Source organism: Ricinus communis, chromosome 10 (genome assembly GCF_019578655.1).
Source record: "Ricinus communis isolate WT05 ecotype wild-type chromosome 10, ASM1957865v1, whole genome shotgun sequence".
Taxonomy (NCBI): Eukaryota; Viridiplantae; Streptophyta; class Magnoliopsida; order Malpighiales; family Euphorbiaceae; genus Ricinus; species Ricinus communis.
The window spans coordinates 3,380,509-3,524,687 of NC_063265.1; the positions used below are offsets into that span (position 1 = coordinate 3,380,509).

Sequence of the window (144,179 nt, forward strand, 5' to 3'; positions counted from 1 at the left end):
CCTTTGAGCTGGCCAGAAAATCTAGCTATAAGGAGCTCAGCTATGGCTCTATCGGAGGTACCGTTTTGGGTTTTGTAGGCATTGGCTGCCATGGTCATCTATTGTAAGAGACTAAGAATGTTGTATTCTGACATTCCATCTATATCCCATTTATAGACGGAAGAAGCATTGAATCTAGATTAGGTAAGGATATTATTTCTATTTTCTATTCCTAAATCTGGGGCAGTATTCCTAGAAGTATGCCAAGTTAATCTAGGGCTTGCCATCCCAATTTGTTGATGTTGGAAGGTTTTTCAATGACACTTTCAAGCTCCGAATCATTGGATTCATTGCTTTGGGCTTGATCTATAGCACTGATATTTCTGCTGCTTTGAGGAATATCAGGTACTAGGTTCTTGGAGGACTCAGGAGTGGCTAATTTGCTAAGCTGTTCTCTGACTGCTCTAGTAAACTCAGTTTGCTTCTGAAATTGGTCTTGACTAGGCTTTGAGATATGGTAAGGTTTGAAGACTGGATTTTTGAGCTTTTCTATTTGGCTTATCTCTCTTAGATGACCAGTGTTAGGAATTGGAGAGGTGAAGACTGTAGGAGATTTTTGAATTTGGCTTTCTATCCTAACAAGCTGTTTCCCTATTATGTTAAGATAAGTATTTGAGAAATTGTTCTGCTGAACAATATTCTTAACATTTTTCTCAAACTCTTCTCCTACTAATTTGTAAGGTGTGACTTTTATTTCGTTCTCTCTATAAGAAATGGTTATTTTCCTAAGGGGAAGATGTTCAGACTGGATGGTTTAGTTTTCTCCGATCTTCCACTCTTGAGTCTTGTTCCTTACAGTAACAGGACTAATGAGTTTTTCTTTGAAAGGATAAAGAATACTATTTTCTTTGCAATAAATCTGAAACTAATAAAAAAATTTGATTTGGATTCTGTTTTGTATGCAAAATTGGTAATATCCTTCTTGGATACTGTCATTTTCTTGTAGAAAATGTTTAAAAAACTAAAATTTTTTGGAATTATTTTTTTTTAATAGAAATCTTCATGTAAAAGCTTTTTATTGATTTGAAAATCTTTTGAAATCATGTTGATTTCTGCTTCTACATTTTGGGTTATTGCAAATGGTGATGGTGAAGAGAGGGTAGAGACGGTCTCTATATCATCATCCTTTTTTGGTTCATTGTTAACAGGTCTAGAAATATTGCTTTGGTAATCAACATTTTATAATATAGTGTTTGAGCTTGGTATATCAGATATTGAAAATCTTGGTTCTTTGATAGTAAAATCAGTTTTGAAAATAGGAAACTTTGAAAACTTATAGATTTGCTTCTTTTGAATCTTGGGTATTTCCAATCATCAATATGCTTTGAAAAATCTTCAATGGTGATTTCCTCACTATTTAGTAATCATTTAGATTTTAAAGACTGAGAGGTAGAAGAGTTTGAAAAAGAAGAAGATCTACAGAAAAAATGTTCTAAATTCATTTTAAAATAAATCAAAATAACTTTCTAAACAAACGTGGACCAAGCCACCAGATTTACTGCCCTTAAATCAGATGGGACTTACTATTGTGCATAAATGAACAAGTTTGTTTATCAGAAATATGATGTAGATTAAAATAATTTTAAAATCTCTTTTATGTAAATAATCTTTTCTTCCCAGGAACCCTATTGGCTCTAATACCACAAGAGGGGAGACTAATATATGTATGTATATATATATATATATATTAGATATAAGAATATGAAAAACTGTTTAGTAATTTCATTTTAAAAGAATAGCATAAGTATTTATTTGAAATTTTTTATAAAAAACTGATATAATTTTTTTATAAATAAATAGGCCCTAAATATTTCAACATTTAAGAATTATATTTTGGTATATGAACTTAGCAAATGCTTCCAATTAAATGTATATAGTAAATTAGCAATAGATTACATGTTATCCATATTAACTTCTTTTAAGATATTTATAAAAATGATGTGCGAACTTATTAAGATTTAATAATCAAATATTTAAATTTTTAAAAGTTATAATTTAGTATGTGAAATTGAAATTTATTAGTATTTGATTGCGGAACCAGTCATTGTATAAAAGAAGCTAAATGGACAAATTAAATTCTATTTTATTTCATAGTAAAAGATAATCTCCAAATTTAGTGTGATAATTTTTATTTAAAATAAAAATTACAAAAACAAATTAAAAATATAAAAAATACTACTATGTCATAAACAAAAGTATTAGTAATCAATATTATAATTAAAATTTTCATTCTTAATAATAGTTAATTTAGTTTTAATTATATGTGGTGATTGGTCATGAAAGATAAAATGTTGCTCAATGTTTGATAAAAATTTCTTTATAAAGATTGATTAAAATATAGTGATCACAATGTAATGATTATGACAGTAAGCATTGTTTATTATTCTATTAGAAGTAAATATTTTTAAAAAATATTTATTATTTTTTTTAATCTACTGAAATTGACAACATGTGATTTAAGATAGGTATGCAATTGTTATTGACATATTATATGCATTCAATTGTAAACTTTTACTAAATTCACATATTAAACTGTAACTTTTAAATGTTTAAGCACTTAATTATTAAAATTTATTAAATTCATATGCTACTTTCATGATTATTCAACTTTTTTTATACACTTAAATGTCAATAACCTTCGAATTCACGTATTAAATTACAATTTATAAAATTTTAAACATTTAATTATCAAATCTTAACAAATTCATGATATTTTAGTAATTATTTATTTCTAAAATATAATATAAATAAATAATTCAAATACTTATAAACACCTTATATCTATTCAGAAATTTTCTTGTTTTCTTATTCCACCACATTATGAGGTGGAGACGAAAATTATAAAATTCATGTATAAAACGATCACTTGCTTCCTTGACTATTTTTACATGAGAATCCTTGATCACCATATTCCATGACGTGGCTTGCAATATGAGGTTTACATCTGATACTATTTTAACCTCAAATACCCACTTTTCTATTTTTTACATATATCAAATTAACAACTAATTCTTTTTCAAGAAACAAAGAATTTTTCTTTTTCTTTTTCTTTTTTACATGTATCAAAATAATTAGGAACCAATTACATGTATCAAAACAATTAACAACTAATTATTTTTCCAGAAGAAATAATTAAAAAAACAACGAAATATACTCCCCCAAATTAATTTAGGATATTTATAAATAAGAAAAATTATAAATTTGGTATTTTAATTTTTTTATTTTCTTTTACTTTGATGTCTAAATTAATCTTTTTATTTAATTAAATGTTTAAATTTGCTAAAAATACTTAATATAGTATTCCTAGTCGATTTTATATGTTAAAATATTTATATTAGATAAAAAATTAATTTAAATACCTCTTTTAAAATAATATTATATATTTTTATTTTTTATGCATTTTTAGCACTATTATTAGAAGTAATATATTTATTTATCGAGAGATTAAAAGTAAAAATAGTAAAAACTTTCCTATGCATTCAAATAAAAAAAATAAATGCTATTTATTTTTTATTTCTTTCTTGCATTCACTTCAAAAGTAAAAAGTATTTTCCCCTCAAAATAATAAGAAGAAAGAGAAAAGTATTATTTAAAAAGTATAATTTAAAAATACAGATGATGAGTATTTTAAAAAAAAAATGAATAAAAATTAATACAACATCTTTGTTTTTCTAGTACTAGCTAAATGAAGATTTAATAAAAATAAAAAAGTAAAATGAAGATTTAATAAAAATAGAAAAAATATAAAGACACTATAATATACATAATTTAGCAGATTTAAATATTTTATTAAAAAAAATTAAAGTATTGAAATAAAAAAATTAAAAGAAAATTAAAAACACTGAATTTATAATTATCTATTATAAATATTCCTGAAAACTTGCTCGACCATTCACTTTCATCTACAGTTTAAAGTTAATATTTTTCGTCCTCACATATATATTAACTTTTCTTTTATTCATCCATTAAGTTAAGTATATAAAATTATAAAATTTTAGCCGTCTCTCTTTTTTGTTTTTTATCTTCTTGTTTTTTGTTAAAATTTTATTTTGACCATCCGCTGATTATTTTCAAATTAATTTTGATATATTTTTCTCTTATTTTATTTTAATAAATTTTAATAAATAAATAGTAATATATTTTTTAAAAAATTTTATGGTCCTCAATTATAAAGGTATTGAATTCTCCTTTGATAGGAGTTTCTTAGTCCCTTGTTATAGAGGTGCTAAATTTTTCTATATGAAAAGTGGTGAAGAGGAAAAAAATTCAATCCAATATTAAATAATTAGATTTTTCAAAAGACATCTATAAAGTCGATATGTGACTTAGTACCAACAAGTGAAGTATTCTTTTCGCAGAATTGTAATTTATTACTTTATTAACGCGATTGATGATTGTTGAAAAATTCTCTTTACATGTAACTCTTAATGTTATATTTAATTTTATCTTTTATATATATATATATTTAAAAAAAAAAAAAGAAACTTGCACTGCATGCAAATGATGTTCTGGTAGAAAATTCAAAACTTGGAAGAGAACCTAACTCTACTTAGATAAATTGTTTATCAATTCACCCAAACTTAATTGCTACCTAGTTTAAAGCTTTAAGTTTTGCTCATTGCTCAGTCAACATTTTGTGGGTAGATTTACTTAATTATACTCATACTATACAAACTAATTTAAATTGTATGGATACTAATAAATTAAAATAAAGCCTTTGCAAGCGATTGCTATTATTCTTTGTGTCACCATTATCACATTTCTATGCAAATAATACTTAAAATGGTTTTATGTGTCTACTTTTTCAAGTTGACATCCTGCATTGCGTTGCTTGGACTCCCTTGAGATAGTGACCAAAAATTCTATTGATAAAGAAAGACAATGACAATTGACATTGACCCACAAGAAAAAAAAAAGAAGAAGAGATAAATTGATTAGAGAATCTGTATTTTATATTAGCAAGAGAGGTTCGGCAGCTCCTTTTGTTTTTTTTCTTTTACCCTGAAGAAGGGAGGAAATTACAATGTGAGTGGGAATGTGTATAATTTATGTATGGTAATTTGACATGGCCCACCCGACCCAAATTCTATTACTATTTCTAGGAGCCATGTATATGAATAAGCTATAGCCATAATTTGAAGGGAAGTCATGTCCAAGATGCTTCAATATATTGTGGTGTTTGGAGCATTATCAGTGCGCATTGTGTTGCTACTGAATTTGGCATATTTTAAAATTTAGTTTTGTAAATAGTGTATTTCAGTATTACAGGGTAGTTAATTCGATTTAGTTAGTAATTTAGTTCTTGTAGCCAACAAGTATACGCATGTAAAGAAATGACTATAAGAATATGCATATAAAGAAATGATAATTATTACTTATATTAAATGTATATAACGTAACGAATTATTTAAAGCATCTTCTAACCTTTTAGCTTTTTTAAAATTATATTGCTAAACTTTTTTTTTTAAATTAGTAGATTTTACAATGCGGTTATTCAATTCGTATTATTTTTCCTGTAATTAAAAGCTAAATAGGAGCCAAGCCATATATATATATATATATATATATATATATATATATATATATATCAAAGTTTGTATCTATCAATAAAGTTTATTTTCTTTATCTACCATTTTTAAGATTTAAAAAGCGTATGCTCTGTGCTTGCCTCGTCTGAGGATCCTGCACACCAGAAACTTGTTGATCTGTTTTTTATCTTCTGTCTATCTTGGTATCCGAGCCTAGCCAAGATCAATTTCAAAAGCAAACTGAGTTTGCTAGAGCAGTCAGGGAACAGCTTAGCAAATTAGCAACTTCTAAGTCTTCCAAAAACCTAGTGCAGATACTCCTCAAAGCAGTAGGAATATCAGTGCAATAGATCAAGCCCAATGCGATGAATCCAATGATTCAGAGCTTGAAAGTGTCATTGACAAACCCTCCAACATCAACAGATTGGGATGGCAAGCCCCTAGATTAACCTGGCATACTCCTAGGAATACTGCCCCAGATCTAGGAATAGAAAATAGGAACAATATCCTAACCCAATCTAGATTCAATGCCTCCTCCGTCTATGAATGAAATATAGATGGAATGTCAGAATACAATATTCTTGGTCTCTTACAACAGATGACCATGGCAGCCAATGCTTACAAAATCCAAAGCGGTACCTCTAATAGAGCCATGGCTGAGCTCCTTATAGCTGGATTTTCTGGCCAGCTTAAAGGATGGTGGGATTACCATCTCACACAAGCACAACAACTCCAAATCCTAGGTGCTATCCAAACCACAATAGAAGGGACCCCTATCTTAGATGAACTAGGAAATCCAATTGAGGATGCTGTGTCAACCTTCATCCTAACAATTTCCCTCCACTTCATAGGAGACCATTCTCTTCTGAAAGATAAGAATGTTGAGCTTCTTAGCAATCTAACCTGCAAAAAGCTTAGCAATTTCCAAGCCTACAAAGACACCTTCCTCACTAGAGTCATGCTTAGGGAAGATTCAAGCCAACCTTTCTGGAAAGAGAAATTCTTAGCTGGTTTACCTAAGATTCTAGGTGAAAGAGTTAGGAATACCATAAGAGAAGCCCATAATGGCCAGATCCCTTATGATTTTTACACTTATGGTGAATTAGTGAGCCTTACCCAGAAAGAAGGATTGAAGATATGCCATGACCTTAAACTCCAAAGACAGCTCAAATGGGAAATGAAAAAGACTATGCAAGAACTAGGTAGTTTTTGTAACCAGTTTGAGTATAATCCCATAGAGCCTTCCTCTACCTGCAAAGGAAAATGCAAAGAAGATTTTCCAAATCTTTTAAGAAAAAACGTTTTTTCAAAAATAGAAGGACTCCCAAAAACAAAGAGAATTTCTACAAAAAGCCATCCTCTTCTAGATTTCCAAAACAAAATTCCAAAAAAGATTTTAGCAAAATTACTTGCTATAAATGTGGCAAGAAGGGTCATACTTCAAAGTATTGCAAGTTTTCCAAAAAACTACATGAGCTTCAAATAGAAGATGAAGTTTTAAGCAAAATTTCAGCTCTTCTTGTTGATTCCTCTGAATCAGAATTTTCGAATAGTGAGGAAGAGTTTCAAATTGATGAAATCAAAACCTTATCCGATTATTCTGAATCAGATTCTGAATGTATTTCAAAAAATATTAATATGCTCACTAGGCAACAAAAAACTCTTCTTGAAGCTGTCAAGCATATTAGTGACCCCCAAATCCAAAAACAAGTTTTGAAAGAAATCCTAAAAACTGAAACCCTTGTCCCCTCTTCTAGTAAGAATACTTATGATCTTACTATGATCTTGGATAAAGGAAAAAAAAACTAAAAAACCCTCTTCCTACCGTTCAAGAACTTCAGAAAGAAATCAAAGCCATCAAAACAGAGCTCAAAGATTTGAAAGAAAAACAACAAAATGATTCTGTTTTGCTCCAAAGTCTGATCCTCAAACAGAATAGTGATTCTGATTCTAAAGAGGAAAATGATTTTCAAAATCTTGAAGTTTCTGAAAATGTTCCAGAAAACTTCATTAATGTTTTAAAATAAATTACTTCAAGAAAATATTTGATCCAAATAAAGCTCATTTTCCCTGGTGATTTTCAAATAGAAACCATCGCTCTATTTGATACAGGAGCAGACATCAACTGTATCAATTACGAGCTGGTTCCTAAAAGGTATCATCAAGAAACTAAAAAGAGGCTTACTTTAGCCAATAGTTCAAAGATAAGGATTGCGGGAAAAACTGAAACTGCAATTCTAAATAATAATATTACTTTAAAAAATATTTTTATCCTTACAAAAGATCTTCAGCAAATAGTTATTTTGGGAACTCCTTTTATCAATTTAATTACCCCTTTCAAAGTAACTACTGCTGGTATTATTTTTAAAGCCAAAGATTCAAAGATTGTTTTTCCTTTTATAGAAAAACCTAAAAAGAAAAATTTCAATCTTATTAAAGCCCCTCAATTTACAGTTTTGAGATAAATGCTTTGATCAAACAAACCCAGCTTTTCCACTTGAAACAGGATATGGGTTTGAAAAGAATCCAAAATCAAATGCAAAATGATTTTGTCCAAAGATAAATCTCTGATTTGCAAAAGAAGATTGAAAATGAAATTTGTTCTGATCATCCTCATGCTTTTTGGAAACGAAAACAACATATGGTAGATTTACCATATGAAAAAGATTTTTCTGATAAACAAATCCCTACCAAAGCAAGACCCATTCAAATGAATGAAACCCTAGAAAGCCATTGTAGATTAGAAATAAAAAACCTTGAGTAGAAAGGTCTGATTACCAAATCTAGATCCCCCTGGTCATGTGCAGCTTTCTATGTCAACAAAAATAGTGAGATAGAAAGAGGAACACCTAGGTTGGTGATTAATTACAAACCTTTGAATAAAGCCCTAAAGTGGATTAGGTACCCAATTCCAAAAAAAAAAAGATCTTCTTCAAAAACTTCATTCTGCTTTTATTTTTTCAAAGTTTGATATGGAATCAGGATTTTGGCAAATCCAGATTCATCCAAAAGACAGGTACAAAACTGCTTTTACAGTTCCATTTGGCTAGTACGAATGGAATGTAATGCCCTTCGGATTAAAAAATGCTTCTTCTGAATTTCAAAAAATCATGAATGACATTTTCAATCCTTATTCAAAGTTTTGCATTGTTTACATTGATGATGTGTTGATATTTTCAAATTCTCTAGAGCAACATTTCAAACACTTGGAGACATTTTTCTATGTTGTTAAGAAAAATGGTTTAGTGGTTTCAAAATCCAATATATCTTTATTTCAAACAAAAATTAGATTTCTTGGACACTATATCTCCCGGGGAACTATCACCCCAATTGAAAGGTCTCTAGCATTTACTTCAAAGTTTCCAAACAAAATTTTGGAAAAAACACAATTACAATATATATATATATATATATATATATATATATATATATATATTGCATTATCTTAATATATATGGTAAAACAGTTTCTCTGGCAATAACACTCTTTAATCATGAGAAATCAAAATTAGCTTACAAAACGTGATTTTGTAGAATTTTATAAATGAAGCAACTTCCAAGAGCATAATTAGGGATTTTATTTGGCTAAGCATGGTTGCTAATTAGTTTACCTCACTGGAGACAAAGGCACATTATTCCACCAAAATAAACATGTTTTCAAAAGAGAGATATACTATAATTTCCTAATTAAGTTCAAATCTGAAATCTTACAAACTTCATAACCATGACATTTGGAAATCTTTTTTGAGGAGACCTATTGCGATCGATGGTCTAAATGGTATGGTCAGCTATAACATTTGAATCACTTATTATGATAAAGCCTTACATAATTAACAAAACTCACCCACCAATTTTAGCACAAATCGTTAGGGTATAGAGCACGACCGGATAACGGAGTCATGCAGATTCGAATTTCTAATTTTTCAATGAATTTATCTGAACTACTAATAATCAATTGTTATTATTGGTAATTCCTAACATTAAATTATTAGAATAATTTCTCTACTTCATATTCGTATTCTGCCAAAAAAATGAATTAAATTATAACATACTTTGATTGTCTTATATCTATAAAAGCATATAATTAAAAACACGATTCAAAAATGGACTTTTTCAGGTGTGTGTGAGTACTTGAGAGAAGTTTTTTGCAGTAGTTGAATTAGAAAGATGGCCCCTAGGAGCCTTCTTGAGTTTACCCAAGTAAAACAAAAGTCAAAACGACAAAAGCCAAGCAGTAGCTAAGCTGCATGCCTATTCAAAGAGTGCTACTATTCAACTGTTTGGCTGAATCGACAAGCCTAATATATAGGCAATCTTGTCCATGATATATGATTGTGCACCACCAAACCCATTACGCATAGAGCAAATTATTTTTGGGTGGGCAACCCTTTATTTCAGTGTCCAATGAACCAAAAGCAAAAGACATCTCGTAACAACCACATCATTGTTGTCTTCAATCCCTACGTTAGGAAGAAAAAAGAAGAAAGTTGATTAAAGCCCTCATGCAATTTTTCCATGTTCCATCAAAATGATGATGCAGGGTTTTGTTTTGTTTTGTTTTTTTTTTCTTTTTTTCTCTTCTCGATTTTAGCTTCCATTCTTCTTCTTCTTCTTTGGAATCCAAAGGTTGGCATGTGAAAGTAGAAGGTTTACTAGACCCACCACTATTCAAAAGTTGATAAGGATTCGAGTTTGATCATCTATTTATCAATGGTTTTTTTTTTTTTTTTGAGGGGTTTATCATTCTTATAATTATTTGTCTTTTTGTTCACCTTTTTTCCCATTTTAGTTAATTGAGGTATAGGGAATGATAACTAAATAAAAATTAAGGAGGAACACATATTTAGCGATAAATAGTAAACTTTGCCACTCCGGTTAGATTTTTTAAATAAATAATCAAACAAAAGAAAAATAAATAAAAATATTCTAAAAAATCAGTCCATTCGAACAACTCGACTAGACCTCTTGAAAAGAAGAAGCCATCTGTGGCCTCAAAAGATGGCAGGGCAAAAGAAGTAAAAGAAATCACCTAAAGAAAATGATAGGGCAAAAGAAACAAAAGAAAAAGTCCCTAATAAGAAAAGGAGAAAAGAAAATGAAACAAACAGTTTTAAGAAAAATGACATAAATAAAATGGGAAGGAACAATTATTCAGAGGTCAAACCATTTCTTGAGAGATGTAACATTCTCATTATAAGCAATTGCTCCATTAAGTTCCAATCACAGTATTCAATTTCTTTTTTTCTTAAAAGGAAAAGAGAGGCATAAATCTCTGAATAGAACAATTGAATAAGGAAAATTTACCAAAATAATTAGCAACAATTAAGATTTCTTTTTCTTTTTTCTCTATAAATTAAACTACTAGATACATAAATAATTATTTAAAATACCATATTATATTGTGAAGATATATTAGTATATTCTATTAAGCCTGCGAGCTATATCCAATTAATATTATAATTTTAGTTAAGCTACAAAAATTGAAGCTAAAAAGGAGACAAAGGATATGGAAGTGAAGAATAGGGTGAGTGAGTGATTAAAAGGGAGCCAATAAAAGAGGCAAAGGAAAGAGCAGTGAGACTGTGATAGTCTCTGCCATGAGTAAAGTTAAAGAAAGAAAAGAAGATTGGTTTGACTAACAATGTCCATATCAAACAATCATTGCTTCCAATGTTAGCAAATCACCCATCCTAATTATAATTAACATCACACATCCCACTAGGCTACTTCTTTTTCTAATCTTTCTTTCTTGTTCTTTTTTTAAAAAATTAAAAATTGAAATATTTTATTTTTAATCTTTCTTTTTTAATAAAAAAATTGAAATATTTATTTTTAATATCTTATTTGTTTGCTGGGTCACATTGTTTGGGTTTGGAGATTTGGAGCTGCTAACCACAAGGTGCAACTCATCACCTCGCTACTACTCATGGACGAAAAGGTTAGATAGTGTATATATCACTAGATAAGATTTTCCTATTTAGTAAAGTTCTTGATAGGATAAGATGGCTAAGCAGGTCAAATTGCTAAGACTTTAACAAAAAAGTCTCGACCAAATATAACACGAGCGATCCGAAACTAATAAAATAACGTAAAGTCCTATCATAACGTCATAAAGATATAAACTAGTCACGCGTTTCTATCTTGCTAAAATCACTTCAGAATCCTAAATTGACCGTCGGAGTCTTATTCTGAACATAAGATCCAGTGGCTTGGCTTGCTTGGAGTCCTATTATGAACACAAGGTCCAGTGGCTCGCTAACTTTTTTTTATTAATTGACAGAACATGTTACCTAGTCTCGCGCAGGCTCCAGACGAATCCATCAATTCTATTTCGAGTAAATTGTCTAATTGGTATTAATACTTTACCTTGTATTTAGTTGGTACTAATTCTTCAAATTTCTTTTTGTATCAAATTTATTTCTATTTCAGGTTATAGTACCTCATAAAATCCGAACTATATTGTTGATATAATCATCGAACTTTAAATATATTTTTTTATGCCTTACATCAACAATTCTAATTACTTTAAAATTTATTATACCAAGCATATGAACCTCGTTTAAATTTATCCTAAAATGTGAATATATATCGCTATAAGGGCAAAATCCCAAATTCAATGACAATAAAAATTTAGCATGCCAGGGATATTATCTCGAGAATGAAGAATATCACTTGGTTCAGACATTTTGTTTCCATGCATGCAATAAAGAAAAGGAGAGAAAATAAATAAAGAGTTTTTTTGGATCTAGGGTTTTCTTTTACACAAAAAGAGAAAAAGGAAATGACAAAGGGAGGGATATAGTAAAACACGATTAGAATTTAAAATTTACAATTGGGTTAAATATGAAATTTGGGGATAAATTTAAATTGAGCTCCATTTACTTACTAAGATAAATTTTAAATGAGATAATATTGCTAATAATAGCATATAACTGTCGTTTCACTGTTTTATATTGTTTAATATATAGTATTTTTTAAAAAATAAAAAAGATATATGATTATAGATCATGATAATCATTAAAAAAATCTCAATTTATAAGAATTTAACCATATTTCCTCCGAGTAGTCATCATTATCAAATTGTGCACGTTTGATAACATGAGTTTGGAGTTTAACAACTTCTAATTCTATTATTTGACTGTTAAATTACGGTTTAAGAAGTTATTGATGCGATGAGATTAATTTAATGGCAAAAAATTGACGTTTTGAGTTATTAAACTCTAAATCCATATTATCAAACATAAAAAATATGATAATAACAACTGATCACAGTGAAAATGGCTAAATTCTTGTCAATCGATACTTTTTGATGATGAAATATTTATTTTTGTTCTAATTTTTAACCATATATCTGTTTTTGTCTAAAAAAACCACATATTCAAAATTGTTAATGGTGAAACTATAAAATACATCTTTGCACTTATCCCAATAAGAATATTCCAAATCCAACAATCACATCAATAAAATTGGCTCGAAATCTTATCAAGCACTATAAATTGAAATAGATAATAAACGAATTAGTATTAAGAAAAAATTAAGAATTGATACCAACTAGAAATAAAAGAATAAAATATTAGTATCAATGGAGAAATTTATCTCGAAAGAATTTTTTCACTAAATAGTTTTTTTTAGTCTGCATGTATTGAATTCCTCCAAGGAAAAAACCTAACCTAATTGACTATTGATCAAAGGACTAAGGAGATTGATCTTATCTCTTTAGGTTATACCTATCATTATATTACTGATATATTGTAGAAATGGAATCTTGCCTAACCTTAGTTCCAAAGTTGAAAAATATGTGCATGTTCCTATCCAAGATCAATATTTCTTATACATTGTAAGCTGCCTGCTTTTTTGTTATCAATAGGCCTTGAAATCAGTATTGCTGCCAAATTCACCAGCTTTTTTTTTTTTAGTTAAAGATGATCCGGAAACATTTTGGAATTGGTTGATTCTGGACTTTGTACAAAGATCACCTTGTCACATGCCATTTTATATTTTCTATTTTCAACGCATGAACTCGACATCTTCGTTAAATTAAGAAAAACTTTTACTATTTCGTTTCACACTTTTATATAATATTTGAGATTTTTATAAATTAAAGAAAAAAAATTTAGTTATATCAATACTGCTTTCGGGGATTTAATTAAGGAAAGATACTTAAATTTTAAGTGTATGATAATCAACATTTTATATATATATATATATATATATATATATATATATATATATACACGACATCATTTGTTGAATTCGAATTTGAGAATTATTGGAAGAGGAACTAGAAAATATATATATATATATATATATATATATATATATATACTTTTGAATTCTGCAGTGAACATGAATTTATTTTAAGTAAAAAAAAAAGTATAAAGTAGTGTCTTAATTTAGACATAAAATGAGACGATATATCGGGTTTAAGACTTCACCCAATTTTTAAAAACAAACACACAAACTGTAGTTAATGTAATTGAAAAAATATAATTGATTTACTACTAATGATAACATACAATATTTCTACTAATCTAAATAAATATAATTGATTTATTAATTAATGAATTACTTTTCTATTAAATAATAATTTGATCTCTGAAAAGTAATATTTCAATTATATTTTATTAATGTTAGAGAAAATCTTCAAATATTAGATTTGATATGATATTGCCAATTATTTCATTTATAAATTTAATTATATACACTTAATTTTGTATCACTTAGATTTTTATATATAACCTTTTTTAAATAAAGAAATACAGTTTCAGTTTTATTATGTAATTAGCTTATTATCAACCAATTTTATACATATATATATCTCTTTTCATAAAGAAATGTCATTCCAATTTTTTGAATTAGGAAAATCTTTATAATCAATTGATCTAATTATATTAATATAAATTATAATTAATTGATACTCATATTTCTGCAATGCACAAGTAAATATCTAGTTATATATAAAAAAGCTGAGGATACAAAATTTACTATGAATGATATTATTTTGACACATAGTAAATTTTATATTGAAAGGTTTATTCAGAACTGGCGTTGTAAGAACCTCAACCCTTATGAGATATTAATGAGTTATTTGTCATGATTTCCTCCCAGAAACAGCACAACGATAAGCCTAAACTAACCTTGAAAGAAAAATTACTTTATCATTCTCACCAAACATAATAAACATTTGCATAAACACTTAATGATCAGTCTATATTTGACATTTAAACTATATTAACACTAGGTAAGTGTAATATTCAAAATCCAACAATTGGCATAGAAAAATTAAAAGATTTTAAAAATTTAAGAAATATTTACCAACTCCAACTATATATTCTTATCTACACAACAAACTAGGTAAATAGATAGCAATAGATAATTAATATTTAAATAATTGATGTACGGCTTAATCATCAAACGATCAAATTATAAAACACTTAGATTACGTCTCATTCACGTACTTATTTATTACGATGTATATACCTAGAATAAATAAGTCTTATAAAATCTTAACTACATTATCATAAACAATTCGAGATAGCGTGGCAAACTGAATTTGTCAATTCTCTCAAAAGAGATAATATTCTAGACACATGGGTGATAGAGATAACTTGCAAGTTAACTTACAAGCCACAATTCACGGGAGAAAGAAAAGAAACCAAAATCAGACATCTATAGAAAAAGAATAATGGAGCTGAGAGTAACAATAATTTTATAAAGCAAACAAAATCCTAGAGGAGCATAGCAATTAGCAAGTGGGACCTAAACAAGACAACCCAGTGGTCGGAGAATCTCCCCTAAGAGCGGGGTGCGAGTCACAAGCTGCTTGATTTTCCCCAAGAAAAAGGAATCAAATGGATTGCTAAAAGAAAAAAAAAAAAACATAGAAAAAGAGCAGCTATTTCGGACTAATGCTACCAAAGAAGAAGACAGGCATACTGCATTACTCAAAACCCTACAGTAAGTAGTACCAGTACCAGGCATTGAGCCTCCACTTGTACACTTGCACACACTAAACGAATTGTGGTAACAACAGCAAGGTTTATTGTGACATCATTTGTGGTTCATTTAAAACCCAATAGGCCGTCTGAATTTTATCTCTCACCGGTGATAAATTCCGACTAAGCTCTGATTCTTATTTTTATTTTTCCCCTCAACATATAAAATCCCATTCAGATTTATAAGATTATATAAGCCCAACCCAGCCCGATAACAATATGATTGAACAGTAACATCCACCAAGGTTTGTGCTACAGAACATGATAACTAGTTCAGATTTAAGTTCTATTAGGAGGAAATGTTGATTTATTCTTGTACTATTCCAAGAAGTTAAACAAGTCACCTGTGGCTGTATGTCCAAACCAACCATAAATGAAGAGTTAATTATATATTTATCGCTGAAAGAACCTGCTGCGGTTGTGCTTAAACTACCAAGAGAACATATTACCAATGCAAAACAAATCAGCAATGCGTCTAACACACAGAGATGGTGTGTGTATCTTAACCCATTTCAAATGCTAATTAACAAACTGTGCTACTGTACGTAATCTAGGTTTCAACCCAGAGACAGATTTCACCACCTCCGCTAGTTTTGCCTGTTAAAACTGACAACCGGATGGGCGAAAACCCAACACTAAGGTGTTGTCAACATAATATTCATGGTGGAAATTCACCACTCTCCAATTCACATAAAAGGACATATCTTCTGTTATAAATGAATGTAGATGCCTCAGTTTACTTCTCACCAGTCGATGACACTTGGTACATCGGATCCATGCAATGGAAAGAGCAGCAATAAGTAAAGTTTCTACCTCTCGAGATGTTTGTGCAACCAACAAATTGCATCTAAGATGACAGTACATCAATATAAAATGACTGTTTACTCTTGAGATATTTAATAAATAGGACTTCTTAAAGATATGAAAAATATACAAGTGTATAATTATGAATCATAAACATTAACCCTCTCTAGGAAGTTTATGACTCAATCTATGAAGCACATCACTTTTCTGAAACAACATTTCATCAAAATTTTCTCAATAAGGAAACTCTAGGAAACGCCAGTAAATGCCCTGTGCCATTTCTGTAATTTGCCTAAAATTGGAAGCGATATTCCAGTTTGATATAACAATGACATCAACCTAGACTTGCTCAGTTACAATATTTTATCTGCTAAATAAAGCATGTAACTTTATTCAGCTCAAGTGAGCAGGACATTAGCATCTGGAAGAAACAGGGGAGAGAGCTGATATAAAATCCCTCTTTGCCAACCTTTTCTGTCCAATTATTTTCCCAGGAATGGTTGAGGCACTAAATTTAGAACTCCTCCATCTGGCTTTCACCTAATTTAGTGATGGCGAAATTAAGACTTCATTCAAGATTACTGACTGGGAAATGGTCGTGCATAGACTAACAAAATGCACACACTATAGACAAGAATACACTCCTAGACATCATTACCTTCTTCATGAAGCATTTGCAGGTATGCGTTTCCTGTTCCTCTGTATCCATATAAAACTACTCTGACCAACAAAGAAAATATATGTCTAAAAGTATACTTACTGCCAAATTCATGCTCCAGAATTTTATCAAGGCATATGCATTGATTCTAGGATATTTCAGAGTATAAAAATAAGAAAAATAATATGCTCGCACACACACTAGTCTAATCACAAAAAACTTCGAAGCCAAATGTTGTACAAAATTTAGTTCAACTGCATCTGCAAAAAGCTACTTATTCATACTCAATTCTACCAAGAATAGCAGCTTTGCTACCATCACCCCTTTTTGTTTTCCTTTTGTTCCAATTCTAGGGTATTTCAGAGTATAAAAATAAGAAAAATAATATGCTCGCACACACACTAGTCTAATCACAAAAAACTTCCAAGCCAAATGTTGTACAAAATTTAGTTCAACTGCATCTGCAAAAAGCCACTTATTCATGCTCAATTCTACCAAGAATAGCAGCTTTGCTACCATCACCCCTTTTTGTTTTCCTTTTGTTCCAATTCTAGGGTATTTCAGAGTATAAAAATAAGAAAAATAATATGCTCGTACACACACTAGTCTAATCACAAAAAACTTCCAACCCAAATTTTGTACAAAATTTAGTTCAACTGCATCTGCAAAAAGCCACTTATTCATGCTCAATTCTACCAAGAATAGCAGCTTTGCTACCATCACCCCTTTTTGTTTTCCTTTTGTTCTAATCAACAAATAGAATTTGCTAAGTAAAGCTAACAAAGCCAAGCTTCATTAATATTCTTATTAGAAAGTAAACTGAAAGTGGTATAAAATTCTCTTAGCATTCTTACATCTTCATTTGGTCAATAACATCGTATTGAGTCCCTAAAGTTGAAGAAGAAAGCAGTAACAAGGATTCTTTGCTACGGACTGATTATGAGGCATTGGAGTATATTCAGATCCTACTACTGTTGCAAGAAATGAATAGATTTGGTGCATCTTGCCAAGGGATAGATCATAAGGAATATCTTGGCATCTTAAAGAAAATCAATCAAATTGAAATTAAGGAGGTGATGTTTTGACTTATAATATGGCTATTCAAGTTCAACTGAAATCAAAATCAACCAACATCAGCTAAACTGATGCTATGTCCCAGTATTTCAACTTATCAGCATTCAAAGTGCAACCAAGAAGGGAGGACCGAGTAGCTAAAAGAGCTAAACTGAGTATCAAAAAAGAAAATGTGTTCACGGCCTATTACATAGCATAGAACTTAAAACAAGGAACAGCATAAAGTTGCATACATTTCTTCAGAAAAAGAGAAAGAATAAATAAGAAATAATCAGATATAGAACAGAGTAAGGGCTGTACATATATAGTAAGGATCGTGCAATTTCCACGCCGTAACCAACCAATCTATCACCATTGAACCCATAAATGAAATAAGGTGGGTAACCATTTCTATTGTATCTAATCTTGACTAAAGATGACAGATATAATCCAGACAAATATTTGATAATCACTAAGAATTACTTATAACTAGCGTGCTAGATGAAACTTTTACAAAAATTCTATCATAGCACTTAGAATCAACAAAACCAAAACCAAAAAGAGAATTTTCAAGCAAAACCTTTGCTATTATTTCTCACCTAAATTCATTTCCATTTCTCTCAGCTACTTGCACCTGCTCCCTCTCTCTGCACCTTCTCTGAGAAAAAGGTAGTTGCAAACATATTATCAAGGAAAAACTCCCTGTATGGATGATTCTTTGGAACAAGCTTTCTAAACTGCTCAAACTTTTTCTCTGCCTCTTCTTTCTTCCTCAACAAAGTATATATAATCCCCTGACACAAATACGGCCTGAAATCCCTCGGCTCCTCTTTCACTAACTCCTCATAAACGTTCAAAGCATCAACATATTTCTCCTCCATTACTCTAATTTGAGCAATTAATAACTTAAAATCCCTCAAATCAGATTTCTTTTTCTCCTTCCTACATTTATCCATTGCAGATTCAATTCTCTTCAATACCTTATCAACTGAGTCCCCGGACTCCGCATGTGCCATCACTAATCCGTGATAAGCTTCCACGCGAAGTGGGTCTTTTTCTAAAATTTCTTCAAATCCTTTTCTAGCCGACTCGAAATCTCCACTGTAGCTAAAAATTTGAGATTTTAGCAGCGGCCATTCGTCCTCATCCGGCTCGAGCTCGATCAAACGGTCCACAACCTCAATTGCTTGTAAAAGCTTCCGGGATTTAATCCTAACCTCCATGAGAGACCTTAAGGTATCAATATCATTAGGGTTTCGAGCTAATCGGTCTTCGAGAGCACGTTCTTGTTCCTGAAATGAAACATTCGAAGGAGATGATTGTTCTGCGGGCTCAACGGCGGGAGGTGAGGCCGTGACTGGGGCGGCAATTGCGGGTTTCTTGTGGAGGTTGTTAAAGAAGAATAGAGCAGCAGTAGCAGTGAGAGTGATGCAGGTGGTTCTAAGAATAGGGTTTAGGGTTCGCAGTAGTGAAGGTTCAGGGTTTTGTGGTGTTTTATAGGCTTTGATGGAGAGGGTCTTGAAGGGTGACGATGATGGGGTTCTAATGGGGAGGGAAAATATGGGTTTGGTGAAAGATGGACGGTTAGGATTGAAGGAGAGGTTAAGAGGTTGGTGAGTGCAGTGCAGCTTAGCAATTGAATCCATGTTTAAGTGCTAAAACCCTGACGGTGATAAACACAAATGGAGAAGAAGAGAAGAGCAAGGAGAATTGCGCAAAACCCTGGACCAAAGAGAAGAGCATATGCTGCTGCTCTTTTCCCGTCGCTAAACGTCACCGTTTGATGTTGCTTGCGCAAGGGCTGAATTAAAACCTTGTATGGGCCAACGTACAGGTTGCCTACCAAATCCTTGGGTCCATATGTTTAAAGCCCGAAAGAGAGCCTCTTTGGATGAATGTTGTTAGGCTACCCATATTTTCACAACTAAATTAGAAATTATGTATTAATAATAACATTAATTATAATAATTTGTATTAATAACAACATTAATACTTTTCAGATTATTGGTATTACAATTAAATAAAATATGTTTCCCATAGTATGGTTTATTTTTCACATTAGCAAATTCATAATAAAAAAAACTAATAGATTAACTCAAAATTTAAAAAAAAAATTAATTAAAAAATTGAGGAGCAAACAAAAGAAGAGTACGTCCATCTATGGACTAGATCAAAGTTTGAAATCTTTAATAAGATGCTTGCTTACTTGGTGCACCAATTACTGTTTATAATGAATTATAAAGAACGTAAATGAATTTAAAGAGATGGAAACATACAAATCATAAAGCAGAAGCCATATTTTTCTTTTAGTAGCAGTCGTACTGCTTGGATATCACTATTTTCTATTTTTCTAATATTTTATTTAGAAAGGTGTCGAGAGCTGTTCATTCTAATAATTCTCGTACTGTAAGCTCAAGGTAGGATAAATTCTCAAGCTAAGATCAACTGAAGGCAACTTATCCATGAATGATCTATATGCTCTATTGGATTTTTGTAGCCGAATAGATCGTGCAAGCTAAAGACTCATAGCTAAAGGATCAAGAGAAAGAGAGTTTAGAAAGTCATATAAAGAAAAACTTGTTTATTTCTTGATTGATGAAAGAAGGCAACTTGCCATCCACTACTCAGGACTTCTCTTTATATAGAGGAGTCTTACATCAGATAGTAAGGATAAGATAGGAATCTCATCCTTTTACACATAAGATACACGATTTACAATAAGACAGTAAAGATAAGATAAGGAATCTTATCTTTTTACACATGCACACATAAGGACAGGAAAGATAAGGTTACACACTTTATATAAAGATAGATAAGATAGGAATCTTATCTTTTTACACTCTTTCAATTATTTCATGAAATGTGGAGGAGAGAGATTGGGTGTTGTGTTGTCTTTATTGCTTGGATTGCCATAGAAAACGATTGGATACCATGGACCACTGTCATTGTCTAGTGGCTGGGAATCTTGCATAATGGCATCTAGTTGTTCTGTGGTCAGACTTGGATCATCCAAAGATGATGGCAGCAAAGGTAAAGTGGACTGTTCAGTGGTGGAGTGTTCAGTCCACTGATTATCAGGTCCATTATAAGTGCAGACAAGTGGTGTAGAGACATTGGCCCTTCCGAGATCATTTTTTAATTGCAGAATAAGCTTTAATTCCCTTGTTATTGGTGGAGGAGCAAGATGTAAGGGCATTTCAATCGTTCTCCAATATTGACAGATGTTTTGGATGGCATATGTATCTTCTCAGAACTTAAAGTAAGGCCTGTGAAGAATATATATGGCATGATATCCTGGAGCCTTGAAGTCATTGTCTGTAAACAGTTTAGTTTCATGAATGATTTTGAGGAGATCCTTTTTCCATTGATATGGAGTTTTGAACCAAGTGAGATATTTCCATAGATATGTCCCTGCATTTGTATCAATATTGAAGAAGTATAGAAGATCCATGACTGGCACTTCTACAACATGATAACAAACTGTGGAAAGACACCACAGAAACCATAGTTCACTTTCGATTTGTGGATGGGTAGGAGAAAGGTGGTAGATTGAGCACCAAGGATAATCTGGATAGGTTCAAAGATTTATATCATTGTCTTTTGGAATTGGGAAGGGGTTGTTTTGAGTCCAAAAGGCATGACTGTCCATTGGTATTGGGCGTTTGGGATACAAAAGGCTGTTTTGAATCTTTCTGAGGGATGGATACCCAATTGCCAAAATCCAACTTTAAGATCAAGTTTTGAATAGTATTGGGCCTTATGGACGTGGACTTTTAGGTTTGAGATGCGAAGAAGAGGGAACTTGTTGTCTTGCAGGAAGTGATTTAGAGGCTTGTAATCAATAACAAGTCTCTTTTTCCCTCTTAGTTTTTCAGATCTTTTTTCCACGTAAAAGGCTTGACAGGCCCATTGTGAGGTTGTGGGCTCGATGAGACCTTGCTGTAGAAGAGTCATACACTCGGATCTGGCAAGAGCCAGATCTGTAGGAGACATTCCTAGATGGGTGGCCTTTGTAGGATTGACATCCTTGTTAAGCTTGAAAGGGAGCTTGATATAAAACTGAGGATTTTTTCATAAAGGTAGTGGATGTTAAAAATGTGAATGGAATTTCGGACAGAAAGGGAGAAATTTCTCCTTATATTGCAAGAATGGTGGTTCTGTGTCTGCTATGGCGAACAGATTAGAAGTATCTGTGTATGGACGGAATTGTCTCTTGAACTTTATTCCTGTAGGAAGAATTTGAAGCTTTTGCGCTTGATGATAAACATCAAAACCTATTAAGAGGTCCTTATTTGGGAGGTCTGAGCCAATGATGTGTGTCCATACCACACAGTCAGGAAAGAACCGTATTCCAATTTTTTGTTTCGTGACTAAGGTAGTTTTGAAAGTCTGGCCATTTGCTGCTCTAAAAAATTAGATATGAGATTTCCAATGCTCAGATGGGAGAACATCAGGATTCATCATGCTTCTTTGATCTTCAGTGTCAAAGAAGGCTATGACTGAGATAGGCTTTGAATACCTTGAAGGTAATACTTGTACAGGAACATAAGGTAATTGAGGTACCTTAATAGCAAGTTGAGACAATTGGGGAATTGGTGATGAAGAGAAATGATATTGCATCACATTTGCTAGTATTTCCTTTTCACCTTTTGTAGGGTGACTGATCACTAAGATTGGAATCATATCAGCATCATAATCTGAGGAGGATTCTTTCGAGGAATCTGTAGAATCTGAATGTTCTTCCTCTATTCCAAAGAGACTTTTTAGAGTGAGATCATCTTGTTCTGATAAGAGAGACTCTATGTCTTCTTCAAATGAATCTGGTAGAGACATGGACATACTAACTTGCTGGATCATTTTTGCTGCCTTTTTTGGATTTTGAGGATAATCTTTAGCATAATGCTCCTTTTTTCGGCAGATGTAGCATCTGTCTAATTTGTTGTCCCGATTTTTCTTTTTTCAGAAATATCTGAACTTCTTAGTATATGGCTTTTCTTTCTGAACTCCTTGCTTCTATTATGAGGATATTTTTGGAAATGGTGTCTTGTTTTCTTCTTGTGATTGGAGCAAACACAATTGGAGGACTTACATTTAATCTTGAGGTGACTTTTATTGCAGGCCTTTTGAACAATCAAATCTCATTGAGACAGTCTTCTTAATAATTCTTGCTGGTCACATAATCTCTTGATAGAGGAGAGCGTAAACTGCCAGATTTCTCCAAGGGTAATTGAAGTAACCGGCTTCTTTATTGCGGCGATCATATTATTGGCTTCTGGTTGGATCTCATCTGGTAATAAGTGATGAAAGTATATTTTAACGTATCATCACCATCGTGTCCACCAATGACATAATACAATTTGGACATTGCAGAATAATGTCTTTAAAGATCTTTGATTTTTAACGAACAACATTTTCGATCAAAATATTCTTGTTTCTGTTGTCGTTTAATGAGATCAAAGCTTTCAAGGAACTAATTATGGAGGACTATGTAATGAGAACCCATGTAGCACAAGAAATCCTACTTCAACAAAGAATCCTAATTCCACTAAAGATCCTAATCCAGCAAGGAGTCCTGATGACATCAAGAGTTCAAGCGACAAAAGGAATCCTATTTCCACTAGGAATCCTAATCCAATTAGGAGTCCTACCGAGATTCAACTTTGATTAATTATATTTTATTCACGGATTAAAGCCCAACGTGAAGACATGAAGATCATATCCGATTTATGTTGAATTCAAGTCCAAACGTAAAGCCCAAGTCCAAGTTTGAATATTCAAAGTCAAAGTCCAAGTCAAAATAGGAGTTTTCTTTTAACTTTTCTTTTACTTCAAGTTTTGTTTATTTAGGAGTCTTGGCCACATATCCTAGTCATTCTAGGACTAGGATTATTTTGTTTTAAACTTTATAAATAGAGCTATGTAATTCGACAAAAGCATAATCTTTGATGGAATAGAAAACCTTGTTTTTGCTTAAAGAGTTTTTTTGAGTGTTATTGAGATTAAAGCTTATTGTTTAGGTTTTGATTTCAACTTCTACCTTAATTTAATTCTATTAACTTGTTAGTTTCTAGGATTAATTAAGTTCATCTCATTATAGCTATTGATCTTATTTCTTTATAAATAAGGGTGATAGTTCCGCAAATAACTTTTGGCAAACCTTATAGAAGAGAAGATTACACACCAAGATCAATACTTATAAGGTTTACCAAAAGTTATTTGCGAAACTATCACCCTTATTTATAAAGAAATAAGATCAATAGCTATAATGAGATGAACTTAATTAATCCTAGAAACTAACAAGTTAATAGAATTAAATTAAGGTAGAAGTGAAATCAAAACCTAAAAAATAAGTTTTAATCTCAAGAACACTCAAAGAAACTCTTTAAGCAAAAACAAGGTTTTCTATTCCACCAAAGATTATGCTTTTGCCGAGTTACATAGCTCTATTTATAGAGTTTAATACAAAATAATCCTAGTCCTAGAATGACTAGGATATGTGGCCAAGACTCCTAAATAAACAAAACTTGAAGTAAAAGAAAAGTTAAAAGAAAACTCTTATTTTGACTTGGACTTATTAAAAGAAAACTCCTATTTTGACTTGGACTTTGACTTTGAATATTTAACCTTGGACTTGGGCTTTACGTTTGGACTTGAATTCAATATAAATCAGATCTGATCTTCATGTCTTCACGTCGGGCTTTAATCCATGAATGAAATACAATTAATCATAGTTGAATCTCGGTAGGACTCCTAATTGGATTAAGATTCCTAGTGGAAATAGGATTTCTTTTGTCGTTTGAACTCTTGATGTCATCAGGACTCCTTTCTGGATTAGGATCTTTAGTGGAATTAGGATTCTTTATTGAAGTAGGATTCCTTGTGCTACATAGGTTCTCATCACTGTGACCACAGCTGATGGAGTTGGCAAAGTCATTAATTGGAGCCTGGTGTATTCAGACTGTGACTGAAACCAATCCCTTAAACTGCCTGTGAATCTTGTCACAATTTCAGCAAGAACCTTTTTGAGTGTGGCACATTCAAAGGTCATCTGAAGATTAATCCATGCTAAAAATTCAGAAAGTTTATCTCTCCAATTTGATGGAAGCAGATTATTAAAAGTGAACCAAGGTCCTGTTCCAGTTGTGGATTTTGACCTTGGGTGTGCGGTTCCAATAGGAACAAAATATGACTGTGCATCATTTGTGCCATCTTCAGGCTCTACTACTTCTGGAGAGGGTTCAGTAGTAGAGGTATTCATGAGTATTTCTGTTATATTAGCCATTCCAGAGGTATTAGAAGAAGAATCAGAATCAGAATCAGAATCATAGGGGCTGATTAGAGATTGGTCTAGCAATTTATTGCCTTTCAAGACTGTATGATGCAAAGCCTTCTTTGTTGGGGTGTGAAGTTTTTTGGATAGAGGTGTGAAAAAGTGCCAAAAGGTGGGTAAAGAGTTTCTTCTTGCTCTGGCTGTGGAAGGAAAGGAAATGCAGAGTAATATGAGGGGGGCTATTGCAGAAGATGTGGAGGCTGCAGATGTGAATGAAGGGACCATAGAAGACTGATCTTTTCTAAGGTCATATTCAATTTGATCAATCTACTTTTTAAGTCTCGTAATTTCCTTTTCCTTTTGGGTGAAGGCTAGTGTAATTAGTTGGGGTATTCGAAGCTCTTTATCCAGGGCTTGGTATTTGGAGGTTAAGGAGGATTACAGCTGGAGTACTTCTTGAGAGAAGTTGTCCAACTTCTGATCTAACTTCTGCGAGAAATGTAAGGCCTGGTCTAACTTACCATCGATCTTTTTTAGGTACGTGTTCTGGGCTAGAGCATTGGAAGTTTGCCAGTTTAACATTTCTTCTGCTTGAGTGAGCTTTTCAATTTGCCCAGAAGAAGCCACTTTTGAAGGGGTAACCTCAGATCTCATATTCTCTGACTTTCCTAAAGGAGGAGAATCATGGTCCTGAAGCATAAAACAACTTTGGACAGGTAAGATTGTGGACACAAGAGTTAGTATTTTCGCACGACAGGATGGAGGAGAGACTGTTTTGGAGAGTGGCCTCTCTTTTTGTAGGATCTCTAGTGCCTCTTCATAGATAGGTAAAGGAGTTCTTACTTTTGATGTACCATCCGAGTCTTGATCATCGCGTTTGGGTTTCCTATGTGAACATGAAGAACTGTAAAATACCTTTGGAATCAATCTAGGCTTTTCAGGTTTAGGTTTTTGAAAACATGGTTCTCCCAGTTCTTCTACACAGTTGCATCCTGGGTCACATTTTGAGAGATCTATATCCTAAATAAAGTGGCCATTGATTTTGGCTGGATAGACATAGCATCCGGAATGCGAAAAGGCATGTACTGGAAGGCCTTTTTCAGGTTTTGGAGATGGGACTAGTTGTATCATTGATGCTTGAAAGATGGATGGAGAGGAAGATGAAGATTCTTCAGTTTTTTTAAAGATGGTCTTTACAGTACCATCTTTTTCTTTGATAAAAAGGGGATCTGTGGCTTGGATCTACTTATCCTGAGACTGGTAAAGTTTCTCATAGTTTGTTGCCCATTCAAGAGGGATAAGCTTCTCTAGATCTCCTTTTTCCAATTATCGTGGTGCCTGCACAATTATGGGAACTTGTCATGCATCGACTATGATGAACAGTGCATCTAATGAAGATTAAAGACCTGGTAGTTGTAGATTTATCACATGATCCTGCAGCTGATAAACTAATTGGTGATGTAGTATTGTTGCAAGGGAATCAACCAACTGGTCAACTCTAGTGATCTGGATCTCTACTTTCAATACCGTAGAGAGATACGGGTCATTGAGTGACATATTGAAATTAGGGAAGAAAGTAATTACTACACTTCCTGTATTGAGGGTTGTGATAATTGTTCCAATAACAGCATGCTCATATTTAAGATATCTGGTGTCTAAGAGTGACATCCGGGCAGTGACAAGTAAGCCCATTCTGCCATGGTAGGATAACACCAATCTAATGGCTCCGAGGTGGAGATGAGTATATCCTTGTCTCTTCCATTGTTGGATAAAAGACTCAGGAATCTCTAAAGTGACATATTATTCTTGGGTAGTAGCTGTTAAAGAACATTAGGATAATGCAAAAGACTGGATGTATTCCTTGACTGTGAGAGGGGGTTTGTGTAGTAATTGGTTAAAGGTTCTCCTCACCAAGGTTTGTTTCTTGAAAATATTGTACGGATTAATCATAGGGACAAGAGTTTTATCAATTTGGAAAGTCTCAAGAATGTGGGATATTTCTACAAGATTGTCTATTTTATAGGCTAGGATTTTTCTACAAGATAGGGAAAGTTGAAGAGTAGTAGTTTGAGTAGTGAATTCAGAACTTGCAGCCATATTGGTTCAATTCTCTTCTCTTTCACCAATGGCTCTGATACTAGAAGGGTGCCGAGAGCTGTTCATTCTAATAATTCTCATACTGTAAGCTTAATGCAAGATAAATCCTCAAGTTAAGACCAACTAAATACAACTTATCCATGAATGGTCTATATGCTCTATTGTGTATTTTGTTATTATCAAATCTCTTATTAATATGGCTCTTCATATTTATATTTTATATTATTAGTTTATATTTTTAAATTATATGTAAAACATGTCTTAGTATTACTAAAAAATTAAAATAATAGATGTTAGAATAATTATTTATAGATTATCAATAATTTAAAAATCAATTATATCTTATTAGAAATAATATATCCATTATTTATTTACCATTTAGTGATCAAATGTTAAAAATTTATATTTCCTTGGAAAGCAAATTTGCTGATAATATCGCTAATTTACTTATAATATAACGAAAATCACAAATTGAAAATTATCAATAAATAATTATCATTACTAAATTACCGAAAAATTTCTGATAAAATAATTTATTACTAATATCGTATTTTATTAAATTAAACCAGTAAATTACTAACACTATTTTAGTATTTCACTGACAGTTATTTTATCGATAATTTACTAATAACATTTAACTTTCATTACACTTCCTACAAGTGATTTTCTTATAATATTTTATTGTAAGAAATAGTCGGTAAATTAAATTACTGATAATATTTTTTTATAAGTAAATAGACATATTTTTATAGTGCACACTCCAGCTAATCAAAAGATGCTAAAGAATGTATTTATATAGACAGTTAAAAGTTTGTTAGCTAGCAAGCTAGTTATCTAGTTGATTATTTCGATTGTGTATATATAAAAATTATATCAATATTTTAATAAAATATAATAAAAATATTAATAATAATTGAATATTTTTTAAATAAATATTAATATCAAATATAAAATCTTAAATTAAATAAATAACAAAAGTGCCATGCATGGAATAAAATTGCACATATAATCAAAAACTTAGTGATGGTCGATCGTAATAATTGATAAATATCACTTTGAACAAAGATCCTCTACGTGTGTATATGTATATGAGTTTTTTATATTTTAGTATTAAAATTAATAAATATGTATCAATCATTTATGAATTTAGTGTATAGACGGAGATATACACCAAGCCTAAACAATATTTTTTTTCATAGATAAAAAAGTACTATCTCAAGAGTTTATTGCCGACTTCTTTAACCATCCACTTGGTAAAATAAAAAGAAAAAATATATACAGTAAAATATCTCTATAGTGATATTTTATATAGAAATAACTTTTGGATGGTCATAAAATATCTCAGTCTTAATTTTGAACTAGGTGTAAATAGAAATAAATTTTATATTATAATAAATTAATTATAAATTTTTAACTCTCATTTATAATAATATTCATCCATATAGTAATATTTGTATATGTATTTTTATAAATATATATTATATTATATTTTATCTTATTATATTATTATTTTATCTCATCAAATTTATTTATATAATATAACAAGATATTAACATATTTTATCTCTAGTGTTATTTTTTACTCAACATAATTAATTATTAAATTAAGAAAAATATTTAATATTTAAATCTATATTAAATTATTAATCTCATCATAATTATATTTTTATTTAATACCAAACGTACGATTTTGGAGAGATTTTATTGCATATTAAAATACTTTATACAAAACTTATATGGAGATCTTCTTATATTTATTTCTACAAATCTAAATAAAAAGCCCCGTGCATGTGTTGTCTGCAAATAATGCTGTGGCGAGTACGGGGAACATCTATTTGTTTTTCTGAATGTCGGTCGGTTCACTTCCAGTATTTGGTAGAAACAAGGTTGCCTTCTAAAGAAGACCCCAAATTAGCAAATGAAATTACCAGTTGCCATTGCTGTGGTCCTTGCTGTCAGTTTGCATGTCTCACCAGCAGACGGACTCTGGTGGTGAGGTGGTGAACCTGGTCCACTCAACAGAGCCGGTGCTAGCTGAAGTTGGTTCTGTCGTAGAAGGAATTGGGTCTCTTCTTCTAACCGAGCACCAAGTTTCTGATGTTTGTTTGACCCTTCGAGAGGTGAACTCTGTTTACCACTGCTCAGCCAAGTGCGGGCTAAATATTTTTTCTCACAATATGACTTAGGGCCCTGATTGTCTTCAGTCTGCTCTGCTCAGCTGAGCGTGTAATCTCTTTCTTGGAACGAATTCCAATTCAAAAAAAAAAAAAAAAAAAAAAAAGAAAGAAAATAATTAACTTACAGTTGTTTTGGCCTTGCAGTGATCGTTATTATTCCCTAACTCCTACTATAAGTTCATGTAAAAAGTTTGAATACCTCTATAACTCTCTCACTGCGCAATCAAAGGGAAAGGGGAAAAGTTAGAAGAAAATTAGTTTCAATAGTCTCTAGCTATTAAAATTTCTCGGAAAGAAGAAAAAGATGAATAAAGCTTCTATCATATGCCAATTTTGGAGTATAAAAAAATATTAAGAAATTAATCAATCCCCTTTTTTATTACAATAGGAGTAATAAAATATTATTTTAATAATTATTTTGTTCATTTCATATTAATTGACGTTTTCTTAAATAAATTTTTTTGATTATCTACTGTTTTTATTTATCCAATAGAGTATCAATTCTTTTCTTATATTTAAATTTACATAATAAATTGACAATTTATATAAAAGAGTAATTTAGTGTCATTTAATTATTTTTTTGTAATTAAATATATTAAATAATTTTTTAAAATATATATATTTGTTATTTTTATAAAAGATATCCTCTTTCATTCTAAAATATTATTATTATTATTATTATTATTATTTTCTTTTTTTTTTCTTTCAGTTGTTTTCACCTTGGTTCGTGGTCATGCATAGTATTAATGCATGCATTAGGTCAGCAGCAGCACCATACATAGAGTAGGCAATGATACGATATAATAGGAAACTGTTAGCATCGATTAATATCCAACTGCGTAATTACATAGAGACAAATACTGAAAAGGCGTGCGACACTGACAACCCAACCTACCTTTCTTCTACACGGTCCCCTCCCACCCCACCCAACCCTGCCCTTTTATCCTTTCTTTCAGTTCCATTACTCCTCACTCAGTCCTTCCATCACTGTATTCATAATTTTTGGAAATAAGTTTATCATAACAACAATGAAGGCCCCAACAATCCTATTGCCCTCGAACCATTGGAATATTGCCTTCTAAATACACAACCATATTTCTCCTTCTTTCGAGTCAGATTTTAGAAAGCAGTTATCAGAAAAAAAAAAAAAAAAAAAAAGAACTGTTGTAGTGAGCGCGTCCTTCTCTTTTTCTTTCTCCAAAAAATGGCTAAAGCTCCTTTAATAATTATGGACTACCTATAATCTATAATGTATATGAAAAAGTTCAACATGAGAGACATATTTACTAAAGAACTCAACAATTATTTATTTAAATGGATTATTTATTAATCAGATGTTAGATTAAAGTAAGTAATTAGTTAGTTTATATTTCAATTAAACACAGAGAAGAACAATTTGATTAAAATAAGAAAAGGGTGAATTTAATTAAATAAGAAAATAAGTAAAAACAAAAAGATATATTTTGTGGGTAAAATATAAGTGAAAGAAAAATCGCGTTTCCATAAAGAAATGAACTCTCTTAAATGCAGCAATGAATGACTGAAGGATCCAAATCTTTTCAGTGCCTTAATTGTACAACAACACCAAGACGATTGCCAACAAATGACAGAATTACGTTATTTTACAATCTTTTTAGCTTTTTCCTTTTTTCAGGGCTTTCTTTTTTAAAAGGTTTTGAGTCGGATATGAATAGTAATAATTTATTAGAATTCTCTCAAAGAAAAATAATAAAATCAAATAATTCTAATGTCTAAATTAGAGTGAAAATCCACTGCTATCCTAAAATTTTAAAAAATTATATGTGATGCATAGAATTTATTTTTTCACATTGCCGGAATATTATTATTTAAAAAATTGATAAATCGTAGAATATCACAGCTACAATTTCAATATATTTATTTATTTATTAAATGAAAATTATAAATTTTTGAATTAGTTTACATAAAAGATTTTATTTTTAAAAAATTAATATAAAAATATTTTAGTATGTAATTTTATATAAAAGTTATATATTAAAATATTTTATGTAAAAAAATTTAACTCAATTTTTTTTATATTTTTAAATAAGTATATAAACGTACTGAAAAGTCTCTTTAACTGTGATACTTTAAAATTCACTTAAAAATTTTATTTAATAGTAAACATGAGCTTTAGTTCTATTTTTTTTTTCTGTCATCACAAATTTTAGTTTTGAAATTCAGTCATTTATATTAATTAATTTATAACACGTTTCACAATTTATTTTTAAAAAGTAAATAGATTGATTTGGATAACTGAGTTATACATATAAACAAAAATGAATAGGAACTCCAATGAGAGAATGGTTTTCGTATAAAGAATTCTAATAAGAACAAACATAAACAAAATAAAAAAGAAAAGAATGCATGCATGTGTCATTACATAAAAAGGAAAAAGGAAAAAGGAAAAATACTAAACGATAACACCACAAAATCTCTAACATTAATGAAACCCATCCAAAGGTGAATTCCTTCATAATAAATACTTACTATATTAGGTATATGTCGCGTTCAGAAAAGAATGTTATATTGGTTATACTTTAAATTAAATTAATTTATTATGCTTATATATTAAGGTTTTAGTATTTTTATACTACTTTCAATTTTACGGACGCAGCCCTTTTTTTTCTTTTTCTTTTTTATCAATAAAAAACGTTATTTACATTCTATTCATTTAAATACCATTTTGTTATCACATTCGTTACTGACGCAATTTATTTTTAGCTTCAATCATTGTTCTTTTAGTTTATAAGCTATTGAATTTTTACGTCTCAAAAATCGATTAACAATTTTTTTCAGTTATAATTCTGTGGAATTACCAAATTGTTTATATATAAAAATTAGTTAGCTCATTTTTTTTTCTTTTATTTTTCAAAAAAGAAAAAAAAGGATTATAATTGTTTATATAATCATATATCATTTGGTTTTTAGCAATTTGCATATCTACTAACCGATGTAATTAACAATTATTTTTTTACAGAAACTTAGCAATTTGTATATTGTTAGCCGGTTTAATGTTGAGAGAATTTTTAGAATTTATTTAGTTGGACTGATTAATGCAATTGGTAATTAATGAATGATAGTTAATAATTGGTAGCTAATAGCTAATAAATTAAATTGTATGATAAAATTTTATTAAATATTATTATTATATTAAATGATTATTAAAAATATAATTTTTTTACATTATTTTATTTAAATAATATTATTTTTAATAATATAAATTAATAAAAATAATTAATAATAATTAAAAATATCATAATTAATTTTATTTAACTGTATAATATTTATTATAAAAAATATTTATAAAAATTAATTTAAAAATTGAGATTAGAATATAAATATCGGCAATAACAAAATTTTTAATTTTAAATATTATAATTATTTTACTTTTAAAAATAATTTTAAAATAATAATAATTTATTATGAATTATAAAAATTAACTATATAAAATTAATTTAATCTAAAATTATTATTATTATTAATTTTTGATGAAGATAGTATTATATAGATAAATAAAAAATTTATATCAGTTACTGACTAATAAAAAATTTTAAAACAGCCGATTGTGATTAAATCATCTATCAACTGATTGTTAATTTTACTAAACAAATTTAATATAATTTTTAGATAAAAATAACTACTAATTGCATAAAATCTCTAAATTAAACACCATCTAATCTTAGTTGTTCTTTTTTTTTTTTTAATGCTAATTTGCCATAGCCCATATGTAGGAGATTTTATAATTTGCCCTGAAATAAATGAGGATGAAAAGTAGCAATTTTCAATAAAAATCTTACAATAGAAACAACACAAGGGGCATTGCCTTGCATATGACAGCATGCAAGCTCCCTGTTCCCGCATTGCTCCCACGTGCCTTCACGTTTCCAAGTACAGTATGAGAAGAGCGTTAAGAACCTGTACGACGCCGTTCATGACCTTTAGAATCTTATTAAGGATACGCTACGTACTACAGTCCAAAGGCGCTTACTAAGCTTATTTGCTACCAAACGAATCCTCCCTTAGAAGACACTATACAAATTACGGGAAAAATCAGGGTTTCCTTCTTTTTTCTTTTTCGTTTTTACCGATTGGCACCTGATTATTTTCTTACCAGATGATCTTACAAAGACTAACCAGTCTTCTTTATTGACACCAATCTTGGAAGAATCAGCAATTAATCATGCTTTGGATCTTGTGCCTCGTTTTGATTTTCCTTTTTGTTCTTGTAAGCCTCAAAGAACTCCTTGTTCTCCTTCTCCAACTCATTCCACACTGTAACATACACACATGTGAAGTATTCAATTCCAATTTCAGTGAAAATCCAATTATAGAGAGAGAAAGAAAAAAGAGAAAGAAATATTAATCTTAAGTAGAAGAAAAGGTATATGATTTGTAGCTAGTTAGATAGTAGTGACCTGTGGAAGTGATGACAGGTTTGATGTTAGCATGCTTGGAAAGAGCTTCCATGCACTCTTCTCTGGTCATGTTGAATATGATGCACTCTTCTATTAGATGGTGCACCTGCATGTGTGTATAACACCATCATCAAAATAACACTGGGTGAATGTATATATATACACACATGCCAAGTTGGCTAAGAATTCCAGCAAGAAAGTTGCAGATTTATAGATATTGATATGTACCATGTGAATATAAGAAGCAGAAGAGTCGCCCATGATCCTGATGATGCCTTGATAAATATATGGTGGTATCGATCAAGTAAAAGTTCAGCAAGATATACAAGTTACATGCATATATGTGTGTGTGTGTGCAGAAGAATCAGGATTCAATTTAAGGAGGAAGGAAGAAGAAGCTACAGGTAGGATTAGGAACTAAGAACAAAAGGAAAGTAAGGGAGAGAGAAGAAGAAAGGGGAGGAAGTGGATCAAGAAAAGCCAAAAAAAGGTTGAATTATATATATAATAACTAGGAATGTTGAACATGGCAACCTGCTGGTGCTGCTGGTAGGTTGATGCAATATTTTATATTATTCTACGAAGAAATCACCTTAAAGGAAAATTTAAAAGACAAAATAGGATCTTATGACATCATAGTAAAAGTGGGGTCCGAAGTCCCACGTGGGACGGGGATGATGATTGGTGGAGAAAGGATTAGAAGAGATTTTATATCAGCTGACGTGGCCATTGAATCACACTCCACGTGATATGTGGGCTCCACTTGCCAATTTGGCCCCATGTTTTACCATTCGCGAAATGCGCCGTCTTAGTCTTCTGTCCTGACATGAGTCCTCCCTTCACCACTTTAGTATGGTTTGGCATCACTGAATTAAAACTCATATGAGGTATGTTGGCCAAATACATATTTACCACTAGGGTGCTAGCTTGGGGGATGACTTTGATAAAGTCACTCGAGATTTTGGATTCAAACTTAAAAGGGACGGTATTTTGAAAAACATTTTTTCAAGAGTGTTCAAGACTGCATCTTTATTGAATTTCTCCCGCTGGTCTAACGGGATCACTACCACTATTCTCTCTCTTTTTTTTATTGACAAAAAAAATTATATTTTATATATTTAAATTTTTTATTCAGTTTAACATTTTAAATTTAATTTAATAGATTACTATTATATATTATCGGATATATATATTACAATATATAAAATAATATTTTAAATTTATAGACGATTGATATATATTTAATTATTTATAAATTTTTTTTACCTAGTCCATGTATATATTTTTATCTATATACTAAATTGATAAATGATTGACACATGCATTAGTTTCAAATAATAGAATATATGTCAATTACTAAATTTTGAAGTGTAAAATACTCATATATAAATGTCACTTTCCTATTTATTATAATGTATATATATGATGTATGTAAGCTTTTCCTTTATTTAAACTATTATGAATATGTATGATCATCAAACAAGTTAGTGTATAAATTGAGCCATACACTTGAATTAGATAAAAATATATATAACTTCCTTTAATGCTAAGATGTATATGTATATTATGAATAAATATTTAAAAGTTAGTAAAAATAATATTAAAATGTATATTAGATCAAATCAAAAGTTAAAAATATTTAAATATTTATATAAATAAAACTAAAATATTTTTTAAATTAAATTATTTAACTAATTTATTAATATGAGTTCAAAAGTATAAATATACATCTAACTAAATATATGGTTAAGATTTAATAGGTATTTTCATTAAATCGAGTATGAGATAAGTTTATGGTTCAAATATATTTTTTATTATTTTATTTTTATATATAATTCCTTTTCAATAATTCAAACATAATATATTTAATCTAGAAAATTTGCCAATCAAATCTTAGACTTATTTGGTGGCTGATTAATGCAGTTGGTAGCTGACGGTTGATAAATTAAACCGTTTGATAATATTTTATTAGCGGTTGTTGTTAATTTGTTAAATGACCATTGGAGATATATTTTATCATTATATATATTTTATTTTATTATATTATATTTAATGATATAAATTAATAAAAATAACTTATAATAACTAAAATTATTGTAGTTAATTTTCTTTATCTCAATTGTATTTATTACTAAAAGTATCTATAAAAGTTATTTTAAAAGTAGAAATTTAGTTTTAAATCTTACTAATAAAATTTTTTAATTTCAAATACCATAATTATAAATATTAAAATTATTTAACTATTAAGAATAATTTTAAAATAATAATTATTTATTATAAAATATAAAAATCTAATTATATGAAATCAATTTAAAATAAATATTATTAATAAATTTTAATAAAGATAATAATGTCCAAATAAATAAATAAAATCAAATAAGCTATCATATAATTAAAAAAAGTTCTAAAATAGAATTGATACGATCAACGATTGATTGAAATTAAATCAACTATCAGTTATTGTTTCTTAAGTTTTTGCTAAATGCTTTAACAGAGATGTTCAGTGAGAAACAATAATTAACTACATCAAACTTTAAAACCAAACACCCTACTAGTTTATATTATTTTTGTAATTTATCTCCTAGTATTTTATAACTCGAACTGAATTAATTTTATTTGGAATTGAATTTAAGATTATTAATAATTTTTATTTAAAGTGATTGAGTCAAGAAATTATTGAAGTTAAATATTTTAAATATCTCATCAAGTAAAGTTTAAGCCTTAAAAATAAAATTCATTCTAGCTTGATTATGAGTTTCAAGCTTAAGCTTTAAATTTTCAAATTGAGTTGAGTGAAAGTGGCAGTGTCCAAATATTTCAAGTTGGATTGAGTCAGGGATGTCTTGATTTGATATTTTAGTCTCTACTTTTTGAATAGGGATCAATTTGAATAGACACTCATGCCCATCAATTTCAATTAAACTAACTACTTTTTAATCCCTAAATGCTCCCCCGAAGTTCAAAGCTACTGTCTGGAGAGCTTCTACCAATTGTCTTCACACTATGTCTAACCTGGTATTGAAGCGTGTAAATGTGCAGGATCTATGTCCTCTATGTTCTAAACCTGGTGAATCCATCTATTACGCTCTTATTGATTGTAGTTTTGTGAAGGAAGTGTGGGTTATCTCAGTTTTGATCTCAAGGGGCAACCGCAATGGCTCTATTTGTGATTGGCTTCAAGAGATGTTTACCAAATTTGAAAAATCGACTTGGGGTTGTATTGCTGTGCTAGTATGGAACTTATGGATTCACAGGAATGAGGTTGTATGGTACTCTAAACGAAAGCAGCCAACACAGATTGTTGATGGTGCAGTTACGTATTTACATAAATGGCTTATTGCCCAGCAAACCAATCCACCAAGCCCAGACAACAGTGGACTGTTTCATCACAACCTTGCAAAGTGGAAGAAGCCTAAGACTGGATGGCCGAAATGTAATATAGATGCCGCTATATTTAATCAACAAGGTATGATTGGAGCGGATTGTGTACTTCGGAACACAGAAGGAGCATTCATAGGCGCACGAATCAACTCCTTCGTCCAATCTGATCTTAATCCTAAGCTTGCTGAAGACCCTAGTTTTAGAGAACAAATATAACTAAACTGAATAAAGTTAATTATACCAATATCGATTATTATAAATTATGTTTAATAATTTGTACAATTAAATAATAATATAATATATTAAAAATAAATTTTATTTTAAATAGTAATTTAATATACTAACATTAATAGCTAATAATACTTAACCAAATGATTTATATTTACTAGCTATCAGCTATCAACTATTAACTGTAGTTAAACTATGCAGATGCTTAATCGATATCAAAGTCACCTACAAATCAAGCAACCATAACATCCATAGGAGGCTCAATCCAAAACTTTACTATAATAGTATGTAAAACACTTTTTATGGGAAATGATTCTCTCGAGAAATACAACTAAATCCATAAATTTTTTTATCTAAACTTGGTGTATACACCATAACAAATAAGAGAATGATAAGTATTATGAGTGTTTTACATTTTAATAGTAGATAATAGACATATATTTTATTATTTAAAACTAATGAATATGTATCAATCATCTATTAGTTTTGTATATAAGTAGGAATATATATCAAAGTCTAAATTGATTAAAATTGAATAAACAAAAAGAAAAAACAAAATAGGTCCATAGATCTATCTACCTTTACATGTGTAAGCCAAAGAAGCCCCTGAAAACTTATTTCATAGAGTACAAAGCAAATTATGGTAAAAGAGAAAGGAGAGGAGAGTTGGTTTCCGGCCATAAATGGCCAAAAACACCACCCCAAAGAAGTACTTTTCCTATGGTTGGAAAAAAGTATAGAGAGAGGGAAAAGTATAGTTTCAATTCAGTCCAAAATGGGTTTAGATCATATACATTTTGTACAACACAGTACTATATGGTCTTCTTCTTTTCTAAAAATGAAATTCATGCTTTGGTCTTTGCCATGGTTTCAATTTATTTGTTTCTTTAAATGCCTTGTGACCTTATACTCTTGTCGTTCTTACTAATTACTCGATACTCTCAAACTCTTTTACTTTTAGCTAACTTTTCATTTTGCGTGGTTAAAAAATATCCCGTGAATATTTTTTCCAATTTCAAAAGTAGTATACCAACTATCCGATAGAGAACTTTCCCTAAATCTTCTTAGAATTAATTACCTAAACAGATTTTAGATTCTAATCAATTACGCCTATTTTTTGACAAAGACCACCACATGAGTTCAATAGATTTTTAATAAAATATATATATATATATATACACGAATCTTTTTATAAGCAAAAATATTTTATTAATAAAATTAAGAAAAGCTAGTTATGTAAAACAAAAACAACATCGTATACTAAAACAACAAAACTAAAGATTCCAAGTATAAGGGTGATGGAAATCTTGGAAAATTTAGGGCTGCTAGACATTCAAGGTACACTAGCAATATTTTTTTTTTAAAGAAAAGCCTAAATGTGAAACTAGAAACCATAGGTGAGCTGCTGCACTAACAAAGCATTAAAATAGCCAAACCCAGTAAACGAGGGGAACCTAAAAATTATTTATTAAAGTTAAGAGGGACTAAATTGAAAAGAGTCTAAAGTATATATAGAAACATTTAAAAGTTTAAGAACTAGAAAGCCAAAACGAAAAAAGTCTACACTGAATGAGAACTTTTACAAATGTTGAAATTTATATAAATATAAATATATATATATATATATATATATATATATATATATATATATATATATATATATATATATATATATATATATCTCTTGGTGTAGTTTATCAACTACCAATATCACTTTTGAGAACAATTGAGTGTTAGCGGCTGACACAAAGGTTATCGAAATAAATATGATTATTAAAAGTACATAAATAAGATGGTAATGCTTTTCTCTAGATTAACCAAGTTTTAATTTGGAATCTTTGCATATTCTGAATGCATTACAGATAAGAGATAAGCATCTGTACATGCAAATTACAGCTAGAAATTGATAGTGACAGGTTTGCTGTTGTATCACGGCTGATTCCTGTTCTTAGGAGATGGCATCATCCCAACCCGCAAAATCAGATATTTGGTCAATCTACTACTCTTCCATTCGGTTTGAAAAACTGAATTATTTGGTTCGATTTTTAAGTAATAAACAGATTATTGCCAAAATTCTATCCAACAAGTGAAAATTTCAAAACTGAATTAATCGGTTAATAATAAATATTATTCTTTAAACCAAACTAATGCGAAAATCCTATCTCAAATCTAATAAATTTTTATCTCCAAGGATTTAAGCAGATGAAAAGAACACTAGGGCAGCTCTGAATTTGACTTGACCAACTGCATTTCCTTTCCCCTCTTTGTTGCAGAAACCGAATGGAAACTATTTGTTTGTCTCAAGGAAAATACAATACGAAAAAATAAGTCATCCATCTTACACACGCTGTAACATTTTTTGTTTTTGTTTACTTGATCATCATCACAAGACAAACCGGAAATTATGGGTATACACGTCAATTAGGAAGGCCGTAGAAAAGAAAAAACCCACGAAAGGGGGGAAAATGGACGTGGCAGGAAGAGAATACACTTCACTATATGGTAACAATTGTATGTTAAACTTGACATGAAAAAATTATGTCACCGCATCAATCACAGTATGACATCTCTTTGTTATATATATATATATATATATACCATTGCTCAGTGCTCCTCACTTTTAGGGACGGCATTATAAAGGATAGCCGCATCTTCTTGGATCTCTTGTGAAGAATGGATGTCTTAAAGCTTCCCTGGCTTTGAGCCGCTCTGCCGGGTCATATCTTAAGAGCCCTTGCAATAGGTCGATCAAATCACCAGCGGAATGATCTACATGTTGCATGATAAGGTTCTGCCAAAAAAGAAAAAAGGAAGAAAAAGGAAGGGAAAAAAAAAAAATATCAGAAAGGAGAGAATCAAGAAAAAGATACAATGCAATGTGTCTGACCATATGCCACAGTAAGAGGAACAGAAAACCAAACAATAGTGTCAATATTTCTATACGAAAATGAATTGAACAAAATTTAAATTCTGGGAATAATCAATTAATGTTAAGTCGGTTTTTTTAAGAGAAAAGAGACCGAAATGGGAAGTAAAATCGACAAGAACCTTGGAAGATACAGTGAGTTCGAAGTTGCACAAATTTGACAGGAAGTTACTCCCAAGAACTTCAAGCCCCTTATCAATGGATTTCAAACAGAATGACCCACTATTGATGCTAGGTCTTTTGTGGTATTTATGTAATGTCTACGTGTAAAATAAGAGGCAATTTCCGAACAAGTTACCGGAAGACGAGGCAATTTCCAAACTGCTCTCATGCTTTCTCTTGAAGTTGCACCCTCAGGCCAATCTAATCGTGTTCCTCTCCTGAAATATTTTTCAGCACGACGGCTGCAACATGATAGGGCATGACATTAGCGCTTCTTCCAAATGGAACAAAACAAACAGAAAAACCATATAAAGAAAGAGCACTGGAATCTCTCTTACTCAGCTCTGACCACCATATGTTGCGGAAGTGGCCCTAAAACTCTCTCCATCATGGCAAGATGCTCCAAGTTCTCATGTGTTTGAAATAAGGCTTCACCCTAATGACAGGAAAACCAGAGTACAATAAGGTTAATATGAATGGGTACTACACCAAGTTAGTTATAAATTATTATATCACGCTTCTAGGATTTCACAGAAGCAATAGTTTCCCAAGTATCCTCACTAGTAACATGATCACATGCTTGATGCATCTCTCCTATTAACTTTGTGAAAAGAAATTAGTTTCAGGTAGCATTTTACCTATACTAACAATTTATTTGTGAAACAAATTAAAACTTGTAATATTTTCCTGTTAAAAGATTTGAAATATCAGAACCCTGAACCCTTCCTCTTCAGGTACTAGAATCACTATTCTCTCCCCTCTCCTTCTCCCCCCCCCAAAAAAAAAAAAAAAAATAAAGCAAAGACCAAGATATAAAAACTGCAGTCACTTACAGAACATAATTCAACAAGTATGCAACCAACACTCCATAAATCACAAGGATAGTTCCATCCAAGACCTGCAGAAAATATCCTATCAATTGAGAGACACGTGCATATACACCAATGACTCCTATAGTTTTGTGATAATTACCTAAGATAACCTCTGGTGCCCGATAATGCCGTGTTGACACCACATAGCTGTGATCCTGATGTTCAAATGTAGTACTCCCAAAATCAATGAGCTTGATAGCACTTGACTTAGGAAGATTCTTGAAATAAGACCCATCTTTCGTGGAACGAGAAAGAAACTGATTCAGCCACAAGCACAAAGTTGTAAAAAGAAAAAGAAACAATTATTAGTGAAATTTTATTAACATCAGGAAAAATAAGAACAACAAAATAAGAACAACAGTTACGTAAAGAAGAAGACAGGAAAAAAATATGAAAATTGCTTGTACCTTAGGTTAAAAATTAAGGGGAAAAGAAATTGATGAAAGGAAGCTTCTTCAGTAGAGATTAACCAGTGATCTAAACTAAAGTAGCATAACATATGAAATAGGCACTAAATTGTGCCACTACAATATTGAAAACTCTGCGACATGGCACAATATAATCCCCATCTCTCCTTTCTCAATTCTATTCTACTCTCCATTTCTCACCTCCAAACCCCACTGAAGAAGGCAAAAGTATCCTCAAATGGTTATTAAAAAAATAAACATCTCAGTAAGAAACAAGGGAAAAGGTAAGCTTTTTTTATTGGCTACAACAAACACCAACATTCCAAATTCAAAAAGTTGATCTCATTTATATCCTAAGCCTCGTGCATTCACAAGTACAAATAAGTGAAGACAGCATGTATAAAAAAATAAGTAAATTAAAAATCTAAAATAGCTGCAGGCTATTGAGAAGGTTACCTTATAATCTGGCACTTTGATATACTCAGCGGAAACCAGCAGTATATTCTCAGGCTTCAGATCAGTGTGAATCAGTCGTAAGTCATGCATAACTGCAAGGCACATGAACTAATGAGCAATCTACAAGAGAGAGTTACCATTATCATCAACCAATTCTGTACTAGTCCAAAACAGCGTCTACTTTGGGGGTAAAAAAGAAATTATGAAAATGATAAAGTGAAGTAACTATTTATGCTCATATCTTGCTTCTGTTAAAAGCATCTGAGTGTTTAAGTTAACAAAAAATAGATAAAAGTTGGTACAAGAATTGTCCACACACATGCAACAGACTCCAAAAGTTGTCTGCCAAGCTCCCGAACTAGATCAATGGGAAATGAACTGTAGCTGTTTTTGCGGAGAAAATCGTATAAGCTTGGTCCAAGCTTCTCAAATACCTGTTGAAACCATTTAAATTCATCCGCAAGTTCTTTAACTCACAGGAACGAAGAGAAGCAGGAAAACGTACTGCCCCTTCAAATTAATCAAATTGGAAATACCAATAAATACTTACAATACAAATATGATTACGATAGTCAAACCAATTCCGTATTTGCACACAACTGCAAAGAATAAAACCACTTACACCAAAATCACTTCAAATTTCTATGTGAATAAGGGTTGGAATAGATAAGGAAACATCCTTACCGAGTGCCACCAATATCATGCCTGGCAAGCCTCTGTAGGACGTCAATTTCAATCATGGCAGCCTCACGATACTTGTGTATGGAGCGAACAATTTTTATTGCCACAATCTCTTTCTTTTCATTATCAAGACATTCTAAGACTTGCCCAAATGTCCCTGCAAGAAATACCAATAAGGCACCAATGGATTACGGCAAGCGAATTACAAAAATCTACTCCAGTAAGAATGCTGATATACAAATTTCACAGCATCCAGCCTTTATTCTTTGCAACAATGAAATGCAGAAGTAACAAACCTATATTCTCCGAACTTAAGGAGAAAACCACTACATAAAATACATGAAATTCGAATAAAGTTAAAAACTAATAAAATTACTAACCTTCACCCATTTTGCCGAGAATCCTGTCTGCAAGATTAAAGTAAAAGAGATACAAGGTGTCAGTAAACAAATAAATGAGCATCCCAAATTGATTTTATATTTATTTTCTTTGAACTGAAAGCTGAAAGGCCATATCACATTAGAATTTCTAAGAAAATATTTAAAAATCGCACACGATTTGTTTATTTATTTTCCGATCAACGACTTGCACCCTATTCTCCGAGGAAAAAATATATTAAATATAGCCCTGCCCAGGAGAAAGTTACTATATTGCTAAAAAACAACATCACATGATGCATTTTAACAAATTAAAGAAAAAAAAACTTACAACGAGGAGTCAAATTCTCGCCAATAGCAAAGACATAATGACCATCTTTATCATCAGGTCTCCAAGGAGGTGAAACATTACGAGGAACTGTAATTGGAAGAGGAATAGGAACAGGAACAGGAACAGGAACAGAAACAGGAACATCCCTGTAATACATATTTGGATACCCAAAATTTGTATTAATAATACCTCCTCCATCATTATTCCCTAAATCCTGACCGCAATACATCGCTGAAAGCACCTGCATTTCACACACAAATATAGCAAAACTAAATAATTCTCCAAAAACTGAAAAATTAAAAATCAAAGTTTCAAGAAAAACAAATTGAAAACCTTGGGAGGAGGAGGAGGAGGCATGTCCCATGTCAAACGAGGCCGTTTTCTCGGACGTTTATCCATGTTCCTTAATGGCAATTCTGTTATTCTCTGCGTCTCCATTTTGTATCTTTTCTGTCCTCAGATTTCAACAAATTCTTGGATCCATTTATCGACCCGGTGTATCAATTGAAGAAAAAATGAAGCGGAAGTTGTGGAAATCGGAATTTGATTTTGAAATTTTGAAAAACCCTAAATTGAATCTGCAATCAAGGGAGAGAGAGAGAGAGAGAGGATCTGAAAGCGGGGAGGAAGGAAAGAGGCTGAATCTTAACCAGGGTTAACTGGTATCGATGGTTATGGTTCTAACTGTGGTTAAGGAAGATGGGGGGTGGGGTCCACATACAAGTCTGTTTGTCGTTCTTGATTTCTCTGATTGCATACGCACGGGACCACTGGTTCTTTTTTGGCCTTTGATCATTGATGAAGATTATCAATGACGTTTTGCTGTTCATGCTATTAATGTGACAGGTGTATCATAATGGGCCTCTCAAGGCCCATTTATTTCCAAATGTGGGCCGGAGAATCTTTATACTGTGTTTATTTTGATGGAATGAAACAGAACGAAATGAAGTAGAGTCTGGGAGTCAAATTAGCCGAGGCGTTTATATTATATCAATTCACCATTCATTAAAAATGGTGAATTTTAAACTTTTAAAAATAAAATTTTTTAGAAGGTGAGAGATTTATGAGAACTGATAAATTTTAAAATTATGAATTTAATTAAATTATAAGAATTTATTTTATAATTATAATTTATTTTAGTTTAAAAAAATTGTATATTGATATAATATTTTCTTTTTCTTATGAAATATTAACATTTCTCTCTCTCCTTTCTTTCTAAGAAACAATGAACATTTAAGAGGAGAAATAATTTTCTTTGAATGGTTTTTCTTTTTTTTTTTTGCAATGGGTGCAACAAACAAAATGTTGTTTTTTTCTTAATAAAGATAAAATTTTCTTTTTTCCTTTAAATATGAGATTCCTTACGTAAGAATAGTTATAAAAAAAATTATTATTTATATTTTAAAAGCATCTCCGGAGATTTTTTTACTTCAGTTATATAATAAAAAAAATTTAATTAAAAAATTAAAATACTTATTTAAATTAATGTTTCTTTATAATTTTTATTCTTTATTTTACTTATATTTTTAAATGTTAATAATTTAATCTTACTCTTATCTTTTTTAAAATTTTGCCAATAATAAGATAAAAGAATAAAAATAACAATTAATAGAACAATAATTTCTAGTGTATTATTCAAGTTCTAATTTCTGCACTAAATGAGATTTCACAATTATATATAATTTCTGCACTAGATGAGATTTCACAATTATATCGAGTGTAAGAGTTGGATTACCTCCTATTATATAGCCCAGTTTCCATTGGACTCCCAACAAATTTAAATATTTCTGATGTATTAATTAAGATTATAATAAAAATAATTATTAAGATACTTTAACAATATCTTTTATATTAATCTGATTTCAAACCAATAGGACACTGGTTGATTTTAATAAAATTATATTCTCTTATATTCTATCAATCGTAGTTTGCTTATACAGATAACTTAATCTTTTTTCATGCTTATCACTATAGAATTTTAATTTTAATAATAGGATATCTTTTTCTTATTTCTCATTATATTTACTATTTATTTAATTTCTTAATATTTTTTTTCTTAAATTCAAAGCTATCGTGTCTGCTTCAACTTAAATATAATATGCATGATGTAGAATAGAGGAAACGGAAAGGTGTTTCAAAATAAAGGAAAGAGAATTGAAAGGAATGAAAAGAAATGTTTATTCATCTATATTTAGTTACGGATTAAATAATCATTATAAAAATAGGAAAAGAATTAATTAGATTTTGACTTTTTTTATTAAACTCATATAAATAAAAATAACAATTAATTAAATTTTAATATTTTTTATGAGTTTAAAACTTTTTACATATAATATTAGGGTGTAATCATTTCACCTTTTACAAATAAAATAAAAAAGAATCATTCGCCTTCTATTCCCTTTCCCTTCCGCGGAACTTTTAATAGCCAAATGTAATTAAAATCAATTCTTCTTTTATTTCCTTTCCTTACCTTTCGATTTTTCTCCGTCCATACATAATTGTAAGTTATTTACAAGTAGAATGGAGGATATCTCCGCAAAATCTGTAATGTGCCTGCCTTTTTAGCACGTACCATGATCTCTTGCCATGTTCAAAGCTTTTACAAGTGTTTTAAGTGACGTACCTTTGGACCCTTCCACGTTCATTTCAGCTGGCATAGCCATAGACCATGCTTAAAGTATCAATCCCCAGTCTTCAATGAAGTCAAGTAGACTCAGCAATCATCATCATCATAGTGCTTGAGAGAGAGGGAGTTTGAAGTAGATTTTGATCCCCTCTGAACGTTCAGAACTTCATTATAAAATTAAGTCACTTCCAACACTTGCCCCACATTAGAATCAATGACATGGATTCTTCTTAATACTCTATTGAAAATGTGATACCTTCTATCTCTCTCAATTGCTCAACACAAAATTTCAAGAAACTGTAAATTTCTTCCTTTTGATGATGGTTCTTGTCACTATTAAGGAAGACATGAATTTTGCTTCTAACTTCAATCCAACTACAACCTGGGATCCTCTTCAATCCCTTCTCCTTCATTTCTCTCCTTATTGTTGACACTTGCTGCCATCTGCCAGCAGCAGAATACGCATTTGACAGCATTACATATGATGAGACATCTTCAGGATCCAAAGCCAGAATCTTTTGTGCCGCTAAGTCGCTCAATTCTGCATTCGAGTGGATATGGCAGCCTCCAAGTAATGCTTTCCAGAAGCCAGTTCCTGGATCAAAAGGCAGATCATGAAGAAACTTTGCTGCTTCTTTCAAACGACCAAAACGAGAGAGTAAATCAACCATGCAGGCATAGTGCTCAGGTTTTAAAATGCCAGGCTCTTCTTGCCTCATTTGGTTGAAGTACATATAACCCTTTTCGACAAGACCAGCATGATTACAAGCGCATAAAAGCCCGAGAAGAGTAACACTATTAGGTCTCAGACCTGCGGCCCTCATCCTTTCAAAGAAGATCACAGCATCCTCTCCTCTTCCATTCTGCGCAAAACCGCATATCACAGCATTCCAAGATACAGTATTTCTATCAGGAAGTTCATTGAAAACCAAGAGACTATCTTCCATGCTTCCGCATTTTGCGTAAAAGCTAACTAAAGAATTGCAAACAAATACATCAGAGGTGCATAAGGACTTGACAGCACAAGCATGAAAACTTTTGCCCATTCCAAGTGAAGCCATATTCGCAGCTGAAGTAATGGCACAAGGAAATGTAGATTGGTTAGGCATGAAACCTTCTCTCAGCATCTCAATAAAAAGACTTACAGCCTCTTCATTGTGACCCATCTGGCTAAATCCACCAACCATTGCATTCCATGACACAACATTTCTTTCAGGCATCTCTTGAAAAAGCTGAAGAGCATCATCAATCTTCCCTTTCTTCAAGTATCCATGTATCAAAGTAGTGTAAGAGACAACATTAGGCTTCTGGATATCTTCAAAAGCATTTCGAGCTTCCTCAAATGAACACAACTTGGCATAGAAATCTAGCATTGCACTACCTACAAAAACAATAGTGTTAAGACCCATCTTCATCGTACGAGCATGCAACTGCTTCCCTAAATAAATGTTCTTCAGACCAGTGGAAGAGTGAATTACAGTAGCGAAAGTGAACTCATTAGGCTTAATATTCAACAAAAGCATTCTTGAGAAGAGGCACATGGCTTCTTCATAGCGGTGCTGCCTGGCAAACCGCCCAATTAAAGTTGTAACTGATAGAACATCTAATTCTGGCATTTCATCAAACAGTTCATCTACATCCATCCTTATGTTTGATTTTGAGCGACAAACTTTAATATCCACAGGCACAGGTGAACATTCTGCTTTATGGGCATGGCCACTAGCTAAACTGTGAATCTTTCTACGAACAATAGCAAGGGAAATAGGAAATCTAAATATACTGGGTTTCATCTGCGAGTTTCTCGGGCCTTTTGAGTTTCGGGCGGGTTTGAACACCAGACCCGCTTACTTGAATATATATTTTATATATATATTTTGGTCAGCAAGGTTCAAAATTGGAACTGTGTCGAATAAGACTTTTACCTCTACCGAACAAAAACCTAAACTGAGCCAATCTAACGTCAGACTGTCAAAAGAAACCTCTAACAGTTAGCAACCATGGCCGCCACTGTTTCAAGCGCTTTTACGCCGTCAACTCGACACCATTTAACCTCCGTCACTCGTTTTCGCTCTCTCTACTTATCTAATTCTATTTCTTTACCGAATTTTAAATCAAATTCTGTTAAACCACTAATTTCTTCAAAAAACCCTAATTTTCGCTTATTGTTAGTATCTGCTGCTTCTATGAGCGCCGAAGCACCCGAGAAAATCTCCACTGCTTCTTTTCTTGATCGCAGAGAAAGTGGTATTCATCACTTTGTCAAGTACCAAGGCCTTGGCAATGACTTCATTTTGGTATACTTTTAATTTTCCCTTTCTCTCTCTATCTTCTGTTTGGCTCCTAAGAAAATGTAATTAACTGCAAGAAAGACTCGGTTATATTTGTTATTGGCAACTGGTGACATATATCTGAAACCAGTTTCATAGTGCTTGGGTAGCCTAAGAATGCGATTCAATTGAATTCTATTAGTCAATTCTCATTTTTTGAAAAGAATAATAGTTGCAGGAATTCATTTCTTTTAACTTTAATAGAAGAAAACGGAAAAGCATTTTGAAGGAAACGAAATCATGCCTCAATTGACATTAATTTGATTGATCTTGCAAATGATTCAAGCTGTTTAACTTTCTTTTTTTAAAATTCTTGATTAGGTTGACAATAGGGATTCAACTGAACCTAGGATTACTCCAGAACAAGCAGTGAGGCTATGTGATAGGAACTTTGGAATTGGTGCTGATGGAGTGATTTTTGCGATGCCGGGGACAAATGGAACTGATTACAGCATGAGGATTTTTAATTCGGATGGTAGTGAGCCTGAGATGTGTGGTAATGGGGTTCGGTGCTTTGCTAGGTTTATTGCTGAGCTGGAAAATTTACAAGGGAAACAGAGTTTTACTATACATACTGGTGCTGGTTTAATTGTTCCTGAAATTCAGGAGGATGGAAAGGTGAAGGTTGATATGGGTGAGCCTATACTTAAAGCATCTGATGTGCCGACAAGATTGCGTGAGAATAAAGGTGATGCTGTTGTTAAAGCAAAATTGAATATAGATGGAGTAACTTGGAATGTTACTTGTGTTAGTATGGGAAATCCTCATTGTGTAACTTTTGGAAGCAATGAAAACCAGGTGTGTACTTTAGTCAATTCATTGAACATGTGATACGCTGTAGTTAATGGTGAAATGTATGTCTCTCTTAAATATTCTTTAAACCAATGTTTTTTTTCCATAAATTATTAATTAGTGGGGCTACACATACCAAATAAAAGTAATCTGTCATTAAGCTGCTATTTGATTTTATGATGTAAGACTAAGCTTTTAACAAGTTCTAACCTAGTAGATACTTATCATAAAATAGTTATAATCAACTGCTTGAAACATAAAGAGCTTGAAGTATGCTTTTCAATTATTTACAGCTTGATTGTATCTGATGGCATAACTGCATAAGCATGTAGGTGAAAAATAGCAAGAAGAGTTGAAAATGTAAAGTAGCTTATATACAGCATATTTAATCAACACTTTCATTTACTTTTGATTTTCTAAAGTGACACTACTCAATTTATGTATCTCTTGTACTGCCTTTTTAACTCTCTCCCAACAATATGCATTTTCTCATTATTTATGGTCAAACTGCCCTAATAAATAATATTCATTTTCTAGTTGACTCAATTGATTTGTTGCTGAGTTGTTGCTTTGACTTGGTCGTTTATTCTGTGCGTACTCTTACTTCTCTTTGTGCTTGCAACTGAACAGGACTTGCAGGTTGATAAATTAAATTTGGCTGAAATTGGCCCTAAGTTTGAACATCATGATGTGTTCCCAGCACGAACAAACACAGGTTAAGTTTTGTGTGATCACTGTGTTTCAACCAGAATATAAAACTTCCTATTCACTCATATTTCTTATGCATTGAAATGTTTGTTTTTGTGGTGGCACATCATAGGTTTTCTTCCTTATATATCACAAAAAGTGCATCTAGGATATCGATTTATCTTTAAAATTTCTGCTTTCTTTTACTTTGCATCCTAGCTTACTCTTTAAAGCGCAGTCAATTCTTATTATTATATTTGATGTTTGCGCATCCATCAAGAATATGGTTCACAAATAATTAATACCTTATATTATTCCTAGCTTTTGCAGAATGCTGCTATGAGCATTCTCATCTTGGATATTCTGTTATATTGTATTATTGTCAATCTAGTTCTCTATAAAATATGAGCCATTAGGAAATGGTAACCAGAGGGAACGAAGAAGAAAGAAAAGCTTGAAAGAAGGGTTTTGTGTGAAGAGTAACTGTATTGATTGATTGACTAGTAACAGAATAGTCCACACCTTAAATACAAGAATTATATAACTAGTTCTTAACAGTTTAGCCAACACTACGAGGAAACAAGTCCCTTACAAGATACGAGAGTAACAAATTACTAGCTACTCCCAACACGAGCAACCTACAGAGATTAAATTATCGGTTGCTTGGCTGGAAGACCTCTATTGAATTTGTAATTGTGAAACATGTGGCACATTAAAAATTATTATTACAGTCACCGCCTTGAACTTTTGGGTTCTTTCCTGCCGTCCATGCTGTTCTCTATTCTCTTAGCCACTTCTTGTTATCAAATATTTTATCGCTTGTTTATTCGCTTATTTAATTTTTTGAAATGGATATGCAGAGTTTGTGCAAGTTCACTCTCATTCACACCTCAAAATGCGTGTGTGGGAGCGTGGGGCAGGTTAGTTTCTACTATGCCACAAAAACCTATTTATCTTGGAGTTAACTTGCTTTGGGAGTAATGATTTAGTTATATGCAATTGGCATCTATTAATCCTTATTGACTGTTTGACTGGTGAGCTCAATCAGTTGCTTTGTACTGCAGGAGCAACATTGGCCTGTGGAACTGGGGCCTGTGCAACAGTAGTTGCTGCTGTTCTTGAGGGTCGTGCTGGCAGGGTAAGTTTACTATGTTGGAATGTTATAGCAAGTCTGATAGATTGAGCAGTGGAATGAATAACTATGCAAAACTGATGGAATTTTGTTAGTCAATTCACTATTTCAGGTTATTCATTTTCCAAAAGTTTAGCAGTTATTTAAAAAAAGAACAACCAAAATCCTTGAATTTTCATGAAAACATATATTACACCTTTTAAAAAAAATTATTTCTCTAAAATTGCATTTAGATTTGAACACTAAAAATCTGAAGTCTTCAGCATCTCTTCTATTCATCTTCATCCTCCTTTAAGGAGTCTTTCAGATGGCACAGGACACTGCCTGTTTTCAGATTTTGTTCAGCGTGTTCAACCATTTGATTTTGTGCTTGGTTGTTTTTTTTACAATTTGCCAACATCTGTGAAACAGAACTGCACAGTTGATCTACCCGGAGGACCATTAGAGATTGAATGGAAGGAGGAAGATAACCATGTATATATGACAGGCCCAGCTGAAGCAGTGTTTTATGGGGCGGTGGCCCTCTGATGTGTCAGTTGATGGAGATTCATGTATCCAACTAAAATGTTTCAGGATTGACTATCTTTGCAGTCTGGTTGAGTTGAGGGGGTTTTGTATGTACTCTCTATGCCAAGGTTTTGCATTGCCAGCAATACTGTTTTTTACTTTATATGTCTCACACACTTCTGTAACCACACAGAGTCTCAAGTTTGTAGTGATCTAAGGATCCTGCTTCATGTGATTGATTGCAAGAAATGGAAGGAATTAGCCTGAAAGGTCCAAAGGCCAATGACACTGGCAAATATTGGACATCGAGTCCCTTTAATACTATCTTGTCTACGAGTGAAGGTAGCATTGATTGAGTCCCTTTAAGCAGCAGCAGCTGCAGGTTTTATTAATTGAATTTAATTAAAGTAGTCTTCACTTCGGCAATGTAGGATAAAAGATTTTTGCTTTTAGGAATACTCAGCTTCATGTACACCACAAATTTCATTATTATTCGTCAACATGTATGTAAGCTTTCGTATGAATTTATTATGATCTCAAAGCTTTTCTTTTCATGCTGTCACTAAAAAATAGCACAATTAAATGTCTCTTATAATAATGTTGACAAAATTTATTAATAAATTAACATATATGCATATATCGCAAGGAATTGAGAATGAGAATTAATCAGATAGTAAATTAACAATGATAAAGGCAGGTCTAAATATAAGCAAAATTTAAGTACTTTAAGGAGAGGAATTTAAACCTATGACGTATTTTTTCATTAATCTTAAAATGCAATTATTCTTTCTTTCTTTAAGATAAACTATTTTCTGGGTGGAGCGAGGATTAAAATTAAATCAATTACTATTTAGAAAAAAAAACATTAAACATAAAATAAAAAACAGAATTAGCCATTCAGACAAACAATGCACCACGACACAACACCACTCAAACACTGGCACTGTTACAAGATTCACTTGAGACCTTGGCAGCAGTTGATTATTCTGCCCCAAGCACTAACATTGAAAAACACATGTTTCTCCGTAGTATATATTGCCCATGCATGTCTCCTTCATGGATGAGAAACAGGCAAGTCTCGTTTCAGAGGACTTGGATTAATGGAAGCATATGCAAGGAGCTTTTCATATTTCTCCATTAAAACTAAGTCTTCTTCATCCATAAATACCCATGCTTCAATTCCTCTCCCGCTTCTTGAATCCATAAGAACCATTGAATTCAAGAACTCATCATCAGGAGCGGAATTCAGGGGTACATCAACACAAGTCACCCATATAGGCTTTCCCCACCCAAAATCAACTTCATATAGGCCCAAGTTACACAAACTACTAACCATTACAAAATTCACACCATTGATAAATGACGAGCTGGTAAATTCTCTACTCGTCTCTTTGATCATCTCAGAAAGCTTTGAGAATGCTCCATCACTTTGTGTATTCTTCACAAAATTAGTGTTGATCTTCCTTACAGCTCCCCTCACTTTGGACACTAACCTAGTTAGTCTAGTATCCTCAGGGGAGGATAGACCAGATGCCATCCAAATAAAGTTTCCGAATAAACTTTCCGGTAGTGGTGGTATAGCTTTTCGCTTCCAACTCACAAGAAATGAGAACGCAAATGGCCTTTCAACACCTGATTTTGCCTGAAGGACAGCCGAGATGCATTCGAAAAGAAATGAAGAAACCGCCTCAATTCGTGTTGGGTTTTCCGCGCATGAATTGGTTGCCGCTTGGGTCTTAAGATCGGAAATACTCGAGGCGTCAAACACAAACGTTCTTGCAGCAAGCTTTCCTGTTTTGAGAAAGGGTCCATCGAAAGATGCCATAGTTGCGTCTCTTGGGAATGCATCATATTGTGGAAAAATAGATGCACCGTCATAACTGGGAGGTACGATTTCTTTAGTAGTGTTGCACATAGTGGCACTGGCAGCCCAAGCTTTTATAAATGAAGTCAACCCGGCTGCATCCATGATCATGTGTGAACCAAATAGGCCAATAGTGATGCTACCACATAGGAAGGTGGTTTCCTGGATCGTGACACCATATGATCCGGGGGATGATGACTCGTAGCAACTGGGCTGTCTTGGCAACAAGCTGTCCATCAAAGTGAGATGATCAGGTTGGTTAAGATATTCAGATAGAGGAATAGTAGCTCTGGCCTCGACATAATATACACCTTCATCATTACAATCAACGGAAAGATGGTCTTTAATCCTTCCGGCAAGTGGGTAATAATGTACTAAGGTTTCGGATAAAGATTGCTTAAGCTGTTGTGATCTTTTTGAGATGAAATCGTCACTGACAATGGGATTGGCAAGATCATAACGTGGGTTGGAATAGAAGAAGAGCAAGGGAATGTCGACACCATACATTAAAAATTGATCTATTAGAGAAATCTTGTAGGTTTTGAGGTGAGGAGGTGTTGATGAAAAGGGTTTGATGAATGTTTCAGAAATTTTATTAATCTCCATTTTGGCTTGCAGCTGCTACGTAGCTTAGCTTAGCTTAGCTTAGCTTATATATATATTACAAAGGTTTTTGCTGAAAATGAAAGCTCTCACTCAATTCGAGGCCAGGTGATGACTGATTTAACTGCAAAGGTTTATCAAAATCTATTTATAAATATTTAAAATATATAGAAGAAATGGAAGAAGGAAGCCATTCATTTCATAAGTGTCAGCTTCATCTTGACGCTCTTGTATTAAAAAAAAAAAAAAAGAATCGAAGAACCCTAGGTTACGTTAAAGGCACCTACATTATTATTTAAGCAAAAACTTGCTTAGAATATGTGGATGTCTGCATACAAATCATTAAGCAGCTGCCATAGATTTGCCAAATCTATATATAGATTTGGACGATAATTAAGTATGCAATTATTTATCATTCTAAGAAACAGTGTGCTCAATGAAGATAGAGAAGTCTTCGTGCATTCTTAACTAAGGTTAGTTTATACGTTATAATTAATAGACATCTTAAACTATGGCAGTAGTAGTTTTGGCTATAACCATACAGCGAGACTTTTTAGTTTATTTATACTTTTTTATGAAGTTGTGTTTAGATTTTATTACTTATATATGAAGAAATAACATTTCGAATTTTTTTTTTTGTTTTTTAGGCACACGACTATTATTCTTTTCATTATAAATAAAAGTCGAAATGAATTTATATAAAAATTTAATAGAATTTTTGATATTTTATAATTATTTGTTACATTTAGAATAGAAAATCTAAGATATTTTAAAGTTTTTTCCTTAATAAAATTTCTAACATTTTAAAATCTTATTAATATAATAAATATGAAAATTATTTTAATATATTTATTAATTGATCTATTAATCATATAAATTATTAATAGTATAAATATTATTGACAAATTATCTTTTAGGATTAGAAATCATTATATAATTAAAAACTAATTTATTAGTTAATATTTTAATTATATAATAAATAAAAAAATTATATGTCAGCATAATATTTATAAATAAAAAATGAGTATATATATCAAAAAAGTAATTTATTAATTCTATATATAATTAAAATACTACTCTTTCAAAATTAAAAATCATTGTATAACTAGAAAATTAATTTATTAATTAAAAATAATATTTAGAATATAATTTAAATATTTTTATTTTAAAATTAAAATTAATTATTTAATTAAAAAATAATTTATTAATTAATAAATTAATACAAAAAGCTATATAATTAGACATCAATTAAATCTTATATGTCAAAAGTAAATATATATGTCAATAAAAAATAATTTTATATGTTAAAATAATAATACATATTAAAAAAGAATTATATGTCAGATTTTATACTCTTTAGGTTTTTTTCTTTATATTTCTTTTTTATTTTAGCTCTTCTAAATATTATATTATTTTTCTATGTTTTATTCACTCTTTGAAACAGGTATGGTATTTTATTTGATCTTCTTTAATATTTCTGAATCTACTACTTATTATAATTATAATAATTGATTCCAATTGCCCACCAAATTATAAATTTACTAGTAATATTATATCCATATTAGGTAAACATTTTGAATTTTGGTATATATATCGATGTTGATGTGTGGTTTACAATATTTATTTTTTACCAAATTCAATTATTTCTCATGAACATATAAAATAGGCAAAATTTATATTTTGATCCATTTACTTTTCGTGTTTGTTTCAAGTAGTCCATATAAATCAATTGCGTCTTGAATATGTTTCCTAAAGTTGCTAATGGTACTAGTAAAATATTTTCCATATGGTATTTTAAATATGTTTTCCTACTCATCATATAACTGAATAATGGGGTTGGCTATTTTGATGTCTAGGATTCCAACATAAAAAAGAAAATATTAGTGTTTCAAAATCATAACTCATTGTCCTACAATTCTTTCTTTTACATCTTGAACAACTTCTTTTCATCTTTACATAGAAAACAAGACTGAAGAGAGTAATGTCATCTTTGAGGGATTTAGTCTTCTTTCTCTATTTTCTGATAACATTAGCCTCTTCAAAGAAGAAAGAAAAAGAAAAATCAATGGTGCCCAATGAAATATATTTTTTCCAATTTATATCATCTCTTGAGATGCCTTGCAAGAATTGCAGCCTTGACAGTGGTGGTGCTGACATTTGCTTTTCTTGCCCATGCCAACTATTCTTTTCTTTCGATGTTGTTGTTGTTTTTGTTGCCTAAATTGTGCCTCCATTTCCCTATGGTGTTTATTGATTTTCTCAATCTATTCATGCAATTTTGAGATAAGATCTATTAAATTTATGAGAACCCATAAATGAATAAGGTGAAGTTAGGAGTATTTTAGCTTTTGGGTATTTGATTTTCTTGAATAAGATTTGTCTTGATTGTTAAATGAAAGAATCAAGAACAAAATTCTGTTCTTTAAGTCGAATGAAAGATAGAACATTAACGAAGAGAATTTTGAATAAGAAATATATGAATCTCTCAAATTATTGAAATTTGGTTTTGCAAGTAAAAAGAAAAATTAGGGTGAAGAGAACTAACAATGGTTTTACAGATATTGCTTCCATTTCTTTAAACTGTTGTAGAGAGATAGAGCAAAAGTGATCTAAGGTTGAAGTGAATAGCTAAACTATGTGTTCTAAGTATCTCTCATAGTCAGCATCCATACTGATAATTTTATTAATCCATACACACGTTTAATAGTGTATGCGATATACACACATACGTCTGTTCAATTAAAGATATAATAATTATAAAAATAAAAGTCTAAAGACTACTTAAGACGCAATTAATATATAAAGGACTACTTGAAATGAACACAAAAAAATAGAAAAATCAAAATACGGGTTTCGCCGATAAAATATCATATCAATTATCTATTATCTGCTTAACTTTTTCTGCAACGTCACTAGAGATAGCATAACCATTTTACTATTAATATTTATTAGGGTTGTCTACACAAATCAACTTTTTAAAGCAAGTTAATAACATTTTTATCTTAAACAAATTCACAAAAATCCATTTTAAGCTGATTTTTTTGCAAAAATATGCTTTTAGTTTTTCAACTCCATTTCTCGTGTTGTTCTCAACGCTAGCATTTCCATTTCAAGTGCTTTTGTTGTACCACATGTATTGTCCTAGAGAAAATATTTTTTGGCTTTTTTTTTTCTCACATTTTTTTCTTTACTTATTGATTTTTAAATTTTAAAAGTTATTATCTATATTATCAATGTAATTATATTTTCTTTTTCAATTAGCCGATATTTTTAGTTAACTAAAAGATACCCTTGAAATCTTGAAGCTCTAAAATTGCTACGGTAACATGTTTTAACCACTATTTTATTTTGAAATGCTTTTAATAACTTACTTAATTATTAAATTAAAATTTTAAATAAATATCTTTCCAAATTAAAATATTATATTTGAATAAATGGTGACACATATTTTTTTATTTTTCAAAAAATATGATAGCCTTTACAGTAACTAATCATTTCTATTTCTTTATAAATTTAATTATTTATTACATTTTAATTTATAAATTATATTTATCATAAATTTTTATGAGGTTTTCATATTTTTCTATAAATGAAATATTAAATATCTTGAAATAATAAATATTTTAAAATATAAGATTAATATATTGATATATTCACAATTACTTTTCTTTTTGATAATTTTTTTTCAGTTAGTTATATAAAATTGATTATATTATTTTATAATTTCTCTGTGGTTATTGTTTTATCTTCTTTAATCTAATAGAATGAGAATTTATGCGTATCACTTTTTAATTACAATCATTACTTTGATATTTCTTTTCTATCTTTAAATATTTTTTACATCAATAAAACAAATAAAAAAAATATAATCAAGCACAAAACTAGTAAATTTAAACATTAGAAAATAATTCTTCAACAAAAAAATTAACTTTTTATATTTTAGATCTTCTTCAACATGTAAATGACAATTAAAAGAACTTAAAAATATATTTTCGAAAAAAAAATTAATTTATAATATTCTAGGTTATTTTCAATAGGTAAATAACAGTTCAAGTAAATAAATTAAAGACATGTCTTCATATATCTAAAAATCAATTAAACATTAATCAAACAATAATCAAATATCAATAAAATTATTTTATGACATAAAAAATTAAAATAAACAAAAAAATTGAAATAAAAAATTTATAATGGAACTCTAAATATTATGCATAAATTAGAAGACTCCTATATATATATATATATATATATATATATATATATATATATATATATTTATTTATTTATTTATAAACCAAAATAATTTTTTATAAAAAATTTAAAAAAGATGAACTTTTAATAAAAAAGAAAATCCAAAAAATTTTAAGAAAATCAAAATGACTGTATATTTTTCTTTTATATAATAAAAAGAACTGAAATGAGAAAGATCAAAGAAAGAAAAGAAAAGAAAAAAGAGGTTGAGACTCTCAAGAAAAATAATAACAGTTTAAGAAAAGAAATTGAAAACAATTCTTCGTAGATATGAAAATCAACCAAATATAAACAAAATATCAATTAAACATCAACAAAAGATCAACTAAACATCAACCAAATATCAATAAAATTATTAAAAATAACTAGTTCTACAACACAAAAAGCATTTAATTTGATTTTTTTTTCATGTTTCTACAATGTGTTATTTTGGATCAATTTTCTTTTTTTTTCTTTGTAAGAAAAATAAAAAAGACCAATCAACTTGTTAATGCAACCTATTATTTTTTTTGATTTTTTATATAATATATATTAACGAAAAAGAAAATAGATTATTTGAGGTTGCTTATGTGGATGTATATATATATTAAATATGATTGGATTCTTATTATGTATTATAATAATATATATTTTTATTTTATTGAAGTATTACTTTTAAGGGTAAAATAATATAATATTATCAAAAAATTACTACACAGTTAAAAAATGTGGTTAGTTGAGATATATACATTAAATTAAAATTTAGAGATGGAACAACTAAAACAGATTCTAAATTTAGGTTATAAAGTGAGAATGACGCTTTACTAGTAACAATAGCTTTTATACCATTGGTTGTAGACACAATGAATTGTTCGATTGGTTTTAGTTCAGTATGTGAGTTAAAAGACACATGATCAGTTGATCTAGAATCAATAATCCATGTATACGACCTAACAGTAGCAGAATTACAAAAAGAGTTACATAGGAGTTTTGAGGATATATGTAAAGCAATAACATATGGTGAGGAAGGTTGCTCGGCTACAACTGTCGATACTGATGCAGTTTTTTCATTTTTTGACTTTCGTTTTGGGACTTTAGAAGGACCATACCATTTAGGATATTTAATCAGGTCATAACATCTGCTTTGAATATGTCTGTTGCACCATAATTGCTTTATTGAATTGGTATGTTTATTACCAATATCAAAGCTCCGAGTTGCATTTTGCTGAGCAGACGAGTTAGTTCATTTGGCAAGCAATACAATTGATTCCAAGGAAGCCTGTTTTCCAGTCGAGATTTTTTTTTTCAATTTTCTTCTCAGTAAACATATATATATGTTTGTTCAAGGTCCAAACTCGGATCTATTCAAAGGATTTCTCCTCTCACTTCTTCAAACTCAGTATCAAGTCTGTTTAAGAATATGTGAATTCTCAACTATTCGCGGTTGCTTTATACATAGTGACATCCTTATGATCTTTCAAAGTTCCTAGAATATCTCAATCAGCTCGCTACAGTAGGTCGGAAGAGATCTTTTCATGATTTTTGGTGTCATTTATGTGAGTAACCAACTTTAAACTTTCTGATTTTTAGCATACCACTTGGAGTAAGAAGGATTAGTTAATTCGATTTGAGGAGAACCTCCCATAATATAATATAATTTCTAACGCCAGTGATATGCATTTTCATGATTTGAGACCAAGTGTCGCAATTGGTTTCGGTAAGGGTTGTTCTAACTTTAAAGCGAGAGTTTTCAGAGGAAACGTGAATAATTTATAATGATGGTATAATGGTTGATTTAGTGGGGGTTTCAGATGGAGAGGAAGATATTTTTCTTAATGGAGACTTTACCCAACCTACTTTGATATCATGAAAAAACTTGATTCAATCTATTTTTTCTTATTGAATTACTTATATGTATAAGGACTTATATAGACTCTTCTTTACAAGACTCCTATTTCAATACAAATCAGGAAAAAAATATTCCTAAAGAATATGAACATATATGGTATGAGATAATACAACAGATATATATTGTTTAAGAGACAAATAAGAAATCAAATATTCTACAATAAAAAAATTCAAATAATTTATCAATATTAAGGTTTACTTAATTAAGTGGATAGTTTAGTCATTTTGATATTGGTTAGAATTAAGTCTAATTTTGTAATCTCTGTATTGATCTGATTTATTAATTTTTCAATTTTCTATCGAGATAGATTTTTAATTCCTTAATTTCTCAGCTTTCTTAATGACTATCCAATCTCGATAGCCTGGTGTAGTGGTATATTTAATATCTATGTTTCAAATTAATTTTATATTTTAAAGGGAGAATGATAATTTAAGTGGCAACTGTGTAGCAAAAATCAAATATGCATTTAATGCGTAGTGTGACATCCTTACTAAAGAGTAGAAATATATTAATTTATAAATACTAAAATCTAATTTACCAAATGACTAGTTTTAATCATTTTGGTATTAACATACTTTATTCTACACTTTTTTATTTAAATCCTTCATTAATTAATTATTTAAATTTTAATTTATGAATGTTTTATCTAACAATATTAATTTAAAATTTCCCTCAAACTGAATTAACATATTAATTAGTATTTCTATTTTTGTTTATAAAGAAAAAAGAGCAAATAACTTTTAAATCAATAATTAAATAAAAATATTTTAAAGTTTATTTTATTTTTTTACAAAAAATATTTTATTAAGAGGATATTAATTTTATTTTGGAATAAAAATTTCTATATTTATTGCTTTACACCTTTCCTAATCTTCCAATGCCTTTTTTCATACACATTACTTTTCCCGCAAAACAAAAAGGCATAAATTTGTAAGAAAGTAAAATAAGAGGTATTTTTATAATTATTTTTTAAAAAAATTATGGGATGTAAATTTTCTTTTTTAAAACTTTATATATATATATATATATATATATATATATATATATATATATATATCACTTATGGGATTAATTATTATTAAATCCTGAATTTTATATATTTTAACAATTTTATCTAATTATTTCAAAATTTGAAAATAAAATATTTAGTTTTTAATTTATTTTAAGAATTTTTTAAGAAATAATTTTAATAATTTCATGATTAAAAAGACGACATTTGACAAGTCGAATGTGCTTATTAAAAAAATTTAAAAATCAATAAAAAATCTATCATAAATTTAATAATTTAACCACTAAAAGTCTTATAAACATACATTCTTTTACACTTTTTGCATCTAATTATGTCAAGTTTTTGCCCATTCTCAATTTTTTATTTTTAATAAGTATAATCGATTTATAACGTTATTTTTATTATTGTAAAATTATAAAAATTATTAACGAAAGTATTTTTAAAAGTAAAATAGAAGTATAAATATTTATGTTAAAATTCTAAAAGAATTAAATAAATTTGTTAAAAAAATGAATTTAATCTAAAATTGCAACAATACATATGCTGAGTTTAGATAAAATTATGAACAACAAAATTTAGGAATGCCATAGCTCTAGCCAAAGCCAAAATTTAGGAATGCATATACTTTTATCTCTTTTTTTTTTTTTTCGGAATATATAATGCAATTTGGTGAAGCGGCCGGTTTGAATTTTATTAAGCACGGGACCCACTTTTCAAAAACTTTCCAGGAACCGCCAATGTCCTCAACGGTTCTCTTCTACAGTTCTACGCCTATTTACAATTTCACATCCGCATATATAAAAACGGCTACTAGCCGTTAGAGAACATCAAAAGTCCGTCATTTTCAAAAACGCAATAGGATACAGTAGCACATCTTTTTTTTTTCTTCTTAATTTGAAAGAAAGGCTCTTTCCAATTCCCTCTTTCTTTCTCCAGATTCAGATTCAGATTCAATCGATCGCATCAAAGATATCAACAAAAAGGGAACAAATTAAAGTCACTAATTAATCTGAAATTAATCAGTAAGTGCAATTTTTTTTTCCGGCTTTTTAGTGCTCTCGAAATTATACTGTATTCTTGAACTAATAATTTGTGTTGCTCATGTAGGTTTCTAAAGCTTAATTTTCTACATTGGTTTTATTAAAGATAAAATAAAATTATGTCATTGACTCCAGATCAGTTTAGGAAAGTAGGGTTAGGGGTAATCCCATCTCCATCTCCTTTCCTTACGCCTCGGCCGGAGAGGCGTCGCACAGATCCAAGGATAGCAGAGTTGAGTTCTAACCGTCATGATAGAGACAGAGAGGTTAATGTTCAAGTTCTTCTCAGATGCAGGTGTGTTTTCTGTCTTTTTTATTTTTAAATTTCTTTTTTACTCGTTGATGTTCATTGTCAAGTACATAACTTGGTCTAGATTCAAGTTTGTGAAAGTTGAGTGGTTGTTTTTGTCAGATAAGCTAAATTAAAGCTTACTTTACAAATTTTAATAATACCCATTTAATTTTTTTTTAAAAAAAATACCCAATTAACTAAGTATCCTTCGTTGCTATCTCCAATATCAGGCCACTGAGTGATGAAGAGCAAAGGACGAACGTTCCAAAAGTGATATCATGCAATGACCATAAAAGAGAAGTCACTGTTTTGCAAAAGCAAGTGGACAGGGTCTTCACTTTTGACAAAGTAATAATTTTTAATCTCTGACCATCTGGGAAGATTGATTCTTCTGTGTTTCTTCATCGATTCTTAAATAAAATGTTGGGCAGGTTTTTGGTCCTAAAGCACAGCAGAGATCAATATATGACCAAGCCATCGCACCAATTGTCAATGAAGTTCTTGATGGTTTTAATTGCACAGTCTTTGCATATGGACAGACGGGCACTGGAAAGACCTACACAATGGAGGGTGGAATGAGAAATAAGGTAAAGGATGTTATGTTTTGGTTGTAGCCATGTTCTTCTTTTGTGATTGTTGCTGTAATTACATATTTCTCATTTGCTTTGACGTAGGGTGGGGATTTGCCTGCTGAGGCCGGTGTTATTCCACGAGCAGTTCGCCAAATTTTTGATACACTGGAGGCTCAAAATGCTGACTATAGTATGAAAGTAACATTTTTGGAACTGTATAATGAAGAAATAACCGATCTACTAGCTCCAGATGACAATGTGAGATGTATAGAAGAGAGACAGAAGAAACCCATTTCTTTAATGGAGGATGGAAAGGGTTGTGTGGTTGTAAGAGGCCTTGAAGAAGAGGCTGTTTATAGTGCTAACGAAATTTACTCTCTCTTAGAGCGAGGAGCAGCTAAAAGGCGCACAGCAGATACTTTGTTAAACAAGCGGAGCAGGTTGTTTTCATCTACATTTACTTGATAACCTTACCAATGATGTTGAATTAAGGATAAAAGAGGGTAGTTTACTAAAATCCTAATATTTATTCCTCTTGCAGTCGATCTCATTCTGTTTTTTCCATTACTGTGTATATAAAAGAAGCCACTATTGGAGATGAGGAACTTATTAAATGTGGCAAGCTTAATCTTGTTGATTTGGCAGGATCAGAGAATATATCTCGTTCAGGTGCAAGAGAGGTACTAAGACAGATTTTCTGTTGCATCCCCCCTATTTTCTTTTTCAATTAGCTAATGCTTCGATTACAATTTCTACTTGGAGGTGTTCAAACACTTCCACTTCATGATAAATCTGAGTTGCTTTTGTCAGTTATATTTCAAAGTTCCTGCATAGCAGATTTTGCAAGCATATTTAACTTTAACATTTGGCGAAGTGGATGTAGTCTCTGGATGCATAGTTTAACACAACCATATCCTTAAAGTAAAAAATAAAGCCTTGATATTTAGTTGAATATATATTTAAAGTTAAAGGTGAACAAGCATTGTCAATCTGCTATTTTAGATGGAGGTAGGTACTCCTTTCTTTTTTAACTTTCAAAATATTTTGGTCTGAATCGCCAAGTGTTAACTTCTTATCTTTGCCATACGGCCCTGTAATGTTGGCTTAGTTTGAAGCAGCTATCATAATTTGCTTAACTTTTAATCGAATTGCAGGGACGTGCAAGAGAAGCAGGGGAAATTAACAAGAGCTTACTAACACTAGGCCGTGTCATAAATGCACTTGTGGAACATTCAGCCCATATACCTTACAGGTGAGAACTAGTACTTTTCTAATATCAGTTATTGTATTATTATTTGCAACTCCATTTGTAAATTGCTTTTTATGAATGCAGGGATAGTAAGTTGACAAGGCTATTAAGAGATTCCTTGGGAGGAAAGACAAAGACTTGCATAATAGCTACAATTTCTCCTTCTGCTCATTCTTTGGAAGAAACATTAAGCACACTAGACTATGCTTACCGTGCTAAATACATTAAAAACAAACCAGAGGTTTGTCTTGCCTCTTTTAAATAAGGCCTAATTTTGGTTTGCTTTCATATTAATCGCTTTGAGCTAATGACAGAACTCATCTAATGCAGGCAAACCATAAAATGTCCAAAGCTATATTGCTCAAGGATCTGTACTTAGAAATTGAGAAAATGAAAGAAGGTGTGGAGATGAACCTGCCACCGTAGATTGTTTTGTATGATAGTAAAGATTAGAAAAATTACAAATGAGAGTTTTGATCACAGTTATATTTATGCAGATGTCAGAGCAGCAAGGGAAAAGAATGGTGTTTATGTTCCACATGACAGATATGTCCAGGACGAAGCCGAAAAGAAGGTGAAAATTACAATGAAATTCTGCATTTTACTTCTTTCTTATGCACATGTTTAATTGTATTTTTTAACATTTCTCCACCACTATAAAGAGAAGAACTCCTCGCCAGGCGGCTTAAGTACAGTACTACCAAATCTGAAATTCATAGATCCATCTTGTCAAAATAAATGCATGTTTAGGTTATGAGTTTCCTGGATGATTATCAAAACAAGTGCTTTGCAACCACCTGCAGGCTAGGACTGAGAAGATAGAGCAGTTGGAGAATGATCTCAACCTCAGTGAGAAGGTACAACAATTTGTGTTTACTTTTCTTTTTATGTGATAATGTTGTTGTAGCAGTAGTGCCCAGTTGATTTGGATTTGCCCCTTAATGCAGGAAGTAGATAAGTTCCGTGAGCTTTATCTCACTGAGCAGGAGCAGAAACTTGATATACAGAGTGATCTCAAGGAATGCAAGGTAACCATGTCATTTGAAAAATTGGTTTGTTTCATTAAGCTTCTTCCAGACATGCATATCTGATCTCAATTTTCATTTTTGTTTTTTCAGTTAAATCTGGAGAAGAGTAAAAAGGAATTGTCTGATCTTCAAGAAAACCATAGAATAGCTATCTCAACACTAAAGATAAAGGAATTTATCATCTCCAAACTGTTATGCTCAGGTAAATCTACTGATGAACCCTTTTCGAAATACTTGCCTTATTTACATGTCCATCTTGTGCATGACATCAATCAGTGGACAAACAGAAAATTCCTTGATTGAACGGGCAAAGGTGCTGCGAACTGATTTGCAAACTGCCTCAGAGGACATAACTTCTCTATTTGCAAAATTAGGTATCAATAACTCTTCCAAACCTGTTGAAAAGTGTAACAAGGAACTGAAAGAAGTCCTAACTTATGCTTTCCTGTTAAATTTTTTCGCTCCCAACAGATCAGAAAGACAAGATTGAAGCTGAAAATCAAAGGCAGATATTGATATTTGGTTCTCATCTCGACCAGAGTTTAAAAGACCTGCATAAAACCATTCTTATGTCAGTCTCTCAACAACAGCAACAAATAAGATTCATGGAAGAACATTCCCAATCATTCCTTGCTAGCAAATGTGATGTAAGAGAAAATTTCTGCCATTTATCTCTGTTTGCTTCATATCTACAGGCGGAACTCATCTTTATTATAATCCATCACAACTACAGGCAACAGAAATTTTGGAATCAAGGATTAAGAAAATGACAGAGACACATACCTCAGGAGTTGCAGCTCTGAAGGAGCTCGCCAACACGTTGCAAAGGAAAGCTTGCTCTGACCTGGAGCATATAAATGCTACAATCTCATCTCAAACTACGGCCATTGAGCATGTATGTGATCACAGGAGCAGAGATTCTTTTCTAAAAAATTGATTGTGGTTGTCATGAATTCAGAATGATCATGTCCTTGTCTTGACAGTTTCTTGCCACTGCTGTTCTGGAGGCCAAGGAGGTTATTCGGGATGTCCATAATTTACTTCATGAGCAGAAACAGCTGTTAACTCTATCTGCTCGACAACAGGAGGAGGTAGCTTATATTTGGTTTTCTTTTTTCTTAATGTTTTCTTTCTTCTTTCACTTGAAATTTTATTGAACTACTTTTATCTGTGCAAATAATAGGGACTAAAGCGAACTATGACTTCTTCCCAAGTAATTTCAAAGGCAGCAGTGAATTTTTTCTGTGATCTCCATCATCAGGCATCCAACGTTATTACAGCTCTTCAAGAAAGCCAAATCAAGAAAAGCCACCAGTTAGCTGATTTTGAGAAGTCATTTAAAGTAAGCAATTTTTTGGCGAGACATGTATGATGATATTGAGAGCTCAAAAGTTGATAAACTCATTTACTTTTGTGAAACAGGAAGAGGCCGCCAGGGAGGAAAAACAAGCACTGGCGAGTATTGCAGAAATATTAGCAACATTGACTTCTAGAAGAACAGCAGTGGTGAGTCGGTCGGTCAATCATCTTTCAGCTATGTCTGGAGTTTGAACATTTCGGGTATTCTATGCTTGACAGTTTAAAATCATGTGTTTATTATTATATTAGGTCTCAGAGGCTTCGAGGAACATCCATGACCTGAACTTACAAGAGAATAATAGATTTCAGAAAGACATGTCCAGCATGCAGCAGGTTTCCACTGATGCTAAGGAAGAAATAAATCGATATGTAGAACAAGTAGAAAGACATTTCATGGAAGACACATTCTCCGTGGCTGAATCAAGAGTTATTATAGAAAATGTTCTCCATGAATGGTATGCTTTTCTGCTGTTTGAATTAGTAGAAGGATATGACTTTATATGTGGCACGAGAAGGCAGAAGGCCGGTGCCTTTTTTCATCTCCAAAAACGAATAATTTTCCAGCTAAAATAGCTTTTCCTGCTGGCTGCAGCTATAGCACAAATCATAATCTACTTTTATTTGAATAGCAGGGAAATGCATTTGGGGCTCTGCTTTTAATCACACATTATAAAGAAATTCCCATTTCTATTATCACTATTGAATGTAAGTTTGCATCTTTTCAAATGTAGCACAAAGAGGGTGGACGACTCTTGGCAAAAGTGGGAGAATGCCCAATCATACATAAGTAATCTCAATAAGAGCAACCTTCTGGAGATAGAATCTACTTTGAAGTAAGCCCTTCTATGCCTTTCCATTGGGTTCCTGCTTCTCAGAAATTTTATCACCATAAGCTAACTATGTATCTGCTGCAGGGAAAATATCAATGCAAATCATGTTTCACATGAAGAATTTTTATCTGCATCCTCTGCCAAGGATGCAGATTTCGATTATAGAACTTGCGATGTGATGACTGCTGTTGAAGGTAATCATAACTTTCTGCATTGTATACAAAATTCCTTGTGAAGTTTGCGCTATTGTTAATCCTTTGTGGAACTGGTACTGCTAGATTCATTGATGCGGGACCGAGAAAGTAAGAAAGAAATTGAATCTATTAGTACCCAGTGCTTGGATCAACTCAAGTCAATACAAGAGAACCATGGTCAAAGCATCGCAAATATCAGAAGCAAAGCAGAAAAGTCTCTGACAAAAGATTATTTGGTGAGCTGTCTTCATTATTGCATTGGCTACCCTTTTATGTTTACAATAAGCCCACACTTGATCAGTAAAGCCCTAGCAATTGTCAGGTCTTACAGTTGACATTAGCAGTTGTCAATAAAGCAAACATATTAGAACCATGGACATTGCTGCAGCAATTTCTAAATGGATAGAGTTTGTTCAATTTTGTGAACAGGTTGATCAGCAAACCTGCGAAACACTTCAAAGACGGGTTATATCAGTTCCCAGCTTGGCATCCATTGAAGAGATGAGAATAGGTGCGTATGAAAATCTGAAAGAAGATAATAAAAATTTGGAGAACAGATCAAAATGGGGCCAGAATGAGAGCAAAACTTTGCTGCAAGCAGCAGCATCGCCTAATAGACCTCCCTTTGCTGATGTCAACTAAAAGTGAGATATCTCATTAGGAAAGCCAGGGTTTCCACTTTTAATGGAAGCCCGAGCAATAATCAATTATGCTGAGTATTTGTGGTGAATGGAGATGCTCATCGACTGATGAGTGCCCACTCCATCATTGATCCTGCTTTGCTCATCCTGAAACGTAGATTTGTTTGCTCATCTAGAAATCTCGTTTAGTTTGTTAACGAGAGACATTCCTATGAGACAAACTTAAAGTTGAAACTCTCATTAAAATTCGACTGAGCATGGATATTTTTGGCCCAACATCTTTTGTAAAAATTGATTATATTTTATTTATTATATTTTAAAATGATAATTATAATAATAAATTAAACCCTAATACTAAAATTTAAATAATTAGACTTATTCTACAGTTTTAATAACATAATCATATTTGAATATGAACTTATTATTGGACTTGTAAATTGAAGAAGAATTTATTGAAGAAAGTTTCCAATTTTGAAGATTTCACTCAATATTTTCTAGTAATAATATTTATTTATTTTTTGCTTTTCTTTTAGTCTCACTAGAGCTAGTTGAACTATCAGTAAAACTACAAAAAGTCTCAAATATTTTATCCATAACCAGATTCAAAATTGTTGTCAATGATTTACTCCTAAATCCACACAGACCTTCCTTAGCTTAATAGAATAACGATGGAAATGCGACTTAAGATTTAACTTGAATTTAATCAGGATAAAATACTTAATGGTAGGCTCTAATACTAATAGAGGAAGCTAGCGCAAAAAGTGTAAGAAAATCAAGAAGTCTCAGGAATTATTCTTTATAAAGCAGTTATTAAATTGTTTAGAATAAACAAATTATTTTCTATTTCTTTAAGATTCAAATAAATTTTTGGGTTATTATAATAATAATTATATATAAAAACCTTCCTTATTGGACTAATTGTCCTCTTAATTGAATTAAGCTTTTCTTCTCTCCCTAATATATTAAATCCAAACTTTTCAATAAATTTCTCTTTGACCGTAACCATGAAGAATGCATAAGAAATGAGATAGAAAAATTACAACGGTATTATTTAACACAATCACTGATCTGAGCAGGAAAATACACAGCTAATTACAAACTTGCAAAAACAAAGAATACTAAACAAAGCACACTCACTAATCACTACTTAATAACACTCACACTTACTATGCACTCTTTTACAAGCCTATTTTAGAAACTCACAAACACTTCAAATTTTAGAGAGAATGTAGAAGTTGTTTTTCACTCTTTTCTTCATCTGTCTTGCCACTTCCTTGGGTTTTTATAGAGCCTTTGGAGAATCTTTTGACGTTATTGCTGTCATAAGCAACCTCAATTATTTCCTGATAGAATATTTTAAATATCATAATCGTGAGAGTCTTAGGAATCTATTATTGGTAGTGCGTCTATTGACATATTATCTTTATTATCAGATTCCTCTGAGCTCTTCTTGTCTTTTAGCTTGTCAGATCTCCTGTGTGACCTTATTTTTGAGGAGATAGATTCCTCCTTATCTGCCAGAGCTGCCATAAATTGTTACTTTATTTTATCTTTTGAAATATTATCAAAAAGATCTCTAAACAAATTTTTAAAATCTACGATGCTTAGCTATCCAGGGTTGGGATGAATAGGAGGCCTGCGATAGGGTCTTCTTTTCAAAAGTAATTATTCCTTTTGCAAAATAAACAGAAGATGATGCGAAAAAATCAAATTTATTTCACCATTTAATTAATACTCTTCTATCTGACTAAGGAATAATTTTCATAGTTTCTTCAAATTTAGGTGTTTTTTTTCCTAAGCATCTACCATTCCCACTTTATAATCCATGAGATCTTATAAAAAAATAGCAAAGGAGAGACGGTGATTTCTACGGGTTTTGTTTTTTGAAACAAATTGTTCATAAATAGTTCTAACTTTATTTGGGAATATAATAGAAAAATAATCACCAATTAAAAAAAAATCATTCAATAAACCAAGTGGGCAAGGCATTATGTCAATCTAATTGAAACTGAGACCACCAACTTAATTTGCGTTGCCTATTATCATATAGTAAGGCTTCTGACCAAGCTCTCATATAATCAAAGTAATTGAAATTCCTAATATGAGAGGAATATTTCAGTTCTTTAGTTGTAAAAGGACTTTTTCCCCATTCGTCTAAGGTAATAACCTTTTTGATAATAAACTTGCTATAAGCAAGATCTCCTCCAGATCGTTATGTAGTAGAAAACAAAACAGAACTAGTTTCTCCTAAAATCTGCTGATAATAATCATAAGCTTTATGCGTTACGGAGAAATACTAAATATATATTTCTACTGCTTCATAATTGCAAATCTGCATGTTTAGCATCAATTACCAATAAAAATTTATTAATAATAGGGATATATGGGTTTAAATTTTCTTTTTCTATTACTGCATTAATAATAATTTTATAAATATTTTCTCGAAGACGATCGGTTGGCAAAAAATCATTGATAATAGTCTCATAAGACCTATTAGACGAGATTACCGGAGCTTTACTCTTTGAATTCATTTCTTGTAAAAAAATTTCTCTTATTAAGAAATCAGGTGGAGAGTTAGCACTTCCATTGATAAATTCTTTTAAATAATTTCTTTTAAATTATCATCATCAAACAATTTTAACTTAGATACAACATAGTTTGTGTTTTATTGTTTTTTGTAGTTTAAGATACTTAACAAGTTACCAAGCAAATCGTTAATACTAATTATTACTCTATAAATTAAAATTGTTTCAGAATTTTGATAACATCAAAATTCTATAAAATTAATAATTCTATAAAATATATTAGAAAAATATTTGAAACCTCCGACGCATCTTTTTTTTTCTTTTTGAGAATACCTCAAGGGGGTTTACTTGTAGAATTTTTTTTTTTTCTATTTTCATTCTCTAACCTTAAAGAAAAATAAAAACTTTTTGTTTTTATAAAATTTGTAAAATATATTTACTTGTCTTTTAAATATTTGGATAATATTTTAAATTTAAAAAATAAACTTAGAATAAATAAAGTGAAAACTCATTCTTTTAAATTTAAAAACAAGTGACTTCTTATATGAAGAAAAACATAGAAAGCATTTTAAAAGTTTTTTTTTTTTAAAAAGTTATAATTTAGTAAAAATATGAAATTAATTTTTATTTTTATTTAAAAAAATAGCAAAAATAAATAAAAATTATATTTTCTATTTTTATTTGAAAAACTCTATCATTGCACGACATGCAAAACAACACTAGTTAAGTGAGACACCCCTTGCAAAAATTTATTTATTAATATTAATATTAAGACAAGCGGGGACAATTCACTAGTTAAGTGACACACCTGTTATGAGGTTTCTTTCAAAAGACTTGTTTCTACAAAGAAAAGAAAGACTTCATGTGAATAAAATTTCTCCAAAACACTTCATATCATCAACCTTGGAATCAAAAGTACTTGCACAAACAATGTTTCTTTTCTCTATATTGCTGAGCAGGAGTAATCAAGCATATCACTTGCAATTTCTTTTTAATTTGATCAACCATTTCAAATAATGGTGACAGCCGTAATTGCAGTCGCAGTAGAGTGACCGAAATGGGCCTATAACAGCTTATCAAGGTATGTGTGGCTTAATCACATGAACTCTTTTAGTGGTAAAAGAGAGTTAATTCTTAACTTATGTACAGTGTAAATAAAAGAATCAATCTAGAATTCCAAACTTCATCAGGGGCTTCTCTTAGGCATTCTAACAAACGCCTTGCCTCCTCGTTAATGATTTTAAGATAATTCTGAAATTAGTACTGGTTCATTTAACATAGAGAGAATGACCTTAAGACTTGTTATATGTTTGATTAAAAAGAAAACCAAACTACCTGATATCTTTTATGACCGTCATCCGGCTTTACTTATATACCTCCGCAGCTCAACAAATTTTAACAGAAAAATATGATGTTCTGCATAGGCAACTTTATGATCAATCTGGAGTATGCTACTCGAAGGTCCCCGAGGCCACTGCTCGATGTTGGGCTTGCTACTTCAATTTCTCCCGCTTCTGTCTTCCAAAGTTAAAGAACCAAACACATCAAGCATTCTTCTTTCCTCTTCATCTTCATTTTTTTCAAAGAGAAAAAAGAATATTGGAAAAGCTACACAATATTGTTACATATTAGGTATGGCTCATATACCAGTTTAAGGATGCTGGAGCGGAGCGGAGTGAGCGAGTGGAGCGCAGCGCAATGAGCGAACGGTGGATCATTATAAAATAATAACAGATACAGCTGCCCATCGCTCTCGAAGACATAGGCACATTACCAAACCTCATTAAATCCTTGTATTCTTAATTTTTTTGGTTGTTTGTTTATATTCCCGTAATTATTGGCCTTATTTCTCAACATTACAGTCGCAGCCTTTCATCTAGATTTGACAACGAGACAGAAGCATCGGGTTTTATTGATCCCGTTCCTAGCTTGTTAAGAGCCTAGTGGAAAAATAACTATAAACAGGGTTCGGTGAATCTCAAAAATTCATCGCAGCCGATGACGTGACAGTTAATTAGTCCAAAGAAAGATAGGAAATTGGAACTTACAATACATAATACTCCCTCCTCCCTCCAGAATCAAAGACAGAGAACTGGCAGTTTTATGTTATATTTTCACTAGTAGCAAACAATGTTTTCCTTGCACGTTCCTGCAAAAAATGACTATACCGGGTTAATTACTTTTTTTTTTTTTTTTTCACAATCTAAAAGGGTCAATCCATGTAATGCGACAAGTAAAAAGAACCCACCATTCAAGCATAATTTTGACATCTACAGATATGATCAACTTGAAGTCCCCATATCAATGGACTTCTTGGTACAAGAACTTAAAACTACAATCAAAATACTACATTTCGCTATCAATTAAAACCAAAATAAATCACTAGTACGTAAAACTTTAATTTAACACACAAATTCGGTGTTTCTGAAGCTTTCTTTCTTTAACAAGTTTTGGGAGATAACTTCTCTATTAATAGAGACAACAACAAGATAAGATTTGTGGTTCCATGTGAAATCCATGGCGCTAGCCAAGTATTGCAATTTATAAAATAAAGAAAAAAAAGAAAAGAAGAAGAGCTCAACCACAAACAAGAGGAAATAGAGATGTTTTTTTAAAGAAGAAGAAACAGAATAGGGGAAAAGAGAGATATTTGTAGAAGAACGTTTTTTGAGGGTTTTTCTTTAAGAAATAACTGCTAGTTTCGGACATTTAATGAAGAACAGGCTAGTTTATTTAATTACTAAAGAATCAAAGTAAGGTTTTTTCTTTTTTTCTTTTTTGATTAAGAGTTTTATAATACCCGAAATTTTTCTTTAATAAAGATAGTATTAATAATGATTAATAAATAAATTTTTATTTAAATTAATTTTATTTTATTTTATTTTTATTTTGTTTAAATTGAAATGAATTAAGTAGAATTTTAATACTAGATAAATAAAGGAGTTATTTCCTATACCCAATTAGTTGGATCTTTAAGAAATTAATTAAGTAAATTATTTGGGAAATAAATTATATTTTTGGTTATTCAAATTTTTCCCTAAATGCATATTTATATAAATAACATTATATATTGAAAAATTATGGAAGAATTTGTGAGGGATGTTTTTATAAAATGATTTTTAGAGAAATTGGTATTTTAATTAGCTAGTGGTATTAAATTTTAAGTTGAAAAATAGTTAGCAAATTGATTAATTAAATTAATTGTGTGTTAGGACTAAATTGAAAATTTATTTTGGAATGAGGACTAAAAGTATAATTTTATTATTATGGGATTTTAATGAAAATTTATATGTTTGGTATTTTTGTAATTAAGTATATCGAAAAGGGTTTTCTGGTAATTTTATATTTAAAAGCAAGGGTGTATATGTAATTTTGTATTTCCAAAAATTCTGATTTGGCCCAAATTAGTTAGTTAGGGGCTTAATTGAAAGCCTAAAACAAGTTTAGGGGTTAATTAAAAATGTTACAGGAGAAATTGTTGTAATTAAAACAAGTTGAGGGATCAAAAGGTATGAAAGAAAAGTTTAGGGACCCTCTGTCGATGTAGAGAAGAAAAGAAAGAAAAGAAAGAGGGAAGGAGAAGAAGAAGAGGGAGAAAGCTTGGGTACGTCGGATTCCATGGCAGATGGGGGAGGCGCCCGTCTGGGGCTCAGCGGAGCTGGCGAGTGGTGCAGCTAGCGCCGGCGAGCACGATGGTTTCGGTGGCAGTAGCTGGCAGCGTGGCAGACGGCGAATCAAGCAGAGGACGACCGCAGCTTCTCACTATTGTAGAGGGACTTTTCGGCGACCATTTCAAGCGATTCCGGTCTCAAAATGACCAGCGAGGTGCAAGCCTTCTTTTCTACCCTTAATCGCGTTGTGGGATTGCCGGAAAAGAAAGTTGCAGCGAAGGAAAGTTTTCGCCGGCAGCTCGGTTTTTAAGCTTTTCTGGCCATCTCCGAAGAGGCTAGGCTAATCAAAGCTCATCAACGGACTCCCCTCGTCACAAGCTTTTCAATGACACTAATGTTGCAGTAATCGGCCTCTTTTTAAAAATCAACGGTCGAGATCGTCCGTAAATATCTCCGGACGATCAGGGATCGGATCGAAAAATAAGAAGCAGGAATCATCATCAGCGCGTCATTTCGAGTCCGATGGTGTATTCGGATCGTCGATCGGACTCTTGCAGCTGAAGGCGAGTCGACCAAGCAATCAAGCGTCTTAGTAATTTTTCTCTGGCCCATTGATTTTAGAATTCTTTGGTAATTTATATGTTTATTGAATTGTGTTGAGTATTAGAAAATATTGTGAGTCAAAATATTTGTTTGTCGGACTGCTTGCTATAGTCGTGATTTGTGTCGTGTGGCGGAGTCGGAAAAATATTGAAGTCTTGAGGACCCGACTCCCGTTGTGTAAATTGTTGAATATTTGAAGTGTTTTCTGGCAGGTCCTGGACCCATTTTACGAGAGGTAAATGTCCGTAGTTTAGGGGAGGTTCTGTCGGATTTACGGTAGAATTCTTCCGAGTCAAGATTTTTTTTGACAGTCAGTCCTAGGGATCTAGCCTAGGGTTAATTATCAACTGTTTCAGCGTTATTGATAAATTATTTTTCGTGATTAGATAAATCCATCAGTTCTGCTCCCTCCACCCGAGGCATCGGAGTAGAGTTAAGGGTCGTCAAAGCTGTGAGTTAAAGTCATATATCGATTATACTCGTTCATGCATAAATTTTTGAATAGCTATTGTGATTATTTTATTGCAAGTTTAATTATTCATTTAATTATTATTCATATGTATTATACTTTTTAATTACTATTCATGTATATTCTTCCTTTATTATTGATTTTATTATTGCATGATGACACGGGATAGGACGACAGTAGAACATATTAGTTTGATGAGTGTACTAGTATAAATCCGAGAGTGATGGAACAAGGGTAATGGTTAAATTTAAAAAGGAAAGTTTAGAACTTGCCCTAGTCGAGCATCGCTCTCTTAGCTTAGTAGAGTGTGTTTTCCGGAGTAAAAGTTCCTTGTCGAGCATTGCTCTCTGGGCGCCGGCTTAATTGGAAACCTAAGTGACCAGACTGGAGGTAAGTTCCTTGGTCGAGCTTCGCTCTCTGGGCGCCAGTCTTATTGGAATAAGAGAGCCGAAAGGCTAAGGGTGATAGTGAACATTAAGTGACCGGACTGGAGTTAAGGACCCTGGTCGAGCTTCGCTCTCTGGGCGCCAGTTCTGTTGGAATGAGATTAGTCGAGATGTTAGAGTTGAGATTCGTCGAGATGTCAGTGTTAAGATTGAACGAGATATTAGCGTTGGGATTAGGGTTCTACTGATGTACTCCGTCCTGTAGTATGTAAAAACTTCAAATAAGCATGACCTAATGTTTATTTCAAATTAAATAAATGTATTATTGAATTGTTTGCAATTATTTTTGGATATATGATTTTAACTCACTCTCGAGACTGACAGTCTCAATTTTACTATTTTTCAGATCCGTGACTGTTAGCCTTCCCGCAACTCTTATCTAGTAACCTGACTCCTTCATCATCTGGTGATGTAATTTATTTGGTATGTTAACTTGTAAAATCTTAGAATCTCCGCAGTAGGATTAATAGACTTATATGTTGTAATTCTATGTAGTTTCGGGTCTCGCCTAATTCTTCTAGCAGGCCAAATTAATCGCGTAAAATTTAATAGTTACGCTAAATTGTGAAATCAATAATATTAAATGAGATGAGATTTATTTAAATCAGTGAGTGTTAGGCTTACTACGAGATTTGATGACCTTACGCTTACCCATTCCCTAGTGCCGGTCATGGGTCCACAGATAGGGTCATGACAAGTTTGTTGATTTATGATGAAAGAACAAAAATTGCAATGAATATCTAGAGTCTTCTGAAAAATTAGATATTTAATAACACACTTAATTAGATATTTAATTCCTTAGGGGCCTTGTTTAGAGAAATTCTTTTTTGTTTAAAATAATTAGTATAAGAATACAAATAATCTAATGACTCACAAGTCATACTATTTAATTTCATCTATTTTTATTCTCAAAAAAAAATTCATCCATTTTATTAAGACTTGATAAAAGATAAATTCTTTACTGTTATTTTTATTTATAGAATAAAGTCTAATTTGGTCACTAATCTTGTTGCATGTGTTTGATTTAGTTATTTTTTTAATTTATAAAAATAAAAGAGTGAGTTACACATTCTCTAAAAAGAGAATGAATAAAATAAAATAACAAAAAATCAGTTTATACATTAAATTAAATTATTTAAATTAAAAAATATATTAATATTTTAACTAAAAAAAATAAATATTGCTATTTGTAAATATTATTATTATTTTTTTCTTCCGATAATGACGATGAAAGAGCGGCTACGATGGTGGTGCTGAGGTCGACGAGGATGATAGAGATGAAAGTGGTTATAGCGAAAATTATAATGGTAAAAATTAATTATTGTTTAATTATATTAATTATATTAAATTAATAAAATAATTTTTAAAATAATTATAATTATTTTTATTTATTCTCTTTTTTTTATTTAAATAAAGCTAATTTAAATTAAATATATAAAATTTAGACTAAAAAGTTTATAAATTTATATGGCTAAATTGAGTCCAAATAATAACATCAGTGAACTTCGTTGTTTTTTTTTTTGTTATTTCTTTTATTTGATAATCATTAAAAATTAAGATAGAAGAGTTAGTTTGATATTTAAATTACTGAAAAAAAAAATATAATCATAAAAGTTCATATTTATTAATATTTATTTAAAAATAATAATGATATCTATTGGTTCAACAGTAAAATAAATAAAATTATATAATATTTATCTATAAAGTACATTTTACTATTTTTAATAAAACATTAGTTCCAGCCAGCGCAGATACTAATTTGATGCTTTAAAATGTCGTAGTTGGCACTGTTCAACTTCTCGCTCTTACTCAACGGCAATAATTTCTTGAAGCCATTTGTAATACACAACATTCTATATAAGACGTTTGCGCGGTGTCCAAAAATACATATATTTCCAATCATCTATGTCGCCAAGTTTAATGTAATTATTAACTTGATTAATTTATGCAGAATTTAATTATTAAAAATTACTAAAACTTTTAGATAAATCTTATTATTTTACCTTGTAATTAATTATTTGTGATTTTGATAATTAGATGAGATAATTAGTCATTAAAATTTTAAATGAGTTAATTTGTTATTTGTAAAATAAGTTCCTTTTATTATTTAACATTATTTTTTTTTGAGTGTTTTTATACTTTTTTTCAATTATTTTTTTGTTTTCTAAAAGGCAAAATTTTTCTCTCTGCGTATTATCTTCTTCCCTCTTCTTATTCATTGATATTATTCGAATAATGCCAATCCTACAAGTAACAGATTGCATATTATTTATATGTATATATAAAATTACTTTTTGATTCTTAATCCTTGATTTGCTATTTTTTTATAAATTATGAGTTAAAATTTTCAAAATAATTAATTAAAAAATAATTAATTCTTTTTAAATGTAAATATATTCACTATATTAATATTTTTAACTCATAATTTATAAAAAATATAAAATAAAAGATAATAACTTTATTTGCATCTATTATATCATTAATATATTTGTTAGTCAATAATATTTAAGATATTTGAGTCTTTTTAACCCTTCGATATTACATATTAATAGATTATTATATTCGTATATATTTTTAATATCATAATTGGTTATAGTAGTTTAATAATGAGCATGGTATTTATCGTATTTATATTTAATATTGTGCTATTAGCCTAAATGTACAATATTTTATTTTAAAGATTTTATATAAATAACTTAGATGATAATGAATAAAAATTAAAAATTATTAAGATGAAATCATAATTTAGTAATAGTTCATCAAAATTATGTCTTTAAATATTTTTTAGATACAATTAATATTTTTCTTATTTTTAGATTGTAAATATTAATAGTAATATAAATATTTGATAAATAAATATTTCTAATTAATTTAGTATCCAATTAGATATTTTGAGATCATAAAAAATTGTTAAAATATATAATTCTTAATTTTAATTAAATTAAAGAAATGAATTTTAAATAAATTTTTAATATATTTATGATTTTCTTGATACATTTTTAGATACCATATTGCTCATAAAATCATAATTTAGTAATAGTTTATATTAAATATAAATAAAATTATGTAAAAATAATAATAACATAAATGGATATCTAAAAATGTTAAAAAAGAATACAACATGTTTTGATATAAAAAAATATCTCCGTCTCTTAAGTGAAAAAATGTCAAACCACACTATAGTTTTTTTAATTTTACCATTAATTTTATTTTCTTTAAGAAATAAAAATGAGATTCCAAAACTATACAGAATATATGTGTAGGGATACATTGCTCCCACACTAACATAATTTTCCAAATAAATTCTAGCTTTAGAAAATATGAATTTCCACGTTTACTTCTAAAGTATTCTTCTCTTGCTTTTATCTTAAAACTTAAAATATTCTCACATATTACCACTAAATTATAGCACAAGGAAGCAATATTTAGACCTAAAATTAGAGCAATGAAATATGAACACTCAGACCAGCACTTCTTACATTTTCAATATGCATGCGCTCACAAACGTTTATCAATTTGTACCAGACCTTAAATCAATGAAAAAGTAAAACAAAATGTTAAAGACAAAAAAGTCAAAGTCCATGACTTTTGGCCATTTTGACCAAAATAATAGAGTTATTATGATAATTATTTGTTGGGCTACAGTTGACCTAATTTATGGCATGTTTTTAGTTTTCACATGTACCCAACAAAACACATCGGATGGGATGAGTATGAGGACATCTTTTTTCCTTCTTGTTCTTTTTCGGCAAGTGCTTGCTGAAATGTTAGCAATATCTATCAGAAAATGAAAGTTCATTGAAATGTCCCAAAAGTGAAATTTCAACTCTAGCACACAGTTCTATTTCGCTATCACATGATTTTTCTTTTTTGGTTGCAACCTAATTGGGTATTATAGATTAACTTGTATAAAGTTTTTTTTTTTTTTTTCTAAAAAGCTAATAGGTTAATTTATTGCATTAGTTGTATATATCCGCATCAAGTAAAAGAGGTATATATATATATATATATATAACTATTTATATTTTAATATTAAATATTTAATATATATTTAATTATCTGAAAATAATAAATATATATTAATTATCTATTTATTTAGTATGTAAATAGAAATATCCACCTAGACTATATATATATATATTTTGAGATATAAAAAGTTTATGATATATGTGATTATATTTTAAATTTTAATATATATATTTATTGTTGACATTTGAAAGCTTATGAATAATTTTATTATTTTTCTGTTAATATTTTAATTAATTAAATTATATTTCTAATTAAACAATAATTCTAATTTTAAAAAATATTTTAATTATATTTTTAATATTATATTAACTAAAAATAGTTTTCTAATTAGATAATCTTAAAAAATAGTAATATTAATTATATTTATAGTATTAATTTATATAATGCTAAAAATCAACTAATAAATATTTTAAAAATAAATTTCTATATTATTACGCTAATAAAAAACTTAACCAGTAAAATTAAAGCATAATAAAAATTATAAGAAAGACATTTAGAAAAATTTGATTTATGATTATTTTTTAAAATATTAGAAATAATTATAAAATTTCAAAATTTTCTATATAAACTCAATTTTTATTATTATTTATAATAAAAATAATTATAACAGTCGTGCAATATGCGGGTAAGAACTAGTTATTATAAGTTAAGAGTTGTCTTTAAATTTACATTTTTAGTTAATATCTTATGAATTCTAATTTTAATTTTTATGCCTTATTTAGTTTTGATAAAAAAATTTAACATGATATAAATAAAATTGTGTGATTGTATATAATTGATATTATATCTTTCATGTCAAAATACTTTTAAATTCAATTTTTTAATTTAATTTTTATTTATTTTGAAACAAAATTAATCAGATGACAAGAATTATCTTTAAAAAAATAAAATTTAAAAATTGTTAAGTGAGAAATTAAAATCTAAAAACATTAATAAGGAATATAAAATTAGAGATTCCAAGTGAAAATTAATCTATAGTTATATAATTGGAAAAAAAAAACTTATATACACACTAAATATATTATTCATGGATGATAAGTAATTATATTATATATATAAATTATTATAAAACATATTAATATACATGTATCAACGAATCATGGATTGAGTTGGGTTTCTCTTAAGAGTGATGACCTATATTATATGCTCATTTTCCTATGAGAGAAAAGGAAAATTGTAGTGATGAGTTATTAATTATACGACGTCAGCAAATTAATAGAAACGTGGATCTATAGAGAAAAAAATAATATACCCCAAGTTTGCCTTACTATAGAATAAAGAATAGATAAGATAAGTTCTCAAACTGTTGAAGTTGGACAAATGCTCATTTTCCCACTGAACTTTGGGCCAATTCCCAATTTACCACAATTTCAAGTTTTTGGTTATTTTATTACATAATCACATTTTGAGCTAACTAAACATTATACTTTGAGGAAGGTAACCTAAATAATAATTTAAAAATTTCCTCTAGTTAAAATTAATTTCGCTCTCTGGACAAATAAAAGGAAGGTTCATTGACAAGCAATTTTATGCATGGTTAATGTGACCAAAAAGTTAGAGTCACGTCTAAATTGGATATTGGCCTAAAGTTCAGTGATCAAATGGGCTTTTTTGTCCAAACCAAATTTGCCTTTGTTGCGTTACTGAAGTTTCTAAGAAGAGCCACACGTGAACCCACGCCACCTAACGTCATCCGTTACACATGCAACTCTGATTACGCAATGTATCAAATAGCTAATGAACCTTCCATTTTCTGACGAAGATAACCCCCCCCACATCATCTCCTCTCCAACCCAAACATGAAAGACCCGTGTGGGGGTATTTTCGTCTTCATGCATGAAGTCAAAGAAGGTCAGTCAGACTTTTCTTAGTGCTACTAGTATTAGTATATACTACTCAAAAAAATTTGTACTAAAACGACCGCGCACGCCACGTTTCTTCCTTTGATTCAAACTTAGGGCGGTTGTGTAATTTGGTGAAGTCAAAAGAACAAAAGAACACAACACGACACAGTCCAGCCTCCATTCAAATCTCAACGCCTATAAAATACAGACCAAACCCTCAAACCTTTCTCACTTCCATTCCATTACACGTTTTCGATTTTTCAAGATTCAACCCAACATTTCTCATCATATTTTCAAGAAAACACCTTTCGTCTTCTTCTTCAATGGCCATGAAAAGAGTTAGACAGGATGCAGAGTTTGATAGCTTAGACATGGCCAAATGTCTAATGCTTCTTTCTCATAACCTAGTAGAAAACAGCAAACCCACGAATAGCTTCATCAGGACTAGTAGCAATGACAACATGTTTGAATGCAAAACCTGTAACAAAAAATTCTCATCGTTCCAAGCTCTAGGCGGCCATAGAGCAAGCCATAAGAGGCCGAGATTATTCATGGGTCCAGCAGCAGATAGCAAATCTGCCTCTAGTGATGATCAAGCAGTTCATAGTTCAGGAACAAAGAAGCCAAAGATGCATGAGTGCTCAATTTGTGGTGTCGAGTTTGCTTTAGGGCAAGCTTTGGGGGGTCATATGAGAAGGCACAGAGCTGCTGCCATGGCTCAAACCTTTGCTTCTTCTGCTAAGGTTAAGAACACAGGCTGCGTCGTTCAGAAATTGCCTGTTCTAAGGAGATCGAATAGTAGCAAGAGGGTTTTTGGACTTGACTTGAATCTAACTCCGTTGGAGAATGATCTCGAGTATTTGTTTGGGAAGATGGCTCCCAAAGTTGATCTTTTCGTTTGATCTTTTGACCTTTTTCTTGTTTTTTTATTTTTTTTTTATGTAGAAATTTGTTCATTTATTTATGTACACTCATTAAATTCATTACTTAGTTACAGGTCCATTCATCATTAATTTAATTGATGTAACTTCATTGATTATTTTTGTAATTAATTAGCTGAAATATTTTTGGCTGAACATTTTCATTTGAAACCTCTCTCTCTCTCAAATATATTTCTTTTACCTAATTATAAAAATAAATTAAGAAGAATGTAATTATTATCTTATTTTGCAGTAGTGTAGATAATAATGGTATTGAACTTTATATATATAAGCTGAAACAAAATTTTGGTAACACATAGATATAATAATGATATAACTTTTATGTTATTTAGATTATCACATTAATAATATTACAATATAATTAATATATTAACTAATAAATTTTTTTTCTGATTTAAAAGTTTTCTAATGCTATAAAAGGTAATATATTAACAAAAAATTTAATATTAGTTTATACAAGAATAATTAATAAATTAATAAAGAAATTTAAATTATATGAAGTACTATTATATTATAATATTTTTTTGAATTGTTATTTATGTATCTAATTTTGTTTCAATCATGCATGTAAATATTTTTTAAATAAAAAATTCCAGTTTAAATTTTAAAAACTAGTAAAGTTTTGTACAGAAGAAGAAAAGTTGAAGTGTTGCACGCGTTATCTCTATTTTTATAGCGCATTCGAAGGCACAATGATGGGTGCAAATATAGGTTGATTCTGTTATATTATATCAGCATACTACAAGAAAACAGACATTCTGTGGCTAAATTTTGATGGGGAATATTTCGACACTAAAAGAAAATACTATACCTTATTTAATAGTAATATCACATTTTTTCATTAAGATTTTATTATTTATGGTTAAAAAGTAATATCGCCATCACAGAAAAGTATAATAATTTTCTTTCAAAAAAAGCATAATAAAATTTTAAAAAATAAAAAAAATAAAAAAATAAAAAAATATCTCTATCTACCTCATTCATTTTCACTCAATATTCAAAAAAAAAAAAAAAAATCCAAAATCCTTATACTCTCAAATCCATTCCTTTTAGATGGCTCTAGATTAGTGTCAAGGTCCATATCAATTTTACATTTCTCCGTCAAAATCTGTTAGAGGCCAGAAAAACACTTTCTCATAAAATTGCATTTGCAACAGTCCTAATAACAAACACTGCTCCCATCAATCTCGTCTTTATTGAATCATATCGTTTAATGCGCATTATCATCTAATAGCTTATAATGAATTTCAATAAATAAAAAATTTCAAAATTTAAATTAATTTATATAAGTAGTTTGTTTCTAAAAGCTATTTTAGTATGTTTATTTATATAAAATTATATATTAACATATATTATATAAATCTAATTCGAATTTTATAATTTTTTTAAATAAATATATAACTATATTGAAAATTACCAAAATCTAGGTGAATTAACTATATCAGTATAAACTGTATCAGTCAATTGTGTAGAAACTAATATAAGAAATAAGAAGAAGAGAATATAGACATTTCTTATTACATTTGGAAGAAACAAGATTCAATTATGTATAGACTAATTAGCTTAATGAGCAAATAGTCTTTTGGTTATCCTACATTAAATACAATGCAATAAATAACCTATATATACTTAGCCACTAAGTGTACTTAGTCAACAAGAACTTGATAAATAAGTACTTGATTAAGAAGTTCTTAGGCATTAAGTATTTACACCACACATATATTTATGTTCAACAATCCCCCTCAAGATGGAGCATAGATATCTATTATGCCTAGCTTGTCAATCGCTTCATTAAATACTCATCCACAAACTCCTTTCATAAGAATATCTGCAAGTTGATCTTCTCACTTTACGAATGGAAAACTTATGCACCCTTTGTCAATATTTTCTCAAAAAAAGAACCGATCTATTTCAACATGTTTCATACGGTCATATTGAATAGGATCGTGAGCAATCATAATTGCTGCTTTATTGTCACAATATAGATCCATTGCTTTGACAAGATTAAAACCAAGATCATTCAATATATTCCATACCCAAAGCAGTTCCCATACTCCATGAGCCATACCACGAAACTTAGATTCTGCACTTGATCTAGCTTGGTTCTGAATGTCACTAAATTCCCACATACAAATATAAAATAGCCTGAGGTTGACCTTCTGTTCACCATATCTCCTACCCAATCTGCATCAGTGTATCCTATTACTTCCATATTACCACTTTTTCTGAATAAGAGACCTTTTCCTAGAGATTTCTTCAAGTATCTAAGAATTTGAAAGACCGCCTTCATTTGATCTTCACTGGGATTATACATGAACTGACTTACGACGCTAATAGCATATGCAATATCAGGTCGAGTATGAGAGAGAAAAATCAGCCTTCCTAACAACCGTTGGTATCTTGCTTTGTCACGAGGAACTTGATCAGGAAACATTCCCAAGTGATGATTTGTTTCAATCGGAGTATCTATCAGTTTACAATCAAGCATCCCTGTTTCTGTAAGAAGGTCTAGTATGTACTTCCATTGAGATATGAAAATACCTTGATTTGACCTTGCAACTTCAATGCCTAGAAAGTATTTTAACTGATCCAAATCCTTCATCTCAAATTCTCGAGATAAATAGTTTTTCAGGGCCTCCATTTCTACTTCATTTCCAGTAACAACTATATCATCAATATAAACGATAAGAGCAGTAAGCTTTCCTGATTTCCTTTTTATAAACAAAGTATGATAAGAATTACTTTGTCTATATCCAAATGTCTTCATGCTCTTTGTGAATCGTCCAAACCAAGCTCGTGGCGACTGTTTTAACCCATACAATGCCTTTTTAATTTGCATACTTTTCCTTTCTCAAAATTTGTGACTCCGGGTGGTAGCTCCATGTATACTTCTTCTTCTAAGTCTCCATTAAGAAATGCATTCTTCACATTAAATTGATGTAATGGCCAATCTTGATTAGCTGCAAGAGAAATGAGTATTAGCATAGTGTTTATCTTTGCCACCGTGGCAAAGGTCTCTTCATAATTTACACCATATGTCTGTGTATATCATTTGGCAACTAGTCTCACTTTATATTTATCAATACTTCCATCTGAATTGATCTTTACAGTGAAGATCCAACGACACCTAACAATACAATATCCATAAGGTTTATCAACAACATCCCATGTGGAATTCTTCTGTAATGCATTCATTTCATCATTCATGGCTTTCTTCCATCGTGGATCTGATAGTGCTTCCTGCAAATTACTAGGAATAGAAACATAGGATAATTGATTTATAGTGCATGCAAATGACTTAGACAACTTATTTGTGGACACATAATCAGAAATTGGGTATTTGGCTTTAGAATTGATATATGGTTCATAGGTTGATTTTGGAATACCTTTAGTAGACCTTTCTAAACGCCTAGGCTGAATATCATTAGCAATGTTAGGATTAGGTAATACCTGAGGTTCGACATTTGACGGTAGGCGCTCAGTGGATGGTGTTAGAATGCAGGATTCAAGTGCAACTTCTACTACTTCATCTTGATTTACCCTTGTTGTTTGATCCTCTTCATTCATATGATGTTCATTCTCAATGTCATGATCTCCCCCTATCATCTGCACTGCTTTACTATCCTTTTCATTATCAATTATATTACTATGCCTGTTCAAATTATTTATCAAATCCTCTAGTTCCTGAAACAATCTCCAATAATAGGGATCTTTCCTTCAGCATCATTATGTTTCTCCCCTGAAGGGAAGATTCCACAAAAAACGCCTCTAACTCTCGAAATGAAACATCCAACGAGATATATATTTTCCCTTATATAGGATCATAACACTAATATCCCTTTTTATAATCAGCATATCCTAGAAATATACACTTTCGAGCACAATGATCCAATTTTCCTCGTTGATGTTTAGGTATATGAACAAAGACAACACATCCAAAAACACGTGGTTCTAGGTTTGGCATTGCAGGGACAGTGATAAGATCATGAAGCTTTTGAAAAGGAGTCTGAAATTCAATGACCCTAGATGGTGTGCGGTTTATCAAGTAAGCAGCAGATTTTAACGCTTCTCCCCAATAATTCAACGGCATATTCATACCAGAAAGAGATGCACGAACAACTTCTAAAAGTTGTCTATTCATTCGTTCAGCTAACCCATTTTGTTGAGGTGTATAAACATTAGAAGTTTGATGTCAAATCCCATTATTTCAAGAACTCCAACATGTCATTACTAGTAAATTCTCCTCCATTATCAAATTGATATACTTGTATTTTTCTTTGAAATTGAGTCAAAACCATATGATAAAAAGTTTTAAAAACTTCAAAGACTTTATTCTTATGGGTAATTAGGGATACCCACAGCATACGAGTACATTCATCAATAAAGGTCATAAAGAAACGAGCTCCAGATAATGAAGGAATACGTACAGGACCCCATACATCTGAGTGAATAATGTTGAATGGTGCTGAACTTTTATTAAAACTTGGCAAGTAATACGATGACTTTTGACAAGTTCACAAATATCACACTGAAACTCTGAAATAGTACAATTCAAAAAAAGAGATGAATTTAATTTCTGAAGATACCCAAAAGAGAGATGACCTAGTCGTCGATGCCAAAGCAATACATTAGCTTTGGGCTTTTCAATTCCTTCTACTTTATTTACCTGATGAATTCTCTGCTCTCCACTATTAGTCAGGTCCAAATAGTAGAGGATGCCTTTTCTAACATCACAACCAAGAACCTGCCTAGTCACTGTGTCCTGAAAAATGCAAAATTAAGGCCAGAACGTCACAGTACATGTAAGTGCAATAGTGATTCTACTGACAGACAAGATATTATACTCAAGAGCAGGAACAACAAGGACAGATTTTAAAGACATGGATTCAGATATATCAGTGGAACCTTCTCCAATTATTTTGGTTAGCCAACACATGAAAGAAAATAGTGTTTGAGTAGAAAATGAAAAAAAAAATATTTTGGTTAGCCAACACTTTCTTTTCTCATTTTTTCTTTCTATCTTTTATTCATTTTAATAATGTTAATTTCCTGTTTATTTATTATTCCATTTTATGCACTCCCACAAAATAGCTGGTTTAAATAATTATCATAAACTTTAAGAGAAAAAAGAAAGAAAAAGCACTGTATAAACTTAAAAAATTGTGCATTTAAAAATAAAAATTCTTCCATAGTATATATCTTTACTTATATATTAAATTAACACAGTTTTAAATGATTATATAACCATTATTTAATATTAAAATATAAAATATTTATATAGACTTATCATTTTTATTCATTACAATATGTACATATTGTGTACATAAAAAAAAAAATAGCACCAATTTATATGGTGCTAGTGAAAGTAATTCAAGTTTGAACAATTTAAAAAAAAAAATCAAATCCTTAATTAAAGAAAGTAAATCCGTCTACTACCAGTTTTTGTAATTTTTCTCTTTCCATATTTGTTATTTTTGTTTAGGTCATGTTTGGTTATCTGTAATAATAAGTGAGAATGACAATAAGATAATTATTTCTAAAACTAAAATTGTTTGACTAACCGAAATTGCAAAAATGAGAATAAAAAATCCAGAATAAAATTTAGATATTTTAATTACCTTAGAGGGTGCAGAATTAAAATAGAGGAATCTTTGTTTCAGACTTTAAAAGTTTTTCTGTTCAGAATATCAAACTTCAGATGGTCTCAATTTTATTTTTTTTTAATCTTTCTCAATTATTCTCTATTTGGTGCCTCTCTTTTGTGTGTGAACTCTCATGCCATCCCTTATGGATCATGATTTTGCAAAAGTTATGACCAAAGGTACCTTAGCCATTGAAGACACGTCTATTAATCAAAAAGCAATACAACTCCAACGCAATAAACCCATGATGAAAGTGTACCATTCTTCTGTCTAATATTAACTCGGTTGCATGGAAACACAAACAAAAAAAAAAAACAAAATTAAATTACATTCACGGCCGTTAAACTTTATACTTTGTAACAGTAAGATATTAAAATCTTTAATTTTTAATTAAATTATTACTAAATTTTAATTTTAATAACATTAGTATATTTTTTTAGTAATACTTAGAAAATAAATTACATATATAGTTATCAAATTTTGCATCTTATAATAAAAAAAAATATTAAGATTTTTAATTTGTTATAAAAAGATACCACTTATATATCTTTTTTGAAACAAAAATTTTATAAAGTGTATATAATAATTGTATGTAAAAAATTCAAATACTTAGAAATTACGCTAATATTTTTAAATAAAATTTAAATAATTAATAATTATTTATAAGAAATTAATATATAAAAATAATAGATGACTATTATAAATTTTTTACTGTATTAAATTGTCTTTGTCATTATAAAAAATACAAATCAGATACAATTAGTCATGTTGGCATATAATAAATATTATATATCCCAATTTGTCAATTAAATTAATAATTCATATTTACTACATTTTAGAAAAATAGCTAATTACTATAGACTAAGAGAAAAACAATGTATGAAGCGATATATACATATAGACACTTTTAAATATAAAACAACTAAAAATTAAAAATATTAGTATAAAAAAATATAATTATAGAAAAAATTTATGAATTATCTATAAATAGAAAACAAGATAAATATGAATAAAATTAAAAATTCTTTTCAAAGTAATAAAATTTTCCTAAATATTTTATTAAATTTTTTAAAAATAAATAAAAGATAATAAAAAATATTTTTAAAAAATTTTCAAAACGTGTTTGAAAAGTTTTTGAAGAGTTTTAGAATCCAAAAACATAACCCATTTTAAAACTTTTCATGCAATCTAAGTTATGAACACCAATAATTATTTTATGTTCAACCATAGATGTTAGTGAGCATATTTTCTGAAGTATTGAATGTTACATGATTAAGTGTTGTCCAAGAATTGCTCATCGGTGACGTATTTCTTGGCGGATGCCTCCCTCTTTAAACAATTGTTATATTCTGGACTCAGGATCATTTAACATTATGAACCTCGATCTATTAACACATGCGAACGTGTACTTTAAAAAAAAATGTGACTTCAATTTATGATTTTAATGGACAATGAAAGTAAAAAGATACAATTCTACTGTTAAAAACAGAAGCTTTCCATACAAAACTCATTTATTTCTCCACTTCCAACAAATCATTTTTCCAGCAGAAAAAACTCTAGAATACACTCAAGACTTTTTTTTTTTTTTTTAAATAATAAGTATATCTTTTACTATTATTGTATAAACCATAAGCTTCACTAACAGATTTGACAGACAATCTAAGTAAATTCTCAACAGTTGCACTATTTTGATTATCAACTGTAAAGATAAAAAAAACATAGTGAACATAATAATGAACTTGTAATTCACACATAATGACCCTCCATTATATATATAATGAATCTATTTTATTTCAACAATGAAATTATTATCAAAATTATAAATAAAATGATGAACCTCTAGTTTATATATAATAAATCTCAATATACTATAGAATAAACTTATTCCATTTCAAAATAAAACTATTATTAAAATTATGAATAAAATGATGAACCTCTAATTCATATTTAGTGAATCTCAATGTGCTATATAATAAACTTATTCCATTTTGAAAATAAAATTGCTATCAAAATTACGAATATGATGATGAACCTGTAGTTGATGCATAATGAACCTCAATGTTGGTTACTAGTATTTGAATATAAATCCATATTTACATTGAATATTCAGTTGCAGAGATAATTTATTCATTTGCAATTTTTAAATTCACATCCGTTCACTACTTCATCAATCAATTTCTCCATAAAATTATGAACTTAAGAAGAAAATAAGAACAGAAAAAAAAGAATGAATAAGTATAGCTTGTTAAATATATTTTTTTTCATAAATAATAAAGAGAAAAGAAAAGATTATGCAGTAGAGAAGATAATGAAAAATGTTCATTATAATCTATAAATAATAAATATATTATTTTAATATGTATAAAATATTTGATAAACTTAATATTATACTGTGATAAATCTGCATTATTATCATTATCAACTGTAAAAAATAGAAAACATAATGAATATAAAAATGAATATATTATGCACACAAAATGAATCTCAATTTAATACATAATGAATTTATTTTATTTCAACAATAAGTATTATCATAATTATGAATATAATGTTATCGGTTGGGAATCAGTAAGAAATTTTCGCTCACATGCTGCTATTCCCAAACAAATACATTGGCCAGTTCCGCCAAATGGTGTTCCTAAATGAAATACAGATGGTTCTCATGCATAGGTAATCCAGGCCTAGCAAGCAGGCATATGTTGGTAGAGTTCCTAATAGATGATCATGCTTTGATAGACATTCCCTCAAGTTTGCGCGTAATATTCGGGTCATTTCTTATTTTTAATTTGCATTAGTAAATTCTTTTAATTTTGACTTGAATATCCAAAAACCCTTTACCATTCAAAAATGTTTAATGAGCTAATGATATACTAACATGGCAATCTATGTACTTAAAGAAAAAAATCTTTTATTAAAAACTATAATACCCTTTTTTTTATCTCTATATATTTAAAAAAAAGTATGTCACGTGGGTGATTTTATCTCTCTTCTTTTCTATTTTTTCTGTCGATCAAAATAGAAAAAAGAAAAAAAAATAAAGTGAAAAAAATCAAACAATCCTATAAAAAAAATAATGAAGTTTTTTAAACCAAATCAAAAAGGAAAATTACAAAAAGTAAATCTTTACACAAAATCAAATACTCTTAATTCAAAAGTGTGTGCTTTAAACCCTTTTGGAAGGGAATGAATCTTTTTTATATAGAAAAGAGAGCACTACGCAAATGAGAGTAGAATATCCCAGACAGGTTGGATATTGAAGCTCTGATATTTTTGTAATAGAAAAGAGAAACATCTTCTGAGTTTCTCATGGTGAAATAGATTGTCCAATTAGCGGTTATATGAGAAAGAGAGATGTTAAATCGTTCAATTAACTTGTAATTTTTGGGTAGGCTGTATTATGGTAGCTTTATGGATGCCTACGGCTATGGTATGGTAGGGTACTGTTACACCATTACTCATATCTAAAACAACGTATATCTACTCATATATCTATAAATTGTTACTGAGTCATTCTAATATATCATAGGTGTATAATACTGTATAAATTTATAAAAATTAATTGTGTTTTACTTTTAATTTATTAATATAATTAAATGCTAAATTAGTCAGTTATATATAACATTAGTTATTAATTAACAAATATATTATTTTAATTTATTAGATTTATTTATTTATTTTTAGAATTTAATCAATTACAATTATAAATTTCATCTATAAATTTTAATATATATAAATAATTAAAAATTATATATAAATTCATTAACAATCTAAATTAATAATAAGTTATTTAAAATATTAACGATTAATTATTTCTAATTAAAAAAATACTTATAATTATAGAGGTCTATAACAGTACTCTAGCGAAATCCATTGTTATATTATAGACTTGAGTCCATGACTCTTTATATATCAAGTGCTCCATAAGCATGTGTGATTATTTTTTAAATTTAAATATTAAATGCTATTTTATACTAATAAATAACATTTCTTTTACCATGTCTCTTTTTTTCATTTTCTATTATATAATTATTAATAAATTATTATTATGTTTTATATTTTCAGTGAATTTTATTTTTTTAATAACACTTCATTTATTTTCAATAATAAACTAGTTTTTTTCTATTTTACGTGATTATTTTTACTTCATTTATATTAATAGAATTTCTTTCTTCTTTTCCTTCAACTTTAAGAAGGGAATCATTATTATTTTTTTACAAAGAATAAAGATTATTACTGTGAAATTGAAATTCAATATCTAATATTTTTAACACAGAAACGTAACTTTTTAACAAAAAAATAAATTTTAATCTTTAGAACTTATTCAATGGGTAAATAACAATTCAACTAAAGAATTGAAAATAAATTTTTATAAATTTGAAAATCAACAAAACATCAACTAAAATAATTTAAACTAAAAATTAAAAGATTACAAACCAAATAATTTATTTTACATAAAATTTCTTAAATATGAACTTTTACATAAAGGAAAATCCAATAAACTTTAAAAAAAATCAAAAAGATAATTTTTTTTACATAAAAAAGCTGAAATGATAAAGATCAAAGAGAAAAAAAATTGATACTCAAAAAAATTAAATAAAAGTTCAAGAAAAAAGTTAAAGATAATTCTTCATAAATCTGAAAATCAACCAAACATCAACTAAATATCAACCATACCAATTATAAAATCAATCACACTTCAACTAAACATCAACCACAAATTAATAAAATTATTCTAAGTAACGGTGTAATATCCTTAATTTTTTTGACTTACTATATTTACAGAAATTTATTTTTAAAAATAAATAAATAACAAGTTTGAAGTAGAATAATTAACTAATGATATTATTTTCAATTCTGTAACCATCCATATAAAATTAAGTTAAACAATTAATATAGAGTTTAGTAACAAAAATGAAATAAAAGAAATAATTTTGTGTTTTATTAAAGAATTATTTTAAGTATGGTGAGTATTGAATTATGACAATAATTTATATAATTAATTTATTTGATCAAATTAACGCAATAACTATATTAAATTAATATTTGAAATATAAATGGCCACCATGGTATAAACTTAATTTTATAGTTACTGATTTAGTGCATTCATAGCCATTGACCAAGTTAATTAATTGATATGACTCATTAAATTATTATGTGTTTGAGATTTCATGTCATTAAAAAAAACTCAAATAATTTATCAAATGCTAAAAATTTAGTTAATAAAGTGGTTAGTTTTAGTTATTCTGATATTGATTGAATCCAAGTCTAATTTCTTTAGTGAGCTTTGTATTGATCAGATTTATTAATTTTTTAGCTTTTCATCTGGATGGATGTTTAATTCTTTAATTTCTTGACTTTCTTCTTTGGATGCTATCCGGTCTTAGTAACTTGATACGGTGGCATATGTACGTTTCGGATTAATTTTATATTTTAGAGGGAGAATAAATAATTTAACTGACAACTAAATAGTAAAATCAAATATACACTTGATGTGTATGGTAAAACTACCATTTCATTAAAAAATAAAAAGTAAAAAGAATTTATAAATGCTAAGATCAAATCTATTAAATGACTAGTTATACTTATTTTGGTATTAATTGTATCAACTTGAGTCTTATTAACATGCTCTACTTTATACTCATTCACTTAACTCCTCAATTAATTAATTATTTAAATGTTAATATTATGAATATCTTGTCTAACAAGACTCGCTAAGTTTTTTTTTTAAAACTAAATTAACATATTAATTAGTATTAAATAAAAAATTTCAAATAACATTATAAAAGTTTATTTTAATTTTTTCATAAAAGAATTATAGAAAATAAAAAATATATAATATTAATTAAAATAGATGTAAAGATTGATAAGGGGAGAGAAAGAGAAAGATATAGGATGGAGTATATGAGATGATTGCCCCTACAAATATTGAAAGTATATAAAAAGGGAAGGTCTGCTAGATAATAGGAAATAAAAAGAGACTTAGGATCGTACAATGCTAATAGTGCATATTAAGTTTAAAGTTGTAATTTATTTTTTCTTTTATAATGAAAATGAGACAATATTTGGAGATGCATAAGCTTTTGTAAAGTAGGATAAAAAAAGTAAAAAATGTAAGAAAGTAAAAGATGAGTTATTTTTATAATTATTTTAAAAAAAAAGTACTTTTAAAATTAATCCAAAAAAGATCTTGTTATTTTGATTTTCAATCTGCAAACAACAAGACACTTTTGTGAACATTTCCCTAAATTATAAGATCAATTTACAACTTAAGCTCCAATTAGTTTTATATTACAATTTGGAGCTGGCCGCAAAATTGTTTAGGTTTTTTCAAAGTTTAATTATTTTAAGTACAATGTTAGGTAAAATTTAATTATTTCATCCAAAAATTTAATGTTAGGTAAAAATTTTAAAAATAACTTTTATACCTTAATATTTGCAATAATGCTGCAAAAAGAGAAAAGAACTAATTGTGAAGTTAGCCATAGGTGGGTACCTCTTAATGGGAAGGTATACTTCACCATCAAAGAAAGTATTGCATTACAGAATCTATGGAAGGATTAACTAATTAATTTGTTACTGTCTATTAAGTAGGCATGATTTCCAAGATCTTTCATTTCTCAGAACCCTAGCTAGGGTTTGATGGGTACTTGCATTAGTACGACACAGTTCGAACAGCTCCCTCCATATCATTATCACTTCTCTTTCGGTCTCCAAAAGATAAATAAATAATCCTCTTCATGAAGTAGATGAAATCTTAATGATGGATGTCTTAAAAGATGCTTTATGGTCTAACCTTTAATTTGGATGGTAGGGATAATTTATAAGGAGCGATATTAGAACTTGAACTTGTTATTTCTTCATTTGAGAAAAGAAATGATAAATTAGATTTCCAAAAGCAATTCACTTTAGTGATAAAAAGCTCTCTCTATTTGGACATACTTATTATTGCTCTCATCAAGATTGCTTTTTCAATGATCTCATCATGACTGTATAAGTTGAACAAAGATATCCATCAACCTCATGCCACTCGAACTCAACTACTATTTCTTTTCTATAATGTTTTATGGGATAGGTACACCGTTTGATAATCTAGAATTTATGTAAAAAAAAAAAAGATAAATAGTTAAAAATTATGATAAAAATAAATATTTTATTGTTAAAAAATTTAACATTTTTAACTCTGATCAGTTATCATTATCATATTTTTAATAATATGAATTTAAAATTTAATAATTCAAAATATTATTATTTAACAATTAAATTGATCTCATCAGATGAGTTACTTCGTAAATCATAATTTGAAGGCCAAATAATGAAATTAGAAATTATTGTACTTTAAATTGATGTTATTAAATATGAGCAATATGATGATGATAGTTAATTCGAGTCAAACTGACTGAATCTTTAAGAATTAAAATTTTTTAATGTAAAATATATTTTTTAATCACGTCTTGTAACTACATATATTATTTTATACACAAAAAAGACTATTTATTAAAAGAATTGTAAAACAGTGACAGTGGTTTTTTTTTTTCATTATTTTTTATTTTTTTGCTTGGTTTTATTGAGACCATCTAAAGCGTTGTGGGTGGCTTATATGTATATGCTTAATAGTTCAATTCTTTTGTTTCCCTGAAAGACTTAAGGTAGACACTGGTTGCTATTCTTTTTCATCTGACATTTAGTTGCGATGCTTGTTATTTGATCAAATGAGGTAAGTGTTGATTTATAATTATTAAGTAAGTAAGTCATCTTAAGCAATATTAAAATTCTTGATTAAATATTCAATTTAAAATACATATGCGAGAGTATATCTTATATTTGAAAATTTTGGTATAAACTGTTTTTGAAACTAGACCCATTTTTTCAGTTTTTCTATTTTTTAAACTGCATTTAGTATATTATAATATATTTTTTTTAAACACGTATCATCATGTCATTAAAACACATTAGTTATTATACAAAACATTTAATATCATTCAATTCACTAGTACCAAATATAAAGATATAAAATAAAAACGATAAATCTATTTTATTTAGCTGATTTCACAATAATACAAGTTAAAATAATATCCAATCGATATCTTATATATATATACTTTTAGTATATTTTTTCAAACGAAGTTCTAAAAGTAAATTTATAATAATATAAGTTAAAATAGATAAACTTTCGGTATCTTTTAGATATATTTTTACTTTTTTCTGACAAAATTCTAAAGAAAAAAAAAATAAAAAGACTTAAAACAAAAATTAAATTTTCAATAATATAAATAAAAAATAATATCCTTTTGATATTTTATATATATACTTGTAGTATCTTTTTCTTTCGTTATTTTTTAGGTATACTTTTAATATATTTTTCCTAATGAAATTTGCAAAAACAATGCACCATGAAAATTCTTCTAATTATTAAGACACTTATTTTGGGGCCTTTGAAGATATTGTTTTCGTGAGTAATTACAATTAGTTTGTTGAGAAACTCCATCATAATATATTATATACATCAATGTCTCTGATCACAGCATCACTGAATTTTAATTTGAGCCACTCATTTATATAATGAGATTGCCGGAATTAATTAATATCTTATAATATTTCTGAAGCCTACTAGACAGAGCGAAACTCTTAATCACATATATATATATTTACAAAATCAAGTTGCTATATATATATATATATATATATATGGTATGAGACAAGTAAACTCGATGTCGTTGCTTAGCTAATGCAACGAAATGCAATTACAAAAATAGAAATCTGAAAGAACTCTTAATCACAAACATCATACATACATGCACGCATTTTTATGTTAACTTTTTCTTTAAGCAAAATGTAATTTTAAGTCTTTTTAACTTTTCAGTTTGTTAATTTTATTTTATTTTATTAAATCGTTAAATTTTTATTTTTATTTTAAATAAAGATTATTGGGTTCTTAATAAAAATAAAAAGCTAAAAGTACAAAAATTCAATAAAATTAATAAAATTTTCATGAAATATATAAAACTCAATCATTCAAATAAAACTAAAAATATAATAATTAAATTAAATTAAATTAAATTAAATTTTCGAAAGATCAATAGGATGCAATTAAAAAAATTAATAAGAGTTCAATAATAGATTTTACTTCCTCTTTTTTTTTTCTTTTTTTCAAGAGAGACATGCAATCTAGTCAATATATACTTATATAAATTTGAATGAATTCTATATTATTTTTATAGCCTGGCATTCAAAAGATAAAATGTATAAATCAAGTAATAAGATGTATTTCTTTCTTTAACTCATTCAAACAAGAAATGAATTCGAGCTATTAAAAGCTTATTCAAGATTCTATTTCACCATTTAAATAAATAACAATTCTCTCACTCATTGTTATTTGTTTGAATTGTCTCCTTCATAATATAATTACTTGTTGGAATCCATGTCCCCATTTATAATTTAGCACATGCTTCATGATATATACATAATTATCATGTGTATTATATATAAGACAATGATAGTCCACATTGGAGTGATCATTGATAGTATAAATTTAATGTCTAGAGGTAGCAATTATAAGGGAAGCAACACAACAAGTTGAAGTTTAAAATTGCTGTTTGTTATTTGTAGTTAATAATATGCTTCTCTCCAGAATGCATACAAAATGTATTTATTTTTTGAATTTATTCTTCATCAACCAATCTTTTTCTCTATGACTTCACACGGGCAGATGCAAATTGTTCAATTTTAACACACTTGCTTGTCATGAAAAGATGTCCTTACAAAAATAATACAGAGGTGAAATATTAATTTTATCAATTTCTAAAAATGGTTGAAAAAGACTATTTGGAAAGGCAAAGGGTTGATAGTAACTTTTCATTAAAAAAAGAAAGAAAGAAAGAAACTCTTAAAATTTGCCTCAAAATACATTTTATGGTACCCACCATATTAAAACTAATATTGATGTTGGTTTAGAAGCAAGCTGGCTAGGAGTTTTCTGGCCAAAACTTTAGTAGTTTGAATGCTTAGAGTTTCACATATTGGGAGAGTTTTACTGCATACAATATCCTAATCAGAACAAACATTCTTTAAAATGAAGAATATAAGATTTCGCAGTGAAGTGTCTCATAATATAAAAGTTTATGTATAAAAAGGGTAATCATATTTTACAATTTTAAGAATTATTATGGACTAATTTTTTGTAAAAAAAAAAAAAATCAAATTAAAGTGTGACAAAAATTTTATTGCTTTATGAAAAAAGAAAATGAAGTATAGTGCCATCAATTTATGTTGGGAAATATTGAAATTATATAGTAGGGCTCAAGTATGATTTAAGATGAATTTTAAAGTCCGGATATTATTAGGGTGTTTGGTTTAGAGATTTGATGCAGCTGATAGCTGATTTAGTCTTAATTAATTGCTGATTATATCAACTTTATTTTAGAGTTTTTTCTTATTAGCTGATAACTGATTTGATTTTTTATTTATTTGGACACTATTATTTTTATTAAAACTTATTAACAATAACTTATTTTAAATTGATGTCATATAATTAAATTTTTATATTTAAAACAGATAATATTATTTTGAAATTATTCTTAATAATTAAATAATTATAATATTTAAAATTATGATATTTGAAATTAGAAATTGTTATTATTAGAATTTAAATTTTAATTTTAATTTTTAAAATAAATTTTATAAATATTTTTATTAATAAATACAATTAAGCTAAAGAAAATTAACTATAAAATTTATAATTATTATAAATTATTTTTTACTTTATATCATTAAATATAATATAATAAAACATAATATATTTAATGATATATTATTATCATCAATAGTCATTTCTACCAAACAGTCTAATTTATCAGACATTAGCTACCAACGACCAGCTGCATTGATCAGCCAATCAGCCGAACTAAACAAGCCTCCTCGTATAAATCTAAAGAAAAAACTGGAAACATGAGGTTTAAGTTTAGCCATAATGAGAAATGATTAGCGAGTCCATTTGTCTTGAAACTCGAATTACGATGCTAAAACTTGGCCTTTAAATGGACATGAAAATGATGTATACTTGATAACCCTTGAGATGTGATCATTAATTATTAGTGAACCCCAAATGTTTTGAGGTCAAGATAATGATTTCTTGAAAGGGAGTTGGAATATGTTAATTGTTATACTCCTTATGACTGTAGCTGATACAATATGAAACAGTGCTGTTGCAGGGAAACAGTCATGAAAGGGGCATGGCAAAATGTGAGAATTAGGTCTCCTATGAACTTATGGATGGATCCTTGGGTGCTGTAGCCCTTTTCTGTTAAAAGTAATTAAGAAGAATTCCTTGATTTATTTGAAGAAATTACTGTAAAAAAATTTAAAAAAGAATCAATAGCGAATAGATGAGATTGTAAGGGCCTATTTTAGCTTAATTTAGGTTTCAATTTCGAATTTCAGATATACAGTTGCGTTAAAACTCTCGAATGAGTGTCTTACCACCCGTAAAAGTTCTAACCGATACATTCTAGATTAACTATAAATATATGTAGAAAGAAATTTTAAAAAAAATGAGATAAATAAGTTGGTGGTAGCATTATCTCACTAATGTTTAAAATCTCATTTATAATGTTGAAAAGATATACATGATTGTTAATTAAGAAGACATTTAATTAGTATTTTTATTTGTGAAAATTAAGTTTGAACCTTTTTATTATTATTTATTAATAGGGTTAAATAGTAATTATTTTCTGAGATTTGGTTTCATACATGAGTCGGTTCTTGTATTTTTTTATTACATCAAAATTTTCTTAAATTTTAATATTATTCACTCAACTGGTAATTTAATATTATAATTTGATTCTTCAATTTATTATCAAATATCAATCTCGGTCAAAATCAATTTTATTATCAAATTAGAGTAAAATTTTATTTTTAGTACAAATTAGTTTTAATGTCTAATTAAAATAATAATATTTTAAAATTTTTTTACCTGTTTATATCTTTTATTTTTAGCTTAATTTAATCTTAAAAAATTTTAAACATATTAAAAATACTTATTTTACTTGTATTAATCTGATTTAAATAGTTGATAGAAAGCTTTATTTTAAATATAAGATTATCATGATCTTCTTTATTAACAATGAACTTGTCAACTTGGTTTTAATAATATAGTTGTAAAAATAAAATTTTTTAAGATGTTTAGATTTGTTTGAATTAAATTGTATTAAAAATAAAAATTAGAGCAAGAAAAAATATTAAATTTATTATTTTAATTAGATATTAAAATTAACTTATACTAAAAATAAGATTTTATTCTAATTTGATAATAAAATTAATTTCAGACGAGTTTGATACTTGATAATAAGTTCACGGATCAAATTATAATCTTAAATAACCAGTTTAGTCTTTCAACTAACTCTGAATTGGACAATAATTAGTTTTATCAAAACTCAAATGTATTTTGATGCAATAAAAGAAATACAAAAATCAATTTGTGTATTAGACTAAATCTCAAAAATAAATAGTATTTAACCCTTATTAATATCATTATCAATGTTACTAAAAACTTATTCCATTTCATTCAATTTTAAAAATAAATAATTATATAATTAAAATAGAGAGGAAGAGGGACAAAATTACCCTGGTCAATCAACCAGGATCTGACTGGATGGGGGTTAGGTTGAAGAGGAGGACAGATTTTAAAACATTTGGACAAAGCCAAAGTATAGCTACGGAGCAGTAGTCGGGGAGCATTCAGTGATGGCACCCAGTTCTTGACAATAAAGAAATAAAAGATTTTTCTTTTGTTTTTTTTTTTTAATTTTGTTAAGAAAAGTAGAACTCCAAATCATTACCATAAATATATAAAATGATTGGAGATCTCAATTTTATTAGCTTTAATTTCAGTTGTTGGGTCTCATGATTAGGATACTTCATTCTAATCATTCTAACGCATACTTAATAATTGGTAACGCTGCTTTTCAATTAAGTAAACACTTTATATTGCTCTTAATTTTATTTTATTTTTAATAAAAAAAGGAAAATCTAAACAACTTTGGTATTAACTTAGTTTCAATAGATTATTGTTATTATTATTATTAATTTTCATTTATAGAAAAGAAGAAGAAACTTTTGTAGATTGCGACAACAAAATGAAATAATGTGTTGACCATTAACTCAATGAGAACCACATGGCCTAAAGTTGGTTTCCTTTTTCTTTTAGAAGCAAATGGTTTTTTCTCCATTTTTAAAGTTTAGCTTTAAATTGTTGACCAGTTTTTAGTGAATAGTTAATATAAAATTGGACAAAGGATCAAATACATCCTTTAACTTGTATCAAGAGGCCAAATAAATCTAATTTTTATTTTTTAACAAATAAGTTTACAACTTCTATTTAAAAACTAACTAATTCTACATTGTAATTCAAAAATATTAAAAATTAAAATAATAGCAAAAAAACTAACATGTGATTATTTTGTAAAGAAAATTGCTGTGCAGATGGTTTGATTTTATTTATCAATTTTTTATTAGTAAAAGAATAAATCACTTTCTATTTTAAGAGCATGCTGTGTACTTGATTAAATTAAAATTTAAATTAATTTGACCCTTAAATAAAAGTTGTGGCCTTATTTGTTAAAAAAATCAAAATTAGATTTATTCGGCCCCTTGACACAAGTTCGAGAGTATTTGATACTTTTGTTTTATAAAATAATATAAAATTCAATTAACTCTCTATTTATTTATAAACACCTATTTAATTCTTTTGCTTATCATTACTTTTCTGTGTAGTTCTCATATTTTGTATACTATCCACAAAGGACCAATGTAAAATTTGAAATGAGCGGCGCTAAGAGTAAGGATTGATTAATTAGATTTTTGAACTAATCTAAATTATAAAATATTAAAAATGAAACTCTTAAAAGATAATAAATCAAACTGACCTAAATCCTAAAATTCAGTTCAATAATTTTATTATAGTAAAAGAAAAAGCTTGATGTCAAGTCTAATTTTATTAGATGCATAATATTTACCTTTTAGTTTGAATTCCTCTGTAATTTTGCTGTTAATTCCTTTCAAGTCAATCACCACCTAGTTGAACTGCGTAGATCAACTTTGTCTTTCATCTATCCTGTGAACCTAAACCATGTTTGACCTTCTAGGATTATTAGGGATAAAGACAAGTTGATTTAGTTCATCACTCATAATCTTGTTTATACATCAACTCCAAATAGAGAATGCCATTAGTCCTGATCTTCGCCCATTGTTGTTTTATATTTCAAGAAGTTGTTTGCTGCTAATGCTCTTTAACTTCTCTCAAGCAGCTTACAACCCTTGATTTTTGTCACAACATTGGTTGTCGCGCTGTTACTTTCAAGATTGGACATCGGATTAGTCGAACTTCCATCTAATACCAGCTAACACAACACACAGTGTGATAATGGAGATTATTACATGAACAAATCTCATAAAGATGATAAGTCTTAATTACTAAACTTAAACTTTCACATTTGTTCCAAACTTATATCCAATTGTTGCATCATTATTTCATGTGGAGAAATCATCATAAAGTTGTGTAAACTTCTAGTAAGAGGGAGAAAAATAATTTCAAAATTTATTTATATCTTAATAACAGTTTGTTACAAATACAAGAAATGAAACTAGATGACTATGCAGAAGTTAGGTACAAGCTAACTAATTGAAACTAATAAAGTACAACTAATTATAGCAGTAACAAACTAAATACAGCTCGACTAATGAAATAAATACAATTGTCAACATCCCCCCTCAAATTAGGTCTAGATGAGGAATAGAACTTGGAAAGTAATATCTGATGAGCATTAGCACCGAGTGCCTTGGTGAATAAATCAGCAGGTTGAGATTGAGAAGCAAGATACTAGAGATTGAGAAACCTGACTCATACTACTACCTAACCATATGATAGTCAATATCCAAATGCTTAGTACGTTCATGAAAAACTGGATTAGCTGTGATGTGAAGTCCAACTTTGTTATAACAACTAAGAGAAATAGGTAAAGGAATTGTGACTTGTAAATCCTTTATCCAAAGCAACTCATAAGTTGTGGCTGCCATAGACCTGTATTATGCCTCTGCAGAAGATTTAAACACTGCCAATTGCTTCTTGCTCTTCCAGGAAATAAGTGAGCCTCCCAAAATAATACAAAAATCTGTAATTGACTTTCTTATGTCAAAACAAGCTCCTCAATCAGAGTCACAATAGGCAGACAATGTTAAAGGATAACAACATAATAAAATAAATCAGAATTGGGACAGCTCTTGAGGTATATATGAGGACATGCAGACCAGCTTGCTAGTGAGAATTGTAAGGCTTACTCATAAATTGACTGAGAACGTGAATATAGTAGCTTATATTTGGTATAGTAATAATCACATATAATAGTCTTCCTACTAACCTTCTACACTTGTCAGTATCATCCAAATATTCATCAGAATCAGCAAAAAGCTTTAAATCAGTAGATAGTGGAAAAAGTGAGGGCTTAGAACTTGTGAAACCAACATCATCAAGAATATCCATAATATTTTTGTTCACTAAGTGAAATCCTAGAAGAAAATCAATGTATTTAAAGACCTAAAAATTAAGTCAAAGGACCTAAGTCCTTAATTGTGAATTTGTCATCCAAATACTATTTCACATAAGCAATATCTGACATGTGTGTACTAGTAAGCAGGACATCATCAACATAAACTAACAAGGCTAGAAAATGAGCACCAGTATGCTTGATGAAGAGACAATGATTGTTAGCAGATTGCTTAAACAGAAAAGTTTGTTTAAGTCGATATAGATACTTAACAAGCTTACAAACTTGAGATGACATAGCTTGTGTGTAACCTTGTGGTGGCAGCATATAGACATCTTCATTAAGAGTGTCATGGAGGAAGGTAATATTGACATCTGACTGTTCAAGTGCCCAACCATTTGCAGCTACTAATGCAATTAATAATCTGACAGTAGTTATCTTAGAAATTATAGAGAAGCTATATGTATAATCAAGACCCTCAACTTGATTATAACCTTTGTCCAATAGCCTAGCCTTGAGCCTTTCTGCACTACCATCATACTTGTGTTTGATTTTTTAGACCCATTTAGATCTTATAAGTAGTCTTACTAGAGGGTAAAGTAATCAAAAACCAAGTTTGATTCCTCTTAAGAGCATCCAATTCATATTGCATAGCAGCAACCCATCTGGATTCTCTTTGAGCTTGATGATATGAAAAAGGTTCAAAAATATTATATAAAGATGCTTTAGGTGGTACAGAAGTTTGGTTGAATTTAGTATTAAAGGCAAAAGTAGCTTGAGTAAGTGAGTAAGGATGACTAGGTAAAGGTTTAAATGTAGGAAAAGTTATGACATCAAAAACACAAGAATAGGTATGATAGTCCCTAAGCCAAGTTGGAGATTGTTTGGTTCTAGTTGATCTTTTAGGATTAAGTAATTGAGAAAGAGTTAAAATTGGTAAAGGTTCTATGTTATGTAAGGTTGGTGAAGAACTTGGAGAATCTAAGGAATCATGAAAAACTGGAACTGTTAACTCAGAATTAATAGGAGTGTGACCAAAAATAAAAGAATCATAATTTATAATAAGAGGAAGAATAGTACTAGAATGATGATTTAAAGAATCAATATTGAAAGGTAAAATGTGTTCAAAGAACTTAACATCTCTATTAATGAAATGTGTTTTAGAATAAATGCTAACAATTTGAAACCTTTTTGTATGGCTGAAAAACCTAGAAAAACAGACTTAATACTTCTGGAGTCAAATTTTTTTCAAGATAGAGACAAATTAACAATATAGCACAAGCATTCAAACAACCTAAGACTAGAAAGATCTGGTGGCCTTTTATGAAACATTTCATGGGTGATTTCCATGTAAGAAATTTCTTAGAAATTCTATTATTCAGGTATGTAGCATGAAGTATATAATCACCCAAAAAGGACTTAGGAAGATGAGCTTGAAGTCTCAAAGTTCTAGCCATGGCAAGAAGGTGTTTGTATTTTCTTTCCATAACACCATTCTGTTGTGGTATATAAGGACAAGAGTTTTAGCGTATAGTGCCTTAGTTTTGAATGAAAGAAGAAATAGTATTGTTGAGAAATTTTAAGTCGTTATTAGTTCAAATGGCTTTAACAATGGTATTATGTTGTGTTTGTATCATTTTAAGAAAAGAAATAAGTGTTGTAGCAGTTTAGGCTTTAGTTGAAAGCAAAACAATACAGTTACTCTAATTGTACCATCTACTATAGTAAGAAAGAAATGAAGATTGTGTACTGAAGATGTCTTGTATGGTCCCCATAAATCAATATGCAAAAGGTCAAAAGAAGATTTAGATTGAATAATTGAATGAGGTAATGGTAGTTCATGTTGTTTGGCTTCTATATATACTGTACAAATATTTTTAGAGAAAACAATGTGTTGTAAAGATGGTATATGTTAACAATTGCACTAGGATGTCCTAGTCTTGCATGCCAAAGATTAGAAATAGGAGACAGAGGAGAAGTGGTAGGGGAAAGGGAATGAATAATGTCACTTTTATTGATTAAAACTGAAGTAGTACAAGAATTAGATAAAACGGTAGAATTATTATAAATAGATAATAAAATAATTGTCTAATTCACAATGGTAGAGTTACATTTTGAATTTTTTAAAACACTAAATTGTTTAGAGTCTAGCTTATATAGACGAGTAGATTGTTTCGCATCAACAAAGACTACTTCAGTCTTCAAGTCCTAGAAAAATAATTTTTTTGTAAAAGTACTACTTTTAAAGGAGTTTGACTAAGTAACTCACTGATTGATAGTAAGTTATATTTGAAATTGAGAACAAAGAGTACATCTTATAAATATAAATGTTCACTAAAAAATATATATCCAACATAATGAACCTGGGTAACAATTCCATTAGGCAAACTAACTAGGATGGGTTTACATAATTTGATTTTAGTTTTAAAAGTGTAAAATCGAAGGTCATATCGTCTAAAGCCCGTTTATCTATTGTCTTAACATCCATATTCAAACCATTAAACACAATAAAATTAAAGATAGGAAAAGTACCTACAAAAGCAAAAGGCTTACTTGTCATTCTCTCAATAGTTTTAGCAAACTGTTAGACTCTAATAAACTAGTTGTTTTCAGCATCATTATTGACTTCTCTGACATTTTTCCCTTTGAAGATACTCAATATACTTGCAAGAGAATTCTTAACTTTTTTCATAATCATTAAATTGGTTTTGCATATAAGATTAATCACTTGTTCTCTCTAATGGATGATCTGTGCAGTCCGCCTAATCAGTAGCATCATCTATAGATGTTCCAATAATATTTGCTGTCATTCTTGGATTTGGTACCCTTCTTTTATTCTAAGTATACCACTCTCGGTAACCAATCAACTAGAAACATCCCTCTTTAGTGTGTCCATCCATATAACAACAATCATAGTGTCCTCTTTTGTCTTTTTTCTTTTGTTATCTGGTTGAGTTTTTTAATTATTCCAATTTTCTTGTATAAATTTTTCGTTATTCTAACCTATTTGTCTAGCAAATAAAGTTGTACTTTCTATTGTATTATTCATAAAACTGCTAACTTGTCTTTGTTTCTCTATAGTTAATAACATTGAATAAGCCTTGTTTTAATTTGGCAAAGGATCCAATAACAAAATCTGACATAACCTTATACTATTCCATAAGAAATTGTATCAATCTGTTGTTTTGAATTTGCTTCTGTAATTCCCTTAGACAACTCACATGTACAAGCCCTAATTGCACCACAACTGCATTTAGGAGTCATAATCATAAAAGATAATTCGTCCCACGATTTCTTCAATTTAGAAAAATAGATAGAAATTTTTGTCATTTTCTTGAGAAGTCAAAACAATTTCTTGTTAGATTTGATACAAAGTTGGTTCATTACTCTGACCAAATCTTTACTTAAGATCATCCTACAATTGTTTTAAAGATTCGACCTAAAGAAATTCACCTATTAAATCTTTAGAAATTGAACTTAAAATCCAAGATATAACCATGCAATCACATTTGGTCCATTCTTCATAGCTACTAGAATCCTCTTTTGGCATTTACATTTCCATGGCACAAACCCTAACTTAGTTTTCGCTCTTAAAGCTATTCCCATTGCTATACTTCAAGCAAAGTAATTAGAGTACTTGTCAACTAAGTACTTACTAGATTTAAGTTCAAATGGTATAAAGATTAAAGAACTAGTTTGAACACTAAAGTTGAAGAAACTAAAGGGAGCCATAATTAAGAAAGAAGAGTCGAAAGAGCCTAACTTAGTTTTTGCTCTTAAAGCTATTCCCATTGCTATACTTCAAGCAAAGTAATTAGAGTACTTGTCAACTAAGTACTTACTAGATTTAAGTTCAAATGGTATAAAGATTAAAGAACTGGTGGATCTCCATTGTAGATTGCTTCTCTTTCGACTCTTCTTTCTCTATTATGTCTCCCTTTAGTTTCTTCAATTTTAGTGTTATATATATATATATATATATATAATTTTTTGACATATATACTTAGTTTTTGACATATAGAATTTTGATTTTGAATGTGTACTTATTTTTTACAAATGAAATTCAAGTTTATATGTAATTTTATAATATTTTTTATTAGTTTATCGATTAATAAGTAATTAAACACTGATTCTGATTTTAAAAATTAGCATATTAATTATATTTTAATATGATATTAACTAATAAATAATTTTCTAATAAGATAATTGTTACAAATTTTATTTTAAAAATAGTATATTAATTATATTATAATGTAAAACTAATAAACTATTTTCTAATTAGATAATAATTCTAATTTAAAAATAATATTTTAAATATTATATTTAATAATAGATTAATTTTTAATTATATAATAAATTTTTAATCCTAAAAATAATAATATCAATTAATATGATCCTAAAGTTAATTAATAAATGTCTTAAAATAATTTTTGTACTGTTATACTAATAAAAATTTTGACTCTTTTAAAAAATTAAGGACATATAAAAATAGTTAATTTACTATTATTTTTTAAAATAATATAAATTAATATTTAATATTTAATATTTTATTAAATTATATCTATAAATTTAATTTTATAATTAAAATAATAATAACAGTGCAAGAGTAAACGACTAGTCTATATATATATTAAATTTTGAGATCTAATTTTTTTTATATGTGTACGTATTTTTTACATAAAATTCAAGCTTATGTGTAAATCTATAGTTTTTCTATTAATTTATTAATTAGTAAATTACTTTTTTAATTAAGTACTGCCCCTAATCCTAAAAAAGATATACTAATTATATTTTAATATAAAATTAACTAATAAATAATTTTTTCATTAGATAATGATACTAATTCTATCCTAAAAAATAGTATATTAATTATATTGTAACATTATATTAACTAATAAATTAATTTCTTAGTTCTAATTCTAGAAAACAACATTCTAAGTTATATTTTTAATATTATAATTTAATAATAAATTAATTTAATTATATAATAAATTTTTAATCTTAAAAATATTAATATCAATTATATTGATAATGTTGATTTATATACTATTAAAATTAATTAATAAATATTATTTAAATAATTTTTATATTATTGTACTAATAAAATCTTATAAATTTAAAAAATAAAAGAACATCTAAAAGTAATCAGTTCGCTATGATTTTTTAAAATATATAAATTAATATTAAATATTAAATATTTATAAAATTATATCTATAAACTTGATTTTATGATCGAAATAATAATAATTGTCTTACAACATATGAATAAACAACTAGTTATAATTAAATTAAATACATAAGTCTTATATTATTGGTTATCTTTCATCCCCTCTATAAGTTACAAGTGTTAACCACATCTACATAAATTCACTTCTTTTTCATATTAAATGAACTTTTTTTTTAAAATTTAGAAAGGCATGCAATAGAACAATATGGGCATATAATTATAATAAACTTAAGCATTATTAATTTGTCCTGTATCACAATGTGTGGTTTAAACTTATGCAAATTTTATTTTATCAACGATGAGTATTTAATAGAATTAAATAAAAATGAATCTCTAGCATTTACTAATGCTATTTATAAAAATAGAATTTACTTTAAATAAAATATTTGAATTAAGAATATTTTATATTAGAAAAAAAAAATAAGACACGTGCAGAAGTTTAAAATTCATTAGAAATTTTATAAAGTTGAATAAAATTATATTTAGCTATTAATCAATTCCATAAATTTAATAAAATGAGAGTGAAAACTAATAAAATATATGTATATACCAAATCCAATGTAAGATCAAAATGGAAAGCTTTATATTGATATGGGGAAGATTTGATTTCTTCATTCATTGAATAAGTGACTTTAATTAGAAGATACATTAAATTTTAATAATGGTTTTGAAACTCTAATCCGTCTTCTTTTGAGGAGCAATAATACGAATAATTATGACTAAAATATTTTGAGTGCCTCCACATGAATTATGATCGAACTGATTTGTACCTAAGCAACAAAATGACAATACACGTGGTGCCACCAATACACATGCATTCTTTATTATTAAGCAAAGCTAATTAATCTGGAAGATTTTGATAATTCAAAAAACATGCATTATGGTGTTAATTTTTATTTGATAGCTTAATCAGCTTGGAGTACTCCAAATAACTTTATGTTCACAATTCTTTTATTTTCTTCATCTTCATCAAAGTTTTATCTTCTGGTTAATTACCGATCACTCTTCATCAAAGTTTTATTTTCTAGTTCATTACTTATTATTTTTAAATTAGCTATTACTTTTTTTTACTATTAATTAATTCTAATAAATAAATATTAATATTTTTAAAGAATTTTATAATATTCTATTATGAAAGATTTGAATTCTCCTTTTATAAGAGTTTTATGGTTCTTAATTATGAAGTATTGAATTCTCTCTATAAAAGTAGTAAAGAAAGAAAAAGATCAAATATAATATTCAAACTATAAAACTCATCAAAAGATATCTATAAAGTCAAAATGTGGCTAAGTGCTATTGATTGGAATGTTCTTCCCACATAATTAAAATCTATTGATTTATCAATATAATTAATAATTGTTAAGAATATATCTTTTATATGTATTTCTTGACGTATGATGTTTATTTTAATCTTTTATATTTAAATATATTTATTAATTCTTGCTAATGGAATATCCATATATTTTTTTTATAAAAAAAATTATCTATTATCTTAATATATTAGTATTTAACAAAGCTCGAAAAAATAAAGATCGAATTTGAATTTAATAATAATGGGTTTGTGTGGCTTATATAAAATTAAGAATATATTTTAAGAACAAATAAAGAAAAATAATTCTCTATGATATAGAATTAATAAAATAATTAAAATTTGAAATTTCGAACTTATCTTGAATTCATACAGTAGCCTTTAGTTTCATTTGAAGATTGGTTGCAATGGTAGGTCACAGAGTGATGGGAAGATAAAATAATTATAGAGGTCTGTTTACATAAAATTATATAAAAAAATATATTATTTATTAATTTGAAACATCTTACTATAAAAATTATAAGTTTATTTATATAGCAGACGCAAACCTTAATAGCTTAATATAAAAGAAAATTAGATAATTATTTTAATTAATACAAAAGAAAATATTATTTTAATGATCACTAAATAATTAGTAATATTATTCACTAATATATTATTTGCTCACTAAAACAGTAAATATTTAAAAATTATAAAATAGATTATTGAGAAAATTAACTAAATATTAAAAATAATAAGTTTTTTTGAGTGTCCCGACTATATATATATAAGCCAAGATTCTACTTGATAACACTTTTTAAAGTAGAATTATCTAAAGATACAGGTAGCTTTGACTTGGCTTATATACAAAATAATTTTGTGCTATTAATTACTAATCAAACAAAATGATAATGCTAAATACCTTACATTATTAAATATTAATTAAATAAAATGATATTATTAAATATTTATCAAAATAAAATCATAGCTAAATTAAAAAAATTAGTAACTATATAATGCTACTAATTTACTATATATTTACTATACTTTTTCTTATTATTTCTTTTATAATTCTTATATTTTAAAGGTATTAAATTAAAATGATAATATTAAAATAAAATAATAGCTAAATAAGCTAAATAAACTTATTTTCTTCTAATGTAATATATCTATAATTAAAATAAAATATATTAGATTAAAAATTTAGACCATAAAATTTTTAATAATTGTACATTAGCATAAGCAATTGCTAATATATATATATAATGCCAAGTTTCTCTATAAGACACAATATGAAAATTTTTTATAACGCCATGTTATATTGTTTTTCAATAAAAAATGACATTGTATATTTATAAAAGAATATTAAATATTAATAATGTATATAATAAAATTTATGCTTTATTTATATATAATATTATTATAATAAATATAATAAGTATTATACTTTATTAATTCAAAAATTTTGAGATATTTTGAATTCCAAAAATTCATTCTTACTCTATTATTAGTAAATCTAATGCAACAATATCAAGCAACATAGAAAAAATATCATTTATATCTTTAATATTTATTTATAGTTTAATATCATTTGTTAATATTTTATTCCTTTTTATCATGAAAATTTAGAATTTATCTCTTTTGTTTACTATGTTTTCTTTGAAAAATAAAAATTATATTTTCATTTAATTATGATAGTAATATTATTAAAATTATTATATTATAAAGTTAAAAATTAAAAATATTATTGAAACTAAAAAATTGAACTTTTTTCATATTTTTTTATTAATATGAAAATTTTATTTTAATAGTTTTTAATTAAATAATTATTCAATAATAAAATTAAATTATTTTAAAAAAATACATAAAAATAATTATTCAATTAAAATAAATTATTTTGATAAATAAAAATTTTAATTAAAAATATAAAATTTAGTATTAATAATGAGTCATTAAATTAAAATATAAAAAATTTAAATATTTTATATAAATTTATTTAAAATCTAATTATTCATTAAATTAGTAAAATAAATAATAATATATGAGTTCATACTATGCAGTAAAATAAATACTCATAAAACAGTTAAATATATTTAATAAATATTATATGATATATTAATTCACTGTAATTTTTTATAATAATTTATATAACATAACCTGCATATGATATATAATATTAATATATATTATTTTTTCATTCTATTATAACTATCTTTTCTTTTAAATAATTTTTTAACTATTTATTATTTTTATATATTCAATGCAGCATTAATTTTTTTATTTTATTCTTATATTGGAATAAGTGTAATAAATTTTGAAATATTTATAAAATGATAAATTAGTCTAATTTAGCTATTCTTTTATATAATTTATTCTATTAAATATTTTTTAATTTAAATAAATTATTAAAAAATTACAGTTATAACAGAATAGTAAGAGTGATTTGGAGTCTTCATTTTCTTTTTTCTTTTGTTTTTTTGACAATTGGAGTCTTTATTTTGATGATGAGAAAGGTGAAAGAAATGAGACAATTGATGGTGGAAGAATATTAGAAGGTTCTAGAGGACGTTGACAAACTGAGGTCACAATCAAAAGTATAGTGGAGAACTTGATGACCACAAGAGGGTTAGTCTCCCTTCAACACTTGTTAACTATGTGTGAGTTTATATATATCAAAAAACGAAAATAATAATACTAATAACAAAAACCCAATCATAACAGAAAGGAAAAAGATGTTATTAAGACTTTATGGTATTATATATATAAATGGTCATAGCCGTTAGTTTACGGAACATTCCAAATGCTTGATACATAGTCTTGCAATTACAAGGAGTTAGTGAACAGGAGCAGGACACAGCTACTTATGTAACTTGTACATGAATTTCACTCCTACCCAAAATTGTAATTTTCTTATCAGTTTATTTTCTGCTTTTTATCTAATCTTATTAATATATTTCTTTTAATTATTTTTTGGACTTATATTCAGCTCACTTAATACGAACATAAACTTAATTTAATTTTACATCCATAAACTTAATACGAACATAATTACACATCTCAATTTGATTTTTTTTTTTTTATTTATAGCTAAGAAGGATTATTATTTTAATTTATATATATATACATACGCAGAAGAAGACTCAATCAAAATTAGAAAATAAATATTATATAGTTTCTTTTGAAGATTATACATTTTTATTATTATTATATATAGTAATCAAATCAAAGCCACATTAAGACAAACTCTAATGCAAAAGATTGGGATAACACTTATCTGATGTTATCTTGGATTAAAGTGGTTGCTAGCCAGCTTAGTACGTAGCCTGCCGGATAACCTTAGAGGATGATGCAACCATGCCCCCTCTTAAGGAGATTTAATTCTTTTGGTCAAAATTTGACATTTAATATTGGGTTAGGTTGTAGGCATGATTTGTAAAATCCCTCTTCTCTACTTAATTTAAGCCACGTGAAATTCTCCTATTCCAATAGATCCATCATCACTCCTACCAAAATACTACACTTTATGTAATAAAATTGCATTGTTTATTTTGTAAGAAAACCACTTGTCCTTTACCCTTCCTGTCATGGAATGTGATTGGATTATGTAAAGATTTCGGCCTATTCTTTTCTTCTGGGAGGCCGATTTTTGAATGTAATCTTGACCCAAAAGTCACCTAATGGGTACAGAGGCGTAGGACACTTGTTCAATGATATTTAGTTGGTTGAATTTTTTTTGGATTTATTTCTTACTACACATGTTACTTTCTGAGTAGAAATTAATGGCAGGTTGTTTCACTAGTCAAGATGATTATGAAAATAAAATCTAATAAACTTAGGCTAATTCGATATGGTGTATCTTATTTATTCTTTTTTATTTTTTTTTAATCGAGTCGAAGTATTATTATTAAAATTAAGTTTGGAATACAGATTGGGTAATGTTATGAGCCATAACATTAAAAGTTTAAAATTAAAAGATATTGAAAGAAAATTTTGAGCTATATCAAACACATCATCAAAGATAGTCTATACTAAGGATGGAGGGGAATGAGATTTTCTGGTTATTTGAATAACCTGTAATGCATCGCCCTGGAACATCGCTTACTTCCATCCCATATTCTTTGCCCGCACCATGCAGTCATGTAGAGTTAAAGTTTCAAGAATAACAGGATGATTGATACCTATATAAACTCTAGCACTTGCACCTAACTTGATATCTTGAAAATTATGTGCGGAGAAACTAGAACTTCCTCTCGTCTCAAGTTTCCTACAAGTTGCATCAAAATTTATTATAATATGACCTTCATGCATGGTGATCTCACCTACAGTATTTTGGAAGGGGAGTCGTGAATCCTAAAGATGAATCTTTAAAGACTTCATGAAATTCAAAGGCATAATGATTGTCTAGGGAAACAATTGATATGACTGAAGTTTCAGAGTTATTGAAAACAAGATGATTTCTAGCTTTCCACAAATGTCATATTATAAAGACTGCATATTCAGGATCCAATTTTTATGCCTGAAAGGTTTGGAGATCCAATATAATCTTGTCCCAACATAAAACAAACTTTGACCAAGGCAACATAATAAATATAACGCCCAATGATGACATATGCCAGACTTGCTGAGCAATGGGATAGTAAAAGAAAAGGTGCATTATTATCTCCAAGCTTCCATACCTCTTGCAAACCAGGGTTAAACCTAGCCGATTAAATAAGAGTTGACCAACTGGCAAGGCATTAGATAGAGTTTTCCACATAAATACCTTCAACTTGCTTGGGAGCTTCATCTTCCATAAGTGTTTCCATTTGGTAATAGATGAGTGATCCAATAGATCCATAAGCAGCTAGAAAAGGATGATTTCCATGCAAAATATCTTGAACCGATAGAGTATTTACCAGACCATGAAAATGCCAGATTAACTTATCCTATTTATCTGTGATGCTAAGCAAAATTTGGAGAATTTCTGCTACTTGATTAGGAGGAAAATACTTGTGCAATAAACTTACCTTCGAAGACATGGTGGACGAGTCAATTAAGAATTCAACCTTTTTTTATGCAATATTTGAAGAAACCAGGAATTGAGGATGATATAGGAATTAAGAATTTATCCAAGGATCCTCACCAATTATCATAGATCTCCCATTACTAATATGCCATCTTAACCCATGTAAGAGGAGATCTTTTCCAGCACAAAGGCTTCGCCACGCCTAGAAAGGGTTTGTTCCTCTTCCACTTGCTATGATATTTGTAGATGCAAAATATTTACCTTTAAGAACCTGTGCTAACAAGGATGTCAGATTATTTAAAATTCTCCAAACTTGTTTAGCTAGTAAAGCAATATTGAAACCATACATATCTTTAAAGCCCGTACAACCTAAAGTTTTGCTTTTACACATTTTACTCCACAACATCTAGTGGATTTTTTTTTTCTTCTCGAGCTTGTTCCCACCAGAAATTCACTAGGATCCTGTTAATTTCCTTGCATACTCCAATTGGAATTAAAAAATAGCTTATTGAAAAAACTAGAATTGCACTTACAACCACCTTTATTAGAATTTCTTTCCCTCCCTATGAAAAAAACTTCTCTTTCCAACCTGGACCTTGCTTTGCACTTTTGATATTAACTCTGCAAAGGTACGCTTCTTTGATCTTTCCATAATCACAGGAAGACCAAGATACTTATCCAAATGATCAATGTTCCCAATTTGAAATATACCTGCAATATGAATTTTTAAAGGCAATGAAGTATTAGGACTAAAATAAAAAGTCGACTTAGATGTGAATTTATTTCTTGCCCACTTGCACTAGCATAGCAATCTAAGATTTGTTTTAGAGTCTCGGCTCCTAGAATATTGGATTCCCTAAAAAATATGGAATCATTTGCAAATAATAAGTGATTAATGAAGGGGCTTTGTCTTGCAACCCTGATACCTTTAAGAGAGTTTTGCAATTAGGCTTCGGAACATAAATGAGATAATCCTTCAGCACAAATTAGAAACAACAATGGGGAAAGCGGATTACCTTGTCTGATACCTAGATATGGGATAATGAAGCCTTCTAAAGATCCATTGACATTAATGGAGTAAATGACCGATGTAAGACATGTTATAATCCATTGAATCCAAATCTTGTCAAACCTAAAGACCTGAAGGATGTGCCTGATATATTCCTATTCCAGCTTGTCATATGCTTTAGCCATATCCATGTTTAAGGCCATGCAACTTTTCGATCCTAATTTTCGAGATTTGATATAGTGAACTACTTCATGAGGAACCAAGATCTTATCTGCAATTAATCTTCCTGTAATAAATGCACTTTGATTTTCCTTGATCAAGTGGGGCATAACATATTGAAGTCTCCGAACTAGGATTTTTATAATAATCTTATAGTAAACAGTGCATAAACTGATTGGCCTCCATCAAACATCTTGGTTGGTTGCTATCCATATGATAAAGTTTCGTTATATGACCAATAGTACTATAGAGATAGCACATATCAGTAGTTTTTCAAAGCAGAAATGCCACATCGTTCTCCTGAATCATCATTCTTTAACTTGAACCCTTTCAGTAATGGTTGATGTAACCTATCATTTACTCATAATCTCATGAATTTTGCCATTGTACCACCTTGAAGACATCTCGTATCCACCCCAAGTAAGCTCGTAAACAAGCTCCTAATTTTTACCGCATTTTTTTGTGTAATCTAGTTAGGAGGTAAATTTTTCGACAAAGAGAAATCAATCTTAGAAATGACTTTGTCTTTAGGCTTAAGTTGAATGTTTATGAGTTGATGTTGGACTAACCATGGTCTCTCAGCGAGGATTCTTGCATGTTCACTAGTATCTTTTAGATGGAAAAGAAAAAGATTTTTCCATATCTTGTTAATTGAAAAGGGTGTAGACAATCTCCATACAGATGCCCTAGCTTCTCCAACAACATGATTGCTGAAAACTTTAGTAGAAAAAACTTTCCCAACTAACTTCAAAGCAAGGGTGTCACCCTCAGAGATGTCTGGTGCTAAATCAAGAATTGAATCGTCACACTGGAACCATTGTGTTTGTTGAATAAGCTTTTACATGGCTAAAATGTTAGAAATTTGAAGAAGAAAAAAAGAAAAGGAAAAAAACCCAAGGTAAAAGGTAGTATTTGGCTAAGGTGAAAGAACAATAGGAATAAAAGTACAAAAGAGCAATGAAAAAAAGAGTATTAGTTATAATATCCCTTTCCACAAATATACCCGTTAAAGGAAGCTGAAAAGTCTAAAAAGACTAAGACATCAAAGACTTAACTCCACTTTAAATTGTGACTTTCTCCCGAAAACATGTTAGACTCCCTCTCCCTCTACATGTCATATGCTATTTCTTCTTCTTTTCAAGATTTTTTATTCATAAATGTATTGTTTGATCTTTAATATTAAATAAATATTTAATTATTTTAGTTGGTGTAGGTTTATTTATTTCTATTAATTTTTTAGTTTTAGATGTATTTAATTGATTTGGATTCCACTTAATATATTATTTAATTATTTATTAAGATTAAGTGAACTAAATTATCTATTTTTTAGGTTTTATAATGCTATCATCTTTAGGACTAAATATTAATAATATGATGATACACTATTTAGGTTTGGATTTTTCCACTTATTTGTTACTGATTAGCATAGAAAATATAAATAATTATAATAATTCGGAACCAGATCTCATGAGATATTGTCCGCTTTGGCCCTCCACTGGCCTTACAGTTTTGTCCCTTTGGCGGGTTCGAAAACTTTCCAGGAGGTCACTCATCCTGAAATTTTTCTGAACCAAACACGTTTAACTTTGGAGCTCCTATAACTCCACAACCAAACAACTAAAAGTCGCCTCATTTTGATATGCAATTTGATTCATTCGTGTACCCTCGTACCTTAGAGTGTTGTCATCCTAAAAGCCTGCCAGAAGCCGCTTCTTGTCCAGGTATCCTATCTTTACTCCGGCGTCCACTTCCCGCCCTCATCGGACTGCTTCTTTAGGCCAGGCTATCACATGCCCACCAGCTTCCACCTGATTCATCCTCGAACCACACATCTACTAGAGGGGTCCTGCTCTAATACCATTTGTAACGATCCGGAACCATATCACATGAGATATTATCCGTTTTGGTCCTTGTTGGCCTTACGGTTTTGTCCCCTTGGCAGATTCGAGAACTTCCCAAGAGATCACCCATCCTAAATTTTTTCCGAATCAAACACGTTTAATTTTAGAGTTCCTATAGCTCTACAGCCAAAAAACTAAAAGGCGTATCATTTTGATATGCAATTCGATTCATTCATATACCTCTGTACCTTAGAGTGCTGCCATTCTAGAAGCCTATCAGAAGCCGCTCATTGTCCAGACATCCTATCTTTATCCCCGCATCCACTTTCCGCCCTCGTCAAAACACTTTTCTATGTCAGACTGTCACAGTAATATTCAAATTATAAGTGATATACATATTTGGTAAATTAGAAAGTCATAGATTGAAAGAATGAAAAATTAAATTATAAAAATTACATATTCAACAAGTTAAGAGTTAATCTATTTAAATAATATGATCATTTATCTTATTTAACCGTAAAATGGAGAAATATTTTTTGCAAGAAAAAAACCCTCGTGTCCACAAGGCAACAAGAGAGCGTGGCCAAATGTACGGTCAATATGGACTGCTTTCTGAATTATTTTCAGCAAATATAAAATAATATTTATTATAATTATTGTTTTGGAGGGAATGACTGCCCACCTTCAACCACTATTTGTGTACGGTTCAGTGGCAATTCATTTACTGTTGTTAGTGCTGTTACCTTTGCGTAGTGTGATTTGTTAGAGATTAACTAATTATACTTATCTTTAAGCCATTACTTTTGAGTCTCGGGATGTATTAGTCCCACTATAGCTAATTTTGCAATTGCTCATGTCATAGTTCCCCCATCTTTGGGACAATTTTACGAGGAAAGAAAATAAAAGAAAAATAAATTATTTCTTTACTTTTATTTTTTATTTGGATGGATGAAAAATTAAAAAAAAGGACCTATCAATTATTCTACGTTCTCTTATTTTCTTTTTCCAAACTGGAGAGAAAATATAGATAGAAAATAATAATTATTCTTATTTTTCTCTTTTTAAGACATAAAAATTTTATTGTTTCATTTTATTCTATTTTTTTTTTTAATTCAAATAAGGAATTAGACTAACTATTGAGAATGTAACATAAATAGCTGAAAGATTAAATATGTTATTTTTATGTTTTTTCATCGAACATCCGATCAACTGTTGGATGGTACAAAATAAAATACTCATTTATCTTATAAACTTTTCACTATAAATATTTGAATGTATTATTAGATTAATAACTTGAACATCATATATTTATTTAACATAAAATATAAGAGATTTAAATTTCACATTTTCTCAAAGCATGAAGAAAAATCTAATATAGTTAATTATAAAAAAGATAAAGGACAATGTCGGCAGTTGAACCCAAATGTGCAGTAAATCTAGATTTAGTTCTGTCTCCATTTTCTAGTTAAGAAGGTGGTTATGAAGCTGGTGGAACTGTATCTTCATGCTGGATACTGGGTTTTAGCTAAGTAGCCAGTCCTTCCTTGGCAGCATATATAAGCCTTCAAATAGAAAATAAATGTGTGAGTTTTACTTTTTGTGTCACATCAAGAGTTTTCTCTATACGTAGATGTCTGTCTTTAATCAATGGAAGTTACTTGTCTTTGGAAGATAGAAGAAGATCGCTCCCTCAATCAATGATCATCTGTTCCCTTTTGATTAATGGCATGCAGATGTTAGTGCAGGCACTATCATGAAAGAGTGGCTTGTAGAGTGGTGGGAAAGATTTTCTTCCTGCTGTTTTTCTTTTTTTTCTTTCTCTTCTTTGCTTTCCGGACGAAACTTTGCCATTTTTTTTTTTTGAGATTTTTTAAATAGATTTCTTCTACTAAATAAATAGATGAAACTAATTATATTTTGTTAAATATTATATTTACATTATTAAATTTTTAATTATAGATGGTTAATGGTAATAAATAAATTAATTAATATAAAAATAACACTTAATAATAAAAATCTCATTGATTGAGATTTGTGAAACAATTAATGCTTGTAAAAAGAAAATATTACATATAATTAAGATAGAAAATTAAAATTTTTGGGTTCACGGTATTATTTTTGGGTTGATAGTCTTATTTTGACATATTTATTAACTTTTTATATTTCTATTAATCTATATAATAAAAAGACAATTAATTTATCTATTCTAAATTTTAATATTCTTATAATTTTTTTAATTAAAAAAATTTGCTATATAAACTTTATGAATAGTTATTCCTTTTACACGAATATCTTCACTATGTTATTTTCTATTTGTAATTTAAAATAATAAATAGAAATAACATAAGAAGAAATAAAACATTAAAATTCATCATTCTTGATAAGAAAAAATAGAGAAAATAATAGCAAAAAAAAAAGGAAAAAGAAAATAAAAACAGTTCTAATTGTAAGTATAACTCTAATTTAGTCAATATAGATGACATTATGGTAGAGAGTTGATTCAGATTAACAATCATAATGATAAGAAAACTCCTCATTAGGACTGAATGAGTTCAGTTTTTTACTCCAATGGGGGAAGTCCCAACAAATAAACCATATGGAGCTGATTGCTGACATGTGATTTGACCTGTTAAAGCACTCCAATATCAATTGGCAAATCGCTGCAGCTTATTAAAGTTTACCATATGCAGTACCCAATTCGAGCTCAATAAATGATTGGCCCTCTTAAATTCACCATTCATTAATTGATATTTTACCATAAAATATACTGTAAATGTGACTCATCCAATAAATATAAAAAATAAAAAAGGGTTTAAACACATCTTTAGTTTTACTTGTTAAATAGGTTATTTTGACATTTTAAACTATTTTAATTTAAAATTTTAGTTCAATTTATCATTAAATAATAGTAAAATTCAAAAAGAAAAATTAAAAAATTAAAAATTAATTTTTATTAAAGATATATAGTTTTTTAAAATTATTATTAGTAGCTAATTGCTTATTTTTTAAATTTAATTTTAAAAATTATTTGATTATTATTTTTTTATTGAATCGACTCTCTTAATATATAGTGTAATTTATTTTCTAAAAACAGGAGTAAATTAAATTAAAAAAGCTCAAAAAAGTCAAAATGGTTTATTTGGCTCTATCCACAAAATTTAGGAGCATATTTAAATCTTATTCTACAAGAATCTAGCAAAGATAATTAGAAAAGTAGTAGAATTTAATGATTATGTAAATTAAAAATGGTCAAGTAGAAGGAATAATAGTATAATTTAAGATAAAATCGCTATTATAAAAAGCCCTCCAAACTTATGGGATATAGAATGCCAAATCTTTTCGAACACCTGACTTCTTTACTTTCCCTATTCTAACATGTTGATAAAAACACTATGTCAACTACACAAATTAAGAATTCTTTAGGAGGGTCTCTACTTTATATAACTAAATCTTCTTTTGTTTCTCCAAGAACTTTATGTTAAAAAAATAGAGAAAATACATATGGAGTTGAAGAAGAAGTAAATAACATCTAGAAAGTGAATCATAATAATATTAGAATTATTATAATTTGTTTAGACATAAAGAAGTGTCTATTATAATTTAAATTTTAAGTAAGTTTCTTTTTGAAATTAAATTTGCTTTAAAATAGAAACTAGTCCCTGATAGATGAAGTCCAGTGTATATTTTTCAAATAAAATACAATAACAATAGTAAAAGAAAAATAATCGAAATCCAACCAATAGTTTATAAGTCACTTTGGCATGTGATATTAAACCCATATGAGAATTTTAAAATTAAAATAAGTACATAATTTCTAAAACTTGCCTCAAACTAATAAATACCTACCACAAACTCACAACAATACTATAAAATCTGGGCCCTTTGCAGTACATAATTGGATTTTAGTTTTAATTTCTTTGTAATTTTATATAATTATGAGTAAATATATAAATATTTAGATTCTTTTCTTTATCGGGTGATTTTGCATAGAAATATTTAACAACATAATTAGAAAATGAATGAACAAATTGAAATTTTTAATAAGTAACAACAACAAGGGAGACAAATGTAGCTTAATTTGCATTCCAGAACTGTGATAGTATCATTCTATAATTATGAAACCTGTAATTGAGCACATAGTTCTAATGTGTATTTATTTGTTTATTTTTAGATGAAATCCTAGTATTTAAATCATAAAATCATAATAATAGAATTCCATTATTAAGATTAAGCTTATCTTTCAAACAACAAATCATCAAATTTTGAAAGATCCAACATGGACAATGCATTTGGACATCATCTACTATTTGATTTGGACAGGATCTTTAACATCAATAGTATGAAATATGTTGAAAGAAATATATAAAACAAATATTTATAAATATTTTACCACTTTTAAACACTATAAATAAATTGAGGATGATAACCCCTAAAAATATTTAAGAAATTGTAAGAATACTGATTTTTAATAAATTAAAAAACTTAAAACTTAAAATAATGTCTTTTTTTTTTAAACATTTCCATATATAAACTAATAAAAGTAATAATATTGGATGAATATTAACAATTACTACATCATTTATTAATTGAGGATCAACTAACATAACCCAATTGTTATTTCCTGCATAAATCTGTAAGCCTGGTGCACCCTAAAAGAACTCTTATCCTACTATATTTTGGTCTCTATAATGAGAAGAATTTTGATAAAAACTGGCACATAATTGATTTATTGGATAATATAATATAATTTCTTTAATTGTTTATTATTGGAGGAAGAATTATTGTTCATAAAAATTCAAAATGAGTTCTTTAGCAGCTAGCTGCAACTTATTCAATTAAAACCCATGCATATTTAAATAAATTCAATATATACAACAAAAAAGCATGGCGGATAGCTAGCATTTAGAAAGTTTGGAGCTATGTTTTCATTGATTTTTGGCTTACCATACTACAATATATTTTTCTCGTATATTTTTTTAATATTGACGGTTGAAAATAGAATTCTTGAATTGAAATTCTTTCATTTGCAGTAGGTCAAATTTCACTTTTTATAATAAAGGCAAAAGAACCAAATCCATCTTATATAAAAATATGTTGTATATAGTTTCTAATTTAGGTAAATTCAAAAAAAAAAGAATTTGAGAAGAAAACATTTCTTTTTTAGAAAAAGGAAAGAAAAATCTTTTTCGCTTTCAGTGTAGTTTCTGATTTGGAATGAAGTATGAGCATGGAAAACTACATGATGGTTCCATTCGAGCTGCCATAAAACATTGATGTATGCAAATCAATCACACAGCCAATAAGAACAACCCACATATGGTCACTTGCCTGCTTAATTCTCTTCCTTTTTTAGGTACTTGCGGTTAGAACACCCAAAAATTAAAAAACGACTAAACAAATTGTGTTTTGCAATTTCACACGCCTTTCTGCTTTTGGCAAAAGTGATAATTGTGAAAAGAAAAAAAGAAACCAGTGCTACAAATTCTAGTTTTCAGTCTAACAGTTGATTGAGTACTAAAAGAGAATATCATTTAAACTTTTTTTTTTCTATATATATATATAAATAAGAATAACGAATTTTCATTTATTGAAATAATTTATTAAATTAATAATTCCATAGCAAGTAATTATTTTATACTATATGATATTAGAATCAGAATTTAAATTATTTCGTCCCTTTCCAACCACGATTGAAAAAAAAATAGAATTCTTTTCATATTGCGTGATGAAATTATGCACCGCTCGATCAGCATTTGACATTTAGACAATTATTTAAGGATTTTTATTTTTATTAATTTAGATATATATTCTCGTAAATTTATTAAATTATTATTAATTTTAAATAATTGAATATGTATCGATTTTCTATTCGTTACAATGTATCAATCTAATGTCAGCCATTGACGGGAAGGCTGAATATAAGGCAAATTAATGGATTACCATTTGAAATTAGGGCGCCTAAAAGGTTACCAAACTTTGACACTTTTGAGAGGCTGCAAATTGCCAATATTTCTCCCGCAGAAGACTTGCCTAACCTGAGTTCCCATTTTCTAAGGGAAACAATGGAACTGGGAGCTTTGTATCGTCTTTACTTCATTTTCAAATCACCTGATGTTATACAGAATGATGGGTACGTCGGGGAAGCTCATTGCGGCCTTTGAATAAATAAGATTTGGGTACGCTCATACGTACTAGATTTTATTCCACTAATGGTGAATGATTGGGCTATCTCCACGTACTGGTTTTCTAAATTTTGAAGTTTGAATTTCATCTAAGATTTAATTAATTAAAATATAAAATACTGACTATCATACATTCATGTTGATTTATCAAAAAAAAAATTACAATAACTTAATTTACATAATATTATTATAAAAAATTTAGCCATTTTCAGAATATATAATAAATCGATCATATGTAAATTTATAGTTTATAAAAATGTGAACCGAATTTGATTGAGTTTAATAATTTTATACATAATTTTAAATTCAGTTTCGATGTATATATTAATTATTTAGATCAAGTTTGATATTAAAAAATAATAATATTTGAGAAATTAACATAAAAATATTTGAACATATTTCAAAAATTACTTTTCGGAAAAAGATAGATTATATAAAGATTTTTAAGAATTAGATTTTAAAATTAGATATTGAAAAATTATAAAATTATAAAAAATTTGAATTTTTCTTTAGAAGCACTATGCCAAATTAGGAGATTCGACGTTGAAAAAGTAATTATTGGAAATGTTGATGATTAAAATAATAATAATAATAATAAATAGAATGGAACAGAAAAATTAACAAATTATTAATTTTCAAACACTTTTTTTTTAAAGAAAAGCAGCCACTTTTTTAACTTGAAAAAGTAATTTTCTTTTCGAAGGTAAAGAGGACATTTTCTTTTTTATCTAAATAAATCTAAGTCTCTCTTATCAGTCATCACTTTTGTGAAGCACTTATAAATTAGAGAAGCAAGCCCCCCTTTTTGCATTTACGAGGATCGCCCCCAAACTTCCTCTTCTCTGGAATTTTTCTTTCTTCTCAACCAACCAGTACAACTACACACAACTTCGATCTCTGTCTCTTCTTCCCTTCCTTCCTATTTATTTTCTTTTTCCCTCTCTTTCTCACCCACCAATCAAAATCCAAACAAACTCGATAACATAAACTGGAACACTGTAAGCCAAAGTCTTTTCTTTCACTCATCATCCATTTCCTGTCAACCCTTTATTAATTTGCCCTGTGTAAGTTAATCTTTCCTTTTCTTTTAGGTTTTATTTAGCTTTCTTGATTTACTATCAAATTTGGCAATGCCGTTGACCTCTGTCTCCAATTTGTTCTTTTGATCATTTCTCTGTTTCACACATCTCTAGCACTGAGTTCTTTCTGGATCATTTTGTGGTTCTTTCCTGTTTTTGCAGTTTTGTCTTCAGAGACCTTTCTTTTTATTCCCCTTTCTGGATCTAAGTTCTGATTGATTTTAAAACTTTAAAGATTATTGTTACTTGGGTAGTGAGATTTTAATCTTCTGTAAAAGATTCTAAAAGAAGGAAAAAAAAAGGAAAAGAAAGCTCAAATCTTTAAGGTTGTTTAGAATCTCCATATCCACTCTGTCAATCTCTCTGTAAAGGGTTTAAACCAAAACCTTAAAAAAAGAAATATTCATCATTTAAATAAATAAATTATTAAAAAAGAACGAACCTGGCCTCTTCTCTATATATCTATCTGTCTTTCTTTGTTTACTAATCTTGAATCTTAATTTTTTTTTTTTAAATATTTGACAACGTTTTTATTTTCTTTCCTTCTACGCTTCTTTCCCTGACAAGCTGTCTCCAGTTCCCCTGCAACTGGGCTCTTTTTCTATTTCCCCGTTGAAAACTCCTCTTGACACTTATTTAGTTCTTCTAAACAAATCCCATAAACACTGAAAAAATTCATTAAATAACCAAAACATAATTTTCAGCAACTAAATATCACACTTAACTCCCATTTTTTTAATTCTCTTTCCCCTGCAAATGGTTCTTTTTTTAAATTCTTTTTGTATATTATTATTACCTATTTGTTTACTCACCCATTTTGTTCCCATTCAAAGACTTTCTTTTTAAATATATGTCACTCTTTTGCTTAATCCAAATCTTTCCTTTCAATACTTTTCAGTGACTCGAGACAGAAGCAATGAGAACAGAGATGAGAAAGATCTCCAAGGTAATGATGCTATTCCGATATCTTTTTTCTGTTTCGCCGATGTTCCGTTTATATTGATCCTTATTTTCAACGTGGGTTTTAGTCAGCATGGCCTAAAATAGTTGCCAGGAAATGGCTAAATATACAAAGTGGAGAGGACGAGTTTCATTCCGATTATTTCAAAACAGGTAGAGTCATTTCGGTTTCTTTCCCATGTAGGGGATATACGTTTCGGGTTTTTTAAACAAACCAAAAAGCTGTTGCGTCGTTTCACTTACTGTGTTTTTTTTATAAAAAAAAACGGCAGGCAAAGCTGAAAGAAGGAAAAGCTGTTCAGATGAAGATTATTACGTTGTGGTACCTGAAGATTTATCAGGTACCTTGGATCTATCCCGTCAAATCTTACTGTTTATTACACTGTATTCCCTCTGGGCCGTCCGATCGACGGCTCGATTAAATAGTATGATTGGACATCAATCTGGGAATTTGGGTAAAAGGGGTTCCATTGGTTTCTGTTTCTGGTTGGGGCCCCATTTTAGGTTAGTTGGAAAGAAGCGTTATTACGCCACGTGGATGGCGGAGTTTACGGTTTGATTAAAATAATAATATAATTTTATTTATTCTTTTTTCATGTGTTTATTATGGTGTTGTTAACGGTTTGTGGGAATTGATTTTTGATTAATAGAAGGGTGGTTGATGGAAGCTGCTAATGGACGTAACAGAGAGTGGAGAATGGAGTTGGAAGCACCACCACCACCTCCACCACCACCTCCACCTGTCACTGATTCTATGAATCTAAGGTATTTGCTTCGATAATTATTGGTCTTTTAATTCTTTTATTTTTCAGCGAATCATGTGAGAATCTATTATTTTTAAGACTCTTGACTCATGTATGAGTTTGTGGTCCTATCTCTAACATTCTAAAAAGACAACTTTGCCCCCTTCTTATTTTTTATTTACTGGCGGTCAAAAGACTTTTTTAAGAAATTTTTTCTAATTTTTGTGAGAATTTTAATCTAATTGACTATTTTCTAATTATTTTTAAAATTATGTAAATAATTATTTTTAACAATTTTGCATTTCTTTATTTATATTTCAAATCTAACCGAAATCTTAATTTCTTTATTTGGAAAAAAGTCAATAACTGGAAGTGGTTTATTAGTGCAAGCGCAATCTTAGGATTACTAAATCGTTATCGTTAGGATTAAGCTTTTGTGTTGTGTGTCATTTCCATTATGGCTGCTGTAGTGTCAAAGTCCAATCTGGGATTTATTTGATGCATGCTCATTATATGAAGTTTGACTCTTAAAACTTGGGGACATTTCGTGGTGGGGTTTAATGCCACATCAAGATAGAAGAAGCTTTAGCTGGCCACGCTAGCTATCACATAATGATTTCAAATTTCTGCTTTTGTTTCCTTGGAAAGTAATTTAAAAGTTTCATAATGTTAATTATGAGCCATGGAATACTCATTGCTGGGTCTTTGTCCTGAAAAATTTAACAGGATGTTCGTGGGGACCTGGAATGTTGGAGGAAAGTCTCCCCACGAGGGCTTGAACTTGACAGATTGGCTTAGTTCACCTGCTCCTGCTGATATCTATGTACTTGGGTATTGCTCTCAGATTCTATTTGTTTAGATTTCAGTGGTTATTGATAGTCAGTAGCTAGCGGTTAGATAAAAAAACTAAGTTGTCGTAAATTATTAATTATTTTTTATCCAATAACGATACTGTAGTTGTTTTCATATGATGTTACAAGCTATAAATTCAAACCTCAGTAAGAGCTTACTAGAGTTTGAGCTCTTTTTAATACATACGTGGTGATTTCAATCATTCAAGCTTGGACTTACTTGTTTATATTGCCACACGTCAGGTTCCAGGAAATTGTGCCCCTGAATGCAGGGAATGTGCTAGGGGCAGAGGACAACGGCCCAGCACTCAAGTGGCTTTCCATAATTAGACAAGCACTCAACAACAACAAGAATGATCAAGAATTTTCTCAGTATTGCAACAATGCCAATGAAGTGAAACATTCGTTTTCACCACAACCTGATCAACAACCTGCTGTAAAACCAAGACTCAGCTTCTGTGACTTGCTGTCATTAGAAGATGAACTCGGCAATGAAGGCGAAGAAGGTTCTCCTTCCCCCAGCCCAGCTATCATGTCTAGCAGTCCAATGCGGAGGCGTTACTGCCTAGCCGCTAGCAAGCAGATGGTTGGGATCTTCTTGTGCGTGTGGGTTCAATCTGATCTTTACAAGGACATTAGCAATTTAAAGGTATCATGCGTTGGCCGTGGCATCATGGGTTACCTTGGCAACAAGGTTAGATAAGTGCAATCTTTATGTTCTTATAATTCAGGTTTAATCTAGGGACCAAATTTTTGAAAGATGTTTACATTTGCTGAAGGAGCACTCTTTAAATTTCTTTATTTTTCCTTGTTAAATTTGGCAAACAGGGCTCAATTTCGGTTAGCATGACGTTGCATCAAACAACATTCTGCTTCGTATGCACGCACTTGACTTCCGGGGAGAAAGAAGGTGATGAGGTCAGAAGAAATTCAGATGTCACTGAAATATTAAAAAAGACAAGGTTTTCTCATTCACGTAGAGATCCGGGACAACCATTTCCTCCTGAAAGCATATTAGATCATGAGTAAGTCTACATACTTATTATTTCTGATGCAGGAAAAAAAAACATGCTGATGCTTATAGCCATTCTCTTGTCTTATTCTTTAGTAGTTCAGTTGAACTGTGTTTTCCTTATACTTGTAATCATCATCATTACAATGGTTACTCAGGTTAATGTTATTAGAGTGTGATTAATTGCATTATTGACCTTATACTCATTTCTTTATTTCCAACTCAGCAAGATTATTTGGCTCGGAGATTTGAATTATCGGCTTGCAGTTGGCTGTGGAGATACACACGAGCTTCTAAAGAAGAATGATTGGCAAGCTCTTTTAGAGAAAGATCAGGTAACCCTCTAAAAGCATTAGCTTCATACTTGATGATCTTGAGACCTTTGCGCCTTGTCAAGACTGATATAATAGGGAATTGTACTATAAACAAATAAAAACTGGACCAGGCATTTGGGTTTGATGTATGTGCGCTTGGATTTCTTTGGGCAGCTAAAGATAGAGCAAAGAGCTGGTCGAGTGTTCAGAGGATGGGAAGAAGGAAGGATTTACTTTGCTCCAACTTACAAGTATCTTGCCAATTCTGATGATTACGTTGTCCAAACCTCAAGATCGAAAGAGAAACGCCGTACTCCTGCTTGGTAAGATTTCTAAGTATCTTTTGCTTTAATTCCAATGTTTTTCAACTTGACAGTAATTAAAGAAGTCCATGACTTTTATCTTTTTTAACTCAAGCCAGTAACTACATATTGGAGTAGGTTTCTTTTATCAAAGGCTGCATGTAGCTAATCTTTATTATTATTATTCTATTTATTACTTGGGTTACTTATCCTGCCCACCCTAGCTAGCTGCAATTATTCATAATTAAATGGTCTGTAGTTACTAATTGAACATGAAGATTTCTTGCCACGGGTAACCCACATAATTAATTAGTATTAATGTATTCATAATCCTCCATGGCCAACATGGTATGTTGGGGACACCTTCCATAATGGATGTGGAGTTGACTTGAAGCTACTGCACACAGTTAATTGGCATGAGAAAGAAAGTCCATGGATTTGATTAATGAAAGCACATGTTTTCCATATTAATTTAAGTGTTTTCAGCATGACATTTACAAGCCAACCAACTATAGTTTACGTCAATAATCGCTAAAGTTGACCATATAAACACTGCAGATCTACAGCATCTTTCCAGATTATACTTTTTTGCTAATGTGGGCGCAAATCACAATGAACAGGTGTGACCGAATACTTTGGAAAGGAGAAGGTCTAAAACAGATGTGGTATGTGAGAGGAGAGTCCAGATTCTCAGATCACAGACCAGTTTATTCACTATTCTCAGTCCAAGTCAGCCTGTCGAATTCATACACAAGCAACACATACAGTAGATCTTATCCAGCAAGATCTTCTACAAGTGTTGTGTTACAATCAACATGTATGGCCAAAGTCCAAGCAGAGGAACTCTTGATATTTCCAAGGGCACAAAGCTGCATAAACACCGCGCCCAGATTAGAGTAACCAAACAAATACAAATTCCATGTTACAACTGATTGTAATAGCTCAATTGGCCCCTGATACATCCACCATCTCGAGTAGGCACTGAGAAATTCTTTTCTAAACCAGGTGTATCGGCTCCGTGATATTTTGGACCAATACAATTTTTGCCATCGTTCTGGCATTTTAACGGATATGGGATGGCATATACCCCAGTGGTAGCAAGGTCAGTGGTTTTTCATGACTGGTACTGTAAAGCCTTGTATAGCTCAATGTCTCACATTCTTAAGGGCTTGCCTGATTTTTGAACATGTGGATGTGCAGAGGGGCAATGTAATGCAAATACAAGGAAGCATGATGATGAAGTAGTGTCTGATCTGAATGTGAAGTAACAAGCCAGCAATGAGCGCGGTTTGGGTGGATCAGATCATGCTTGATTAAAAGGGAAATCAGCTTTTGCAGGTGGCAGAAGAGAAGAATATTTTGGTGTACTTTGTTATATTGTTAGAATTTTTAATTGAAAGTGTAGAAATTAAGAAAGGAAAATGGTCTGGAGACAGTTCTTCTGCAGAGAATGGGATTAAACTTGGCAGTCCTGAGAGACTGTAAATAGTGAAAAGGTGTTTTTTAAGGCTCACCCTCTCTTCTGTCAAAAAATAGAAAGGCTCACCCTTTCTCTATCAATTTTGTTTGCAATATATACTATGGATTAGTGGAAGTTTTAGAGTGTTTTTTGATGCTTTCATCTTGTTAATTCATGTAAATAGAATTAGTTATTTCTCTTTTCATATTATATTCTTTTCTAAGAAAATAATACATATATATAAATTATTCGAATTTGATAAAATAGAGACAACTTAAAGGATTACTTCATTCAAAAATTTTAATATGTAAATTCTAATATTATGATTATCATAATGGGTGGTATTATTTTTTAAGTTTATTGTTAATGGAATATTGATTTCATTGGAACAAAGTAGAATGCAGAATTTTTCTTTTTCTTTAAAGAAAAAAAATAGACCATCTAACTATTGAATTTGAGTACACAATGGATCATATTCTTTAGTCCAAAACACAAGTTTAATAGACAATTGCACGTGTGCCTATTTAGTGCCCTAACAAGAAATTTGATTATGAGAAAGTCCCGCTAACTGTAATCAAAATAAAGTGTGTTTTTCTTTATCCTTTTTATTTATTTATTTACAATATTCACAATTAAAATTATATTTATTTTATTTTTAGTATTCAAAAGATAATTAAAATATTATTATTATTATTTTTAAGATTACATTAATAGTTGTATTTATTTTATTTGTTTAATTCTTTTAATTAAGATTATATTAATTTCTCTAAAAAAATCAAATTGATACTTGAATCTTTATATTTGTTTGATCTTTCTAATGATAATTTTACTATCATAAATACCAACAGAAAAAATAAAATAACTAAAATTCGATTTATAGATTTTAATATTTTTATGGGTAATTTTTTTCATAATTTTTGATAATTTTATATGTTATAAAATATTGAATATATCTTTTTTGTTATGATATTAAATTTTTCACTTTGATGCATATTAATATATTATCAGTTATAGATTTATTAAATATAAATTATAGGTTGATTGGTAGTACGCTATAGGTTCATCGAGACTTTATTGTTAAATATAGCTATAAAGAATATTATCATTACATTCATCAAATATAAACTTTAGATTCATCATTTATGAATGGTAAATTTATTAATTTAAATATGAATCTCTCTTTTAATTTATAAATTTTTAAACTACAATTTATGAATCTCATGTACCTTGATGATGAGCTTATAATTAATAATTCATAAATCTTTTATTTTTAATCTCTAAAATTGTAGTTTATATTATATTATCTTTTTTTATAATATTATTTTTTTTATTGCCATGTATATTTACTGATAAATTTATATTCATAATATGTGATGGTATCTTATAATTTATAATTATGAATATAGATTTATTAACATTAATATTTCGATATTATTATTACTTTTTTAAAAATTAAAGTATTATTAATATTATAGTGAAAATAATTTAAATTGAGATTTTATAAAATAAGATGTGTAATATAATTAAATATAAATATGTATTGAAATTTGATTAGATTTTATATTTTAAAAAGATTTAAATTATTAATAATACTTTATGTATAGATAAAAATTAATTTTAACATATGATATTTTTTATAAAAAATTAACTTATTATTAAAAATAAATTCAGTATTATGAAAATGAAATATAAAATATACTGAAAAATAAAAAATAAAAATAAAAAATAGAATAAAAATTAATAATAATAATAATAATAATATAAAGAGGAAAGAATGAGACATGATAAAAGAAAAAGTATTGTCTATCGACAAAAAATAAGTATTTATTATTTAAAAGAAAAAGAAAAAATTGTCCTGCGCAGAGTACGTAAAGATTAACGGAGCAGGGTTAACAATCCCATAAATTTAACAATAAAATATAAATAGTTAGTCTAAAATTTGATTTGGATGAATATGCAAAAGTAAGCCAAAAAATAGGTAAATTATAATATGAACTAGGTCCATATAGCAATGTGGATCTGAGTCATTTAATATGTGTGAATGGTGACTAAATTTAATACTTTTTATTTTAAGATTAGCTTATGTAATAAATGTATTTTTTCTTTTATTTGCTTTTTTTAGTCTTTTACATAACAAAATAGTCATATGTCCCAATCTAATTATTTATAAATTTTATAATATAATTTTATATTTTTGGTAAATTAATAATTTTATTAAGTATTAAATTCTAAAATTAATTTTATTTTCATTAAATATTGATTATTTTTAAAATTAGTAATTTTGTTAGTAGTTGATTCTTATAATAATAATGCTAGTATAATAAATATTAATAGAAATAATAAAGAATTAAGATTTTGTTTGTGTAAAATTTTAAATGTAATTTTTATGTATAAATTCTAATATCTTCTAGTAGTTTTTTTAATGACTTCAAGGATAATTCTTTTTTTGTTTTTATAAAATATCATACTTATTTTTTCTATGATATTGAATTTTCATTGTTATACATAATCATTAGGTTTATTAAACATAAATTGTATTAGATATAAATTGTAGATTTATTGGTAGTAGGGTGTAGGTACATTAAAGATTTACTATTAAATATAGTTATATATTAAGTATTGCTTATAGGTTCATCAAATATAAAGTGTAGATTTATTAGTTATGAACTGCAAATTTATCAATTAAAATATGAATCTGTTTTTCAAATTATAAATTTTTAAACTATAATTTATGAATATCAGATATACACGTGTGATGAACTTACAGTTTATAAATTATGAATCTTTTGTTTTTAACCTATGAATCTATATATTCTTACGAACTTCTATATTTCTTAATGACTTCAAGGATAGTTTTATCTTTTTATAAAATATCATACTTATTTTTTGTATGACATTGAATTTTTATTGTCACGCATATTCATTAGGTTCACTATAAATTGTAGGTTCATTTATAGTACAATGTAAATCCATTGAAGATTTAATGTTAAATATAATTGTAAATAATAAGATTATTAAGTATTACTTATAGGTTCATCAAATATAAGGTATAGATTCATCAATTCTAAACTGTAGATTCATCAATTAAAATATAGATCTGTTTTTCAAATTATGAATTTCTAAACTATAATGTATGAATCTCAGGTATACGTGTGATAAATTTATAGTTTATAAATTATGAACCTTTTGTTTTTAATTTATGAATCTGTATATTTTTATGAACTTTTAAGATATTATATATGAACTTCAAATATACTTGTAATGAACTTATAGTTTATAATTCATGAACCTATTTTAATTTATGAATCTGCAGTTTTATGATTGATGTTTACAATTTTTACTAATGAACTTGTATTCATAACATATGATTGTGTTTTGTAATTTGTAATTATGAATATAAAATTATTAATTTTAATATTTTTTTATTATTAAATTCTAAAATCAATATATTATTATGTAATGGTAAGAAATAACTAAAATTATTTTTTTGAAGTAAAAAGTAATATAATTTAATATATAAATATATACTAAAATATGATTAAATCTAATATTTTAATAGAAATATTATATTGTAATAAAGTTTCATATATATATATAATTTCATTTTAATATATATGATTTTTATTATAAAAATACTAGCATATTATTAAAAAATAAATTTAGTGTTGTAATAAAAAAAATACACTGAAAATAAAAAATATAATAAAAATTAATAAGAATAATTTGATAAAAAGAATAAAGAGATGGGACATACTAAAAATAGTATTTGTGTAAAGAAGGTCTTTAATGTTTAAAATAAAAATAAAAAAGAGAATCTCACACGTGTGTATTGTACGCCGAATAATCATGGATTCGGATCTCATCAATGATATAACAATCCCAAAACATAAAGGCAGGCTTTGTAGTCAGTATAGACAGCGTTGGATCTGCGTTTCTGTTCAAATCATTTAATCAGATTCGGACGATGACTCAGGATATATCAAGCCCGGCCCAAATGAAAGCCCACATTTTTATGACATGTTTGAGAAATAACTTTCCTCAAGGCCCAAATTAAAAAATAATATAAAAGAGCAAAAAAAATTATTTTTTCTATTTTAAACAAATTTACTAGAAAAAGGTATAAACGGTAATGAGGCAGAACCTGAGCTAAATTAAGCAAATTCTAGTTCAGAGGCAACAAGTCTGATTCGGCTTGTATTTTCAAGAGGTATAATGTCGGGGCAGTCACGCTACAAATATTTAATAATCAGTCCTCTTCTTCAGTTATTACTATTATTTTATTTTCTATAAATATTTTCTATTTGTAAATATTCTTAAATATAAAATTTAGTTTCATACATGTAATAATAATTTAATGAAAGTTATAATCGACCGTATGTTGTATAATAAGAAAAATTATTAATTTATTAACATATTGATTATGTTTATATAAATAGTATTAAACTATAACCAAAACTAGTTTCAATGTATTTCATAATTTGGTTTGGATCGGACCGATTGGATCTGATTAGTTTGATTAAGTCTTGTGCTGTCCTAACCGGCAGATAGTTAAACGGGTGAGTATAGTGCAGGAAGGTATCCTAATACTATCCTAGCCGTCAATCATAGTGAATCAAGTCCGTTGACAGATAGGTGTACCGGTACCTTTATGTAGTGAATCACAATCCCATCCCTCCCCCAACAAAACACAAACCCAAAATCTAATAAAAGTTTTTCCGCTCCCCTTAGATCTCGCCGACGAATCACTGTCCGTACAATCGCCGGCGCGTTATCCGGTCTGTCGGTGGTGGCGACATCCTCGATCTCCGTCAACGATACTACAACCGTATGTTTCTCAAAACTTCAATTATCTTTTCCCCCATCATTAAAATCACCACTTATGCATACAAACTGAAAAATTTTCCCTTTTTTTCTTAGTTTTATTATAACACATTTGCCCTTTTTTTTTTTTTTTTGTACTAAAAAATCATCTGCGCCTTACTTGCTATGTTAAAATGCTTGTTTGAAAAATGGTTTATGGTTGCATGGTGTTTAATCAGTTAATTTTTGGCATTATTACAATATGATCAGTGATAAAAATTGGTATTAGTTGAGCAGTATAGTCCCAAGCTACTGGAAGGATCAATAAGCACACTGCAAGTAAAGGAAAAGAAACTGAGAAACAATGGTATTGTTTCTTCTGTATCTGTTGTTATTACTAAATTTTAAATCTTGAAATGTGGGTTTTTCTTAAGCAATATGAGAAACTTTCAACTTTGTGAGTTTGCTTCTTTGTTTGTTTGGCTTGACTATGGAGTCTTTAAGTATTTCTATGTGAGTTTAATTTGTAGGGTTTTCTTTTTTTTTTCTTGGGGTGTTTATAGTTTGATATTGATTTGGGTTTGACATCATATTGTTGCTAAAATCATTGATTTCCTTGTGCTCTTTCTAGAACATTCAGCACTGAAATGTATCATGTATCATTTAGGCTCATTATTTGACAGGCATACTTGCTATCATCTTAAACTATTGAAGAGTTTTTGTGTTGCAATCAAACAAGTCATTAAAAATTCATTAATCTGTTGGTTTTAGTTGAGAATGAAATTTTATACTCGAATATGAAATTCTAATTTAACTTTTCAATGTATGTACTTTTAATAACATAGAGATTGGAACTGGATGCTTTCAAACATATTTACAGTTTACATCATGACACTTTAGATCAATACTATGTTTTTCTTTTTCTTTTTCTTTTTTTAATTTTGTTGTGTCAGAAGGACAACTTATTGATTTGGGATGGTAGGTACTGATAGTTATTATCATAACATGAAGTTATTGGGAATTTTGATTGTGTGTGGCTAACTTAATGGTTGGGAACTGAAGTAATATTGAAGATGGGGAAAGGGGATAGTATTTTACATTTTGTAAGGGAGATTATGTTACTTTCATTTTTATTTAGTGGTATTTTAAGGACTTCTTAGTTGTTTTAATGTAATTATGTCTGACAGTCTTTCCAGAATCAAGGTTTTTGGATGGCAAAAGGTGCTGCTGCAATAAATGATGGTGAGATTAATTATGATAATTCATCTAGAATTGAGCTGAAGCGCTCTCATCAGTGGTTTATGGATGGTCCTGAGGCAGAGCTATTTTCCAACAAGAAACAGGCAGTGGGAGTTCCAACCAACAATTTATTTACAGGAATGCTAAATTCAAACATTTCTTCATGGGGAGATGCTTCTGGTTTTCAGTCTATCTCTGCCCATTTGTCTGAACGGTTATTTGATTCTGAGCCAGCAAAAACTGCCAATTTTGATGACAGAAGCATTCCATCGCTTAGCTCTGAAAAAGTTAACATGGGAAGGAAGGTAGATGAGGATCCATTTGGGAACGATTCCTCATTTGGTTTATCTATGTCACACACATTGGAAGATCCTAGATCAAGTTTAAATTATGGTGGCATTAGAAAAGTGAAAGTTAGCCAGGTCAAGGAATCTGAGAATATCATGCCTGTCTCATTAGAAAATGATTACAATAGGGTTGATTGCAATAATACTATGTCAACATCCCACACCTATGACCATACAGATGAAAGTACTAAATCGATGGATCTTGCTTATAACAAAGGGAATGGCAACATCATGTCTATGGGTGAAACGTATGACAGGGAGAGTAACATTTTCATTTCAATGGGACAACCCTATAATAAGGGAGATGACAGCATGTCAGCATACAAAGAGAATAACAATGCCATGGCAATACACCACACCTTTAGTAACGATGACAATCATCTTATATCTATGGGTCAATCCTATAAGCCAGATGAAAATACAATATCAATGGGGCATCTCTTCAATAAAGGGAATGATAGCACTGCTTTAATGGGTCAAATCTACAACAAAGGTGATAACAACAATTTTTCAATTGTTCAGGGTTATAATAAAGGAGAGAGCACTATAATATCCTTTGGTGGCTATGATGATGATGATGCAAACCCCTCTGGGAGGCTCATATCCACTTATGACATGTTGATGGCTCAATCTTCTCTTCAAAGTTCAGAAGTAATAAATGAGAACGAAGTCATCACCTCAAATGTGGATGCACTTCTATCTGCTACGCATACAACTGCCTCTGGAATTGAAAATGCTAAGAAGAAAGAGGACTTAAAAACGTGTAAGAAGGTTCCTTCTAACAACTTCCCTTCAAATGTCAGAAGTTTGCTATCCACTGGTATGCTGGATGGGGTTCCTGTAAAGTATATAGCATGGTCACGGGAGGTAAATAATAATTTTATGCACATATATTTGAGATAGGCTTATCTCGTTGTGACAATAATGTTGGTTGTTATGCATATTAGAAGGAGCTCCGTGGTGTTATAAAAGGTTCTGGATATTTATGTGGCTGTCAGACATGCAATTTCTCTAAGGTGAGTAGATTGAGTATGATGATCCTTGTACCAATGGAAGGTTTATGAGTAGATCGAGTATGATCCACTGAATAGTTTGTTTAATGTGTATCCAATGTATTAATAATTTCTTTTTTATAGGTAATTAATGCTTATGAATTTGAGCGACATGCGGATTGCAAAACAAAGCACCCCAATAATCACATATATTTTGAGAATGGGAAGACTGTTTATGGCATTGTCCAAGAGCTAAGAAGCATACCTCAGAATATGCTGTTTGAAGTTATTCAGACGATTACTGGATCACCTATTAACCAGAAGTCCTTTCGTCTTTGGAAAGGTGATGCAAAGCATCTAGTTAAATTGTATTGCTTAATTTTTGCCTTTTCTTTTATTTTTTCTTTCGTTTCTTTCTTTTTTCCTCTATAGATATATATACTCTGCCTTCTAACATGCGATCTTCTTCCTGCTGTACAGAATCATTTCTAGCTGCAACACGTGAACTTCAACGCATTTATGGTAAAGATGAAGGAAAACCATTATAATGAAGCAGCCTTGTTTAAGTTGTCAGGTAGGATCATTTTTGTTTTGTGCATACAACTGATCTTTTTGGCCACACGTTGTACTTGTTAACGGCCATTGCCTACTAACTTAAGGGCACTGGATGTTTGCATATTTTGGGAACCGAGCATCACAATGGAAGTAGGAGAACAAAATGCAGAGGACAGTTATTAATCTGGTCAGTAGATGTATGAAAGCAGCACATAGCCCCTGCATTAAAGAGGAAATGAAATACAAACTATGTGCTACTTGGAAACAGAAGGAAATTTCTTTTGTAATTTTCTTGGTTGTCTTCCTTCTCGCTATTTCTCTTATCACCATTGATTGAGTTTAATTACTGTTTATAAAATCTCAAAACTGCCAAAATATTCTGCATTGCTCTGTTCTACCTCAAGCTCATGAGAAGCAAATTCACTTGGTGTTCCTTCCCCTCCCTAGGCCTGATAAGGCTTGTGGATGCATCAAAAGTTACTATATTAAAGTACCATCCAATCCTGGCGTTAGAATTCTTAGCTTAATCACCTAGAGCAGAGGCTTGTCCACTAGTTTTACTGCAAAAACTTTATTCTGCGACCATTTTGCTAGTTTTATGGTCATAACGGGTGTACTATATATTTGTCAGGGTTTTATGGGAGTCGGCTTATACATTGAGATATAATTTGAAGAAACCATATGAATTGATGATCCAAACCGCAACTTTAGCTGTTACATTTTGGAACCTGATGAATTACAAATCAATTCAATCAAATGGCTTAATTTGCGAGTTCTTTCTTCTAGGTAGTCATCTTCCTGTTCACTGTAAAAACCTGCATCTTGCAAAGAAGCATCAGAAACTAGAGATGTTCAAAACAAATGTTGGCTTCTTGTGTTCCGAAAGTGGAACCTGAGCCGAACCTCTCTAGATGTTGAAAGCTACGTTATGGTATCTCTACCCGATGGATAGGCTGTGAAGCTTCTTGATCAGAGTTTTCTTTTTCATGGCTCCTTTCATTTGTTGTCTGTTTAGTTGGTATTATTTGGTCGTCAACAGTTGGAGGTGGGGATTTGTGGTCCTTGCTTTTACCCCAAATAACAAGATACAGGCCTCCAACTATGATAGCAGCACCAATTACCCTGTAAAAATATAGGCAAGTTCAGTTCTCCGATAGATAGGTCAAGTGGTTATTGTGGTAGCAATGAGAGTTGAGCAGATACCTTCCCAAGAACATTTGCTCTGCTAAAATAATGGAACTCATGACAGCGACTATAACCATGCATAGAGGACCAAAGGCAGTCACGAAAACAGGGCCTCTGTCCTTCATTATCACTCCTTGAATGTAATAAGCAAAACCAGAGCAGACAACACCCTGCGTGGGTGGTGAGGATTCGCCAATTGTCAGTTTTTGAGCTCGATTGCATAGTTTGCAGCATGAAGATCTAAGAAAGCATATCAAATCAATTGCTTAAACTTACACTGTAGACGGCTGCTATTAATTTAGTGTCCCAGTGCAGAGCCCAAACGCTATTATTTCCTCTTTCCATGACCATAGCCACTATGCTGCCCTCAATTGTACCCAAGAGGCAAATCCAAGCCGTAAGAGAGAGCTCAGCTGGGTATGTTTTCAATGTGATTGCCTATACAATTGACACACAGATTTAAAGATGAAATCTTGACCAATTCTTTTATGTTCTGAAAGAGAAAAATGCTTCCTTCAGCGTCTTACTTGGAGGATCATGAAACAAGCCCAACTGAAGCAGCCAACTGTAATCATCAGGGCACCCTTGATTGAGTCGTGGAGATTTATGGCAGATGTTCCCTGTTCATGGTGACTGTTTCCTTTTGTCCCGAACAAATTCACTGGTGCGCCTTTCACCATTGTCATAACCATGGCTCCTCCAACTGTTGCTATTGTTCCAGCTATCTTAGCTTGGCTATGGAGAGATTTTATATTCACCTTCTCAAGCCTAGCAGTTTTATCATTCACCTTGTCAGATGCAAAGAGTTAACATGCAATGCCTAAGCAATGTGAACTACCTCATATTTGTACTTATTAGAAAGGAAAAAGATTTGGCAACGCAATGGGTTTGCCCTGCTATTTAAAAATTAGCATTTTTAATCTGCAAATAAAATTACATTTATAACACTTTCACTCTAATTATGCCTTGTTATCTGTAGACAAAGCTAATAGTATAATGATATATTTCAATTTTTTTAAAGTCAAATAATTATATTGGTTTATGCATAACTATCATTAACCATCCATAGTTACAAATCAACTAATGTAATTATGCCATTTAACAAAAAATTGAACATATGTCTTCAATACAACGTAGAAACAATTCAGATGAAAATTTGAGACACCTCATCATTTGATCGATCAGAACCCTTTTAAACTATCAGCATTATTTACGCATTAAAAGGTTATGTTAGGATTAAAAAGGTTTTTCTTTATTCCATTTTTGCTGAGTAACATGGATCAAAGTATTTTCAAGACCAAATTTCAAAATATTTGATCGGGTGCATGAGTTTTTTTTTTCTTTAATTTTTTTCTGAAAACGACAATAAATGTTCTCTCACAGGCCAGAGCATGCGTATCTGAATTACAGGCTTGCAACTATATTATCATGCATGGTAGATGTGATATCTATGGGGGTTACCTAACCATCCATGCCATTACGAAGGTAATAGCAGGAAGAATATTGATTATGGCAGCTGCAAAAGTTGCTGTTGTATACTTCATCCCTAGAAAGTACAAGTTTTGGTCAATAACTGGCCTGCCAGTACAAACATAAAGAGATACACGTTAATTAGAAGGCTATATTATTAATGACCACTACTGCGTAAAATGTAAAACTGGGAATTCATCTTTGAGTACAGAAAATTACTCAAGCAAGCCGAGCAGAATTATCTTAATGAAGATTGAGCGAGTCATTTTTGGCCTCACTTTCCTGCAGATCAAGAAACAAAAACAAAAACCCTTCTGTTAAACATTCTTGTTTGCTTAATTTTAATGTCTCTTTCTCTCTCTCTGTCTGTGTGAGAAGACTTACTTGTCTAAAAGAAGTGCAAAAGGTGCAATGACAATGGTGGCAACGGCATGGCGATACACCACAAGGACATAATTGCTCATCCCTTGATTAAGTGCAGCTTTGGACAGAATATCCATTCCTGCAAGCCCAACTTGCATGAACACCACTGCAATGAATGGCTTCATCCTCTTAAAGAAGCTGTTTATTTTGTCCTTCATCTTCTTTCAGTTATGTATCTCACTTTGCTTTGGTGAGAATCAAGCTTCTATATGCCATTGCCAGATCTTCTTGGTCTTTATATAGAATGGTCGGTATGCACATATTGGATTATACTCTTAACCAATAAGTATCTTGCACTACACGCATAATTTGAAGCGCCCAAGTGCTTGTGCAATATATGTGTGTCTCTTGCAATATTATGTGCATGATTTAGTGGCCTAGTGTTTGTCTCATGCATCGTATGTATGATGTATCATTACTCACTACGATGTCTGGTTTGTTATAATGACGTAGTTGGAAATTAGAATTCCTCACTCCCTTTTCCTTTAAAAAAGGTTCCAAATGCTCAAAAAGATGTTCAATTATTATTTCAAAAGGGAGGCAAATGGGTTGGACATTAACATTATTGGTTCGGTTGCCCTTAAGAAAAAAACTTCAGACCTCTCTAATTTTTAATTTCTTTTGTCCCCCTTTTGCATGGTTGATGTTCACTGTTTTGTGCAGTTGCTTTCATAATTATTTCAACCAAAATTTGTCATATAGTGTTTCCTGATTGGATTGCAAGTTTTTATTTCCATTACAATTAATATTCTTTTGTGGGGTTAATTAAGAGCGCAATAAGAGATTCTAAGCTAAGTGCTTAATTAGGTGTACAGAATTTGGTATCATTAAGATCCATTGTTTTAGGCTTTAATTCAATTCATATCCCAAAGCATTGTTTGTCTTTGTGGTATATTCGCCATCCGTTCTCTCGAGGTGAAAGTTTCTCGAAATTTTTTTGTCTATTTGGTTTATTTATATATCAAACTGATAGATAATTGATACATATTTATTAATTTTAAATGATAAAATATGTATTAATCATCTAATGTCAAAATATAAAGCACTTATACATGCGTGCTACTCTTCTATTAATTGTGGTGTATACATGAGTTTAGATAAAAAATACTCAAACTTTTCATCTTTATATCTCTTTCTTTTTCTTTTATTCTTAACACAAATAGATTAGTGTATATTAAATTAGTAGAGGAATATCATTTAATTATTATATGTTGGTAAGAGATTTAAACTTGCTCACCCTAGAAATAATTTTAAACCGAAACCA

The 144,179-nt window shown here is 29.5% G+C and overlaps 11 protein-coding genes and 2 long non-coding RNA genes across 26 annotated transcripts; 7 read left to right on the top strand and 6 right to left on the bottom strand.

The window, feature by feature from the left end:
* Positions 1-18,464: 18,464 nt before the first annotated feature.
* On the bottom strand, positions 18,465-19,851 carry LOC8276614 (protein SLOW GREEN 1, chloroplastic). The gene has a single exon (XM_002532962.4). It carries the CDS (start codon positions 19,720-19,722, stop codon positions 18,697-18,699), a length of 1,026 nt encoding a protein of 341 aa, XP_002533008.1. The 5' UTR covers positions 19,723-19,851; the 3' UTR covers positions 18,465-18,696.
* Positions 19,852-33,357: 13,506 nt separating this feature from the next.
* Positions 33,358-34,599, bottom strand: LOC8276613. Its single transcript, XM_048379955.1, has 3 exons — positions 34,284-34,599; positions 34,056-34,161; positions 33,358-33,912 (listed from the first exon to the last, which is right to left on the bottom strand). The coding sequence occupies exons 1-3, from the start codon at positions 34,314-34,316 to the stop codon at positions 33,815-33,817; spliced, it is 237 nt and encodes a 78-aa protein (XP_048235912.1). The 5' UTR covers positions 34,317-34,599; the 3' UTR covers positions 33,358-33,814.
* Positions 34,600-39,979: 5,380 nt separating this feature from the next.
* LOC8276611 (serine/threonine-protein kinase AFC1) lies at positions 39,980-44,542 on the bottom strand. 2 transcript variants are annotated; one of them, XM_048369890.1, is made up of 12 exons: positions 44,210-44,542; positions 43,877-44,117; positions 43,549-43,575; positions 43,172-43,325; positions 43,038-43,086; positions 42,807-42,921; positions 42,488-42,579; positions 41,725-41,881; positions 41,586-41,650; positions 41,091-41,188; positions 40,889-40,994; positions 39,980-40,455 (listed from the first exon to the last, which is right to left on the bottom strand). In XM_048369890.1, exons 1-12 carry the CDS (start codon positions 44,312-44,314, stop codon positions 40,297-40,299), a joined length of 1,368 nt encoding a protein of 455 aa, XP_048225847.1. In that variant the 5' UTR covers positions 44,315-44,542; the 3' UTR covers positions 39,980-40,296. The 2 variants fall into 2 exon arrangements, with proteins under 2 accessions (XP_048225847.1, XP_048225848.1); XM_048369891.1 differs by lacking the exons at positions 42,807-42,921; positions 43,038-43,086; positions 43,877-44,117; positions 44,210-44,542.
* A 1,766-nt stretch (positions 44,543-46,308) lies between these two features.
* LOC8276610 (pentatricopeptide repeat-containing protein At5g42450, mitochondrial) lies at positions 46,309-48,302 on the bottom strand. The gene has a single exon (XM_002532958.4). It carries the CDS (start codon positions 48,290-48,292, stop codon positions 46,733-46,735), a length of 1,560 nt encoding a protein of 519 aa, XP_002533004.1. The 5' UTR covers positions 48,293-48,302; the 3' UTR covers positions 46,309-46,732.
* Positions 48,303-48,499: 197 nt separating this feature from the next.
* LOC8276609 (diaminopimelate epimerase, chloroplastic) lies at positions 48,500-52,271 on the top strand. Its single transcript, XM_002532957.4, has 6 exons — positions 48,500-48,796; positions 49,151-49,627; positions 50,252-50,336; positions 51,169-51,228; positions 51,373-51,446; positions 51,852-52,271. The coding sequence occupies exons 1-6, from the start codon at positions 48,500-48,502 to the stop codon at positions 51,966-51,968; spliced, it is 1,110 nt and encodes a 369-aa protein (XP_002533003.1). The 3' UTR covers positions 51,969-52,271.
* Positions 52,272-52,775: 504 nt separating this feature from the next.
* LOC112536876 (vinorine synthase) lies at positions 52,776-55,131 on the bottom strand. The gene has a single exon (XM_025159773.2). It carries the CDS (start codon positions 54,415-54,417, stop codon positions 53,002-53,004), a length of 1,416 nt encoding a protein of 471 aa, XP_025015541.1. The 5' UTR covers positions 54,418-55,131; the 3' UTR covers positions 52,776-53,001.
* Positions 55,132-62,233: 7,102 nt separating this feature from the next.
* On the top strand, positions 62,234-69,043 carry LOC8276608 (kinesin-like protein KIN-5B). Its single transcript, XM_002532955.4, has 24 exons — positions 62,234-62,584; positions 62,670-62,897; positions 63,125-63,242; positions 63,326-63,481; positions 63,569-63,906; positions 64,008-64,146; positions 64,621-64,718; positions 64,800-64,956; positions 65,046-65,115; positions 65,213-65,289; positions 65,519-65,572; positions 65,663-65,743; positions 65,834-65,945; positions 66,031-66,117; positions 66,215-66,390; positions 66,477-66,638; positions 66,727-66,834; positions 66,927-67,085; positions 67,166-67,249; positions 67,352-67,557; positions 67,834-67,935; positions 68,017-68,126; positions 68,211-68,362; positions 68,556-69,043. The coding sequence occupies exons 2-24, from the start codon at positions 62,722-62,724 to the stop codon at positions 68,766-68,768; spliced, it is 3,135 nt and encodes a 1,044-aa protein (XP_002533001.1). The 5' UTR covers positions 62,234-62,584; positions 62,670-62,721; the 3' UTR covers positions 68,769-69,043.
* A 3,020-nt stretch (positions 69,044-72,063) lies between these two features.
* On the top strand, positions 72,064-73,138 carry LOC107262351. Its single transcript, XR_001536236.3, has 2 exons — positions 72,064-72,373; positions 72,717-73,138. It is a non-coding gene; the product is annotated as an uncharacterized LOC107262351 (long non-coding RNA).
* Positions 73,139-74,755: 1,617 nt separating this feature from the next.
* Positions 74,756-77,025, top strand: LOC125371314. The gene is made up of 2 exons (XR_007217613.1): positions 74,756-75,957; positions 76,768-77,025. It is a non-coding gene; the product is annotated as an uncharacterized LOC125371314 (long non-coding RNA).
* Positions 77,026-82,514: 5,489 nt separating this feature from the next.
* On the top strand, positions 82,515-83,385 carry LOC8276615 (zinc finger protein ZAT11). Its single transcript, XM_002532954.4, has one exon. The coding sequence runs from the start codon at positions 82,618-82,620 to the stop codon at positions 83,194-83,196; it is 579 nt and encodes a 192-aa protein (XP_002533000.1). The 5' UTR covers positions 82,515-82,617; the 3' UTR covers positions 83,197-83,385.
* A 42,578-nt stretch (positions 83,386-125,963) lies between these two features.
* Positions 125,964-132,058, top strand: LOC8262014 (type I inositol polyphosphate 5-phosphatase 8). 4 transcript variants are annotated; one of them, XM_048370213.1, is made up of 13 exons: positions 125,965-126,248; positions 127,162-127,209; positions 127,292-127,376; positions 127,496-127,564; positions 127,874-127,988; positions 128,693-128,797; positions 129,061-129,511; positions 129,646-129,842; positions 130,056-130,164; positions 130,318-130,466; positions 131,066-131,341; positions 131,451-131,547; positions 131,646-132,058. In XM_048370213.1, exons 2-12 carry the CDS (start codon positions 127,180-127,182, stop codon positions 131,509-131,511), a joined length of 1,647 nt encoding a protein of 548 aa, XP_048226170.1. In that variant the 5' UTR covers positions 125,965-126,248; positions 127,162-127,179; the 3' UTR covers positions 131,512-131,547; positions 131,646-132,058. The 4 variants fall into 4 exon arrangements, 3 of the variants coding, with proteins under 3 accessions (XP_048226171.1, XP_048226170.1, XP_048226172.1); XM_048370215.1 differs by having other exon boundaries at positions 127,877-127,988; XM_048370214.1 differs by having other exon boundaries at positions 125,964-126,248; positions 131,451-132,058.
* A 4,326-nt stretch (positions 132,059-136,384) lies between these two features.
* LOC8262016 lies at positions 136,385-140,234 on the top strand. 10 transcript variants are annotated; one of them, XM_048369727.1, is made up of 7 exons: positions 136,388-136,729; positions 137,002-137,071; positions 137,892-139,157; positions 139,238-139,306; positions 139,427-139,625; positions 139,763-139,856; positions 139,942-140,234. In XM_048369727.1, exons 2-6 carry the CDS (start codon positions 137,069-137,071, stop codon positions 139,828-139,830), a joined length of 1,605 nt encoding a protein of 534 aa, XP_048225684.1. In that variant the 5' UTR covers positions 136,388-136,729; positions 137,002-137,068; the 3' UTR covers positions 139,831-139,856; positions 139,942-140,234. The 10 variants fall into 10 exon arrangements, with proteins under 10 accessions (XP_048225685.1, XP_048225684.1, XP_048225683.1 ...); XM_048369728.1 differs by having other exon boundaries at positions 136,385-136,729; positions 139,241-139,306; positions 139,763-140,234; XM_048369726.1 differs by having other exon boundaries at positions 136,975-137,071; positions 139,763-140,234.
* A 267-nt stretch (positions 140,235-140,501) lies between these two features.
* LOC8262017 (WAT1-related protein At2g37460) lies at positions 140,502-143,226 on the bottom strand. Its single transcript, XM_002534285.4, has 7 exons — positions 142,877-143,226; positions 142,712-142,774; positions 142,484-142,600; positions 141,550-141,790; positions 141,299-141,460; positions 141,041-141,192; positions 140,502-140,959 (listed from the first exon to the last, which is right to left on the bottom strand). Exons 1-7 carry the CDS (start codon positions 143,071-143,073, stop codon positions 140,764-140,766), a joined length of 1,128 nt encoding a protein of 375 aa, XP_002534331.2. The 5' UTR covers positions 143,074-143,226; the 3' UTR covers positions 140,502-140,763.
* Between the last annotated feature and the right edge of the window lie 953 nt (positions 143,227-144,179).

Coding starts and splice junctions, on each gene's coding strand:
- LOC8276613 (XM_048379955.1), bottom strand. CDS start 34,316: ATGGGCGACTCTTCTGCTTCTTATATTCACATG. Junction 34,162..34,283: donor CTGCTTCTTATATTCACATG/GTACATATCAAT, acceptor ACACACATGCAG/GTGCACCATCTAATAGAAGA. Junction 33,913..34,055: donor ACCTGTCATCACTTCCACAG/GTCACTACTATC, acceptor TGTATGTTACAG/TGTGGAATGAGTTGGAGAAG.
- LOC8276608 (XM_002532955.4), top strand. CDS start 62,722: ATGTCATTGACTCCAGATCAGTTTAGGAAAGTAGGGTTAGGGGTAATC. Junction 62,898..63,124: donor CAAGTTCTTCTCAGATGCAG/GTGTGTTTTCTG, acceptor CTCCAATATCAG/GCCACTGAGTGATGAAGAGC. Junction 64,147..64,620: donor CTCGTTCAGGTGCAAGAGAG/GTACTAAGACAG, acceptor ATCGAATTGCAG/GGACGTGCAAGAGAAGCAGG.
- LOC8276609 (XM_002532957.4), top strand. CDS start 48,500: ATGGCCGCCACTGTTTCAAGCGCTTTTACGCCGTCAACTCGACACCAT. Junction 48,797..49,150: donor TTGGCAATGACTTCATTTTG/GTATACTTTTAA, acceptor ATTCTTGATTAG/GTTGACAATAGGGATTCAAC. Junction 51,229..51,372: donor TGTGTGGGAGCGTGGGGCAG/GTTAGTTTCTAC, acceptor TTTGTACTGCAG/GAGCAACATTGGCCTGTGGA.
- LOC8276614 (XM_002532962.4), bottom strand. CDS start 19,722: ATGGATTCAATTGCTAAGCTGCACTGCACTCACCAACCTCTTAACCTC.
- LOC8276615 (XM_002532954.4), top strand. CDS start 82,618: ATGGCCATGAAAAGAGTTAGACAGGATGCAGAGTTTGATAGCTTAGAC.
- LOC112536876 (XM_025159773.2), bottom strand. CDS start 54,417: ATGGAGATTAATAAAATTTCTGAAACATTCATCAAACCCTTTTCATCA.
- LOC8276610 (XM_002532958.4), bottom strand. CDS start 48,292: ATGAAACCCAGTATATTTAGATTTCCTATTTCCCTTGCTATTGTTCGT.
- LOC8262014 (XM_048370214.1), top strand. CDS start 127,180: ATGAGAACAGAGATGAGAAAGATCTCCAAG. Junction 127,565..127,873: donor GGTACCTGAAGATTTATCAG/GTACCTTGGATC, acceptor TTTGATTAATAG/AAGGGTGGTTGATGGAAGCT. Junction 128,798..129,060: donor GCTGATATCTATGTACTTGG/GTATTGCTCTCA, acceptor GCCACACGTCAG/GTTCCAGGAAATTGTGCCCC.
- LOC8262016 (XM_048369726.1), top strand. Junction 139,158..139,237: donor ATATAGCATGGTCACGGGAG/GTAAATAATAAT, acceptor TATGCATATTAG/AAGGAGCTCCGTGGTGTTAT. Junction 139,307..139,426: donor AGACATGCAATTTCTCTAAG/GTGAGTAGATTG, acceptor TCTTTTTTATAG/GTAATTAATGCTTATGAATT.
- LOC8276611 (XM_048369890.1), bottom strand. CDS start 44,314: ATGGAGACGCAGAGAATAACAGAATTGCCATTAAGGAACATGGATAAA. Junction 43,576..43,876: donor CGAGAATTTGACTCCTCGTT/GTAAGTTTTTTT, acceptor TTAATCTTGCAG/ACAGGATTCTCGGCAAAATG. Junction 43,087..43,171: donor CATGATATTGGTGGCACTCG/GTAAGGATGTTT, acceptor TATTCTTTGCAG/TTGTGTGCAAATACGGAATT.
- LOC8262017 (XM_002534285.4), bottom strand. CDS start 143,073: ATGAAGGACAAAATAAACAGCTTCTTTAAGAGGATGAAGCCATTCATT. Junction 141,791..142,483: donor GTAATGGCATGGATGGTTAG/GTAACCCCCATA, acceptor TAAAACTGCTAG/GCTTGAGAAGGTGAATATAA. Junction 141,461..141,549: donor CTTGTTTCATGATCCTCCAA/GTAAGACGCTGA, acceptor TCAATTGTATAG/GCAATCACATTGAAAACATA.